The sequence below is a fragment of the Talpa europaea genome, assembly GCF_964194135.1.
Source record: "Talpa europaea genome assembly, chromosome: 5".
Lineage (NCBI taxonomy): Eukaryota > Metazoa > Chordata > Mammalia > Eulipotyphla > Talpidae > Talpa > Talpa europaea.
The window spans coordinates 25,795,258-25,939,436 of record NC_140071.1 but is presented as its reverse complement, the minus strand read 5'-3'; the positions used below and the strand labels follow the sequence as shown (position 1 = coordinate 25,939,436).

The window sequence follows — 144,179 nt, the reverse complement described above, 5'->3', positions numbered from 1 at the left end:
ATTCAATTTATATGATTCAATGTAACAAAAATATTAAATTGGTTTAATGTAAATGGTTTTGGGAAACTTCTTGTATGGTTTCTTGAACGAGTAATTTAATCTATGCTTGGTGTAGGCTTAGCAGAGTTTCTTCATTTATTGACATGTCAGAGTGAGTGATAAAGATCATGGAGTCATTCAACAAACATCTGTTGTATACTTACTATGTGCTCTATATACTTATCTTGCTGTACCTGTGGATATAAAGATATCCAGGAGGAACACTACCATGGTGAGGACAGCATGTACCTTAACTACCATCTAAGACAGAGTTACATCAAAATATAAATCACATCCATTAGATGCAAAAATGATGGGACATTACATCAATTGATCAAGTAAATTAGTACATTGTTGCTATAATTTAAAACTACTTTATTTAATTTAAAAGTAACTATTAAATTTTTAACAAAACTTGTGCCAAGGATAACAACTTTCAGCCAGAACAAAGTTTCCATGTTTAAACTTGATTACTTATACAAAAATATTCTATTAAAAAAGTTATAAATGTTGCATACATGCAAGATATATAGTGATACTCTATTGGCAAGCTAAGCACATGTGGCTGCAATTGCTGTGCTAGGTCATATTGAGAAATGTCTCACAGGACATGGCTAACGGCTACAGGGGAATCTAGATGACTGGGCGAGATAAAGGTTCTTCTGTCTGTCTCACTTGCAATTCCCTGAGATTGAGACTCACTGGAGAAGCGCCTGTAAATCTTGACTCCGCTTTTGACTTGCCCACATCACAAAAGGATCTGTCCTACCCCTGTTTTCATGCTCTTGGCCCAGTTCTCCAAGTGCAGAAGTCATTTCCATCTTTATTGTACAGACCCTTCTAAGTACCAGTCAGCAAATTGAGTCTTACATTAATGGTTCTCAAATACCTCAGAACTGAAATTTTTTTTAAATCACCCAACTGCCCCCCTTAGAGTAATTTATGGACAGGAAGTCCCTGGTTTTGATCTATGTGGTGTCCCCTCTGTTCATGAGGAGGCAAGTGGATGAATAAATATCTCCATAAGCAATTCATCGGTTGAGTTTTGATTTATTGGGGTAGAGTTAACTTCAGTTTGCATAATTTTAATCTATTATCTCTAACTTTGTGATTTATCCATTTATCATCAATAGCATCAATTACCCATCCTCTATTTGTAGAACTCTCTCCCTCCCTTCTAGTTTTCTAACTCCCTTTAAGGGGGACACTTTGTTTTCTTTTGACAAAATTTATATCATCCTTCTTCCTTCAAGTGGACTGAGAAAACAAAGTGTTCTGTGAGGAGAAATATTTAATGTGAAAAAATTTCTATTATGTGACCCCATCTGGACCTTCTAATTTGGACAGTGTACATAAAACGTGATTATTTTGAAGGATAAAAAAGAATGTATTTGGATTGGTTTCATTTATGATTAATCAGTATTTTATGAATGGGCAAAAATGAAAACTAGTTAATGAAGAAATAGCAGTGGCTTACATCCCATGTCATTCCTCATGTATATTCTTAGTAGCTAAGTGAAAGCTTTGAGTATGTGAAATTTCTCCAGTACCACCCTCATCCTCCACACTTTTCACACTCACAAAGAAATCACCTTGCCTTTTCATTTGATTCGGAGACTTTTTTCTGTATCTTTAAGACTATGCAATGTTTCCTGTTTGTCTGTTCCTTCCCATGATCATTGCCCAATGACACCAGGTCCAGCCAACTTCCATCCACAAGGATCTGAGTTTGCCCACAGCTATGTCTCCCAACTGTCCCTGATTTCTGTTCTCAGCTCTGTTCTCTGTGTCCTCAGCTGCAGCTTGTCCCTGGAACTATTCCCAGTTTTAGGAACTAGCCAGGAGAAGTTGACCCACAGACAAGAGGAATAGTGGAGAGATTTCCTAGGCTCTCTCCAATTCTTTGGACTCATGGGGATGTCTTGGTAGGTAATGGCAACACACCAACTTCCAGGAATGTCCTCTTTCATTATAGCCCCTTGGCACTTCACAACACCACCATCAAGTACATGATTCTTTAAACTAAGGAAACTGAGACTTCAAATAGTTAAATTACATGCCCATGATGGCACAGCTAGTGCAAGTCAAAGCCAATATTTGAACTCAGGTGCACCTGACTGCAGGGATCATGCTTTTAGTCACTTCAGGTCACTGCATCCCAGACACCCTAAGGTGTAAATAGCACCTATGCCTTTCAGGTTTATCAGTTAAGACACATGAAATGTAATCCAAATGACTTAGGCAATCATGTTTTATTTAATATATTTAAAGTTAGAGCCTCTGAATTTAACATAGATTTCTAATTGTTAATATTTTTTTGAGCAGTCATTATGTCCTGGACACAAGTGCAATACATATATTTTCTCAAGCCTCACAAACACCATTAAAAGGCAGAAACTATTATTCTTCGCACTGAAAAACATTGAAAACAGGCATGGCATGCTTAACTAACTTGCCCCAAATCAGAGAGCTGGGAAGAAATGAACAGTTGCCTTAGGTATTTCTTATTCACTGTATTTTATTGTTCCTGATAGAATTGGACAGCTTCCACAGTAAGGGATTCCTAGGAATAGTTGTACAGATTTGTTATTTATGATCCATTAAATTTTCCTGTCAACCTGGAGAGGTAGGTACTATTTACTTTTTACAGCTGAAAAAATTGAGAGTAAGAGACTTTTGGTGATGTCTTGACAGGAAGTAGTAGACTAGGATTTAAACCTAGAGGTGATTGATTCAAAGTTGATGACTGTGGGTAATAATCTGAGAAATAAATAATATCCCCAAAATAACTAAATTTTTTGAAAAGAAAATTAAAAATTCCTTTATTCTCCTGGCAAGTCTATTCATCTTCTGTTTCACATGAGGCCTCCCCATCTCTTCTGCTCATAAGCAACACTACTTGGAAGTGTCTGAATCAGAAAAAAAAATGTTTGTTGGACTGGATTCTGTCTGTTGGTCGTAGTGAAATAGTCATAGCGTTAGCATTTTATTTTTACCTTCTATTGAGGGATTATAGTATCCCTTAGACTCTTAATTACCACTGGTTGACTATCATAGGCAGACCATTAAAATGCCTGTTATCTGCCACCTACTCCATCTTCTTGGAGTCCAAAAACCTTTCTACTGTGAGTGGCTTCCAGTTAGTAATAGATCTGCTAATGCAATTCTCCTGGCTTCTCTGGAAGTGCCACCAGCTCATTCTGTGATGCTATTAGAGCGGCTCGAGTGTTTATTGACCTCATGTGCCCCTTTGTGGTCTGGTGACAGTCTTCTTGGAGATACACTCTGATTTGTATAATATTTGCAAGTATGTAAAGTTTTAATCTCCACTCTTGGAAGTGGCAGATTCTATTTGGGAATGAAAAGTACTGTGATTTTGTTTCTTGCTCTTTTTTTTTTTCCCTCCCTTCAGGCCAGATTTTGGACAAATTTCCCCGTTTCATATTATAATTCCCAATTGTATCAGAATTCATATTTCCAAGTTGAATCTCATTTCATATTTTTTGCCATATTTCTAGCCTCTCTTTTCCATGGTGCATTTTATCGTCTATTGTTATAATTTTAAACAGTTGCCAACTTAACACATTTGTCAAGCTAGCAGGAGATACTACTTGCCCCCGACCCTCTGTTCAACCACAAATAAAGATATTAAATTAGCTTGGTTCCACTCAACACCATAGAGACCTTACTGGACACCTTCCCACTGTTTTCGGATATGGTACTCTGGCTTCTTTTCCACCCATGTGACGGGGCTTCCCTACAAATAAATCTACTTCAAGGGACATTTTTGTGTTGCAATATATTAGCTGTGATATTAAAGATTGGTTCTATTAGGTCTACTGAATTCTTTCCTTCACACTAATTTTGGTAATTCATTCAAAGGAGGGATTAAGTGTGCCTGGCATTATGCACACTTCATTTTGTTTAGAGCTCTTTTATTCCAGATGTTCAGAATAAGCAGCTGTGGGCACTTTGGAAGAGGAAAGTAAAATATTCCTAGGCACCCCATTATATGCATCGATGCTGGAAGTGGTTCATGACCACGAACATACATGTGCATATTAATACATATTAGAGGAATCTACACATGTACGCTCATATGTGGCCTGAGAGAGCATATGGTGGCATGTGAAGCAGAAGAACAGTAGCAGAGAAAGGTTATCGAGAGCTGAGTCTCCTGCTCTAGACTCCTACATTGTACAGTCGTTGCACTCAGCTGTAGACAATTGACCTTGTAAAGTCTCAGTTTCTTCACATGCAGACTATCTATGTGCATCAAAATTATTTCTAATACGGCAACTAAATATATGGTGGCATGTCTTTTTTCTTTTAATCTTCAATTTTTTATATCAGAAAAAAATCACATTCCTTTGGGCAAACTCATGTAACTCAGTCTTGTTTTTCAGCAATATGTGAGGGGTTTCAGGATTCCTATAGCACATAAACAGAAAATTATTTTTTTTTTTTAAGTGACACACAAGTCTTTTTTTTTTTTTTTAAGATTGATTTATTTATACAAGAACTGGAGTACAGGCCAGATTGTGCGGGAGGGTGAGAGGAGACAGAGTGGGGAACAGAACAGGCAGGCTGACTGAAATACACTGCTGAAGGGAGCAGCGGGGCGAGACAGGAAAGGTCTGCCACGCCATGTGGGTTGCTCCACGGCCAGCCAGGATGGAACCAGCTCTGCAAATGCTGCAGACAGCTTCACAGCACTGTGCTCAACTGCCACCAGGGAGGCCCATAAGCAGAAAATTCTGAAAGCAAACTATAGAGTGGGAAGAAGGAGGAGTAGATGCCAATACCTTTATTTGCAAAACAGAAGAGCTGTTTTGCAGTATCACATACCCTGGAGTGGAAGATTCACCTGTAAGTTTGCTGGGAATAAAGATTTCTGGGGATAAAATGGAAACTCTTTTGTTGCCTCTACAGATCTGGGAGGATATTTGAAGTCAACTAACCAGTCCTTCATTTTAGGAGACCTAAATCCTTTAACTCCCGGTATAGGATCTTTCCTCTGCAAGCAAAGGTGGAATAGTCAAGAGTTCACAGCAGAGAAGTGTTCCTACCTTTACATTTCACTTAGTGCAGAAGCCAGGGACCTGCCTCCCACAGCTGGATAAGCAAGAGGCACAAAGAGATGCTTTAGATACCCTCAGTGTCTCTGGAGAACAGGAAAGAATGAAAACTTGTTTCCCCACACTCCTTTCCAAACCAGAGGACTTTGTGCTAGGATTTCATCAGATCTTAAATTCATAATTTAAAGGCAAGACAAATGGCCATGACCTTCCAGCCCGGTATTTCTCTCAGTTTAGAATTCAGTGAAAACCAAGGTGAGGCAAATACTGAGGGGACATATCTCCTCTAAAGCACAGGAGGGCTGTAAAGTTGTTTTTTCCCAAAAGCACTAAAACGAAACAAAAGCCTGCACTTTATTTAATCAAATGCATGTCACTTGAAAGCCAAATTTCCCAAAGTAAATTATGTCCATTTCTATTACTAGTGAAATATCTCTATCCTTTAATTAAGTCATCTGCAACACATGAAGTAATGAGATGCCGAATGTTTTAAAAGTTACACAAATACTTTGCAATCACTGGATCCTAAAAACAGTTCCATAAACTCTCAAATACACTAACTAAAAAAGAGAAATAGTCTCTCATTTTCATAAAAATGTTTAATTGCATAGAAAGTTGACTTACCAAAGTAGAAAGTGTCTTAGGGCTGTAAAATTTTGGGTGATATTTACTTTCTCTTAAACATTCTGTGGATGGCTTAAACAGTCTAAGTGAAAATTGTCTTTGAAATCTAAAAAGACTAAGTTTGTCCATTAACATAGATTTAGATTTCAGCTATCTATAGAGTATATAACTCATGATGGGCACTTTCATTTCACATCAATTTGTTCTCTTCTTCATTCTCCATTATCTCTTTCTCTTCAACTTCACTCTGATAGAACTCTTTCGGTGCAACTAACAATTTGCCTTTTTAAAAATGAATTTTTTAAAGATTTATTTATTTATGCATACAAGAGCTGGGGTATAGGCCAGAGAGGCAGGGGGTGAGAGGATTCACCAGGGACAGAGTGGGAACAGAACAGGCAGACTGACTGAAATGCACTGCTGAGGGGAGCAGTGGGCAAGACAGGAGAGGTCTGCTGCACCATGTGGGTTTCTCTCTGGCCAGTTGGGGATTGAACTTGTGCTGCAGAAGCTGCTATTGCTTCATAGTGCGGTGCTTAACACCTTGCGCCACCAGGGAGGCCCAAAAAAATGAATGTTATTTTATGTATCTTAATTGTCTGAATTTCCTATAGCCCAGGAATGGGCTGGCTGTGTACTATTTGACAATCTCTTCCCATAATTTTTAGTGACACTGAAAATTTGTCCTTCTCCATCCTCTCCTGACGATGTGAACATTCTTTCTCTGTGCTATTACTGGACTGTAGCTGTTTCTTCACTCACGGCTTTGGTAAACTCATCAGTCATCATGATTCTAACCACTTGGGATTCCATCACTTGGAAATTGAGAGCTACTGGGTGTGAGCATTGTCCTTGGTGATGGAGATTTAATCACAGATAAGGCACAGCATCCTCAAGGGAATCACAAAAAGGGGAACTCTGAGACTATGCATCCTGCTACCTTTTAAAAGGTGGAGTCAAACCAAGAAAATCAAGGAGAATGCAATGTAGTCGGAAAAGTGAGGAAAGGCCTCCTTAAAGAGCTGGTCAGTCATTTCCAAACAGCATCAGCCAAGGCACAAAGGCAGGAGACAGCACGGCGTGCACTGGGAGGCGTTGAAATCCTGCAAGATGGGGCTGCCCACAGAGGGCCTGTGCAGTGTGCTAGAGCTGTATGCTGAACTGTGCCTCCTCACGTTCTTATGTTGAAGCGCTAATACCCAAAGCAACTGTGTTTGAAGACAGGGCCTTTATAGGAGTAATTAAAATTAAGTGAGTTCATGGGGAAATGACCCTGATCCAACAGGATCTGTGTCTTCATACAAAGAGCCACCAGGGAGTTCACACTTTCTCTACATCACAAGAGGACAGGGAAAAAGGCAGTTGTCTGCTGAGCAAGAAGGGGAATTCTCCCAAATGGATGTACTGGCGCCCTGACCTCAGACTTCCGGTCTCTAGAAGTGTGAGAGAATAAAATTCTGTTGTCTAAGTCACCCTGTATCTGGTGTTTTGTTATGGCATCCTGAGTGGGGGACGCTAGGGAGTCTGCACTTGATCCTGCAGACCCGGGATTTTTTCACAGGGAAGGACTGTTGCCAGGGGCATTTTGGAAATTTGAGCAAGGGGAATTTTTGACTGTCACGATGATTGCCAGGTGCTATTGCTATTCACTGAGCCAGGGGGTGGCGGGGGTGGCAAGGGTGCTAGATGTCTGCTTCCTGGAGCATTCCCATGCAGTAACCAGACATTCAGATAGGTGGAAAACATGTTTATCATTATCTGGGTTCAGAACCAGTCTCCATCCTACATAAAAATACCAAATGTTTTTATATAATTCAGCATATGCTGAACATTTCAGGAATGTCATTATTTTATAAATTGAGAAAAATAATTTGTATGGTCAAACATTATTTGCAATTTCAGAAAATCATATTGTCACAATAAGGTTACTCTAAGTGTGTGTTTCCAATATGCATGCCTGTATCAGTTAGGATAAATACTATGTCATGGTGTGTGCACAGGAGTGGTTACTTAGCATTTAAATGCAAGCATCTGTCTACTTTACTATGTTCTTTATTGTTTTTGTGACTAGGTATTCACTATTGAAAGATATTTTATTATGAGTTTCTTTTTGTTTCTCTTCCACAATTCTGCTAGAAAAAAATGCTAGTTCTTGATTTTATTTCTCCTAAATTTATATAGGAAAGTTATGCTTATCCATGTGTTTTATTTTAGGATAATAAAGGGACATTGCAAAATATTCTTTGCTATAAAAATGGGAGAATTTAGAACTATTGCTGTAGAGGATGGGATCTTGTAAAGAACTTTAAGACAAAGATTTATCTAAATCTATTCAGAGCCCTTAACTTTTTCCTCTCTCCCCAAATATTTAGAGGCAGGCAGGACACAAAAGTCCCCTCCCTATCTCCTTCTTACTGCTGGGTGCTGTTATGATAAATCTTTCTAAGTTCCTGTTTTAAAAGTCACTGGATTAAAGTCTTGACCTTGACTGATATCGGTAGGAAAAGACAACCACCAATATCAATACTCCTTTAGACAACCTCATCAAAGACCTGTTCCATGTTACTGTCAGTCTTAGAGGGGTCATGGAATCTGAAGAAACTTTTGTTGCTTCTCTTTAGAATAAACTTATTTTATGATGAAATAATTTTTGGAATCGTAGTAGCCAGGAGCAGTATAGCCATCTTGAATTTGTACCTGACAAAGCTAACAAAATGATCTGTGTGTTGTTCATCCACACTGAGTAACCTGACCAACTGCTCTGTGAATTAGATACCAATACTGTCTGAGGGTCTTGTGGAAGTCAACTTCTAGCTATAAGGAATATTTTAGCTCCTTTGCCCAAACCTAGTTCTGTGATTGTATTGTAAGAAAGTTTAGCACCAGCTCGTGTAATAAATCCATACTAAAGTACCAAAAACCATACTTCTCCAGGCTGGTGGAATTTGCCTTGATGTGAGATATGAGACTGATGGGAGGATTATGATTCACTCACTACCTCACCCATCCCTATCAAGAGGAAAAGGATGCCGATGCTATTCTGGTCTCCCACTCTTGTTTTTGCCCATATCTTGCAGCTGGAGTCAATTTTGTGCACATGAGGCCTTAGCTTCCTGAAGGGGTAGTTATAATTCAAGGGAATTTCCAAGGCATTTGCTCCAGGTCATGAGAATGATTAATTCATTGGCTTGGGCTATGCCTTATTAGGAGACCAGGCCCACTACCTCAAGGCTCTAATATTTGAAGTTTATAAGAATATCTTCACACTTGCTGAATTAGTGACATAGGAGACCACATCTATTGAGAGAGGTGTGGGAAAAATCCTGATAAGCTAAGACCATTAATCATATGTACTCCAGATCAATCTTCACCTTCCTATAAATGTGCTTTATCTTCTACTTTTTCTTCAGACTTCTGCAATGATTGATTTGGTTCTTCTACAAAGTTCCATGCAATCCCTGTTCCACAGTTTCTGAATAAACATGTCACTTACAAAGAAACATAGTCTCCAATATTGGTCTCTTTGCCCTAGTTCCATCACGAGTAAAACTGTGATTGACCTATGGTCCACTTTCAAGTCAAGAAAGCCTCTGTTAGCCAACCTCTTTTAGTCTTTCCAAGTGCAATGACAAAAATTTAAGATGGTTTCATTGGTGTCCCAATTAAAATTGTGAGAAATACAGTATTCTATGCGAGAAAAAATTTATGGAGTCTGCTTCTGGAAACAGACCATGGCTTTAGCATCATCATACTCTTTTAACTGCTATCACTTTCCCTGGTGCCTAAGCTCTTGGATCAGACTTTGGGATGGCCTCCAGAGATTTTTCAACCTCTTCTAATTTTAGAAAGGTAATAAATGGAAGATACTGCTTGTCTAGTATGAGTGTATTCTGACACTATGTGTGGTGGAGACTGTAATGTCCCACAGGTTCCCCTTCAGGAATGAAGGATTTATTACCTTGTCTACAAGGTATGCTGTGGAAAATAGTCAGAATTTTTTGCATTTAGGAATAGCAATACTGAGAGGGAAGTTTATAGCAAGATAGGCCCAAATCAAGAAATAAGAAATAGCTCAAATCATTCAACTTTATTCTTTAAGAATTTAGAAAATGAGGGCCTCCCTGGTGGCGCAAGCAGTTAAGACACAGCCTGCAAATCTGTCTGCAGCCCTGTCCCTGGCCAGCCAGGAAACAACTCACATAGCGCAGCAGACCTCTCCTGACTCACCCGCCGCTCTCTTCAGCAGTGTATTTTGGTAGATCTGCCTGATCTGTTCTCCACTCTACCTCTGGTGAATCCTCTCACCCCCCATACCTCTGGCCTGTACCCCAGCTATTATATGCATAAATAAAATAAATATTAAAAAAAACGAATTTAGAAAATGAAACACAAAAGCAAGTAGAAGGAAGGAAATAATAATAATTAGAATGGAGATAAATGAAATAGAGATAAAATATCTACAATTGTCTAGTAGAAACCGACAGTGATACCAAAGAGCTTTTTTTTTTAAAGATAAACAATACAGACAAATATCTAATGAAGATCACTAAGGAAAAAAATGAGAAAATCCTAATCAAAAGATTCATAAATGAAAAAGAAGTTATGACCGCTTAGAAAAACAGGATCATAAAAGACTACCATGAATATTTTTATTCCAGTAAAGTCGATAATCTATAAGAACTGGGCAAAGTCTTGAAAACAAACTATCTTCCAAAATTGAATATGGAAGAAATAGAAAATTTTAATAGACCAGTTATAAGCAGGGGAATTGAAACAGTAATAAAAAGTGTTCCAACATACAAAAGCTCAGGATCAGATAGTTTCACTAATGAGTTCTACCAAAACTTCAGTGATGAAATAATACCTACACATCTCAACTCTTCCAAAAAATTTAAATAGAGGGAATCCTTCTAAATATATTTTATGAGGCCAACATTACTCTGATACTAAAAGCAGACAAGGACATCACAAAAAAGTAAAACTACAGATCAACATATCTGATGAATAGAGATCTAAATATCCTCAACAAAATCCTGGCAAGCAAAATTCAACAATACATTAAAAATATCATATATCATGAAAAAGTGGTATTTATTACAGTGATGGCAAGAATGGTTCAACATTCCTAATTAATCTAATATACCACATCAACAAAAGGAAAGGTAAAAAATCATGACCATATGAATAGATACAGAGAAAGCATTTGACAAAATTCAACATATATTTATGATTTAAAACTCCTTATGAAATGGGGATAGAAGGAACACAAGTCAATATAATAAGGGCTAAATATGACAAATCCATAGTTAACATCCAAATTGAAAGTGTTTCCTCTAAGATCTTTACAAGACATGGATGCTTACTTTCACCACTACTATTCAACAAAGTATTAGAAGTTATAGCTAGAGCAATTAGGCAAAAAATAAATAAATAAATAAATAAATAAATAAATAAATAAATAAAAGGAATCCAAATTGGATAGGAAGTAAAACTATCATTATTTTCAGTTGACATGAAAGTATGCATAGAAAACCCTAAAAACTCCACTACAGAATTATTGGGGAAAAATTCAGGAAAATGGCAAGTGACAAAAATCAATATGCAAAAATTTATTTGTTGTATCTCTATATGAAGACAGTGACCTAGAAGAGCAAGAAATAAAAAAAAAATAATCCCACTGGCAATACATCAAAAGGAATTAAGTCCCTAGGACTCTCTTAACAAAGGAAGTGAAAGATCTATACAATGAAAACTATGAGACATGTAAAAAGAGATAAAAGAAGACACAAAGAATGGAAATATTTTCCTTCTTGTGGCCTGGAAAAATTAGCATCATTGTTAAGATGCCTTTTATTATCCAAAGCAATATATAGATTTGGTACAATCCTTATTGAAATTATGATGGCATTCTTCAAGGAAAAAGAACAAACATTTCTGAAATTTGTATGGAAACACAAACTATCCTGAATAGCCAGACCAATTCTAACAGTCCTCTCCCCTCAAAGTATATTATAAAGCTATATTAATCAGAAAAGTATGGTATCAGAATAAAAATAGACATACAGACTGCAGAATTCAGAGCCCAGAAATAAACCCTCTCCACATGGACTGTTAATCCATAACAAAAGATCCAAAAGTATACATTGGAGAAAAAAAAGTCTCTTCAGCAAAATGTTTTGGAAAAACTGGACAGCCATGTGCAAAAGACTGAAACTAGATGACTCTCACAACATATACAAAAATTAACTAAAAACTTGATCAAAGACATGGATGTAAGACTTGCAAACTATTAACATACATAGATAAGAGCACAGCCGAAATATTCCTTAACTTAGTTTCAGTGATGTATTTAGAGACTTGCTTCCACCGGTAAGGGAAACAAAAGTGAATAAACAAATGGTACCACATCAAACTAAACAGCTTCTTCACAGCAAAAGAAACTATTATTGTTTATCATATCAATGAAAAAATATCCTCATGAATGGGAGAAAATATTTGTACAACATACATCTGACAAACATCCAACATCTATGAGCAACTCATGCAACTCATCAAAAAGAAAACAAATGACCCCGGGCCTCCCCGGTGGCGCAGCGGTTGAGCGCTGGGTTGCGAAGCTGCCCGCAGCCTCTGCAGCCCTGGTTCGATCCCCGGCTGCTCCCCGGTCACCAGAGGAGGGTCCCACATGGCGTGCGGACCTCTCCTGCCACCCGCTGCTCCCCTCAGCAGTGTACTTCGGTCCTTCTGCCTGCTCTGCTCCCCGCTCTGGCTCTGGTGAATTCTCTCACCCTCCCGCTCTTCTGACTGTACCCAGTGCTTGTATAAATATAAAGAAATAAACAAATAGATAAAAATATTTAAAACAAACAAACAAATGACCCAATTAAAAAATAGCCAGCGGTGCGCTGTGGAGGCGCGAGCGCCATCTTGGCTGCTTGGCGGGCCCGGGCCTGGTGCCGGCTGCTGCCTCACGGCCGCGCCCTCTGCCTCCGCGCCTGCCTGGCGACCCCCAAGCGCGCCGCCCAGCCCGGCCTCAAGATTTTGCGCGCGAGGAAGCCTCGCCGTGACTGGATAGGACCCCCAGATCAAGATTCCAACCTCCGGCCCTTTCACTTTGACATCCCTGAAAATGAATCGCCCTTGGAGCGAAAGCTCAGGGCACTGAGGCAGGAAATGCAGGAGTGGAACCAGCAGTTCTGGGCAAACCAGAATCTGGCTTTTAGTAAGGAAAGAGAAGAGTTTATTCACTCGGGACTGAAAGCCAAAGGCCTGGGCCTGAGAACCGAGTCAGAAAGCGACCCTGAGTGCAGAAGAAACGGCAGACTTCCACAAGCAGTTTCTCAGTAAGAGTTTTCAGAAGCACGTGTGTTATAACAGAGACTGGTACAAGCGCAACTTTGCCATCTCCTTCTTCATGGGAAAAGTGGCCCTGGAGAGGATTTGGAATAGGCTGGGCTGGAGACAGAGGAAGGGCGGTGACTAGGAGCCGCGCGGCCCCCGCTGGGTCCAGAAGGCCGCTGGCCACAGCCCGGGTGCAGACGAGCCCGGGGCTGCTCTCTGCTGTGGTGACTTGCTGGCCATGAGATGTGAATAAAGTGCCCCTTGGCCAACGAAAAAATAAAAAAAATAAAAAATAAGTAAAAAATAAAAAATAGGCAGAAAAACTAAAAGAGACTTCGCCAAAGAAAACAGACAGCCAACAGGCATGTAAAAAAATGTTCATCGTCACTAATCATCAGGAAAATACAAATCAAAACCACAATGAGATACCACCTCACACCTGTGAGAATGCCTCTTATGAAACAAACAAAAGCACTAAAGTGTTGATGAAGGTACAAAAAAAGACCCTCATTTATTGTTGGTAGGAACGTAGAGTACTTTGGCTCCTATAGAAGACAAAATGGTTAACAAAATATTAAAAATAGAGCTATCGTATATTCCACCAATCCTACTCCTAGGTCTCTATCCAAAGAATACAATAACATTCATTCAAAGGGATATACAAATTCCTTTGTTTATTGCAGTACTATTTACAATAGGCAAAATAAAGAAAAAATGTAAGGGTCCAACATTGAATGAATGGAAAAAGAAGATATTGTATATACACACGTGGAGGAAAGCACAATGTCTGGTACCTTCTACTGCTCTAACCAGCTGATATGTAAGATTCTCCGTTATTAGAAAAGACACTTCATGGAGTCAACAGCAAATTGCAATGAGGAGGGTATCATAATGTTGATGTCTTCAGTTATGGGATATAGCTATGCTTCAAACAGTGTAAAATTCTGTCTTTAAAAATATCTTCAAGGGAGATATCTTCAAGGGAGATGTTAGGTTCTAATAGAGACAGAACACTTGACTATGGGACATCAAAGACTATGCTACCACAACTCTTTTTTTTTTTTAAAGATTTATTTATTTATACATACAAGAACTGGGGTGTAAGCCAGAGGTGCAGGGGGCAAGAGGATTCACCAGAGACAGAGTGGGGAACAGAACAGGCAGATTGGCCAAAGTACACTGCTGAGGGGAGCAGTGGGCAAATCAGGAGAGTGTGCTGCAACATGTGGGTTGCACCCTGGCTGGCCAGGGATTGAACTCATGCTTCAGAGGTTGCAGACAGCTTCATAGGTTGCATCTTAACCCCTTATGCCACCAGGGAGGCCCACTACCACAACTCTTTTTATGAGTATTATAAAACCTATCAAACCCTAAGGTCAAGTGGACCCAACATCAATCAATATTAAGATGAAAGTGTTATTTATAAGATAGAGCACAAGTAGGTCCAGAAGAGGAAATGCAAATATGTGAACTGGTAGCCCAGACGCCCATGTCATCTGCCATTGCTATATTGTGCTTTCCTCAGTTAACACCTATGGGAAGATCCCTTATAACCAGAAAGTAAAGGAGGAGAAAAAACCCAAACTTAGATCATGGCTAGATCAGATTAAGAATGTGAGCATAAACTAAAATTGGATGGTACTGCTCTTCACCTTTATTCAGGCATATTTTTGAAAGATCATGGTAAAAGGAAATCTTCATAGTGGATAGAACTTCAGGAAGCTGACCTAGTCATCTACAATATGTAGAAAGTAAATTTGCTTGAGGTTAGATCAGGCATGGTGTGCATGGGCTTATTGGCAGTGTCAAAACGTTTGTCTGAATTTTCAGGAATCTGAAAAGTGGACCTAAGGTAACCATCAGGTAAGAAAAATTACATGGCACTAGATGTCAGCTACTTTATCATTGACCACCACGTGTTGTCACAGTGAAATGCCATAAGAAACATGTGAATAGAGTATAGAAAGGATGAAGACCATCATGAGTTCTCAGAATTGAACTAACTACTTCAACTAAGACCCATGCTCAATCACCGAGGGGTAGTTAGATATACAGATCTGGAACCTAGGAAAGAAAGGTAAGCTGGTGATACAGATTTGTCTGTATAGGGTTAGTGTGCTATGGGATTTAATGAAGGAGAGAAAGGTGGTAAAACCTCAGGAATAGTAATAAAGAGCAGACAAAAGAATAGTTCTAAAGAGAGGTTGAGAAACAACAGAAGAAAAACATAGCAAGAGTTAAGGAGGAGAGCTTACTAAAGGAAAAGACACAAACAGCTTAAGTAAGATGGGCATTGTTTTTGGCAACAAAGAAAACATTAAAAATTTTGACTAAAGCAATTTTAAAGTAAACCGAGCACAAGGGGCTTAAAATCTGATTGAAGAAAGAAATACAATGACAGTTGATTTTCAAAACATTATATTAGTTTGGGAAGAACATAGATAAGGTGGTTCACAAACAGGGAAGTAGTGAATGTTTGAACTAGTGGCTATGGAAAAGCAAGAGAGATCGCCAAGTATGTACACATCACCAAGCAGTGCTGGAGTCAAGCCAAAATTGGAGTCGGCTTGCACTGGCACCAGCTGATTTGAATTATGTGCTTTTTCTCGGTAGTTCTTGGCTTCCAGGACCAGAATACACATGAATTGATTGGCCTAAGATTTGATATAAAATTATATTGTATGTGATGGGAAAAAATGGGTTCAGAATGTTTGGACTCAGCACCAAATGAGAAGAAAGGGAGGGAAACCATGAGTTGATATTCTAGGAAGAAGAGGGAGGATCCAGATGCCTGAGACCAAAGGTTCTGGAAGACAGGGAATAAAAGAGATGGAGATATTAAAGCTTCTGGGTAAAACTGATATATTGGAGTTTACGTTTTCTTAGATCATTCAGTTCCTGATGGTAATACGTATGTGGAGGCAGCTGCATTGAGTATACAGTCAAGGTTTAGCCTTTGATGGGTCACCAGGCTGGGTCATCTGTGATTGAAATGCAACATATTTGAAAACTATGAGAAGTAAGGAAGTTTATGTTCATTGCAGCACTATTTACAATAACCAAGTATGAGTGGATCGGTGAGATTTGGTATATATACGCAGTGGAATATTACTCAGCTACAAAAATCAGTTGAACCCTCACTTCTTTCAATAACATGGATGGAAATGGAGGATAATACTAAGTGAAATAAGTCAGACAGAGAAAGACGAATGCCAGATGGTTTGGCTTACATGTGGAATATAGATAAACAAAAGAAAGGGTCAGACAAAACCAAACCAAAACAAACACTAGAAATCTAACTGTAGAATTGAGGCTATCCAGACTGGAAAGCAAAGTGGAAGGTAGCCCAGCGGACAATGGTAGAGGATCCCAGATGCCTTGATGGTGGGTGTGGTGTGGTAACATACATCTGAGGGCTGTGATCCTATACCTCTGAATCACTGACATCATTGTAAAGCAATATTATATCAAAAAAGAAGAAATTCAACAAAAGTTGAATAAATCTTCAACATTGATGTTGGTGACACCCAGAACATTGATAGTTACAGCTCTTTGAGTATCCTAGAAGCTCAAAAACAATGGAAATACCCTTAGGTTACCTGTCTCTTACTACCAGAAAGTGTCCTATTGTTCTCAAGAAATCTTGAAATTCTGGGAATAATGTGTTCAGTGGATAACGTTAAGTATGACTCAGATGAAGCTGATGGTGTTGCTCCAGTACCACTGCCATCCCCACCGTATCCAGCAATGAGGGATAACATGATCATTTTTAACCAATCAGAAAGCAAAATTGCCATTTTCCTAAAGTCCTCAAAAGGCAATAGGAAAGCTGTATAGATGGGATGTCAAGCATATGATTGAGATGTCATCAAAATATCCCTGCTGTATGAACCTTTCATATTCCATGGTTTGTGGGAAACCAAAGCATTCCACAGGTGGCTTCTGTTTCCTAAGCCTCCCCCAACTCAGATTTCTCAACACCTTCATCCTACATCATTTTGACTTTTGCATGAAATTCAGTCCCTTCTGCAGTTTTCAGTAGTGAGACAACCACCATTAACCATTCCTTCTAAGGAATCAAAGTTATAACTTACATCACATAGCAGATGGAAAACCAAGGAAAAGCACATAGAATGTCTTTCTAAGAAAACCAAGCCATGGATTAAATAAGGGTCGACTTCATCTACTCTGAAATGTCATGTTTCTAAACTTTGAAACTTCATCCTGACCATAATGATATCCAAATTTGTCAATATTTTCTGTAGTTGTTTGTTAATGTAAACAGGAACTCCTTGTACTTATTGGTTGAAAATATACACATACATATAACATTTTGTTAGTAAGAGGGCAGTTTGCAGGCCAGTTTCTTTTACTGTTCTGTCTAAAACCCGAGTAAACAGGAGAGATCTGGACAGAGGATGCTGTGTGTTGACAAAAAATTTTGCTACAGGTGCTCAGAACTTCTCTACATATAGAAAATGTAGTCCTTAGCCTTAGAGGAACTGGCAGGGGGTGAATATTAACTGGACCAACTTGATCCTTCTAGTTCTGCAACAGGGAGGAACATCAGTTCTACACATCACAGCAAGACTGTAAGGTTTGCAGAGTGGTACACTGCCTTTAAAAAATGGTCGTATCTCTTCCTATGGAGCAGAATGGATAAGCATAAAGGATGCTGTCATTAAGAGAAAACCTATTAGCCAAAGACATTAAAACTTTCCCCTCTTGCTCTAATCAGATCCTCACCCCTCCCTCCAAACTAATCAGAGGTATTTTTATGAGCTTACGTAGGTGGGATAATATTTGGCAAATTATGAAACGGTTTGTTACATTTTTTAAAAAGTCAATAATACCACATCTGAATCTTTTTAATAGTAAGTTTCTTCCTTGACTACTGCATTATAACCAGTTGTTATTTCCTTTGAATAACCCAACTTTTCTCGTTTCTGATTCCATGAAACTGGAGCCCAGTAGACTTAATTACATTTAAAGATGACCCGAGTTAAGTAGCTGAACTTGCTTTAGCTTGATACTGTAAGTTTAACTATGCCTTGATATGCATAAGCTGCCTAATCTATCACTCAACTGGCTACATATTGTACTGTAGGAGGGTTTGTTTGTGTGTTCACGTGAAAAATAATGGAACTGGATCCAGAATAATACCCAATGGATTCTCAAATCATTAACTTTTGGATTAGGCCTTTACTTTGGCAACATGTGCACAAATAAACAAGCATGACTGAAATTAATTTATTGCATTCAAGAGACATCTGTAATTCTGCAGTTACTCGGCGAGAAAGAATTAAACAATTTCAGTTTTGAGCATTTCCCATCTTATTCCAGCTAAACAAACCTCGCCTCCCTAAATTACTCAGATCCTGTCTTCCAGCTGATAGGAAAACAAAGGGCCTCATAAATGAGGCTTTGTATTTATAAATTTTAATACATGTAAAAACATAAGGATGACATTAAAGTGTCATGAAAGGCCAACAAATTAAAGACGAATGCTTCTTGCTTCAAGTGGATCTTGGGCATGTGTGCCGAAGCACTGCAGCACATGCATGTGAGAAGACATAAATTGACTCATCTAACAGTTCTGGAGTATGAAGGCTGGGGTATATCATTTTTGAATATCTCATGGATCCTGGGGAATTAAATGCAACTGGACTTTATTTTCATTTGTTTCTTATTTTAATTTCCTTTCCTTGAAATAAAAGGGAAACTAGGACTAAAGATGCAGCCTGTGAAATTGTCATAGAGTACTCTGTCTCCTCAAAAGCACTCTCAGCAAAGCTGCAGGGCTGGCTGAGGGATGGGCCAGTCTCTTGTGACCCAGGAACCGTAACCAAAGGTGAAAGGGAATCAGTAGTAAATCAGGATAAGTGACAGTTCTGTTCCAAAATTGCCAACTTAATGTTCAAGGTATTTACTGTGCACTCAGAAAGGAGTCTTGAAATTTCTGCCAATGTCAGTAAACCTCTTAATACCAAATGACTAACAGGAAAATGCTCACAGGTATAAATATCTGTTATTGGAATGACCATAGGAAGAAGAAAAAGGGAGACAATGGAAGAATGGATGAAGAAGGTAAGGGAACCGTTTAACTATAATGATGGAAGGAAAATATGAAGTGAAAAACCAACCTATAGAATGGGAAAAAACTATTGAAAAATTAGACCTAGGGGGAAAATTAACCTGATTTAAAAACTGGACATGACATCTGTGTGGACAGTTTTCCAAAGAAGACATACGAATGACCAGCAGATACGTGAAAAGATGCTCAATATCACTAACCATCAGAAAATGCAAAGAAAAACAGTGAGATCACCTCATACATATTAGGATGACAATTACAAAAAAAAATTCAAAAGATAAGTTTTGGTGAGAGTGGGGAGAAAAGGAAACCCTTGTACACTGTTGGTTGGGAATGTGAATAGGCCAAACCATTCTGGAAAACAGCACAGAGGCTACTCAAAAAAATAAAAATAGAACTATCATGTGATCCAGTGTCTTTCTACTGAAGATATCTCCATACATATACACATATCCAGAGGAAATGTAATTAGTGTCTCAAAGATATATCCCATATTCCAAAGCTCATTGCAGCATTATTCACAATAAACAAGATATGACAACATAAGTGGATAAAGATGTGGTATTTCTATATATCTACATCTTCTATCTGTCTGTCTGTCTGAATATTAGTTCTGCAACTGACCTGTTGTTGACTTTGGACAACTTATACCTCTCCTCCAGATTTCATTTTTAGCACCTGAAAAATGGAGAGATTAAAGGGCCATTGAAACTTTAGCATCTTGTCATCAACTCTGTGGTATAGATTAGTTCATTATCTTTGTTTTTGCTCCAGCTGAGTCAAGTTATTTGAAGTAAACGAATTTGGAGTACAGCATTCTTTTCTGCTTTTCTTAACTACAGGCCAAATTTGGGGTAAATTATATTAAGATATTTTCTGTAGCATCATAAATGCTCTTTCTATTTCAGCCACTTACAGTAGAACTAAGGGAACAAGAACATATTTTTTTCAGGCATATTATTTCAGTAATGGGGTAAAAGATTTCAGAAATATCACTACTCTCACTGATATTCATTCTCCCTTCAATATTAAAAAATTTAGCTTCCTAGAATGGCCTGATAAGAAGAAATCCAACTTTCAATGAAATCACATATTAATCAATCCTAAAATAAATGAGAATACCCCATCACAGTGAACTTCTAGACAAAATCTGCAAATGTGTTGTTGTTTTCCAAAAGGGTGCTGTGTTGGGAGGTCATATCACTACAAATTATACTATAAGAACTTACGAGTCTGCAAATTATTTCTAAAAGATTATTGATGATATTCTTCTGTTTTCCAGAAGAGATTTCTTCTATTTTCCAGCAAAAGAATTACTAGGTTTGATATTCAATAACCAAGCAAGTTAAGTAAAAAACAAAAACAAAAACAAACAAAAAAAAAAAACAACTCACAAACTTACAAGTGCCAATAAAATACTACCATTACCCCCTTCCTTTTGAGTTGAATAATCTATATGTGATTTCTTTTACTCTCCCCACCCCCAGGGTTTCATTTTTCTGACTCCAAATAATCTCCCAGGTACATGCTTCCTCTAGTTAGTCCAGTTAGTTTGAATTAAAATGTCTCACAAATGGTTGACTCAATGGCTGTTTATGTCTTATAAAAACAGTTCTGCTGCAGTGTTATAATCTGCTGCCATATATACTAGGCTGCTGTTGAAAGAAAACAGCAACTATTTGGAGATGCCATTGCCTTCCCTGAACAACCAGTCTTTACGAGGTTTCTGTTCTGAAAGTTTATAACTAATTCTGGCAAATTATCCCATGAGAAGGTTAAGGGTTTTGTAGTGACTCAAAGACAAAGACCACTTTCTAAACTGTCATGGAGAGATTTGCAACCACTGGAGTCTGAAGAGCAGTTTGAATTGATGTGTCATTGATTAGCAGGCATGCCAAAACCTGAATACAGCCGGCAGTCCATTCTGATCTGGACTCAAAGAGCATAAGAGTCATTTGCATTTAGATTAGAATTCAGATACCAATGGATCATTTTAGTGTATAAAACATTGGGGCACGATAGAGCAAATAGGGAAAGATGCATAAATAGGTAGGGAGTCTCATGTGAACAGAGAACACCCACCCCAGTTTATTTTTTATATTGATTAAATTCACCATTACGGGCCTCCCTGGTGGCTCAGGCAGTTGAGCCCCACACTGTGAAGCTGTCTGCAGCCTCTGCAGCAGCAGGTTCCATCCCTGCTGGCCGGCTAGAAACCCACATGGCATGGCAGACCTCTCCTGCCTTGCCCACTGCTCCCATCAGCAGTGTGCTTCGTCAGTCTGCCTGTTCTGTTCCCAGCTCTGTTTCTGGTGAATCCTCTCACCCTCCCACACATCTGGATTGTACCCCAGTTCTTGTATAAATAAATAAATCTTTAAAAAAAAGATTTTTAAATTCACCGTTACAAGAAATAATTATTTCTAAAAGCACTTTCTCCAACCAATCTGTAGTTTCTTGTTTCTCACAGAAATAATAGGTGCTTGTGAACTTTCTATGCCTTCATTAGTGTCACATGTTGGGAGAACTTTACTTGAGTGAATTTGACAATAGGTCTGCAACAAGAACTATGCTTATCTCTACAGAAAAATGCTCAGGCTGATTGTTACCTTAAAGACCATTGTCAAATTGTTCTTGACTGTTAAGTGCTGTTTGATCTAAGGTGTGGCTTCTTCAATTTATAGTGATCCATGGTGCTACAGGAAAATCACGATAGAAGGTTATGTTGTGTGCATCTTGTATATATGCTTCATTTCACTTGGAAAAGGTTCACATGTTCAGGGAAAGACCACCATTTTTTACTATTATAGACAGATAATGATGATCTGGAACTTCAAGAGATAATAAAAAAGTGTTTAGTTTTTCAGGGATAATTGAAAAACTTCCCTCTTATTTAGCGATGATATGATTATCTTGGAGGGCATACTTTGTTTGTTTCTTCCTACCTTGTGCTGGAGTTTCTTCACTTTTTCCTTCGCCAAATTACATTCCAGCCTCCTTTCAAAACTATGTGTCAAGCACATGTCCTTGGGAGAGCTCTGTGACATGACCCATGTTCAGTCACTCAGTATATTCCTGTTGGGTCTTTTACTTTTGAGACTGAATTTTTCATTCATTGATTCATGCAACGTATGTGTCAATTCTATGGTGGCACAGTTCTAGGCACTGGGATATTCTAGTGAACAAAATAAAGCTTTCTTTCCTCATTGAGTTTGTATTTTATCAAAGAGAGTTTATATTTTATCAAAGAGAGCTAATTTTAAATAATATTGGCTAAATCATGATACCCAGATATTTGGTCAAATGCTAATCTAGAAGTTGCTGTGACCATATTTTAAAACGGAGCTTAGCAGATTTTGAGCAAAGTAGATTATCTCCCATAATTTGGATGGGCCCATTCAAGAGTTGAAGGCCTTGAGAGACGGTCTTATGAGAGAACTTAAGAGGAAGAAGACCTCTATCTCCAGATTGCCCTTCGATTTGAACTGTAGCATCAATTCTTCCCTGGGTCTCCAGTCTGCCAGCCTGCCCAGGAGAATTCCAACTTGCCAGCCCCTACAATGATAAGACCTAATTCCTTAAAATATCTTGGAATACTACTCAGCTAGACCAAAAAAAAAAAAAAAGTCAAACTCTTGCCATTTGTAACAACATGGATGAAATGAGAAGATAATGCTAAGTGAAATAAACCAGGAAGAGAAAGCTAATACAGAATGGTATCACTTACATGTGGAATATAGAGAAACAAAGAGTAAGACCAAACCAAAATCAAACCCTAGAACTCTGTAGAATTGAGGCTAACAGAAGGGGAGCAGATGGAGGAGAGTGAAGTGTGGAGGGCTCCAGTGGACTACAGTAGAGGACTAAGGGTGCTTTGGTGGTGGATGTGGTGTGACAGCATACATCTGAAGGGTGTGGCCCTACAAATCTTAATTGTATACATTGTTGTAAATGAATGTTACTTCAATAAAAACTCTCCTGTTGTATGTGTGTAAACACACATATACATACACATCCTTTTTTTTTTTTCTGGACAGAAAGACATACGATAAATAATAAATACAATAACTAAGTAAACTATATGGTACTTTAGAAGATGATCAGTATGAAAGAAAAAGTATCTCAAGGTAAGTAGTCCCAGGGATGTTACTGAGATGGTGAATCAGATTGTTTTGTTAAACAGAGGTGACCTCCTTGAGGAGGTGATATTTGAGAAAATTTCTAACTGGGAGGTTAAACAAGGAGCTATCTGGAGAAAGAGCATTTTAGGCAGTGTGACCAACTATATCAAAGGTCCTAAGGCAAAAATGTATATGGTATGTTCAAGAAAAAGCAATGAAGCCAATATGGTTGGATTGGTGAGTCAAAGAGTAGAAAAGTAGGAAATGTTGGCAGAGCAGCAAAAGGGAGCCACATAAATTAAACACTCATTAGTTACTGGAAGGTGAGCCATTGTCGAGTGTTGGGCAAGAGCGATGTCCACCAGAAATTTGTAGGGCATACTTTGTTTGTTTCTTCTGAAATAGGCAATAAAGATAGTTTGAGATCAAGGCTAACATTTGCAAGATTAGCTCATCCTGGAAGTTCTCAGACATTCTGATTTATGTCTTTACAAGTTATTCCTCTCTAATGTGCTGAGACTAGGCTTTAGAGGCCAGGGGTAGCAGTAAGGACAAGTGTTAGCATGTTAGGAAACTATATATCACTCAGGTATTACTGGGGCCTCCCTGGTGGCACAAGGGGTTAAGCACCTCACTATGGGGCAGCCCAAGGCCTCTGTGGCATGAGTTCGATCCCTGGCCAGCCAGGGAGCATCCCACATGGTGCAGCAGACCTCTCTTGACTAGCCTTCTGCTCCCCTCAGCAGTGTATTTCACTCAGCCTGTTCTGCTCCCCACTCTGTCTCTGGTGGGTCCTCTTGCCCCCCGCATCTCTGGCCTGTACCCAGCTCTTGTGTGCATGAATAAATATATCTTTAAAAAACATCAGGTATTAATTATTAACAACTCACCCAATATTTTAATTGCTTAAGACAAGTACTATTATTTTCACAATTATGTAGATAGGCACATCAAGTTAGGCTCAAGTTGGTCTTGTCTGCAGTCAGCTGTGGGTCAGCTAGGTGACTACTTCAAGGAGCTGCCCAGCTACTGACTTCAACAACAGGGGTGACTGTACCACATGCCTATTCACATGATGATGGCAGAAATTTGAGAAAATGAGTGGAATTTTGTGCAAGGTTTCTTGAGTTCAAGGCTCAGAATTGGCTTGTAGCATTTGCTATTTATTGAATGAATGATGGTGTTTACCCACATAGAAGGATGAGAGAAATAAACTGTACATCTTGATAGGAGAAGCTATAAATCTCAATATTGAGATTCCATTTTGCATACAACTTACCAAGATCTACTACTTCAGATGTCCAGGTGGGCGCTGGTTGTTGCTTGGATCAGGGGGCAGCAGTGGGGGCATGTGGATTTGTCAATGCCATATCTACTTTCAATGTTGAGACAACACTCAAACATTTTGACTGTATCAGCATAGGGTGGAGAGAAGAGTCAACGATGTCTCTGAATTGCTTGACCTGAACAACACGTGTGTATGGAACAAATTTTTTTTTTAAATTTTTAATTTTTTTAATTTTTTAAAAGACTTTTTTTATTTATGCATACAAGAATTATGGGTACAGGCCAGAGGTGCAGGGGGGTAAGAGGATTCACCAGAGACAGAGTGGGGAACAGAACAGGTGGAGTGACTGAAATACACTGCTGAGGGGAGCAGCGGGCAAGTCAGAAGAAGTCTGCCATGCCATGTGGGTCACCTCCCTGGCTGGAGATTGAACTCCTGCTGCAGTGGCTGAGGATTGTTTCATAGGTTGCATCTTAACCCCTTGCCCCACCAGGAAGGCCCTGTATGGAACAGATTTCTGAGAGAAACGGATTTCTGAGGGACTATATTTTGGCCATATTATTTGAAATTTCTGGTGGACATCTCAGCAGAAATCTGAAATAGGCAATAAAGATAGTTTGCGATCAAGGCTAACATTTGCGAGATTAGCTCATCCTGGAAGTTCTCAGTATATACTTCATATTTAAAACTATAGGACTGAACAGTATCACTTCAGGAATGACTAACAATAAAAGGAAAGACCAAGAATTGAGCCCAAAACTAATACACTAATACTGATGTAATATACTAGAGTATATTAATATACTGAAAGAAGAGTGAGCAATGGAAGTTGAAAATGAGGAGCCAGTGATATGGACAAAAATTAGACAAAAGAGTTCAGTGTCTTAGAAGTCCAAAGAAGATTGAATTAAGACATTGAAAAAGACCAACAATGCCCACCCAGTGCTGCTGACAGGTTATCTGAGATCATTGACAACCAGATCATTTGAAGAACTGCAAACATGAGTTTTGAGACAGTGTTTTATTTTTAAATCAAGAAAATATTTCCATTTTGTTACAGGAATAACAGTAGTAATAGTACTAGCAGCAGCAGTAGTGATAGTAGTAATAGTACTGGTAGTGGTGGTGGTGACGTTGTAGTAACAGTAGCAGTGATAGCATAGTAGTGATAGAGTGTAATAGTAGGAGCATCAGCGGTTGTGATACTAGTTTCAGTAGTGATAGTAGTGGTGGTGGTGGTAGCATAGTACTTGCAGTAGTGTAGTAGTAGGGGGTAGTGTATAGAGGTACTACTAGTAGTAGCAGTGTAGTAGCAACAGCAGCCTGTTCCTGGCACTGTTCCATTTGCTTTGCATGGATTATCTCATGGAATCCATAATCCCTTTTCTTTATGCATGGGGAAACCAAAACTCAAGAGCTAACTGTGATCCCCTGAGTCACACAGCCAGTAAATGAGGGGTCCAAAATTCACACCCAGTCATTGTGATGCCAGAGGGTCTCTCCTCCTGGCTCTGCTGTATGACATTCCAGGAAGTAGAAACAATAGCCTTCTTAGTGCTGTGGTCATAACAGGTTGCATTTTAGGAGTCAGGTTCCATCATCCTGTATTAAGAAAGCCAGTCTCCTGCCCCTGTAACTGTTCTAGCATATCATATTCTTATTTGTCTCCATTTCAAGCAAAACCGTTTTGAAACAGTTTAGGAAATATACAATATAACCAGATAAAGGATAGCAATGGGATGGGCAGAAAGTTTCTTTTTTTTTAAATTTTTTTTTAAGATTTATTTATTTATTTATACAAGCACTGGGTACAGTCAGAGATGCGGGAGGGTGAGAGCATTCACCAGAGCCAGAGCGGGGAGCTAGCAGGCAGAAGGACCGAAGTACACTGCTGAGGGGAGCAGCGGGCGGCAGGAGAGGTCTGCCACACCCTGTGGGACCCTTGCCGGTGGCCTGGGAACGAACCTGCGCTGCAGAGGCTGCGGACAGCTTCACAGCCCAGCGCCCAACCACTGCGCCACCAGGGGAGGCCCCCAGAAAGTTTGTTTCTATCAGTCTAATACTCACGTTATTGAGATAACAGAGTGGGGAACAGAACATGTGGATTACCTCAAAATTTGCTTGTCAACCTGACTAAGAAGATAATATGCAAATTTTAACAATTTCATATTTGTGTTTTTAACAGAATAGTGGTAAATGCTCTATACCATTTAAATATAACAACACTCAGACTTTATGGATTGTATATTACCAAATTGTTGTCTTTGGATGATAAGCATATTAATTATGGATAGCACAAAGAGAGAATACAATTTATTTCAATTCAGATTTAGTCTTAGAGTCTCTTGTGTCTGTTTCATGATTTTCTAAAATAGATACTAGTACATTTCCTATTCTTTGTAACAATATAAAATGTTTTAACACAGTACCCAAATATGCTTTGGACCATAAATTATTTTCATCATAATGACCACTTAAATCCATAATTGGAAGTGATACAATGAACATGATGGGGGGGGTACCCACTTGGAGAACCCAAGTGGAGATGTCTGCAGGTAGATAGGTAAGCAAGCAACTGTAACTTTGTGTTTTTTTTTTTTGTTTTTTTTTTTTTATAAATTTTATTGTTATATTCCCCATACAATTGCAGCCCCCCATTCTGACCCCAATCCCTCCCCTCCCGCCCCCGCCCCCCTAAAAGTGTCTCTGGTTCATAGTTTTTTGTTGATTTTGATTTTCACTTTCTTATAGTTATTCATTTTCCTGGTCCCTTATTTAAGTTTTCTAGATTCCTGCTATGAGTGAGACCATCCGGTATTTTTCTTTTTCTTTTTGGCTTATTTCGCTGAGCATGATCCCTTCCAGCGCCATCCATGTTGCAGCAAATTGCATGTGTTTATCTTTTTTGAATGCTGAGTAATATTCCATGGTATATATGTACCACATCTTCTTGATCCAGTCATCTATTTTTGGGCATTTGGGTTGTTTCCAAAGCTTAGCTATTGTAAACAGTGCTGCTATAAACATAGGGGTGCAGGTGTTCTTTGGAATTGATGTTTCTGTGTCCTTTGGGTAAATACCTAGGAGTGGAATTGCTGGGTCATATGGAAGCTCTATGTTTAGTAGGTCCAGAAATCTCCACACAGCTTTCCACAGTGGTTGGACCAGTTTGCACTCCCACCAACAGTGCAGAAGAGTTCCTTTTTCTCCACACCCTCGCCAACATTTGTTGTTGCTAGTTTTTTTAATATGTGCCATTCTCACTGGTGTAAGATGGTATCTCATGGTAGTTTTGATTTGCATTTCCCTGATGACAAGTGATGTTGAACATTTTTTCATATGCCTGTTGGCCATTTGCATTTCCTCTTCAGAGAAGTTTCTTTTAAGCTCTTCTGCCCATTTTTTGACTGGATTATTTTCTTTGTTGTTGTTGAGACTCATCAGCTCTTTGCAGATTTTTGTGATCAGTCCTTTATCATTAGTGTTGGGTGCAAAAATGTTCTCCCAGTTGGTGGGGGCAACTGTAACTTTGACCCTTTATTCCTACTTAGGCGCAGTGTGGTGGACAAGGTGTGATTTTTTTTTAAAAGATTTATTTATTTACGCAAGCACTGGGGTACAGGGCCAGAAGCACGGGAGGGTGAGATAATCCACCAGAGACAGAGCAGGGAGCAGAACAGGCAGGAGGACCGAAATACACTGCTGAGGGGAGTAGCAGGTGAGACAGGAGAGGTCTGCTGCGCCATGTGGGACTCTCCCTGGCTGGCCAGGAATTGAACCGGCACTGCAGAGGCTGCGAACAGCTTCACAGCGCTGCGCTCAACCTAATGCACCACTGGGGAGGCCTGAGGTGTGATATTTAAGACTACTCAAGGGCAGGGGACAAAATGACACAAGCTTACACACTCGTTATCAAAATCTGCCTCACTAGAGAATGATGGTGTGTGTGTGTGTGTTTGTGTTTGAGTTCTTTTACATTTTAAAATGGGACATGCTTTTAATTGTTGCCTCTAGTCTCTCTGCTCTCTAATCCATCTTTTACACCACAACATCAATTGTAGTAAAACCTCACTTCCTAGTTTCTCTTTAGAAAATACTTAATGACTATCTGTTGCCTATAAAATCCATACAATCCTCCCTAGCTTGATCAGATAAGCTGGGGAAGCCAACAGTCAATTCCAAAACTTTTCTTTGTTGCAACTCCACAATGAGGGCTGAAAAGCAGCTTCTATTTCCCCTACACCTAGCAATTGACTGAATTTTATACAATGAGATGGGAAACTACTGGGTTTCCTGAGGAAGTCGTTGCTTTTTAATAAAAATAACATAGACACTTGCTGCTCTTTCCTGTCTCGAGTATATATGTAATGCCTGAAACTTCTGCATTCATCTTGTGACCATGAGGAGAAAATACAAGGATTAAAAAGTCCTAGGGATGATAGAGCAAAAGTAGAAGGATGCTGGTTTGTGAGAACTCTGTTGAGATGCTAATATAACCATGAGGCTGTGTACGCCTGCATTTCTAGCGAAGAAGTCAATAGTGTCCTTACATTTTAGTCATATCTTCTGTTTCTGACAGATGGCATTGTTCCTAACCAATTCAGCTTAGCATTCAAACATCTCCACCATCAGCTTTGAAGCTGGCCTTCCTTCTACACCTACCTTTTCTTGACACTTGATCCCTGAGTTTCAGAAAAATCTTCACTAATTTTCATTTCTACCATTCTCTGGCCATTGCTGCTGTAGTGACTTAGCTCATTTATTTCTTCCCTGTGGAATTCTCTTCCTGCATTTTTTCCATCAACACAACCTCCTTCCTTTGTATTTAGTCTTGTTATATAGTCTTTGAGCTTACAAGTAACTTCCTCCATGAAAACCTTCCCAATCTTTCTGGAAGGAATGGCTTCCTTCTTTGAATTCCTATGGAATTTGACTCTGTACAACAGAGACCATACCAAACCTCATTACAGCCTTGAATAACATCTTTTCTTCTGAATTATAGCCCTTGACTGATATTTGAAGTCCCCATTTCTTCTTAGAGAAGGGTTGAACTTTGGTGCTCTATCAATTTTTTTTCCTCAGCGAGTAGATAAATTAATGAAAGAAATTGTTTCCAAACATTTAAAATAAAAAGTAGGTTGGGAGTGACAGAAGTAAGAAGTGATGAAATAGAGAGGACACCATAGATAGAGTTAGAAAGCAGAGCATTCTCTCACTGTAAAGTAGTCATTATAAGTTTCATCTATTACAGGACAACTTAAATGAGGTTTGGTCAATTGTAAGGAAGGAAGTCATTCTTTGATCTCAAGTCACATATTGACTGTTGAGTGACTGGGCTTTTCTGCATTGTTTTTTTGTTAGATTTAAAGGGGATTGGGCACATCATTCTATATGTTCTACAAGAAAAATTGGACCTATAAAATATTCTAATTAAAAATGTATTCTTTGTGGTTTTATTCACATATTTTCTTTGTATTATAACCTAATATGCTTGCTTACAAAAACACATTTCATTGTTTTTGAGTCATTTCCCCATCTTGAGTTTATTAAACTTGAATTAAAATAAATTATTCTAAAAACAAAGCTCTGTTTTCTACACTGGAACTTGAAAAACTTTTGAAACTAAATAAAGTTAAAATTAAAACATTAAACAAATATAAGTCTTAAAAATGCTCAGGATTTGCCTGTCTCAAACACAGATATTTGTTACAGCAATACAGGAGTCATTTTTGTTCCTTAGACTTTCCACTTGAGGCTGTTTGATTAATGTGATGTTAAATGCCTAGCATTAGGTAAAGAGTTAAGTTACTCATCCTGTGTCTAACCCTTCCCTCCCACTTCAACTTCGTAAAGTTTGGCCAAGAATAAACAACTCTGTGAGAGGAAGTAAGTATACTTGCTCACATGTACAGACAGATGTATCCATGGCCTTCAAGTGTGAGAGATAAAAGAAAGCTGTGGAAGAAAATATGTCAAATATTTCCTTCTCCCCTCATCAAGTTTTATAAATATGTAATACAGAAAAATGAATGCTTAGCAAATAAGGAAAGCCCACAGTTCTCTCTAAAGACCCAAGTTGCTACCAGATCTTGATGAAGCCAGCATTCTGAAGAAATATATTGAAATCATGGAGTTTTAAGTTAAGAAATCCAGAAAAGTCATAGGTCATGATTACAGATTCTGGCACAATCTCAGGAAGAGTTCTTAGACAAAATGTCCTTTCAGTTGTGAACTCACACATGGGCCCTTTACTAGCCAAGTTCAGAGTCATTGCCCCCCCGCAAGCCTGAATCTTAAGATACTCGTCTCTCTAATCTTTCAACAGTTTTCAACGAGTCAGCCTTCCTTCTTTCCAGGCAACAACCAGCCATTCTTTCAACTTCATGTCACTACCATTACTCATCACAGTGGGCTTATTTTGAAATTAGCCCAGACATTCTAAGTGGATCTTAGACTCTGAATATCAGTGTTCTCAGATGTTACTGGAAGATTCCTTCCTTTCTCATTTACTCATTCACTTCTTCATTTCATTCAACAGATATTTATCAAGCACCTACAATGTGCCAGTCATTGTTCTGAATTCTGAGGGTCCCTCCATGGGTCAAATCGGATGGAGTTTGCATTCTAGTAGGATGAGATGATTACAAACAACAACAAACAACAACTAAAAAAGCCCAAAATATATATAATATCTACACACCAGGTAGAGCAGTAAGTGATATGAGAAAAATAGGCAGAGTTGTAGGTAAGGAGAAAACTGGGTGGGAGCATTGCTATTTTGCATTGCGTGAGCTGTGAAGGCTGCTTGATAGTGCATATTGAGCAAGATGTGAGGGGGTTCACTGTGCAGATATCTGGGAAAAGAGCCCTTTAGTATAGGCAACAGGAAGTGCAAAGTTCCTGAGTATCAAGGTATGGCTGGCAGCCACATGCCTGGAATAGAAAAGAACAGGGACAAGGCGTGGAGGTTGAAGAAAATGACACTAGATAATACAAAGCTATGGCTAAAGCAGGGCCTTGTTGTCCATTTTAAGGGTTTTGGCGCTTATTTCAAGTGAGATGGAAGAATATTTAGCAGGGAGGTGCTATGGTCAGATACAAGTCTTAAAAGGATTCTTTGATTGCTTTGTGGACAATAGGCTGTAGGGGCTAAGATTATAAGCATTGATGCCAGTTATGAGTCTATTACAATAATTCAAATGCTAGAGGAGTCTTGTCTGAAAAATTCATATATCCAGTACTCTATGGGTTAGGTGTTTAACCTCACAGCCAGTTTCTGGGCATTTTCTCGGACCAGGACTTTTCATAATCTGCTCTCATCTCATTTCTCTACATAGCCATGTGTCTACGTCGTCTCCCAGGCCATTTACACCCAGGTCAGCTTCTTTGGTACTATCCCCGGGAAGATGTTCAGCTTTTTGATTCTCAAAGATTCCTCCTCTGAGCCTCAAATGATTTTTTCAGGAAGCTTGCATCTGTAGCTTTCTCCTCTCCGAAGGTATCTCTGATACCTCTAGGTTTGAGAAATTTTCTTCCACACCTTGGTCCATTTTTCTTAATCCTCTTGGTCTTACAATCATTTATGTTACTGAAGCAGATTCTGGCTTTAGTTGGATCTCAGCCTCCTCACCTGTTCTCAAGGGTGCCCGAGTCGTTCGTAGCTTGTATGTGCCCCATGACAGATGACATCATCCTAGGGGCACCACTGCCTGATTTTTCAGTAGTAATAGAATATGTCCTGCTGCCTCCCTTCAGCGTGTCTATAAAGCTCCTATTTCCGGTCCAAGAGATGCCTCTGGTTCAGAGCTCACTTTAGGAGCAATAGTGACTGATGACAGAACTTGAGCCTTCATTCCCTTTCTCGGTTCCATCAGCTTCTCCCATTGACTGTGCCAGAAGTTGCTGGCAACCCACCATATCAGCTCCCAGATGCATTTTATTTGGTGTATACCATGCTATTTAAAACCTTAGAGTAATTGCCAATACTTAAAATGATGAGATTTATACAAAACCTGAATTTTTCATTTCTCTTGAAAAATCGGAAGATTTGGCTAATTTGTATTTGCATGCTCACCTAGCAACAGTAGACTGGAGGTGAGTAGTGATTGCGTCATTTGATGTCACGTGCTCTCTGTAGCATTCCACTGCTGCCCGCAGCCCCTTGCACTGATTCCTCATCTGGTGAGTCCTCTAGATATTTGAGTGCATAACCTATAGTTACTACCCTCTATCTCCTGTATTCTTTTCAAAATTTTTCTAATGGTTCCCAATGCCCTTGAGGAATTTTGAAGGTTGAAAGTAATCTCTAAATTTATTCCTTACAAAAAAAACACTACCACCTTCCAACATATAGGAAAGTATAAGAGGTATCATTTTCACATAGGAAGAGCTATAATGACAGAAATTGTTCTTATATCTTCTCAAAACAATCTAAAAAATTGTCTTTGACTAGTTGTCTAATTTCAGGTAACTGGGAAACCATTGGGCATACACCCTGACGTTCCCTTGATCTAGCCTTCCCCACCCCCCACTCCATTCTAGCAAAGTCTCCTGAACTAGGATTTGGAGCAAACCAACAGTGCCATGTAACTGTGGACCGAGACACTGGCGCTGGATTTGCCATTGCCACTTCTGACGTAATGCCAAAGTCTCTATTGCCTTTTAGTCTGTTTTTCAGATGTCTGTACAATGAGTGAGGAATTCTCCAATATCCCACTAGAGTTACAGAGCAGTCTCAACTCAGTGGGGTATAAATATATAAAGGTTTTATTTCTTCCAGTCACTGCCTTCAACCATGCCTCTTCATTCTCCATTTCTTGTTACCTAATACCATCTGGGATAGATCCCATAAATTTCCAGTCACTTTGAGACATTAAAAGTCAGTTATTTTAAAGTATCAATCTCAAATTTGATTTAAATTCCTTCCTTCCTTTGTGATTTTCTTGTGTGGTCCATGTGTGAATTTTCAGAGGGCCCTGTGGGGCCTGCCCACTCCAAAGTGCCCTGACCAGAAGATCCAGCCTTAACTGCATGTCTTTCTCCTTTTCTTTGTGCCACCAACCCAAAGCTTCTTGTTTCTAGAGTTCCCATCCCAGGGTCACTGATGGGTAGAGTAGGTGCCAATAAGTGGGCTACCGTCTGTGGTAACCATTTGACTCACAGTCAACTAACTCATCTTTGCCACCCAACAGTGGAAGAGAAGACTGCCCCTTCTCTCCCTCCTGCTGTCTCTCTGTAGGCAACTTCTCCCTCACTCAGATAAGCATGACACTGATCCTGGGCAGACATCTCACAGGGCATCCAGCCACTCCACCAAGAGTGTGTATCTGGCAGGCCTGTTCTCCTGGAGGTGGTCTATCACTGCCCTCCTCTTCCCTGGAAAAGGGAGGTGATTCATCTCTCATCTAAACCCCACAGTTTCCCGGAGGACAAGGATTCCAGAACTGGAGGGAGGGGGACAGTCACTTGTGGGAGGGTCAGTAATGCAGACTCTTTGTAAGCCCCAAGGGAGGTGTCTAGTCCATTGTTGGCCTCTCTCTTCAGAACACAGGGACTTCAGAATTTCACATGTGTTGTTCTTTCTTCTAAGTTTTGGTGCCAAGTCTGGGAAAGCTCTGTTCAATATCCTGCTACACTCTTGTATCTGAGCTGGTTGAATCATCTAGGGCACTTCCAGTTATGAGTGACCAAGAAGTCGGCCAAAATGGCTCCACCAGCAAGAAAGTCTATTGTTTCACTTAACTAATAAAGTACAAGTGGGAAGATCTGGCGTCAGGCTGTACTGATTCCTGGCTCAAATGGTGCCCCCAGATCCCTAGCTCTGCTCTGGTTTCTCTGGGTGAAAAGTGGTAAGTGGAAGAGTCCAGAACCCTTGCAGAGGCCCACTCAGGGCTCACATATCACATACCAGTAGAGGGGAGTCTGCTTTCCTATTTGCTCAACAGAAAATCTTGAAGTGTGCCCTGGGTCATATGCCCACCCCTGACCTAGTCATGATGTTTAGAGATGACTGAGGCCAATCTGGAAGCCTGTTGAAGTTTGGAAATAACTTTCCTCCATATTCATCAAAGGCAGTCATAGGTTATCCAGATCCAGTCTTGTCCCATCATGACCTGAAGGCACTAGATACACTCTGAGACCTGAGTCCAAGATGTGAGCAATGGACTAAAGCTGTTGCTGAATTTCAGAGACATAAAGAATTGTGGTTATAAGTTTAGGGCCATGGAGTAAGACAGGACTGGATCTAAATCTTGGCTTCACCAGGGCAGAGGACCTCAGGCAAGTACCTAACTTCTCCCTGACTCAGTTTTCACAGTTATGAAATGAGTGTTGATAATACTTAAGTCATTGGGGTTGTTAAGAGGATAAAATAAAACGTGCCTGGTGCAATTATTATTCATGCGTAGCCCAGCCAGGCACTCGATAAATGCTATTTTTATTCTGAAGCACTTCCTCCTTTGTGGGCAAAGACCAATGCTATGGAAAAACATACTAAGTTATGAAGAATCTCCTTGCACTTCCCAGAAGGGACTAATTTGACACTGTTCTTTCAGGAGGTAAGCAGATTTTCATGCTAATTCTCCTGTTATTCTTTGCACACAAGCGGAGGAACTGGCTTGAGGTGGAGGATATGGAGTCTTGAATGTGTTATTATGTGTGTACTAGAACACTCATGGTAGGATTAAATGAGAATTTTTCTCTCATTTTTAAAAGAGCAACACAAGATATCTTCGGTGCTCTGCAAAATTTGAGTCACCTATGAATTTAACAACATGTCAACACATTGCTGAGACCCGTGCTCTTTGATTTAGTCTCACTAACCCGGGGTAGATGGGGCATTTTGTTTCATCTTTCAAAGAAACGCAATCTTGTCCAAGCTTCATATTTGAAATAAATAATAAAAGTATTGATAGTGTGAATTCATATATATAAAAGGCATTTTTCATCTTTATTTAAAATAAAGAACACTGAACTTAAACATGAACAATTTCTTTTTTTATATCAACTAGAAACTTCACCTTTTTGAAAGCTAAATTGTTATTTTCTTGAGAGACAGCAACGACAATGATAACTTTCGCAAATGTACTCTGCAAAGTATATTGAAATATTTGGTGTAACTACATACACATAAAACGTAACAACACTCCGTTATTTCAAAACAGTTTCCATTTGTTCTGACAATAAGATGTCAATTGGCGCCCTCTTGTGGAAGTGATCATTTTAGCAATTGAAAAGGAAAATCTACGCAATAATCTTGGGGCATACCTGGGGCAGAGACTTTTTCCACACATTTTCATGAACTTCAAATAAACCATTTAGTTTTGTCTACACACAAAGTCCTGCTAGGATTTAACATGTAACATGATGATGGGCTTTGGAAATTTACACTGTAAGACTTTTTTCCCTAAGTAAAAAGCACTATTTGATTCAACAATTCTAAAACTATAATCAGAGCCCGTTGTATACATTTATATTTCAACTCCAAGAGTTGAACCAAATAAAAACATTGAAATACAAAGAAAAGCTCTTTTCCCAAGTTTTAAGCCTATGATGTCTCCACCATATTTTTCGCATCCAATATCTGCACTGTCTACAAAGTTCTCTTCGTGGCTTTCCTCCAGGGATAGATTCTGAGCCAGCTCCTGAACCAGTTCTGACCAAATGGGATGTCTTCTACCAACTTCAGCCACCATAGCCACCTCCATCTCCTTAGAGGCTGGCTATCCATCAGAATACAAGCAACAGTCCTACTGGCCTGGGACTGAAAGTGATTTGTGGGTATTCAAGGAGTGGCTGGTCACTGCTTAGTAGGCACATAGCAAAATTCATTCAGCCTTGTTTATTTAGACTCAGTGATCTCCAAGGTCCCTCCCTTCCAACTCTAAGATTCTGAAGCTCTTCTATTTAATATGATGACTAGTCTCACTGAATGAACTTACCACTTCAATTGTTCCTCTTCAGTCCCGAGATGTCTTTGCAGATCTGAACTCAGTCCCTGCAACACTGGTCTGTACGAATCTAACAAGGAAACCCTCAGAGCCTTCAGAGGGTCATTCAAAGTGCACATTGATCAGAGCACTGTGGAATAAAAGCGATAGAAAGCCCTTTCACCATTATTTTTAAGTAATAGTAAATAGGCAGGGGATGTATAATTTATCTCTAGCAGAAGATTGTCATGGATAAATGCAGGGGGTGCTGATTGATTTGGGGAAATGGCAATGCATAAGGTGTAGGTGTACATAATGAAGGAGGAAGTGAGGCATCCTGGGGTGCAGGGCAGTATGGTCTTCGGGGCACAAAGGGCCCAGATTCAACCCCTAGCTCTGTTACTTACTAGGTAAATGTCTGAGCTTCCTTCATCAGTAAAATAAGAAAAGATCACAGTTACCTGATGAGATGTGGTTAGAATTAAATGGGATAAAGGTTGTGAGGCACACAGCATGGTGCTGAGCATACAGAAGACTCTCAGAAAGTGCTAGCCGTTCTTGTTAAGGGGAAGAAGCAACACATTAGGTGGAGGTATGGCAGGAAAGGGCCCTTGATGTTTCAGGTCTTAATAGGCATGGAGATAAAATACCAACTAAATATTTCTTGTATATAACTGTGCTCATGGATTACCCCGACAGGCTTGCCTTGTGAATCAGGAGGGCTTTCCATCTTCCCTGATATTCTATCTGGTTATTGATTGGAGCTCACTTAAATCCCTCAGCATTTGGATTCACACAGTGTAGATGCTTCTAGATGACTCAAAACTATATATTTGCATAAGCAGAAACACTGTAATTTGCACTCTTGGCTTTTCCTTGGGTATATTTCTTCTTCTTTTTTTTTTTAAAGATTTATTTATATTATTTATTTATTTATACAAGCACTGGGTACAGTCAGAAGCGCGGGAGGGTGAGAGGATTCACCAGAGCCAGAGCGGGGAACAGAACAGGCAGACAGACGAAGTACACTGCTGAGGGGAGCAGCGGGCAGCAGGAGAGGTCTGCGCGCCATGTGGGACCCTGAATGGAGGCCGGGGAGATCGAACTGGCGCAGCAGAGGCTGTGGGCAGCTTCTCAACCCAGCACTCAACCGCTGCGCCACCAGGGGAGGCCCTCCTTAGGTATATTTCTAAAAGCTGACTGCAAAATTTTCTAGGAAACAACTGCTTCATGTCCCCCAGGGAGGGATCTCTTAGAACTTTGAGACATGAGCCCTGATCATCCATAGTTAAAAGTCAAACATTAAAAATTATCAGGTCTACAAACTGGGCAATCACAGTTTATGCAAGAGGGTAAATTCTGAAGACAGTAATATTCAAAGGATGCCTAATCTAAGACAAATTCTAGTGGAGGATGGTATTTGTAATTATGAACAAAAGTGGCGCCATCATGTGACAAGAGCGAAAATAGCATGCAGAGTCCTCTCTGAAAGTAGCCAATTTCATTAACTTTTAATTAATTTTTGATAATAGGATGCATTGATTCTAATTAATTTATTTAAATTTTGATTACCAATATCTCAAATAAGATACCAAATGTTTTCAAGTGCATTTAATTCAAATGTACATGAAATGCACAAAGGCCTACGGTTTAATTTCTGTGATCAGAACCTAATGTAGACAACAAGTGGTAACATGGACTTATCAAGCTATGTGGAATGTGAGGGAGTCAGGGCTTGGATAATGTTGAATAAACATTGGATTGCTTTTCTTTTCTTAGAACTCCATTAATTGGATTCAAACTGTGGAGCAAAAATAAATATATAAGGTATTAAGAGAATTAGTTAGCATTAAAATACAAAAAATACAATTTTGTGGTCAATATGGAAGTCTGTTTAGATGCAAATTTAAGTAAAAATGAAAAGTAAACTTTTGGTACGGCAAGTCCATAAAGGGAGAGAGGTGAGAGGTGGGAGAGGAGATGATAGGGGAAGGGAACGGAGGGGAGATGAGGGATGTGGGGGAGAGAGGAGAACCCATGGATGCTGCATCAGTGAATACCTGGAAGAAACAGAGCAGCTGGAGGAGGTCACTAGGGGGGGCATGGAGGGAGTTGTAAAGGACTCCTGTGCTTTTAAGCAGAAGGATACAAATGAAGAAGTTTATATATTATAGATGAGGCTTCAGAAATCTGCAACTGGAGAAAATGCTCAATGGTATATGAAAATGAGAACACAGAGAAAAATAAGAATTTTAAATTAAAATTTATACTTTGAAAAGCTGACCACACAATTCTCAGATGCTATCCACTAAACACACACAACTTTAGTAGTCAAACTCTTATGCTCTAAGAAACACATTGCCATGTGTCTCTCTGGTTTCTTTTCCAAATTACTATGGGAAAACCTTCTTCCTTTCTTCTTGGTTTATCCATCCAATGGAAACAGGTCAAAAAAATGACAAAATATATGAAACAACAGTCCTCTGAGTTCACCGAGAAAACTTCAAAAGCAGACAAGAGGTGGGAAGATTTATTATGTTCACAAAAACAAACATGAGCTAACAGAAGAGACTATGAAAACTAGAATACAGCTGTTTAATGCCTCTTTGCTGCTTTTCTATTTTCTGTGAGAAGGTGCGCCTGAGTCCATCTCCTTCATCATGACCAGAAACTACATTGTTGTCTATTAATCAAGCATCAAATATTTTCCCTACTGCTATCTCTCCTTTTTCCTCATCCTATGGGTTTATGCCTTTTTCCTCCTTTCACCATAAATTTTCAACAGGAGAGGGAAACATCTGCACTCAACCTACCATGTTTAATCAGAAAGTCCCATCTATGCTCTGCTGGAGCTTTGCCTGAAATTGCATCCTTGCACAGTTCTCCCCATCTCTATCCATGTCCCCCTCACTTCATAATGTTTACTTGGAGCATTTCCCTAATAAATCCACTTATATGTGAATCCTCATTCAGGTCTGTGGGACCCAAGCCTAAGATCATTTATTATAGTACATTATTTGCCTCTTAAGTTAAACTGTATTTAATAGTCCCATAGTCAATAGTCATAATTTCCATGATTGTTTTTAAGATTTATTTTTTTATGCATACAAGAACTGGGGCATAGGTCAGAAGTGAGGGGTGTGAAAAGATTCACTAGAGACAGAGTGGGGAGCAGAACAAGTGGATCTACTGAAATACACTGCTGAGGGGAGCAGCAGGTGAGACAGGAGAGGTCTGCTGCGCCATGTGGGTCAGCGCCCTGGCTGGGGATCAAACTCAGGCTGCAGTGGCTGGCAGTAGCTTGATAGTGCTGAGACTTTAACTCCTGTGCCACCAGGAAGGCCCTCCATGATTATTTAAACTTGGTAATATATTTAAATGGATTCAGTGACTGCAACCGGTTTTTTTTTTTTTTTTCAGTGTCTTTCATTGAATTTTCTGTTTGTTTAGATTTTTATTATGAGGAAGGTTTTGTAAGGTGGTGTTATGTGTACTAAATTTCCTAAATTTTTTCACATTTGCCTGTTTTCTTTAAGTTGAATGACAATGTCTGAATTGGGAAACATTTCAGAAGCAGCTTCTTTTTTTGTGAAGAAATAAATGGTAGCTCAATTTTCCTCCACTTTTTTTTTTTTTTTTAATAGAGGCATGTTTATTTCTTTATTTGTTTTGTTTGTTTGTTCTGTTTACACATGCACTGGGTACAGTCAGAAGCGCGGGAGGGTGACAGAATTCACCAGAGCCAGAGCGGGGAGCAGAGCAGACAGAAGGACCGAAGTACACTGCTGAGGGGAGCAGCGGGCGGCAGGAGAGATCTGCGCGCCATGTGGGACCCTCCTCAGGTGGCCGGGGAGCAGCCGGGGATCGAACCGGCGCCGCAGAGGCCGCGGGCAGCTTCGTAACCCAGCGCTCAACCGCTGCGCCACCGGGGAGGCCCAATTTTCCTCCACTTTTAAGTAACTATTTTTTTTTTTTGTCTTGGATACCTAAAGAAATCTTTAGGTACCAATAAGTATATCAATGTCCATTATAACGCACCAGGATTTTATTGGAATACTTGTACTCTTTAAAAATGTAGAGCAATTCGTCCTTTTATGGGAAAATTATGTTTTGTTATGACTTAAAACTCATGTTATGTTCCATTTGTTTAGATTTCTTATTCAGGGGTTACAGATTCTCCATACATTCTATGGTCTTTGTACCTATTAATATATTTATAATGCCCTCTATAATTGTTTGGCCTCTTTTCATCTGTATTCATTATAATTGTCTCCAGAGTTTCCGCTAGATCAACAGTTCAATAAAAAGCTACTAACTACATGTGGCTATTTATGTTTTATTAAAAATTTTTCAAAGCAAAAATCCAGGTTTTTGATTGCACTAACCACATTTTAAGTGTTCAGTATAGGCACTGTGGCTTCTCTCCTGGAGAGCACAATTATAGGGCATTCCATACATTGCAGAAAGTTCTCTACTGAACACTGCTACTCTCTACCAATAATTGCTTGTTGTTTGTTTCCTATTTTTATATATTTATTACTCTGTTCTATAATAATCATATCAGCCCTTAACATTTCCTTATAACCTTTATTTCTATTTTGCACTTTTTTCTTATCCTTAAAGTCAAGTAGAAATGTGTGTCATTCTTTCATAATATACAGCATGCTGGGGAACCTTCCTTTGAAGGGAGTTTGCTTTCTGCTATAAGATTTTTAAAATCTATTTGCATATTTTATAATAGCTTTCTTTATTAAATTTTTGTTGAAATATATTTTCCTCTTAAGTTTGTTATTTTTTTTCTGTCTCTTTTTTTTTTACTGAAGAGAAGGATTTGTTTAGACTTATTTATGCTGATTATAATGTGTCTGAAATCACCTTTATTCCATTCCCATCTTTTTTTTTACTTTATGAATTACATTCAAGAGTTGGCACATGTGGCCTGTGGGACAAATTAGCCCATTTCCTATTTTTGTAAATAATTTTATTGTCTTAGATTGTCAATGGCCATTTGCATGTTGCAGTAGCAGAGCTGAGTGACAGAGCTCAGGGTCTTAGGATGTCTAGGTATTACTCTCTGGTCTGTTACCGGAAATGTTTGCTGACTCCTGAGGTAAAGTGCAGGAAAAACTAACTGCAGCCTGAGCGTATGGGGAAGGGTGAGACTAGGGTTGAAAGAGATTTTTCTCAGCTGGGCCCCATCTGTCTTCCATCAGCTGAAACCAGGGACTGTTTTCTCTTTGGTGATTTTATCAAAGGTTTATTTTATAAGGTCAGAGGTGTCTTTTTTCAGACCTGGGGAAAGTTTCATCTTTGGTTCATCCTTACCCTCTGGCTGGATTTGGACCTCTGGAACTTCAGCCGTTTCTAAGGTGAGCACCCTATTTTTGTCTTACCCTGTTTTCATCATCAGTCATTGCTACTCCCAGATTGCTGACAGGTGTAGAAATGGTGGTGCAGTTCCTTTCTTGAACATCTTTAAAAGGAAGAGGACTTTACCTGGACTGTCCACCCAGGGCTCTAGGTTCAATCTCATCCTGTACCTGCATCAGCAATCAGCATCCAGGTATTTTTTTTTTTTTTTTTCATTTCTGAAGAGGTAGGTCTTCGGTTCATAAAGATTTCTGCTTCATCAGCTCATCTTTGCAAGATCTTCAGACCCTTATTTTCCTCAGTTCTGTCTCCTTATCTTCCGGAAAGCATTAAGAGCTTTCTAGAATTCACACCATGTTTCTTAAAAGAGTTTTATTTAACATTGACTAGCAACACTTATGTACCATATTTGTCTGCTTTTTGGCCTACTTGTATCTTAGATTTTGAAGAAATGAAATTTTGAAATCTGGCTTTCTTCTGCCATCTGAAAAGGGAAGATTGTATATTGGTTTTAGAATATGGTTAGTAAAGAACATACAACATTTATGAACGCTCTGTATTTACTTTCCACTTATAAGGTAAAGAGTTTGCAATTAGAATAGCCACACTAGATACTATTTAATAGCTAAAATGATGGTAGGAATGATTTGGACAGAAATGTCAAAAAGATATAGTTTAAACTTAAGTTTTATAAGATGTAAAATATTCAGATTTTAAAATCTTGTAAATAGTTGGACAGTTTGGACTTTAGCAATGAGAGTATAAATGAAATTTCTTATTTTTGGTCTAATTTGATTAGGGGTTGAATTATAATATGAAAAGACATTAGAATTGGGCCTCCTGGCGGCGCAGTACTGTGAAGCTGCCCGCAGCCTCTGCAGCACTGGTTCAATCCTGGCCAGCCGGCGAGAATCCCACATGACACGGCAGACTCCTCCCGTCTTGCCCACTGCTCCCTTCAGCAGTGTATTTCAGTCAGTCTGCCTGTTTTGTTCCATGCTCTGTCTCTGGTGGATCCCGCACATCTGGCCTGTACCCCAGTTCTTGTATAAACAAATGAATCTTTAAAAAAAAAAGACATTAGAATTAAAGGTTCCAAGATCTACTTGGACCATTTACTTATGTAGAGACAAAAGGAAAGAAAACAGAAATCTTGTAAAAAAAAAAAAATCTAAATGTGAGCCCTGATTTTGTGAGGAATTTGTGGGAAAAAAATTCAGAAAAGGGAATATTTTTGATAATAATATTTGCTATAAGCAAAGTTATCTGTAACTTTTATTATTATTTTATTATTGTAATAATATTTGCTATAAGCAAAGTTATCTGTTATATGATCTTTTAATGGAGACTTTTGTCAAATCTAAGATGTTCAAATGCTTCTGTCTCAAAGTCTCATTTTTTTTTTTTTTAAGATTTATGTATGTATAGAAGAGCTGGGGTACAGGCCAGAGGTGTCGGGTGTGAGAGGATTCACCAGAGACAGAGTGGGGAACAGAACAGGCAGATCTACTGAACTACACTGCTGAGGGGAGCGAGACAGGAGAGGTCTGCTGCACCATGTGGATAGCGCCCTGGCCGGGGATCAAACTCATGCTGCAGTGGCTGAAGAAAGCTTCATAGCATCTTAACCCCTTAGGCCACCAGGGAGGCCCTAGTCGTATCTTTTTTTCAACATGATAACTGAGTAAAGGTTGAGTCCAACTATACCTTATATCATACATTGTAGCCAAATTGAAACGCAAGTATTATTTCTAAAGATATTTTGTTCTTAAAATAATTTTACCATATTCTATTCTGATTATTAATGATCAGATCGTCATTATCAGATTATGACTGATTTAAATAATGACTTTATAATTAAATAAAGTAAAGGTCTTTGGTATAAGCTGGGAATTTTCTGGTATCAGTGTTTCTTGAATACCCACATATTACAATAGGACTATATATTTTAAGAGAAAACTGTTGCATATCTGTTGTATGATCGATTAGTAAACAATGTGAACAGAAATTTCACAGTGGGTGCAACTATAACTTCTGGGGCCATGCTTTTGTTCTCAGCCTTTTTTTTTTAAGATAATACACACCACCATCCTCTGCACTGGGTGTAAGAGACAAGTCAAAGACCATTGTTATTCCCATTTTTCTGCATGGGTGTGAATATAAATCTTTATCCTTGATATATAGCAACTTTTAACAGAATATGTTGGTGTTAGTCCTTGTCATTTTTTCCTGCCAAGGGCTATTACCTGGTATTTCCCCCTACTTTCTAGATGGTGGCACACCTAGCTCTTCTACCTCATTATGCTTCTTTCCATTCCTCTGGCTTGGCTAGTGAAATCCCTATCCTCACTCTGTTTTGCTATTGCTTTCTAGCAGATTTAGCCCAATAATCTGTAGACTTCCAGAGCATACGCCTCAGTTGACCAGTTATGTTCCCTTTCCCACCCTCATGAAATATAACATGTATCCCTAATATTATATTTGGGTTACCCATTGTTTGAATTACCCATTGTTTGATTCACACATCCAGTGAGATGGGTGTTGATGGATACAAACAGGACGTCTAAATCTAAAGCTCTGATAACTTAAATGTTCTAAGTCTTTAGCAAAATATAATCCTATACTCAATGGAGGAGTAGACAATGTGGTATAAGAGAAATAAGCCCACAGATGAGCAAAAAGAAAATGAAACTTTCCTAAGGCAGGTGCAAAGGGAATAGGAGAGTTCCATGTCTTTTGGTGCCTCAGCCTCTCACTTGAGGAGCTGGGCATACACGGCCAGCTCCTTTCCCATTTAGTGACCCCTTCAGCTCTGGATCGCCAGTGAGACCCACCGTCCAGGAAAACCTAAGTTTCAAGCTGAGCGCTGTGAAACGAGAAACGCGCGGGGAAAATGGCGGGGCGGAGTTAGTTCTGCGCATGCCCTCTGCGGGCGGAAGCGCCCACCACCTTGCGCCTGCGCAGTCGGTGCCCCCGCGGTCGGGGTTCTCCGCCGGGGATCCCGGGCGGGATGGTGCCGCTGTGCCAGGTAAGGGTGGGAGACGCCCCTGCGGGCCTGCCTCCGCCTCTTCCCCTCCACAGCCCCGGGCTAGCTCGACCGGACCCCCCACATCCGTCCTGCCCCGCGGCCGCGCGGCCACCCCCGGAGTGACCCTTCCGGGTTGTGCGGGCTTCGCCGGCTCTGGGCGTCGGGGGTCGGTGTCTCGGACCGGCTGGTTCCCGGTACCCTTGACCTTTGCCCCTGCTTCCAAGGATATTTGTTTGGACGAAGACAGGTTTTCAATTGAGAAAGAAATGCATTTATGAATTCTTGAGAATATGCGTGCTTCATCCGTGTATTTGCAAACCATTGATTATTTGCAAACCTCTAATTGCTTCGTGGAGGAGTTGTGCCGAGTGACAGGTGAATTATCTTGCTAGATCGGGATCCTTTAGAGTGACTGCACCTGGCTTGTCCTAGGCTATACCAGTTGAGCCAGTATTTCAGACACACCTGCAGTTCTCCATGTCAGCATTTGTACGTTGTGTAACCCAATACCCCGGCGCCTGGGTTCACTCCTAGGAACACTGAAATCGAAGGTCACCTGGCAACCATGGAGAGTGTGCCTTTCACTGATTTATTTGGTCATTAATTTTATTGGCGTGTTTCATCTCTTTTTTTTTTTCTTTGTAGAAAAAAAATTTTAGGTTATTTTATTTTTTATTTTTTAAACAATATTTGCTTCCCTCCACCCCCTCAGGTGTAGTCCCCATAGAATTTCCTTCCCCAATGCACCTGTGCACCATCACCTCAGTCCCCTGTGCTCCTCCCTCCTTCCCTCTGATCCTTCTCCCTCCTCCTCCCCTGCAGTATGTCTCTGATTTATAATGTCTGTTTTTGCTTTGTTGTGTTTTGTACTGTTATTATTATTTTTACTCTGATGTCTTATTTGGTTCCCCTATATTGCTGTTATAAGTGAAACCATCTGATATTTTTCTTTTTCCTTCTGGCTTATTTCACTGAGCATAATTCCTTCTAGCTCCATCCATGTTGCTGCGAATGGCATGAGTTTATCTTTTTTGATTGCTGAATAATATTCCATGTTTCATCTCTTAACTGATATTTGTTCATTGCTTCTGTGTTTATTAAAGCTGCTGTAGTTTTATGCCAATAAAACCGACTTAATGCCTTGGTTTCTAAAATGTATTAGGATTTTAGGGTGTAGCACATTTACATCTGTGAAACTAAAAAGCATGCAGAAAGTAGTTTGAATTATGCTTAAGACATAAAAATTTTTCAAAACTTAAAAGATTTGCAAAATTTGAACTTGTAGCTATGTGAATCCAGAAATTTGTATGGATGGTATTTTCCCTAACTTTTAAAATTTATCTTTGATCAAGTAATACATTTGGAAAATGAAACTCAGTGTGGGTAGCCGGAAAGAATTATGAGTTGTTATTGTTAAAAGCTGTTTTTTCTCTACTTTCAGGTTGAAGTGTTGTATTTTGCAAAGAGTGCTGAAATAGCTGGAATTCGTTCAGAGACCATATCTGTGCCACAAGAAATAAAAGCATTGCAGCTGTGGAATGAGATAGAATCAAGACATCCTGGGTAGTTAAAATGCTTATGATTAATACTTTAATATTTTTAAAATGTGTGAATGAAGAAATGCTAAAAGTAAAAAAAACTTGTTTGATTTCTGTGCTTAGTGTCAAAAAAGGGTCATTAATTGTATGTTTTAAAAATAATCCCTGAAAACTTTTAGTATTTAAAAATATGCACTTCCCTAAGGACAGTAAAATTTTTACTGAAGAAACACGGTGAACTACAATACCCCCAGAGATATGTTTCTTTTTATAATTTACAAAATACTGAAAATGTAGATTCTCATTTTTTGCTTAAATGAAACAGTTACAAATTCTGTTAAAAGTATGTGCTTTATACCTTTATGTCCACTCCCTTCTCTAGAGAACTCAAACTCCACCCCTCTCCCATTTGTTTAATTCTTCAAGGCTTACAGTATAAGCCAATGAAGAGTTGTTAGTAGTTTACTAACTGCTGTGGTATGTTCTTTAATGACTCTTTTTTCTCTATGGTATATAAATTACTTCAATTAGCAACTTTGTAAGTGATGCTTCTAAAGTAATCTGGGTTGTTCTTTTCACTTTTTTTTTTAAAGATTTATTTATTTATACAAGAACCGGGGTACAGGTCAGAAGCGTGGGAGGGTGAGAGGTTTCACCAGAGACAGAGCAGGGAACAGAACAGGCAGACTGACAAAATACACTGCTGAGGGGAGCAGCGGGCAAGACTAAAGTAATCTAGGTTTTTAATTTCAGCTGAATAGATTTGAGGTCTAATCTAACACTGATTCTTCTAATTATATTCTTCCCCCACTTCAGATTGGCTGATGTAAAAAATCAGGTGATATTTGCTGTTCGTCAAGAATATGTCGAGCTTGGAGATCAACTCCTCTGGCTTCGATCAGGAGATGAAATTGCCATTATCCCCCCAATTAGTGGAGGGTAGTAGTGCTTTTGAGCCACTTGGGTATGTGAGATGTGTTTTTCCTAACCAATCTTGTGGGAAAGGATCATACAGTTGATAACTTGTTACATGATATGCTGCTGCTATATGCTTTTCATTAAGTCTATACCTGCTCTTTATTAAAATGGTAACTTTATTAATGCAAAAACCTACCTGTCATCTTTACATCAATTCTGTTGCAGACAGTTTAATGTTAGTTTAATCTGTTCCGTCAACATATTTATTCACTTAACATGGTTGATTGAGATCTTACTATGCATTTTTTCTTTTTTTAAAACAATGTCCAGACACAATGCTGGACTTTGGAGAATTAATGTCCTTATTTAGAATGAGCCAAAAAACTCATTTGTGTTCATATAGCTAATAATGGCAGACCTAACATTTAAATTCATATTACTGAACTCTCCAAGTTTTCACAATTATGCTTAGTAATGCTGGATGGTAGCTCTCCTGGGTACAGGGGAATGTAGAAAAATTTCCTAGCCAGCAAGTAAAAGGAACACTGTGCCTAAAAAGAAAACTACTGTTTTCCAGGTATGAAGAAACTGCTTTACTAGTATAGTTGTGTGCAGGTGACTCTGACCCATGTCATCTTTCCAAACAGCATAGTCCATAGTTGAATGAGAGTATTTGAGTAGAATATACTTGAGTGCATTTCTCAAGCTAATCTGGAGAGCTTGCCAGAATGAGGTTTAGTTTATTATCAACTGAAAAATAAATAATGAAGAAATTAATAGTCCTCCCTAATTAAAAGCTCTTGTTAAGAATGAAAGCAAGCTTTCTTAATTTGATAGAATCTTTTCTCCAAAATCAAGGGTAAATATCATACTCAGTGATGAGCTTGGTTTCCTCTAAGAAAGGAATAAGCTAAGGATGCGCATTTATTTTTTTCCAATTTTTCCCCCTTACTCACCTACAGGGCATTGCCACAAAGGTGAATAATAAAAATTTTAAAGTATGTTGCCCAGCATGCCAGCACTTAGAGATTGAATGTTTTTTAGACTGTTTGGAAATTATATAAAAAATTCATTGTTAGATATGTATCTTAATTTTATTTGGAAACTGGTCATCATATCACCATCATGATTTTGGAAAAATGTTATTTTTTGGAGTATGGTATTTATTCAGAAAAGAGTGGGCTGCCATTAAAGGAGTGTGTGTATATGATGGTGAGAGATGGTTGTGAATGAGGAAGATGACTCAAAACAATTGTGTATTACTTGTGTGCATTTGCCAGAATTTGTAGCATGTCATTTAAAAATCTGTCTGTCCTTATGGAACCAAGTTGTAGGAATTAAGTATGAAGTTGATAGACTGTATTTGGGTTACCTATATTTTATTGCAAAAAAAAATTAAAGAGGTGGAAGAAGCTCAAATAGCATGTAAAGGAGGTGAAACATCCGGGACTCCAGTGACATAGGGATAATTGTATTTTTCTTTTTAGTAGCTGGAAGGAGATAGGGAAAAGAATGTGAGTTTTAGTAACAGTCACTTCGAGTGAGTTTAGTAACAGTCACTTCGAGTGAGTGCTTGAGTCCTCTTTCCAACATCTTTCAGTTTGGATGAATCCCCACAGGATCTGTGATTATATTCAGACACTTCATGGCCTCTATGGTCCAACCTTCCTACTCAATCTCAGTGTGTTCCTTCTCTGCCTTATTCTCTGCTCCTCTTAGTAGTTTCTGGAGCACATTGTCCTCTTTCTTGCCATTTCCTTTGTCTCTTCCTGGGGCCCTGTACCCCTTTTTTCTTTATAGGGCTCAACTTTAAATATTTCTTGAGAGAGGCGTTCATGCTATGTCTCAGAATCCTGTTTATATCCATGAGTTATCCCTGTTTTTAGTTGGTATTTATTGTTCTGTTTCTCCCATCCAGTATGAATGCCCCAAGGACAGGAGCCAATATCTTTTGTTCCCTGGTCTATATCTAGTGCATGGTGTAGTCTCTGGTCCTTATTATGTAAAAAAAAAAAAATTGATGAATGAAATGACAAATGTGTGGCCAAAGGACTTTGCACAGCACCTAATGAATAGATGTGCACTTCATTCCCTGATTTCCTCAACTGCTTAGCTGGGCTTTGCCCTGTTGTAAAGGGAACCCTATGGAGTTCCTATGGAGCTTCTGCTTTTGCATAAAGGAAAAGGCAGTCTGGCTGTGGCACTTGATAATCTAGTAGTTAGAAGTGTCGGTGGGTGAAGGTGGTGACTGGTGAACTGTACTAATGCAAGATGAATAGTAGTTCCAGAATTCAGAATTAACTGGCATATGAGACATATTACAGTTTAAGTGATCATGTTAAAAGTAAAGTCCTTTTTATGTCATGCTTGATTCATTTGGGATATCTTTTTTGTGCCTAACACATCTAATATAGAAAAATATAAATTGAAACAGCCCTTAAGTTGGATGTATTGCTTTGAATACCAATGTTAAGTCTTGTGAATATCTTATTTCTAGGAAAGTTATGAATGAAGTTGAAGAGAAATCTAAAGATATAATAAAATTCACTGCTGAGAAACTTTCAGTAGATGAGGTCTCACAGTTGGTGATTTCTCCACTCTGTGGTGCCGTATCCCTATTTGTAGGTGAGTTGTAATTTTCACAGCTTCTACTGACTACACTAGACAATAGAAGTTAGCAAGTGTTTTCCATGGTTAGTGTTAATAGAAGATTTTTTAATACAGACGAGAAACCTCAAGATTACTCATGGTGAGAGGTAGAGATTTTTTCAGTTCTTGTTTTGTCTTAATAACCTACAAATTAGCCTTTGTTAAGGCAAAAAAATAAAAAGTTGGATAAAAGTCATTATCATCAGAGGAAATTCTGTGTTTCTCTTATGGGGGTGCGGGGTGAGGGAGTGGTGATGGTAATAATTCAGTGCTAATCCTAAGAACATAATGTTTTCCTTTCAATTTTCAAGTGTTAACTGTGTGGAAAAGGAACATATCCTGGTTTGTCATGTGTTTTCAGTAAACTTGCCTAATAGGTATCATCTTATTTCCTTATCTTTGTAATAATGCTTTTGTTTTTCTCATTAAGATTGGGTAATGTGGAGCTAAGTAAGTCCAAAGGAGAAAGACAAATACCAAATGGTTTCACTTACATGTGGACTATAGAGAAACAGAGTCAGACAAAACCAAACCAGTAATAAACACTAGAAATCTGATTGTAGTATTGAGGCTACCAGAGGGGAAAAGAGAGGTTGGAGAGCAGGGTGTGGAGGGGGCCCACTGGGCTGGTAGAGGACCTTGGGTGTCTTGATGGTGGGTGTGGCATGGTTACGTACATCTGACTAGGTGGATCTGTTACCCCTGAATCATACAGAGTATTATAAACCAATGTTACCTTAATAAAAATTTTTTTGAAGTAATTTTTAGATAAATTGGCATGCTACTTGTCGGTATAAAAATGATCTTTTTATTCTAGTAATATGATGTTTCTATTATAAGGAGTAACCTATTTTAATTGCATTTTACCCCCCTCAGGGACGACAAGAAATAACTTTGAAGGGAAAAAAGTCATTAGCCTCGAATATGAAGCATACCTACCAATGGCAGAAAATGAAGTCAGAAAAATTTGTAGTGACATGAGGCAGAAATGGCCGGTCAAACACATAGCAGTGTTCCACAGACTGGGGTATGATGTCCATTGTCAATTTGAAAGTTAAATTCAGTTGTTACTGCCTTTGTACAAATTCTGATTCTGGAATTTCTCATAGAGATCTTGTATTCCAATGAGAGGGAGGTTTGTGTATCATTGAGAGGGAGCGTGACACTGCCTGAGTATTTGTCCTCTGATAGCACAAGGAGAGTGCCTGAACTAGGCACTCTCTCAGGCCCTGCACCAGCAGTCCCTACCTGTGCTAAAGTTCTCCAGGCCTTTTTCAAATTGTTTTGTAGTCTGGACTCTGATAATCTCATAAGAGATTTCTTTTCTATGAAAATGCCTTTAAAGGTCATTCAATGACAACCTTTTTGTACCACTAAGAAAAGCAGAGTTCTAAGCTTTAAAAATAGATGAGACTACATCATCTATCATATTCTATTATTATTTTGTTTTCACTAAGTAATTTTATTAAAAATTAGTGATTGTTTTAATATTTACTGTTAGCAGTTTTGTTAACATTTATTGCTATTTAGTATTTTAAATGCTGGGTGATATCCAGCATGTTAGCTTTGGCTCCCTGGGCGTGACCTGGCACTGCACCCTGTTTGAGTCATAGGTTTGTTATGTCGTGGAAGTTGGCCATTCTTCTTGGTGCCCATCAAACAAGTTCAATAGATGGGCACTTGTAAATTAGCTGCAACTTCAGAAGCCCTCTGAAGATTGCAGCTGGAATGAATTAAGATTTTCTAACTAAACTGGGTATATAGTTCTAAGAATGCATCACTGGAATTTTTTTTTTAAAGATTTATATTTTATTTATGCATACAAAATAAAATATGGGGTACAGGCCAGAGTCATGGGGGGGTGAGAGGATTCACCAGAGACAGAGTGGGGAACAGAACAGGCAAACTAACTGAAATACACTGCCTAGGGGAGCAGTGAGCAAGACAGGAAAGGTCTGCTGTGCCATGTGGGTTGCTCCCTGGCAGACTGGGGTTGAACTAGTGCTTCAGAGGCTGCAGATTGCTTCATAGTGCTGTGCTTAACCCCTTGCGTCACCAGGGAGGCCCTTCACTGATTTTTTTTTTTTTCATGTGTCTATTAGATTATTTAAATTCAAGGAGATGGTAACTCTTTTCTTCGTTTTCTTAAAGCTTAGTTCCAGTGTCAGAAGCGAGTATAATCATTGCTGTGTCCTCGGCCCATAGGGCTGCATCACTCGAAGCTGTGAGCTACGCCATAGATACTTTGAAGGCCAAGGTGCCCATATGGAAAAAGGTGAGTTAAGAAAGATCTCATTTTGCTATTTGGATATGATTTTTCTCAGGAATTTTTACAAGATAGGTACTAAGGGTTCCTACAGAGTTTGTGTTTATGGGCCTTCTCTGACTTAGAGGATCTTTATAGAATCCATGAAATAGAATATTTACATAATAGCTCCTTTCCAAGATTTGTCAAACATGAGAAATGCATGCCACAAAAAATGCAGGGCCTGGGGTACATTTGATTAAGTGCCAACTATTAGAATTCCTAGTATGGACCAGTCCAGTGGTTCATATACAAAGTTACTTCCCTTGGGGTAGAATTCTCTTCAGAATAAAGCGTCCTTCCTTTGGTAAGTCGGAATAGTACATGGGTACTGAGGCAGTGGGTGATACAAAGATTCCTCAAGGCAGAAGAATGTTCTCCTGGGACTCCTTTTTAGGACAATAATAGGGTGCCACATTGCCTCGTTAGAAAAAAAATGTATATTTAGAATTTCAGTAGGAAATTCTAGCTTGTTTTCTGTCAGTACATCAAACCAATCAAAAAGAGCAAATTAGTCTCTGGTTAAAGAGAGTATTTTGAAGCGGTGGAATTTCCCAACACACTCCTTCCTCCTCCAGTGCGGTTGCCTCAGCCGTGGGATTGTTGTATACTGTCAGTCTCAAACACATGGAAGGCCTTTGGAGAAGCATATTTTAGATATTTTGAAGTAGTTGGTGTGTTTGGAACAAAAGTTGAAAACTAAAGTCCTTCCATTTTCCCCATATGACAGGAGCCTAGTCTCCAGTCATGGTCCCAAATGGAATGAATTTTAGTTATTTCTTGGTATTTGAGACATCATGATCTCCATAGATACCACTGGCTGGGGATGCTCAAATCATGCACATTAATTTGCCTGGTATTTGCCTGTAGCCTGTGCACATCTGTCTGTATACTTTAAATCATCGCTAGATTACTTATATACCTAATACAATGTAAATGCTATCCAGTCTTGCTTAGGGAACAGTCACAAGAGAAATTCTTTGCGTGTTCGGTACGCATGTGGCCATGTGGGCCCCACTACATAGGACATGTTTTCTCTCAGTGCGTGCAGAACCCCGAGGGCTGGCTGTAAGGTGTTCTGTGGCTGCACCTTGTTAAGATTTCTTGTTTATCTTCTTTCCTTTTGTATTGGGAGCCCTTAAATATAGGGAACATGTTTATTTGCTTTTCTGCTCTCAGTGCTTTATACACATGTTTATTGTGTTGTTACAAGTGGAGCAGATTTAAGTAGTTAAATAGTTCATTTGCCTGATTTATTCATTTATACTTGGTTTTATTAAAATGCTCTGTTTTGAATAGCTATGGTTCTATTTATTTTTTTAGGAAATGTATGAAGAATCATCATCATCTTGGAAAAGAAACAAAGAATGCTTTTGGGCAAACAATGATTGAATCATTTATGTTTTATAATACTGATATTTTAATCTGGTAAACTTCTATTTTTGATCACATTTTATTTTTTTCTCCCTATTTAAGGTTTATTGAAGCACAATCTCTTATGTTGCACTAATAGTATAAATAGAAAAGAAAGCAAAATAAGTGGTATGTAGCATGAAGGCTTACGCAGGAGCCAGAGATGTAGGAAAGGCTTGAGGGAAGGAAATGAAGAGTAATTAAATGTAAGGAAGGATGCCTGTGGTAGACCTACTAGTCCATGACTGAGTTCTGATTGAAACTTGACTCACACTGAAGTGAAGCCCTTTCCTCACTGACTTTGTCTCCAAGAGAGCCTCCCACCCCCGCCCTGTCCCCGTGATCCAGTGATGTGATGCTATCAGGGATGCATTATGGGTATGTTGGCAAAACTGGAAGGTATAAAAATTCACTATCAGATAATCTTGATATATTTTTAGAATTTATATATTTAAAAAATTAAATAAATACACAATTAAATTTAAAAGCAATGTTTTCCTATTTTAAAAAATTGAGTGTAATACCTAAAATATTTCATGACATTTATTGTATTTTAGAATCTATTACCATAATATTTATGATATTTTATTAGTTTATTAGTATTGTATAAATATACAGATTAGCATCAATTTATATAAAATCTGACAAACTAGTAATAAGGCTGTGTTATCATGTTGATGTTTAATATTTGATCTTTAGCCAATTAAAAAGGAGAATTATGATTATTAGAGCATTTTCAGGTAGTTTCCTTTTTCATAGTTTATGCCACATCATTACTGAAATCATTAATAATTAAATTTTCTGTAAGCTCTTTATATGAAACAGTGGTACAATTTTTGTTTGGTCACCTATACACTGTCTTCATAGAGCTGAAATATAAGTTCCAAATATAATTCTTTTTAATTTTTATTTTAATTTTAGGGTTACATTTTTGCTCTTATGTGCACATATTCCAGTCTCCCTCCACCAAACTGCTTGTGTATAATTCTTAGAGTAATAAAATTTGAGGTAGTTTTAGGCAACGGACACTATAAAATTTGAATTATGTATATTAGGAACCAAGACCATACTTTTAGACACCTTATTTGTTAGTAATAACATTACATCTAGTGAAATATTTTTTTATCTAAAGAATTCATATTTTCAAAAAATAAACACATGTTGTGTGCTGGGCACCCAACTTATCCACCAACCCTAAGTCCATAGGGGAGATTCTGCATCCTGCCTTTGCCTAAAACCTGCAGGACAACCACAATGTTAGGAATCGCCTGGTTACTTGGTGCTTATTCTTTTGCTAGATCAGAGAGAGGAGGTCAGAAGGTTCCTGGGAAGGCACCTGTATCTCCATAACAACTCTTCTAACTGAAATGGGGCTGCCTGTCTGGTCTGAGCCTTATCCTCTCTAAACTCAATGCCTCCTCCCTTCCACCAAACTTTTTAGCCTGCCTCTGTTTGAGAACAGGGGTTGAGAATACAGGCAATTGCATTATATCCCAAAGCTCATTACTGTGGGGTTTCTGGCCCACCATAAATATCCCTAGGATTTTGTATCCACATTAATAACGTGATGTTTATTGTCATGTATGTTAATACGAGAAATAGGTGGATTTCACGATTTTTCTTCTCAAGTATTTCTCTGGAGGATCTTTATTGCTAGCAGTTACAATTTTAAGGAACCTGAGACAGTCTTTAACTGTTTTTAGAGAAGCATGCCTTCATTAAGTAGGTTTATTCTAAATCTGTGAAAGTCTATTATGCTTATAAGTCTGCAATACAGAGGTTAAGCAGTTAGTCTGGAACATTCCTGAAAGGCTTTAGTGCATTGTATTGGACTTAAACAGGGCCCTCATTGATCCTTACTTTCTTTGGAATGGCAAAGTTAGCTGGTGGTTTGTGAAATTAAGGAGCTAGCTTCACTCTGATATGCCTTTCTACCTATAACTTGGAAACTCAAATAATCACAAAAGCAAACTAAAACCAATTCCATTTTAAAGCAAACTGCCTGCAAAGTTTCAAGTCACTTTGGAACTGTGACTTTTTGTGATGGTGAGGTTAAGTTCATTCAAGAAGTAGGAAATTCAAATTACTCTGCTGCAACTATTTTTCAACAGGTAGCAAAATGAAATGAATTTTCTCTTCCTTGAATAAAACTAACAGCAGATGGTCAATGAGTGAAATGTTTTGTGATTTTTGTGGATATTTTTGTCTTGTGGATATGATGTTTAGATCACAGCATATTTTCAGTACAAGAAATAGTAGTGAAGAAGCCAGGGGTCTCAGATCCCCAAATGAAGCTGTGGGAAAATCAGAAGTGGATTCCTGGATATTATCTTGACTGAAACACCTTTTCCTTTCCTGGATGGCACACCTGTCATCCAAGCCGCCTCTGCATTATCTTGGACTGTTGCTGTGATTTGTTGACTGTCTCTTGCTGCCGCTTCATCTCCCACTTAGGTCATTTCATCATCCAACTCAGCTGATCACATCCTAGAACCTTAAAGTCCTCACCATGGCCAAACCTTCCACATGGGGCTCCTGCCTGTCCCTCTCACTCTCTTGCCCCAGGCTTGCTGCTTTGCTGTGGCCAACTTGTGGCCTGTTATTTTGCTTTAGAGCTCTTAACCCATCCCTTCTTCTAAGATGCTCTTCCTCCAGATATTCCCCTAGTCCGCATCTACACTTTACTGAGGAACTATTTACCTCTGAGAGCCTTCTGTGACTATCCTATTTAAAACTGGAATCCTATTCTCTTACCCTGCTTTCTTTCTCTTTATGGCACAACTGCTCCCTGATATGCTGCATCTACTTGTCTATCACTAGACTAAATTTCTGAGGCCAGGGGCTTTTATCTCATCACAATGTAACCAGTACATGCCTTCAAAAGTACAGTAGGTGTTAAGTATTATTTTCCAAATAAGCACACCTGGCCCATGTCGCCTAGTTGTAGTGTTTACAGGTGCAGAAAAGTATCTGTTAAATGAGTCCGTGAGTAGGCACAACTTCTCTCCATTCATTCCCAGGTCCCATTCTGGAACATCTGGTGTGTTGGGGACCTCTCACCAGGGCCGTATTTGTGTGATGTAGAGAGGCAGCTCACCCAGCAGAGGGCAGTAGAGCCAACGCTCTAGTCAGAACTGTTGGAGTTGGATTTTAGTCTGTTACTTTTTCACAACTCCGAGGATCAGTTCCGTCAGTAACCATTCCCTATACAGTACACTAGGTTGGGGGGAACCTCCGCTGACAATTACTCTTGATTTTGTATAAGATCAGGACTTGTATAAGATGATTTCCAATTTTTAATTGGTATCTTTAATCCTTTAAAGTACTAAGGATTAAGATTCAGGGGTTTTTTGAAAATGCTATTTGTAGTTTTTAAAAGGTCATAGAGTAAAAGGAATTACTTTTTTTAAAATGAGTAAATGTGAAAATTATTTTTTAACTTAGGATAAATTGGTAGCTTGAAAACGGGTCTTTAGCCGCATTCCCTCACCTACTCTGATAAAGCTGATATGGAAGGGGAGGTGTGATGACCGACTGTAGGGTAAGTGAATTGTTCAGGCTTTCACGCCGCTGGCCTCTGTGGCTGTCACTTGTGGCCTTGAATGTAGAAGGCACTTGGGAGCGTGGGCGTGGGGCATGCATGCCTGATGATAGACACCTGGTCTGTGGGGTGGGCATGGGTAAGTGGGCACACCGGAGGCTGAGGCTATACGGGCTGTATCACTCAGAGACAGAAACCGCTACGCAAAACGGCTGCAAGCAGAGAACGGCTGAGAAGATGAGCAACGGCTACTGCAGGACCACTCAACGATGCCAGAGAGAGCCCAGAGAGAAAGTAAAGATTCACTGGGATCTGGGGAGCTTGGTTGATTCCAGTATCCCGCACCCCTCACCCCCACCTCCCTACCTGCCTTGTGCCTGGTTGCCCCACTACACAGATGGGCCGCTGGACCTTTGCACTCAGGTGCTGTGTGTATCACGGTGGCCAGCCTGTGAGCCAGTGTGCATCTTATAAATTCAGCACACCCACGGCAGTTTCAGCCTTAAAAATATGTAAGCCTCACTAAAAAAACAAAAAAAAAAAACAACTGCAGGTGACTGCTTTTGCAAGTTGCAGCAGGTTACCCGGCTGTTCCCGCCACACAAAGAACAGGTGTTATTTCAACAGGTAAGTTGTGCTTTAGAGCAGTAGTTCTCAGATTTGAATGTAATTTGAATCAACTGGGGATCTTTAACTTTCTATTCAGATTCAGTAGTTCCAGGTGGTACCTGATCTCTCTACGAGGTGACAGGCTGCATGGGGAGGGGGTGTGTGTGTCCCACATTGTGAGGTTTGCTCCTAGCACTAGTGCTGAACTACAAGGCAATTTAGGTTTCTACAAGCAGCCTTGTGGTAGCACTGCTGGTAATGTAAGAGGTTAACTACTTCCTCACTCCTTATAGTGAGTCTTGAATGTAATCTGAAGCAAAAAGAATGCATGAGACAAAAATAGTGACATTCTAAGCCATAAAGACCCAAAGTAAATAACTTTATTTTCAGAACGATTTTTCTGATATTCATTAACATGGTATGAAGAGTGGTTGACAATTCAATGATACTTTTCTGTTTGACTCTCATACTTTATATAAGAAAAGCTCTTAACTGATTTATTTTGCTTAGTACAATTTGATTTTTGTTTCTCAGAAATCAAAGGAATTGTGTATTTTGTACAACATGCATTCATTCATCTTTAAATCTTTTGTTGGATAGGAAAAAAGGCAAAACCGGTTCAACAGAAAATGCAAATATACTTACACATCTTAATAAAAATGTATACATTATGTATGAAGGAAAATATCCAAGACTTTCTCTTTAAAAAATATACAGTTCTAACAGTTGTGCATTATATACATTTATATTTTGACTTTATCTGCCAAAATAAATCAGGAGCATAAGAACCCATCTTTTTATATTTACAAAAATGCTACATTTTTATCCTTTAAGTTTGAGGAAGTAGTTGGCATTTTTACTTGTTTCAAACTAAATCCTCATGCTTACCTTACCCATTGATGTTTGGTCTTATTCAATTGGGCATGGTCCTAAAAAGTTTTGCATACAGTTATTTTTTGAGTGCAAATTGAAATATTGAAGGTGGACCAGGAAATACAGTTTGAGAAATCCTGCTTTCTGTTTAGTAATGTCTTAATTTATGAGCTTTTTCATATATTAGGTTTTGACTGTACATTAGAATAAATACATTGTAAAATCATACTTTCTATAATTTTTAGTATAACCACTTGTGTGATGATTTGGTTTTAGCTTTTTTATTCTTCACAGTTGATAACTCAGTATTTTATAAAAGTAACGCTGCCAGCTAGACAAAGTTCTAATTAAGAATTCCTGGTTTTTTTGCTAAAATGAATGATGCATAATTTCAAATCTCAATATAGTTTCTTCACAAAGTTTCTTACTATGTTACTGTTTCATTGGGAGTGTGTGGCAGCCATGCATGAAGCACCTTAGTTTTTAATCACATTCTACAGATCTTGTCTATAAACCATTTATGAAATGGAAACCTAAAAAGGGCATCTTTTAAGCCCCAAACTCACTTTTAAAACAAAAGTATGGCTGAATAAGAATAACTTTTTCCAAACTATTTTTTGTCCTTTAATTTCTTGGATGGCCATAGTAAGCCTTACCTCTTGTTCTTGGGCACTACAACTTTAAGCAAAATGACTTTTAACAAAACCAGGTCCTCAAATGGCATGGGTTTGTTCAAAGTAAGCTGAGATTTTTAAAATTCTCATCAACATTATAATGAAAAGACTTGAAGTTAACCACATTCTCCAAGTACCTGCCCTACTCAACTTTGCTTAATTAAAAATGCCTGAGACAATGCTCCTCAGCGCCCCTGCCTCAAACCTGTGATCTGCTAACAAGTTGCCTGTTTAGGCCACTTGCTCTTGGCTCAGTGGTTCAAAACATGTTTTTGCTACCCAGGAAGCATTTTACAATGTCTGTAGACATTTTCTGATTGTCACCACTGGGCAGAGAGCACGCTTGGCATCTGGCAGCCACCAGGGTTGCTGCTAAAAGAATCACCCTGCCCCAGTGTCACTAGTGCCAAAGTTGAGAAAGCCCACCCTGGAGAATAAATGATGCAGAGACAAGGGGCTAATTTTTTACAGTAATCCAGGTACTTTGTTGAAATGCATCAAGGCAGAGTGCCATACCAGTCCTCGTTAAAACGCCCCAACTTGCTGTGTGTATGTGAGCTCAGTTCAGTGTTATCTAAGGAGGGGAGGCAGAGTAAACTGAAAGGAATGACATGCTCTGTTTCTCTGTTTAGTTCACTAAAGAATTAGTATGTATACATACAGCAGTCACGTAGTTTATTCAATATTCTGCATCAATGAATAACCAGTTTTTCCACCTTTTTAAAAAAAATAAAATTTATATGGGAACCCACACTCCTGACCTAAGAATTGGACTCTTGAAATTATAACTAGAGAATTACCAGGCTGTTTTTGCTATAAAACTGACATTTCTTCCTAATACCCCCCCACCCGTTTGTTTGTCAAATAGAAACTAAATCTTTGAGCAGATAGCTCTGGGCTGCCATCACAAGGATGAGGCCAGGAGAGCAGTCAAGTTCAGAGGCATATGGGCAAACACCTGTTTTCCTGATTACTTTTCACATTCTTGGAGCACTGTCTATAAGACATCCAAATTGTAGATTTTTACAACAAGCCACATGCTGAGCTCCAACCCCACTCCTTTTTTGTAATAAGGACATTGACGTTTATAGAGGCCAAATGGCTTAGTCCAATTCTTCAGGTGTCCAGTTTTATGAACTTTGCCTGTAACCTTTCTCTCCCAGTCCCTCCTATAGAGAACATATGGGCTCAGATAAAAGAACGTGCAAAAGTGGCAAGGTGTGATCCATTTATATCCTAATCACCCAGGTGCTTGTTAAAATAGTATCACTGGGCTTATTGCCTAGTCCCACCAAATTAGAGTCTTAGAAGGCTTAAGAAGCTACCTGGCGTGGGGGCCTCGCCAGTGGCGCAGCGGGTTGAGCGCCACACTTTGAAGCAGTCTGCGGCCCCTGCAGCGTCGGGTTCGATTCCCCCGGCGGGTTCGCCACAAGGCATTGCAGACTGCCTGCTCTGCTCCCCGCTCTGTCTCTGGTACATCCTCTCAGTCCCGCACTTCCTGGCCTGTACCCCCACAGTTCTTGTATAATTAACTCAACCTTTAAAAAAAAGCTACCTGGAGTGGCTCAAGGGGTTAAGATGCATCTTATGAGGCTCACTGCAGCACGAGTTCAATCCCCAGCCAGGGAGCTGCCCACATGGTACAGCAGACCTCTCCTAACTCGCCTGCTGCTCTCCTTAGTAGTGTATTTCAGTTCATCTGCCTGTTCTGTTCCCCACTGTCTCTGGTAGGTCCTCTCACCCCCCCCCCGCCCCGACTCTGGCCTGTTCCCCAGTTTGTTTTTTTTTAAATACAAGAACTATCTGGTAAACTAGCTCAGGTGAAATTTATCCTGGGAGTTTAGGCATGCTGAAAGCAGACACAGGTGCAACACATAATTTAGTGATTTCCACTGTCTCCTTGACCTTCAAACCAATCCTGATATTATTTTACCTTGTCATCGCTGCCTGAAATCCCAACAATTAGAAATTTAGGCTTATTTTTCTTACTTGTTTAGCAATAAATGAAAATAGCTCCCTGAAGTTAAGGGGATTACACAGTAACTCGTGCAATTGTGCCTTTTTCCTCCCTAACCCTGCTGAGGAGCAGCTGCCCTGAGGGAGTGGAGACGGGACAAGAGGAATTGGGAGGTAAGGAAAGTGGATAGGTCCAGACTACTGGAGAGGGAAGCAGGTGTCAGTGGACTTATAGAAGTGGAGGCACCAAGAGGTAGGACAGTGGTTTGGTATAGAAGCCTCAAGGATGCCAAAGAGGATTACTGATTTTTCAAAAATTTACTAGGTCCCTACCAGCCAGCCGTGCATCCTAAAAGGAAATTTCCTCCTTCCTCCAGCACAGGTTTGGCCCCCAGCAGACAGGATTTTATCATAAATATTATATTACACATTTTAAATAAAAATAGGGTTTTGACCTCTAAACTACTCCCTCCCTGACCCCCACCCCCACACCATCCCCCTCTTACATGGAGATTTCTTTTGCAGGAGGCAAACTCTAGGCTTCTACCAGTTATTTGTGTATGGTGTGATTAGTACCGTAGCAAGAAAGGACTCTGAGGAGGCAGCTATTGCCTAATTCAGAAACAAAATTATGACTTGCAATACCTGTAGCACCCTGGCTGAGCAACACTAAGTTGAAGACCTGTTGGGCTTTTCCATCTTGTTAACAATATCCAAACTAATTTTCAATCTATACTGAGTACTTCCTCTTTTGTTTTTGATATTTAAAAGCAATTGTTTTAAATGATTGGACTCCCCCCCCCCAAAAAAAAAAATGTTGGGAAACTTTATATATATATATATTTTTAGGAGTTGTCATGTTTGGAAGCATTTCATGTTTCCAACACAATGAACATTATAATGTAAACTCTGGACCAGCCAGCATAAAGATCACATTTCCCCATATAAAATAAGTCTTCTACCATTTATATGCCTGTCCACCCCCACCCCCCTTCTCAATTTCCTTCTTTCCAAACTGCCCTGCAGTTTTCTTAAAATATCAGGCTAGTTTACCTATTACATTATGAAACACTGGGACTAAAAAAGAAATCCATTTGCGCATATAGCAAATCCTAGCTGTGAAACAGTTCCCACCGCAGTGACAGGTGCTGGTGCTTTAGCTATTGAGTTCTGTGGTCTCGTCAATCTCATCTGGATTTTTGCTCATTTTTTCATACTTTCTTTTGAAGAAGCCAAGCTGTAAAGATAAGGGAAGAATGTTACCATCTATGGCTTACTTGGTATGGTGCTTTGGAAGCCCCTTTGCTGCCCACTCCCCTAAAGCATCCGGGGATGATCACTCCCCAGTGGTCACTGGAGCTCTGGAGAGGGCAGTATGTAGTATCACCTGGGGTCAGTTCTTCTGCAAGGAAACTACCCAAGAACTGAATTGCATGAGATTAACATTTTCAGCTGGACAAAACATTCAAGTGTCTGGATGAAAGGAAGATTTAAAAAAAAGCATAGTGACCCAGACCACGGAGATAAAGTCCTAATTGATTGTTTTCAAGGACACGAATGAGAATGTGCACTTGCCTTTCCTTTTCTTTTCTCTTATGATGGAGGAGGTAGCATATAAAACTTAAGATTGCCATTTGATGTATTTTAAAATATGAAATTTTTCTTACCTTCCATAAAATTGCAACCAAAGCTAACAGCAAAAGGAGTCCTGCAAATATACTTCCTACTATGACTCCAGTTGGTACTTCAGCTTTCTCATGGGGCTTCATGATGGTAATAGGAATCTGTAAATGTATATAAACACTTGAGTTATCCGATTTTCACATCCAAAAAAGTGGCATGATCTAATTCTTTAATTGTGTAAAATAATAGTCTGAAAATGGATGTGACTTGCTCATGATTGCATTCCTCGATTAAACATTGTGTAGGATAATTTCTAGAGAAAAAACTCCTGCAAAGTACAGGCAAGGAATACAAGCTGTCTAGTTTCCTCCCTTTAATTTCATCTGTATTTAGCAGTTATGCCTTCTCTGAGAATCTCAGATGCTTTAATTACTTATGCAATAGGAACTTCACTTTCTGGCATAATCTCATCATCAAGGAATAGCATCTGAAACCCAGTGTTGGGAAATAGCCAGAGATCAAACAAATTAACAACCCAAACCACTTATGATTAAACAACAATTTTGCATCAGTCTCCTAAAATACTGATTTCACTCAATGATCACCCAAGTACTTGATATGAATTGTTAAAGAGTAGAAGCATTATCTCAGGATGCAAGTTGACCTTCTCACTAACAAAACTGTCCTTGGGCTACTTACAATTCCTGGCCATCTTTGTGACTAAATAGAATGGGTGCTTAACTATCTAACAGTAAAACTTTTTTTTTTTTTTTGGGAATTGCAGAAAAAATCACAACCTATTTCCTTCCACAAAGTACATATTTTAAGAGCTATAACAAGAGGAAAACCCTAACTTATTTAACACTGAATTGCAGTGGCAGCCAAATTGCTTTTTATCATGGAATTTACAAGTTGGACTAAACTTGAATTTGGTCTTATGGCCTCACTTGTATCTTTAAGAACTAAAGGGTTTTTTTTTTTTTTTCCAAAATATTTATTTATTTATTTATGCAATCACTGGGTACAGTCAGAAGCGTGGGAGGGTGAGAGAAATTCAGCAGAGCCAGAGCGGGGAACAGAACAGGCAGACTGACGAAGTACACTGCTGAGGGGAGCAGCGGGCGACAGGAGAGGTCTGCGAGCCATGTGGGACCCTTGCCTGGTGGCCGGGGATTGAACCGGTGTTTCAGAGGCTGCGGGCAGCTTCACAACCCAGTGCTCAACCGCTGGGCCACCGGGGAGGCCCTAAGAACTAAAGGTTTTAATCAGTGTAGAAATAGAATAATTAAGTAATGATAAATTCACATAGTTACTGCTCAATGATAGTCATAACCTGATTTCTCTCTATTCCAGAATTCTCTCATCTGGGTTCCATAAATATCTGAGTACAAAACTCTTGTATCAGATTTTTAAGTGGGTTTGGAATGCCAATATATTTAAGAATCACATCAATCTGTAGGGATATATCAATATATTATTTGGATTCCAAATATTATTTGAAAATTATCCAAATTATTATTTGGATTCAAAATATTTTCATAGATGTAATTAAGTAACACTTGCTTTGTTATCACTACTGCTTAGAGAAAACCAAGAAGAGAAAAATTTCTTAAAGGGTTCACTAAAATTGTTAATTTGAAATTTCAGTTAATACATTTAACACAGCTGTCTAACAAAACAAAAGACTTCAAAGGCTCAGGTATTCATTTTTCTATAATGAACTTTCATTAGATCTATAGTACTTTCTCCCTGGCCAAGTTCATAGTACTTTGAATTTGAGGCTCCCATTCCCTTTGGCTCCATTTCTGATTTTCCATATCCCAGCGTCTGAAGACAGGGTGTGGGCTTTTGCTGGCAACCCTGAACTAGAGACAGAAAAGGGTCCTCTATTGTATGGGATCCTTTCCCCCAGAACAAAGAGGAGAGCAGTGTGAGTGCCAGTATGAGGCACTGAAAGGCCCAGAGTTCACGGGGCGCTTGGCATTTGAACCAAGTCCTTGGACAGTAGCAGTGGACCAAGGCCAGCTGCCAAGTTGACCATGGGGGTAGAATCTTGAGCTGGCTTCTAGTTCCTAACAAAAGTATTGGGAGGAAAACACTAGGGCTCTGCCAGCAGATTAGCAGAGCATGGAAATCCCGCTGTATCTAAATATGGCATATTCTAACCAGAGCTTCAGTGCAAAGGAAAGTCATCCTGTGCCAATTCCTGAAACAGTGAGTCTTTGTTTTCTGTGAAAGTTCATTTTTTCACAAAACTTTTTTTTTTTTTTTTTTTTTTACTAAGGGGAGCATTTATAGTTTTCTGGACTGTAAGACACTATGAATGGACACTCCACACAGCATCAGTGTCTAGTTGTAAGGAGTACTACAGAAAAAAGGAAGAGACGTTCGCTAATCAATGCCTTACTTATTAGGCAATCTTCAGCACTTCTCCTGAAAAATGCTCTGAAATACAATATATGATTCAACTAAGCATTGCTTAGATTTTGCCATCTAAGATTGAGACTGTTGTGTGTGTGCATGAGACAGACTAGATGGCGCTGCTTTAAGGCATGAAGAAGGGACCTCAGCAAGATGTGCTGTGTTTGGCTTGGACCATCACTTCTGGTCCAGCTTTGCCAACGTGGGGAGTGTGGAGGAGGACAGGTATATCAAGCAGCTTTTCTGAGTAGCAAACACCCATGCCAAATACTCAGGATAGAAAGCATCAGATTTTTAGAGTTTCAGTAAAGTACTTCTACGAGCATGTAGGTGAGAACAACTCTTCTAAATTTTCAGAAATGGCAAGTCTATCATAGATTCTCACACCCAGAGAGAGGGAGGTGGGGCACTCACCGTGACAGTGTTTTCTTCGATCACATATATCTCAGGGTTGTAGGTGTCAATTTCTGCAGCAGCTGTCAGCTGTACTGTCTGGAAAGTGGACTGGAACATAAGCAAAAAGAATACATGTTATCCTAGCAGAAGTTAATGCATAAAACTCCACAGGCTTGTTATTTATTTCCTTGTGGGAAGTGGCAAGAGCAAACACCAACTCTGAAGACCCAAGAATCTTTGTGTGCTAAAACTTAATAAAGCCAGTGACAGGATCCCACACAAGAAGTATCTGGAGAACTTTTACAACCTGCGGATGGCTGGGTACTGCCGTAGCTGAATAAACCAAGTCTCTGGGGTGGGTGGGGGGGAGAAAGGGATGAAATCTGGGAAGGGTGCCCAGATAGCAGCTAAAAAAAAAAATCTCTTGGGTGATTTTAACTTAAAAACAGGGCTAAGAAGCCAGGGTTTCAAAATGAAGCTTTTAATTGGGAGAGATCATAGTTCAGATTTTTAAAACCACAATGAAATTCTTGACATAGAAAGTCACAAACTCAATATTTTTATATACGTAACTGAATAACTCAGGTAATGAAATGGGATATCAGACTGCGAAGGGAAGGCAATTTTTCTTCTGTGTACACACATGTAAAATAGTACTGTTTAAAAAGTACACTTGAACTTGACTGTGCATGTCAGCAGTAGCCACCCTGAGCCTGTTTGCATGCTATATGAGGTATATTTCAGGTCTCCAATTTGTTGCTATCAACAATTACTGGATTTAGGGATGTATACGGGACAGACATGTATTTATTTAGTGCTGATGTTACTAGTAACCTGATGTGAATGACTTCACATGCATTCCTTGTTCTAGTTATAGAAAAAAATAATGTACTTTCCTATGGACACATTATTGATGTTTATAGTGTTTTCTTTATTATGCAAATTGGACCAAATACATACTTTGAAACAGAATAACAAAGACCAGATTTGAAAAGTGCCTGACTGCTAGGATTCAGCTGTTTTTGGTAACCAGGGCGCAAGAGTCAATATACAATATGAGGTAATTAGCTCAACTGTATCTGGAGTCAGAGAATGCATATTCAAAAAGTGAACGATTTATTTCCTTTCCATGGGCTCAGCCTTAGTCATTTTATTTTCTCAAGGTTGAAGATTGCATCAGCAGTTAATCCAGATCACTGGATTACTCAACACTGAGTATTGATAATGGTTTCAATTTTTTTGAAGCGTGAAAGTGAATGTTGATTTCACAGTCCATATAGATTGAGGATGAAAGAATTTCCTTACAACACTGATACACCTGTCCTCCCAAGTCTGGGCTTCACCCAGGCTCAAAATACCCTGCCGGGCTAATAAGCAGTGGCAGGTATACCAGCATACTCAGAGCATGAAGCGCCACACCTGCCAGCATTCAACAAGCCTTTTCCTTACAAATGGCAGCCGGCAATGTCATCAATTGGAGAACTGAATGATCACTTTGTGATGAAATTACTGGAAACGTTAAGTTGACTTGCAGTAAAAGGGTGAGAGGTGGTCCATTAATGGGCTCTAATAGAGGAAATGAGATCCTTATTTTAGACAGGATCTCCTAGGTGGTCTCAGAATATCCATTTTGCTTTTGAAATAACTGAGAACAAGGTAGGGATCAACATTTGAACTTTCACGCAGGAGGAAGATGGGTTGCACTTGATAGTCATTAACTTTTATGGGTATTTTCTCAGTTTAATCATGGTGACCCCATTGAAAAGGCAAAAATAATACACTTCTTTAGACTTTTGCTCTCAGAAATGAAACTGCTGCTAAAAACCTTTGGGGAAATACTTTAAAAGGTCTTACAGTTAAAATGACGTAGCTTTAAACAAATTCAAGACAAACTAAATGCTTTTACAGAGCCAGAGTGATTGCATTGTGATTTGCAGCACTCAGTTTTCTTCCCAGCTGGCAAAGGTTGCTATGAAAACATTTGGTCCTCAAATCATGGAGCCAAGAATCAACTGTTGAGTCTGAGCACCAAACTGCAGCAGCTGAGACAGGGGCACAGCTATGGCCACACATTGCAACTTAGAGAATTTAGAGGAGTCCTAGAGGCTTTCGTGAAAGCAAATGCAACTAATAAGGAAACAAAATTTAAAAAGAGAAAAGAAAACCCAACTCCTCGGCTGGATTCCTTTTTTTTTTTTTCCTGCCCTTTTACTTTTCTTCTTTTTATTATGTCTTTATCCAAGAACATGGCTTATATTTTTGGTTCTCAGACAAGCTCAGAGGAGGGTAATTAGTTCTCTTATTTTTACACAAAATGCAGAGCAGGAATGGAGTTGTTGGAGAGACCATGCAACAGAGCAGGGAACAGAGTATGGTTCATGGCACTGGAAGTATGGCTGGTAAATGTCTTGAGGACTGATTCAGTCACACACAAAAAAATCCACTGAGAGCTGCAATCTCCCCAGGAGGTTTCAGATTGATTTCTATTTTGCTATCTCAAAGAGAACCAGCATTGGTAAAAAGACCAGCTAGCCCCCTATGCAGTAAGATTTAAGGAGCACTAAATTTTTCCTTATATTTTTATAAGGAGATAGCCTTATAAAAGGCTATCTTTATTTTTTTTCATCGTTTTTTAATGCCAGATTGAAATTCCAGCAACAAAAATCTCTGTTGAAAGCAGATGTCACTGTTACAGAGTCAAACTTGCCAAATGGAAAACCGCTCTGACATTGTTTTGGCACTTTTTTTCAAAGTTTTTATAGAGCTTGAAATGCCTTAAAAAGTTGTATACATTCTGGGCTTTCATCAGAGAAGAGGTAAAACAGAAGAGCAGAGTGGTTGCCTGGCTCTGACTTAAGAAGATTGATCCTTGCATCCAATTCATCTTCTGGGTGGTTTCATATCAAACAATTAACTAAGGGTTCAAGGAATGAGACAAACATTTCGAGTTGGGCATTTGAGGAGACTATGAGAGAGTGCCAAGAACACGGGAGGGAGACAAAGCAGGTGACCCCGTATAACCAAGGGCAGCAGAGGGGATGGTGACACCACTCCGAGAGGCACACGCCACAAATTTCACCCCAGGTCATTCAGAGACACAGCCAGATAGGTTAAGTTTTGGCAAGGGACACATTTACTGCCTTCCAGAGTAAAATTGCCCTGGGTTATTAGGGCACTGGTGATAATTTTTTCAAGGGTTATGAACTTTGTGGCAATAATACCATCTGCTTCCTTGCTATAGATAAACCTAATAAACCTAAAATACAGCTGATACTTACTGCTGCAAATGTCCCATTCCAAATCCGGGTAGACACATTGAGGAAGTATTCTCCCTTCACTTGAAGGTCTCTCAGCCAGCAAGTAAGATTACTACATGAAGCCGTTCTGCAGTTCTTTCAGGTTGGATTCAAAGGTAAAAGAAGAGAGGGGATTAGTATGGAGCTTTAAAAATAAATGCTAAAGCCTTACAAAGGTAGATGTAGGGTAAGTGAGTAGCCTCAGACTATATCGCCTTCGGGCTTTGTAAGCAGAAGGCATTTGGGAGCGTGGGCGTGAGCATGCAAGCATGCCTGATGGTGGACACCTGGAGTGTGGTGTAGGCTTGTGTAAGTGGGCACACCTGAGCCTGGAGGCATGCGGCTCTAAGGGTGGCGTTACTCAGAGAACAACTACAGCAGAAAGGCTACAAGAGGGAAGAGACCATGAGAGAATGTCAGAGAAAGCCCAGAGGAAAGAGTATGTAAAGATTCACAGGGGGCCCAAGTTGCTGTGTCCCTGCTGGCTTGTTTCCCCTGCATACTATTTAAAAAACTTGTGGGGGTGATGCCAAGGGCTCCAAGGTTCTCTTTTAAGCTGCCTGAACCAATGGTGAACCTACCATCCTGGGGTGGGGATGGTTGCAAAACAGTAGATAAACCCAGTGCTGGGAAGGGCATAGGGAAATAGTCAATCTCATGCCTACTAGTCATTATGACCCTTCTTCAAGAGATTTTGGCACCATGCCACGCCATGCACACTCTTGGGCCTGCCATTGACATCTGTAGGTGTGGTCTCAGAACCATAAATATGTGGAGAACACACCAAGCCTGTTTATTGCACGGTTTCTGAGAGTTAAAAAAACTAAATAATTTGTGTCTATCAATAATGTACTAGTTAGGTAAATTATTGAGTATATATACACAAAAATGCAGTGTAATTTATTCATTAACCTAATAATATTCATTCCTGGGGTCTCCCTGGTGGCGCAAGGGTTAAGACGTTACCTATGAAGCTAACCGCAGTCACTGCAGCACAAGTTCAATTCCCGACCAGCCAGGGAGCCACCTACATGGTGCAGCAGACCTCTCCTGACTCGCCCGCTGCTCCCCTCAGCAGTGTATTTCATTCAGTCTGCCTGTTCTGTTCCCCACTCTGTCTCTGATGAATCCTTTCACCACCACCCCCCTCACACCTCTGGCCTATACCCCAGCTCTTGTTTGCATAAATAAATAAATCTTAAAAAAAAAAGATTCATTCCTTAGATTAACAAAATGTTGAGAATAAAACAACAAACACAGTGGTGTCAAGAGTCAGAGGGAGGGAGGGATTATGAGATGGAGCACAGAGGATTTTTAAGGTGGTGAAACTATTCTGTGTGATATTAAATCGTGGACACATGCCACACATTTGTCAAAACCCACAGAATTACAACACCAAGAGTGAAACTAATGTAGAATGATTTCACTCATATGTGGAAAATAAAGGAACGAAGCACATAAAATAAAAAAATTATAAACCCTTAGATTCTGAAGGCAGAATGGTGGTTTTCAGAGGGGAAGGGGCTGGAGTGGGAAGAAACTAGACCTTCGATGGGAGGGATGGCATGATAGGATGGGTTGGTAGGTGTGATGTTGTGCACCTCAAACAGTTTTCAAACCAATGTTACTTCAAAAAATGTTTTCATTGTTAGGCAACAAATAATATAAGCAAGTTAAGATTTTATGTCAAGGTTTTCAATATCAAAATGTTGATTGAAATATTAAGAAAAAATTAAGACAAAAAGAACCCAATCAAAAGAAAAAAGAGGGGCTGAAGAACTAAATAGGCACTTCTCCAAAGAAAACATACAGATGGCCAACAGGACATGAAAAAATGTTCCTCATCACTTATCACGAAGGAAGTGCCACCAAAACCACAATGAGAGTCTATCTTACACCATATCAAAAAGGTCAGAAACAAGTGTTTGAGATGGTCTGTAGAAAAAGGAAACTTTCACAGTCGGTGAGGATGTAGACTGGGTCAAGCAACTTATGGAAACAGGACGAAGTTTTCTCAAAGCATTAAAAATACTATATGATCTACCAATCCCTTTCTCAGGTATCTACCCAAAGAATGCAAAAACACTAATTTGAAGGGATATATATGCACCCCAATGTTCATAGCAGCGGTATTTACAATAGCCAAGTCATGGAAATGACTGAAGTGCCCAACAACAGCTGAGTGGAGAAAGACAATGTAGTAAATACGCACAATAGAATTATTACTCAGTTAGAAAAATGATGAAATCTTGTGAGTTGTGACAATGGATGGAACTGATGGAATTATGCTAAGTGAAATAATTAAGAAGGAAAAAGACAAATACCAGATGATTTCACCCATGTGTAGAATATAATAAAAGAAAGGAACAGAAAAGCCAAACCAAACAAATAGAAATCTAACTATAGAACTGAGGTGTCCAGAGGTAGCAGGTGGGATGGAGAGCAAAAGCAGGGGAGGATTGATGGACTGTGGTGGAGGACTATGGGTGTCTCTGTGGTGGGTACGGTGTGGTGATGTACATTTGAAGGGTGGCATTCTACATCTCTAAATCAGTGTTGAAAGTCAATATTAACTCAATAAAAAATAAAAATACTTTTTTCCCTTAAAAAATAACAAAATTGAAAAAAGTGCTCTAAAATGAGGTGGTAGAGGCCTCCCCTGGTGGTGCAGCGGTTAAGCGCTGGGCTGCGAAGCTACCCGCAGCCTCTGCAGCGCTGGTTCAATCCCCGGCCACCGGCGAGGGTCCCACATGGTGCGCAGACCTCTCCTGCTGCGCCTGCTGCTCCCCTCAGCAGTGTATTTCATCAGTCTGCCTGTTCTGTTCCCTGCTCTGGCTCTGGTGAATTCTCTCACCCTCCCGCGCTTCTGACTGTACCCAGTGCTTGTATAAATAAATAAATCTTTAAAAAAAAAAATGAGGTGGTAGTAGAAAAGAAGTGCCTTGATTTCCAGGGAAAACAATGAATCATCCAGCGAAACTATTTCCACTTTAGCCTGTCCTCACCAATTCCTTTATGTGCCGTAAATTTTCACTCTTGAAAGATACCGAAGCAGGTGTTTGTCCTATTTTCAATGGATTTTCTTTGGCAATACAATTGATGTCACCAGCCTACAAAGAAGGACATCAAATCAGTGAAAGGCTTATAAAGTTTCCTTCAACACATTAGGAACTCCTATAGTCACAAGTCAGGGCAGGGGACCTGCTGTCAGACTTCCTTTCCTGTGCTGACCTGATCACATGTCTGGTAATCTGTAATCACTAATGTAAACTTCCTAGTATTCAAGTGTGAGGCACTGGTTCTGACAGTCCATATGTGATCAGGCAAATCTGCAGTAACAATAGACTCTGAGTGATTCAAGCCAAGGCTTTTTGTGGAACGTTTTAGGATTTCGATCTGTATTCACCTATACAGACTACAGGAATAACACTGCTGTAAACCTAGCCAAGTGCTAGACTAAGGCTATGCCAAGGTCCAGGTTTGGCTAGAGCTTTGCTTCTCAGTGCAGGCTACATGTTAGAACCACCCACAGGGCTTTTTAATGACAAATACCAGTGCTAGAGTCTTAGTCCTAGAGATTCTGTGTTAATTGCCTGGGTCTGGGCGTGGGGAGAACCTGGGTATCACTCTTATTTAAAAAGTGATCCAGGGCCTCCCTGGTGGTACAGGTGGTTGAGCACTGCACTGTGAAGCTGTCGCAGCCTCTGCAGTGCCGGTTCGATCCCCACCAGTGACGGAGCAACCCACATGGTATGGCAGACCTCTCCTGTCTCACCCACTGCTCCCCTCAGCAGTGCATTTCCATTAGTCTGCCTGTTCTATTCCCCGCTCTGTCTCTGGTGAATCCTCTCACCCTCCCACACATCTGGCCTGTACCCTGGTTCTTGTATAAATAAATAAATATTTAAAAAATAAAAAAAAAAATCTTTAAAAAAAAAAAAAGTGATCCAGGTGATTAAAACCTAGGTCTTTACCAGCCAGGATTTAGAACGACCAGACTGCCAGGGTTAAGTACTATCAAAGTCCAGACTGACATCATGAAGGCCAGTTATTAATTGCAACTTTCCAATTGTGGGTTCAGTGTCTCACTTCTCAGTCAACAAGCTTCTCTAAGAACAGAGCTCTGATAAAGTCAGACCTTCACTTGGCCCAGTGCAACTTTAGGAATAACTCTGGCCGCCTGTAAGTCCCTAGACACATTTTTTTTTTATTGTAACAACATCCTGCCTGATTATGATATTAATTGTGAGTTAATTGGCACCCAGGACACATAAGGGTTATCATACCAATTCCTATCAGTAAGATGTCAGATATGACCACTCATCGCGTTTTTCCATATTGAGAGTGCTCATTTATAGGAAATTCACTTGCCCTTACCTGATCTGTGCGCACTTCAGTCAGGTACATTAGAGGATTCTTTTCTTTGGTGTATTGAGGGATGTGGATGGTCACGGATGCCATGCTTATTGGAACATTTCCTGTTGATACCTACATAATAGTATAAAACATTCTGGTTACTGCTACATCAGAACATATTGCAAAAGTGATCAACAATCTTTGTGTTGAGGAAGAGCAACTATTAAGTGGTAAGAATGAGTTCATATGAAAGTAAATCTTATTATTTTATGGTCACACTTTGGGTCTTTGTCTTTCCTCATCATGGAAATCGCAACATCTACAATTGTAATTGGTACTAATTTGTGACATAAGAGATAGTTAAGAACACCCACCATCTGTAGCATTGGGCTACTAGTGCATGAAGATCCACTTTGCCCCTGACTAGCAGAGTGGATTGTGCAAGGTGCTTGATCTCACTATACTTAGGTTTTCAAACTTTTGAAATAAAGACAATCAGCAACTCAGTAGGTAGATAGATATACCATCTGCTCTCATTGGTGGAGTCTGCTCTGACTGGCCTGTGCTCATACCCAACCAGTTGTGAAACATTAAATAACACCCAGAGGAATAATAACCCACCAACTTTATAACTGACCTGAGAATTAAATGGGTCAACATATATAAGCACTTGATATAAAGACTGATACTACAGTCTCTATTAAGGTAATTTCTTTTTACTACTAATTTACAAAATGTTTCAAATATCATACACACTTTGTAACTTTTGCATGAGATCTGCATCACATACCAACACTCTTACAAAGATTTTTTTTGTTTATTTTAAATCACCAAATTGCAGGGTTGCAACCATGTAACAGACTAATAGAAAATATCTCTCCCCAAGTTGTATTGACTTAGGATGATGGATGAATCTTTCACTTTCCAAAATTTTTTATACTATTATATTATGAAAGTCATTCTTTCACAGATTAATTTCTCTTTAGGTAACTGATAACAGTCTTTAGATTAATGATTGATGACTAATAGCCAAAAGAAACGGAATTTAAATAATTCTAGATACTACTATGTACAAAATTATATATAAATAATAAGCTTCTCAAATAGAAGTGGTCTCCAAGGATAAATTGGCATACTAATTCTATTTCAGGGACTATTGAGCATGGTAATATTATTATATTAATGCTCTGTTGATTAATGTTGAGTATTTGCTTTCAAAATATTTTATCCGTTATCCAAAAGAAAAAGCTATGCACAAAGCCCAAATATTTCCTTATCGATGCTCTATCTTAGTGGTTTTCAAAGTATGGCATCTGGACCACAAGCATCAACACGCAATTATGGGAAATGCATATTTTTACATCCTCTCCAGTCCTGATGAATCAGAAACCCTGGGGGTGGAGTACAGTGACCTGTGTTTCAACAATTCCCCTAGGTGATTCTAATGCACAGTCAAGTTTGAGAACCACTGCTATATTTCAACTTCTTTTTACTTTCTTCTCTTCTTCCTGACCTCATTTTTTCCTTTACTTTGCCTCTTGATTTCCCACCTGAAGACAGGCTTACCAACCTTAATAGAAAAGATGAATTTTGGACCAATATCTTCAAAATTGTGCACGAGAGAAGGAACATTCCCATTCGAAGAGACTTCATAAAAATTTATGTTGGTAGATCTGTTGGATGTTTGCAAAGTCAAATATTTTAGTTTTGCTGTTGTTATTGAATCTAAATATTTATTTTATTTAAATATTCTCTAGATTACAAGTAGAACAGTTTCTACATAGGCACAAACACACTAAACAAAAACACTTGTGGTCCAGTGTGTTTCTAAGGCTCAGACAAATTCTGTTCAAAACATAAAGGGATATGTGATGTATCTGCTGAGATTGTATGTTCTATGTTGTCACTTGTAAAGTTTCAAAAAGAAGTACAAAGGTATGACTTAAAACTGATAGTGGAACTCTACTCGGAATTGCTGTTGTACTGCCTGGTGTGCTGCAATAGTGGATACAGTCCTTGTTAATTGGATGAACCTATTATAAGTCAAAAGATTTTCACTTGGTATGGCTGAGATGCAGTGACAAGATATTGGGCATTACGTCCTGTGGTATTCATTACTGGATACTCACAAAACAGGGCATATATTTTCTTTATTATTTCTTCTACTTGTTCTTCTCTCATCCCAAGCTGACTCAGTGCTTTTGATCTGAATTGGGGTTGGCCTGTCCGTTTCCACCACTAGTGTAGAGACCACTTTTAAGATGACTGAACTAGAAATTTTGTTAGATAGACCCAGAGACACTGGGCTTATTTTACATTTTTGTGTGGATTGCCAACTAGGGTTTGCATGTGAAGTAATGACCAGGTCAGAGGAACCCCCATGGGACCCCTCAGACTGGAATGTAACCAGACACCCTCCCCTCTCTTCACTCATTTCTGGCGGTCTAAAACTGAATTCCAACCAAGGTAGCGTCATTGGTTGAGGGAGTGGAGTAAGAACAGAGTAGAAGTTTAAAAAGCAATATTTATTCCCAGCAGACAATTTACTATAAATATAGGATATTGATTCTATTTTCTTAAAAAAAAATGGAATGGTTATTTTCTGAGCAAGAGTTTTGTTTTTTTTTTCTAAACTGAAAATTTTGTCTTTCTCTTTTTTATGCCTTAAAAACTTTTCCAATTTCTCAGAAGGAAAGTATGTCATGGAATACTTCAGTAGATGTGGTATTTATTATGGCTATGTATTTGAGAGGAAACAATGATTTGTCAGCTGTACATGGAAAATGGAAAACTGACTAGGATTTGAAACAGAAAGCCTGACTGTATGATGTGAATGACTTATTTCTTTTTTTTCCCCATAAGATCATGTGTGAACCTCTAAATATAGTTAATTTCTAAACTGATTAATATGGTGTCCTTTTTAATTCCAAAGAGATCTGACATTCCTCCACTTGCTACTTCAGTGTTAAGTTATTAAAATGTTGATTGATATATTTTTCTACACTCAGGGAGATTCTGTTTCAGAAATAATCCACTATTATCTATTTCCACCCATTATATTTGCAAAACATGATTGAAAATTTATATAGTGTCAAAGTGGTTGCTAAGGGACACACTCAATAATAAGGTATGACTTTTATTTTTGCAAAAACTTTGCAAAGATATTTGTTTAAAAATGTTTGTTATAGCAATGCCCTTGGTGATAAAACAAAACAAAATTAAAATGCAAAAGAGCCAAATATTTCCATATTGAATTAGTTACATAAATTATGATCCAGCCAGAAACAGGACAAATTAGATCTGTATGTCCTGATAGGAAAAGTTCTCTAAAATTACATAAAAGCAAGGTTCAAAAGGGATTTATCATTCCCTTTGGGTAAATGTGCATGTGTGTTAGTGTTGCATGCATATATCCTGTTGGATAAACAATCCCTGTATATGGAAAGTGTACTAAAAACAATTGAGTTTGTCATTAATGGGACCATGGGAAGAGGAGAGAGATGGCCTCACTCTCACTGTGTAGCTTTCTGTTACACAATACATGGATTTTCTACCCATGTGCATTTAATATCTTTCTTTAAAAAAGCTTCAAGCTGAATTATCTGGGTAGTAGAATTAGGAACCACTTTAACTTTTATTCTTTGGAAAAGAATAAAATTTTCACTGCATGAAACATTTTAAAGAATATCAGGATGTCTTAGAATCCAAGTTACCATCAGAAAAACACATAGCTAAGATGTTAGTTATTAAAAATGAAGTCCCATTCAATCTTGTATTATTTCACATTAAAATAGCTGAAAAAAATGTGCACAAGTAGAATCATAAAAAGACTGTATTAAGAAAAAGAACTTAGACTGATAATATAATTAGGAAGAAAAAAATTCATACAATATGGTATATCAATCTCTGGTAGACTGTCTTTAGTGACACACTTAAGCAACTGAGGGTTCTCTGAAATCTGCAGTTACTGATTAATTTTTCAGGGACAGATGACTTGGGCTGTATTTTGTCTCTGCTTTTTCTGTTTTCCAATCACTTGAAACAGAAGCTTTTTTTTAATCTTTGCTCATGTGTCTCAAGCTCTAGACATAATGACATATTTTCCTTGTTGTTTTTGTTCAGTGATATATTGAATGATCTATATAATCCATGCTGTTAGGGGCAGGAATGACATGGAGGGAGGAAGAAAAATCTGCTGTCATTAGGCACGAGTGGCCATCTGGCTTCTTGAGAGTACAGTGTTGCAGTGTTTTCCAGGGGTGCTAGGAACTTGCCTTGGTGTTGCTGGGTCAAGAACTCTGGTGCCCAGGTGTCGAGGAGGGCATCACCTCAATCTGCATACCTAAAGAACTGGGCTCCAGTGTGTCTGTGTCCATGAACCTGCTTAACTTAACTCTTAAGGCTACAATGATGATATCTACCTGTGACATCTGCATGTTACCCACTTCTCAAGATAACTGCTCCTCAGAATAATTCAAGGTAGCTGGTATCAACTAATACCTATTTGCCACCACTCTCAGGTTTACTTTCCTTGTGCAGGCAAAGAAAGGAAATAAAGCATTTCTTAATGGATACTGCTTTTGGAAAAATTTCTAATTTCTTCTTGGATAGAAAAAACCCCTAATGTGTTATGTTAGGAATTTTCTACCCAGCAACTCACTTTCTGTGACTATTTAATATCTGTACTGGACCTACTCTACGAAAACATTGTGTTTGGGGATTAAATGTCCAGAAATGGGACTGTGGCTTAAAATCTCATGGGAACAGTGGCAAGCAGGCATGCAGAAGAAAATAGCACCACTCCTTTGGCCTCTAAGTGTTCTCCTTTGACATTCTGGGAAGGTTTGACACTTGTCAAAGAGTTTTCAGAGGAACTTCCCTGGGACTTGTGGCAGAAGGGTTATTTTTCTGGCTTTGAGTTAATAAACCTCAGCTCTCAGTTAATAAACCTAAAGAGTAAAGAAAGAAAACAAAGAAATATGCCAAACAGAACCAAAAAAAAAAAAAAAAACAACAAACCTAGATAGCTGACAGCAGCACTGAGGCTACTAGAGAGGGAGGCTGGGGGTAAAAAGCAATGGGGGGACATACTTTAGTGGACTCTGGTGGAATGTGGGTGCCTTAGTGGCAGGCTTGGTATAACATCCATCTGAAGAGGTGTGTCCTGAGATCCCTAAATCATATTCAGTGTCATAAACCAATATGACCTCAATAAAAAAAGAAAAACAATTAAAAAAAGGGATCAGGGCCTCCCTGGTGGTGCAGCGGTTGAGCGCTGGGTTGCGAGGCTGCCCGCAGCCTCTGCAGCACCGGTTCGATCCCCTCCACCAGTGAGGGTCCCACGTGGCGCGCAGACCTCTCCTGCTGCCCGCTGCTCCCCTCAGCAGTGTACTTCGGTCCTTCTGCCTGCTCTGCTCCCCACTCTGGCTCTGGTGAATTCTCTCACCCTCCTGCGCTTCTGACTGTGCCTAGTGCTTGTATAAATACAATAAATCTTTTAAAAATAAATAAATAATAAAAAAAGGGATCAAGGTGCTCTATAAACTTTTTATGGATATCATTGGGGAGAGTCACAGTGAGGTCAAAGGGTGAGACTGAACTCTGTGTTTGCCCTGCCAGCTCTATGGAACCAGCGTGAATAATCTCCCTTCCTGGAATTATTTGGTGCTTGTTTCCTTCTACTATACAATATGCTGGGTTCTTTTTCTTCTGACTATCTGGAGTAAAATTGTGTGTTGGGTTGTCCCCGCTCAGACATGCATTAATTCAGACACTCGTCTGAATTAGCCATGTGATATTGGGCAAATATCTAAGATCCTTGTCTCCTCCTCTGTAAAATGAGAACAATAATAGAACCTCTGTTGTGGGTTTCTTTGTGAGGGTTCATGAATTAATCCATATAAAGTACTTAAAGAAGTGCCTGGAACCATAAGTGCTCAATAAATGATAAGTCTCATGTTTCAAGTATTTACTATAAAATAATAAACCTATAGTCACTTAGTTTCCCTAAGGACCAACCTGTCTCTGGACTTGTTTTAATTGACAAAGGGGCAACATCTGAATTAAAATTTTCCAGCTCCGAATGAGCAGAGAGCTTCTTTACTTCTTGAGGCAAATTTGTTAAAAAATGGGGGACATCCATGGCCATAGCTGTCCACTGTTTTACTTACCTTGCGATGTGAATTTCGGCATCATATAGAAGAGGAATTTGGAAGTCGACCAAATTGTCTGCCTTGTTTTCTTCATGGCTTTCACTGTTGACATTAATGTCAAGAAATTACTTAAAGAGAAATTTATAAAAGTCACCCATCATCAATTCAAGACTTCAGTATTTTACCTTGTAGCTTCGAAATGGACAGACGCTTGACTCTGAAGGTTTTGAAGATTGAAGTCGAAGTTAATAGTAAAAGTTACCTATGCACAAAATTAAAAGTGATCAGTCTATGGTGCTTCATCCTCAGGGGACAACATGAAAAAATGTTTCCTATGAAAGTAAAATCATTTCAGTGGGGTTCTGTATTTTGCATACCTTAAGGCTTTCAAAGTTGTAGACAATCCATTATTTGTCCCAGTGAGTTGCCCCTCACCTTTAAGATTAGAAGGGCTTACCTTTCAACTGACATATATTACAAGTCATCACATCACAGGCACACACACTTGCCTGAATTAGAAAGCTCTAGTCAGGGAAAATTGCTTTCCTGGGATTTACTAGTGATATTTGTGAATTTGTGTAATGATCAACATACTCAGGCAAACAGAACTTTCTATATTGTGTGTGCTTTTTGGAATGAACTGCATGAGGGAAAATCCCATGCAATAAGTTAAAGAAAACATCCAGATCCTCTAGAAGAAGCCAGTTATTTTGTGTTATCTATGAAATGATGATACCTAGTAAAAAAGAAACACTGGTGAATTAACACTAGTGCCAAGGAGCGGCTAGTGTTGATTTGAGTTGTACCTGTTGTTCTTTCTTTATAGCAGGATAGCCTACATCACAGGTAACAGACCTTTGAGATGAAGCCACCTGGCATGTTACTTCAGTCCCATCAACCTGAAGGACACCAAGAAAACAATAATCAATTGGTATATAATGTGATTGTGTCCCTGCATGCTGAAGGAGGTAAGGTCGGTTGACTCGGAAACGATTTATTTTCTCCTAAGACTTGAACATCTTGTATTGTCCAGGTAGCTAATATACTATTTTTTATTATTAAGCAGGACACCTAGCCAGCCTAAGATGAGGTCAAGTGCTAGAATTTTCCCCCAGAAGTAAATCATAGTTGCTATATTTCAGAAGCACAAAATAACTTCAATTTGATTTTTAGACATGCTGTCTTTAAAATACATCTTTCTCTCAATGTCTTTGAAATTTGTATTTTCAAGAGAAAATAACATAGGTTGATGTTAAATAATTTAGTTTCCTCAGATTTCTTCTCTTTAAAAGGAGTTGCCTTTTGGCAGAGGAAATTTAAACACTGAAGTCAGAATGAGTTTAAAATTCTAAATTAAGTTCATATTGAGTTTAAACTAGATGTAGTAACCATTCTTGAATTCTTTTATCAAACAGCAAAGTTGGAAAAATCTCAGCTTTTCCCTTTGCTCTTTTCCCCTGCTTGGTGACAGAGGAGGGGCCGGGGGCATTCACGGTCAAGTGCGCTCCTGGTACAGTGATCAGGGCCCAGGACGAACTGACCTCGCTGGAATGTATCATCTTGGCGTCCAGCTGCAAAGCTCAGGCTGCGCTGTGGGACCTGATGTCTCAGAGCAAGTGCAGCTCGAAGCATCTGTGCAGCTGAGGCAGCCTCATCACACAGAGCGCTGGACATGGGACGGGAGTGCCGACCGCTGCTGCCAAGTCTCGAGTAAAGGAAAAACTGACCCACGCTGAGACGCAGAACTGGTCTAGATACAGAGCCAGGCTGTGCTCTCAGGCAGTTTAACTGATTGGGCACCTCACAGTAGGATGGATGGGGCTGGGGGCTGAGGTGCGTCTTCAGACAATACAGAGATGTGGGGAGTTGAGGTGATTGACAAGAGTAGGAAACAGTAGTAAGCACAGGTGCTGTCACCTACCGGCATGGACCAGGAAGCAAAAAACAAGTTTTCTGAAAAATCAACAACAATTCCAGTGTTGTATGCACTCTCCTTTTTGTTTTCCAGTTTTACTGAAAATGTTAACCTTTTATTTTGGTTGCTGACAATAAAGGGATGTTCTCTGTGAAAATTGAAAAGGAGAAAAATTTAAAAAGGTCATTAAGGTAAAAAAGGGGGGTCAGTATTCAAATACTTCACCATTTGAAAATAAACTCTTTAGATGTATTTATAATATTGATAAAAATGTTTATTAAAATCTTCATGGTAAAATGATTTCAACAACAAGTAGGTAAATGCCATTGGATTTTTGTCTTTGATGCTTTTAATTACTAGATTATAGGGAAGAAACAATCCAAATACAAATGGTTTTATTTTCTCATTGTTCTACTCAGATATGGATTGTAGAAATTGAAATTTAGACCTAGTGCTCTGGATCTGAATTATCAATAGACCTGAGGGCTTTTGTAGAAAAAGTGCCCATATACATTCATTTGAATAAAATCATCTATGTAGTCTTTTTGAATTTCTGCATTTTACACTTAACTTGCAAGAAAACTTACTGAGCAGCTGGCAGCTGTTGGACATCTAGAACTAGATCAGAGATGCAAAGCCCATCCTCACCACAGTCTTTATAGAAAGGGATCTACAAAAAAGGAAAAATAATCCCAGGCATTTGTCTTGAGTTAAAAAAAAAGCAAATTGTAGAAGAATACGTATTATTACATTTACGCAAATTTCAAAACATGCAAAACTAAACAATGTTTACATGCTTAGCAACATCATTACCCAAAAAAATGGATAAAAACAAGATTCAAGATGATAATTTTTCCTGGCGAGCAAAATGAATGTGGATATGATGGTGGGGAGCTATACAGAGATCTTCATAGGTATTGGCAATATTGTATTTTTTAAGTGGGTGGGGAGCACAAGGTGTGAGCTCTACAACAAATTTTTATTGAACACCTACATGTGCCAGCGACTGTGCAAGTAGCTCGGAATAGAGTGATGAAAAGGGAAGAGAGAAATTCCTACTTTTATGGACTTATATGGTGGTTAATTGTACACATATGTGATTATATTTCTTCAAGAAAATTAAGAATGTAAAGGCTGTGCCCTAGCTATGTTTTAAACTACTGCAGACCTGTGAAACATTGTTAGCTAGTCTGAACTCCAGGAAGGGCAAGCCACACTTACACTGAAGACTTTGACCATCTCAGAGTAGGCTTCAAGGGCAGGGCTAGTGCCGGGGTTTTCCAGACTAATGTTCACACACAGAGGTAAAGAGTTGACAACATCAGAGGGCTCCTAAACACACAAGAAAGTCAGCGTATTAGGTTATAGCAGATTCCAAACAAGAAAAGGACAACATGTGTTACAATCTAGAATACAATCCACTCCCAATTATATAGAATATCCTTGTTCTGAATTTTCAAGACTCTTTTAAAAAAGATTTATTTATTTATGCATACAGGAACTAGGATGTAGGCCAGAGGTGTAGGGGGTAGGAGGGGGCGGTGAGAGGATTCACCAGAGACAGAGTGGGGAACAGAACAGGAAGATCTACTGAAATACACTGCTGAGGGGAGCAGCAGGCAAGACAGGAGAGGTCTGCTGTGCCAAGTTGGTTTAGCTCCCTGGCTGGGGATCGAACTCATGTTGCAGTGACTGCTGATAGCTTGATAGTGCTCTGTCTTCCAGGGAGGCCCCTGAATTTTTCTTGACTCTTGCTGCTTCTCTTCTGTCTTAATTCTGCTCTTAATCTTTCTGCTACAAAGAAAATATTGTGGGGGTTTCATAAAAATCTGAAGCAACAATTCTTAGGTAAGCTCACTATTAACCCCATTACTTGTGCACAAATAATTGTAAATATTTAAATGACATGTCCGATTTTAATGCTTTAAAGACCCACACAGGGCCTCCCTGGAGGTGCAGGTGGTTGAGCGCCACACTGTGAAGTTGTCCGCAGCCTCTGTAGCGTGGGTTTGATCCTGGCCAGCTGGTGAGAATCCCACATGGCACAGCAGACCTCTCCTGTCTCTCCCGCTGCTCCCCTCAGCAGTGTATTTCATCAGTCTGCCTGTTCTGTTCCCTGCTCTGTCTCTGGTGAATCCTCTCACTCTCCCGCGCATCTGGCCTATATCCCGGTTCTTGTATAAATAAATATTTTTTTTTTTTTAAAAGACCCACACAAAACTACCTCACTCTTGGGTTATTCCTCTGTCCTTTCAATTCCTAAGACTTTCGAGGACTCAGATGTCCTGACCAAATCTCTGGAAGGGAATATTATGACTGAGAAGGGAAGGCGCTGGGCTGGCTGTCAGACAATGGAAAAGAGGTCTCTTTCTTCAGTCAAAACCTAGCCCAGCTCTACAAACCAGAGAAAGGAGATTGATTTGCACATCTGAAACTAAGCTTCCCACCTTTCATTCCCAACGGTTAGAAGCTTCACTGCTCCGTGCACATATGAGATGGTATATACCACTCCAGTTACTAAAGCCGATGCCCCACAGCTACAAGCACAGATTCTCCACTTTGCCCTTATTATAAAGGGTGGAGGACTTGCAGCATTCTGGTAGGCAAAGGCCGCCTCCAGTTTTTGAGGCATCCTTCACTTATATCAATATGAATGCAATAGTGGACACTACAATTGCAATTGTCCTTTTCAATTGCAAAATTGAATAAAATAAAATAAAATATCAAAATAAAACTTATTGTCAATTAAAAGCTCTCCCTGCTAAACATTTAAGAAAACACTCTTTGACTTACTTAAAAATATGCTTTTTAGCTCTTTCAATTGCAATTCAAATAATCATTAATGCTACTAATTTGTATAGTAATAGAACGTGACCACATATATTAGAATAAAGGAAATACACTTCTTCTACATAGGATTAGATAAGAAAAAGCTTTAATTAGGAGGGCAGGCATTTTCTAATTCACAAACTTACTTAAAATGGGCTTTATCACCATTCATTAGTCTTTAAAAAGAAATGAGACAGAAAGGAATGATTCTGAGGCCTCACCTGTATGTAGATGATGTACTCAGGGCAACTCTGGGCTTGACTTACTATCATATTCTTCTGCAGGCCCCTTTCATTGTTTTCTTTAAATAACCCCCTGGAGGTTACTCTGGATGAATGTTGGTCTGCATCAATTGTAATGTTATATGTGATGGCTATAAAAATTATAAAGAAATGTTATTACAAATGAACTTTTTAGGAAACATATCCCTATTTTACTGTGTATTCTTGAGTGCCACTCCCAGACACCTCAAATGCATAGCTATTTAAATGTCTACAAGTAAAGACCCTTATTTCTTTTGGTCTTCCAACACTAGAGCCCTATCAACAACTTTATCTCTGTACAGATTATTTCAGGTCTACTCACCCACTTGATTGTTTGGCTTAGTGGGTCTGAACTTGGCACTGAAGCAGAGTTTGAGGCTTATCTCAGCATTCTTGTTGATCAAAGTGATCTTTTCTGGTGTGAATGAAGCATCTACAGATACATCAGCGATACTTTGTGACCTGAAAGACAGAGACAGACATTCGGACATTGCTGCCGAGTGCACATATTTTAACTCTGCATAGGGAGCCCAGTTGCCTGCATTAGCCAATTGTCCTCTCCCCTCTCTAAGTACTTTAGCAGTATTTTATATTTGAAAGCACTATGATAGCAGGAGGGGACATGCCTTTTCTGTTCGTGACTATTATCAGAATCCACATTTAATACTTTCTGCTTCATGAGCATATGCACGAGCACAGGACATGTGTCTGCAGCTTCTTGGCAGGCACCAGACAATCATGGTCCCCACTGTGTCTGCCAGCAGGAAGTAGTGGTGTTCACTTTCTCACAAAGTCAGGGAAGAAAGTAGTGACAAGGGGAGGGGTGTGGCAGGGCTGAGAAGTGTGTTCAAGGGTGTTTCTGTGACCAGCAGTGTTGCTTTCAGTGTGTGCCCTATGGCCGTGATGGTGGCAACTAGCTTCATGCCAGCTAACAGCAAGAAGGCCATGCCAGGCAGGGCACTACGGACTCCTGAGCCTGGCTCAGCCTTAGATATCTGAGGAATTTGCACATATACCTGGCCTCATTCACTCTCCTATACCAATAGTGTGAAATACGCAGAAGAAATATTACCATTTCACCAACAACCAGCTCATCCCCTCTCCCCACTTCCTTCTCTTTGCAAAGTTGTTTAGAAATCAGTCTTGTAATTGTTATCACACCTTGCATTTTTCTAAGATGCTATTCTTACCTGATTTTAAGTGATTTTATTCAGTAAATGCACCTGCTTATTTTTCAGTTTTAAACATTATTCTTTCAGCTTTCACTTTTCTACCTAGTCTTCATTAAAATGATGCAATAAAATTCATTGCCTTCTTTAAAGGTATGAGATATTCATTACACTGAAACAGCACATCAAAATATAATATTTTTCTGGTCTTGATGTCTTTGCACTTTTAAAGTATATTTTCAACAGAGGCACACACATAAATTTTTGTCTGAATTATATTTTCTTGGAGATTTTTGATTGAATTCTGAATTTCTTTCTGATTCTACCTTTCCACCAGACTATTGTATTTACTTTTGTTCTTGAAACACATGGCCCTTGAATCCCTTATTGTCCTTTCCTGCTCTTCAACTCCTACTGAATGGATGGTCAGCTAAATCTAAATAATATTTTCTTGTTTATGACTAATAATTTTAAAAGATACTTTATAACCTCATAAAAAAGTTGTACTTTGTGTGTTCGGAGCATTCAGATTTTTAAGACATTCTCATGAGGCTTCTTTTCTGTGAACTAAGGTAAGTATCTATGGAAGATAATATTAAGAAATATCCTGGATACCATTTCAAGGCCTTTGTCTTTTCTAGGCACTTTGCCTGCTCACTATATAGGGAAGAGAAACTTGATTCTAATGTTAGGCAAATGTTTTTCTTCTCCCACCAGGAAAAACATTTTTTCTTTTATGCAAACCAATGGTACATGAATGTCCCAGTGTCTTACATAATGCATTTGGCATTTCCACAATACAGCACAGCAATCTTCTCCACTTAGCAGGTCATTTTAGAGTTATTTAGTTTGTATCTGACTCTTATTGACTCACCAGAGCTGAATCACTTTTCCAAAGGCCCCAATAGACACATCAGTGATGGAATCCCCATTTAAATCTCCAAAACCATCCAAGGATCTCCCAAAGTACTGCAGCTGGCTCCTAAAGGCTCTATCAGATCCCAAGATTTTCTGAAACAGCAAGTTTGACAGGAAATTAAAATGCACAAGTGAAACAGAAAAAAACAGCTTCTGCATTACATTTTCAGATTCTCTTTATAACCATTTTCCAGGTTGTCTTTGATATCCATAAAATTCCATTAAGTTTTCAATCAATTTTAGCCGACCTGTTTATCATTGTTGTAGCCACATTTTCATCAAAGAAACAGCATGAATCCTTTAACATACAATCATGAAACAGCACAAGTCACAAAGATCAGTGGAGTGGGAAGGAGCTGGCAAGTTCAGGACTGGCTTCTGTCCTAACTCACTACCTTCAGCTCTTTACTCAAAAATTACCATCTCAGAGAGGTCTTAGGCCCTCTTTCATATACCTTATAGCTCCCATCTCTGAAATTTTCTTCCCTATTTATTTTAGTTTTTCATTAAAGTCTGTGTCATTTATCATTTATTACTATTGGAAATATTTATCTTATTTTTCCTCTGTCTCTTTCACAAGAGACTTCTGCTTTTGCTTCTGCACAAGAATGTTCAAATACACAAGGAGCACAATTTTTTCTGTCCTATTCTTTAAAGCATTTCCAGAGTCTAAAACAGTACTTGGCACACAGAAAAGACAAACTAAATATTTGCTGTATAAGTGAATAAAACTGGGGGTCTCCCTGGTGGTGCAGGGGTTGAAGACACAGAGCTATCACGCTATTGTCAGCCACTGCAATATGAGTTCTATCCCTGGCCAACGAGCCAATCCACATGGTGCAGCAGAACTCTCCTGCTCATCGCTGCTCCCCTTAGTAGTATATCTCAGTAGGTCTGCCTATTCTGCTCCCCACTCTGTCTCTGGTGAATCCTCTCACCCCTGCACCTCTGGCCTATACCCCAGTTCTTGTTATGCATACATAAATAAATGTTTAAAAAAATAAGTGAATAAAACTATAATATAAGAGGGGTGGATCAGATGGTCTGCAGGATGCTCTCGCCTCTACCACAATGACACATGTAAACACACTGCAACTGAACACGTGCTTACCTGGGAATATTTCAAGCGAATGGTGCCCTCGTGGCCATTGTAGATGTATACAGCTCCAGAGTTCTGATTTTCCAAAGGTGAGCCAACTATCACGTCATTGAAGCCATCCATGTTGATGTCTGAGAGAGCTGCAATTGCTGAACCAAACCGAGAATTTTCAACACCGCTGGGGCCTTCAAGAAATTGGTGCCTATCCAAAATGCCCTTGCAGAGGGGATAGAAGGGATGATGAAAGCACACCTTTCAACTTTTATAATTCTAATTCACAGCAACTGAGGCCCACACCAATTTACAATCTATTCAAAATGGATAGGATTTAAAGCCTAGATTTTGAAATTCTCTATGATGAGAACTATAAATTAGGAATTTTAGAAAATCAGGTGATATAATATCTGCTCATATAATAGGGTGAAAGGAATCAGTTTTCTTACTGTAGCTACATAAACTACATGAAAGTACACATTCTTTGTCCCCTTTTTTCAATATTAGGATCTTCACCTGTTTCTGAACCTTTTGATTTAAAATTTTCTGGTAAAAATCTACCAATATCTTGAATAAAATTAAGGTAGAGTTCTAACAAAATAAGATAATATCTTAACTTAGACCTTTATTTATAAATTAATAGTGGCATAATTATAATGGCATATAAAGTAGAAAATGAGTTATTAATATTCCATTATAAGAAATACTCTCTAGTTTTACCCAAGGAAAAGCATTTTCCTTGTAAAAAAACACAGTTGCTTTTTTCATATTTTCAAATCAAGAATGGATAAATTTCATGACTTTCCAGGAAAGCAAAGTTCTTCGACCATCAAGCTGGGTCAGTGCTGATTCTTTCTCCTCTATAATAACCTTAAGGAAATCCATTTATTAATGAGCTTGATAAGGCACTGAGAGATCTTATCTTCAACAATTAATAATTAAAGTGTTGGATAAGCAAGAAACATTTAAGAAATTGGGAATTTGTTAAATTTTCAAATAAATAATGTCATCGCATATTAAATAATTATAAAGTCTTTATATGCCTTAGAATTATTTTAATTGCTTCTGTTCAAAATAAATAAGGTAGGACAAAATATTACAACTAAATATAATCTTTGCTATTTAGTATCAGCTTCTCTTTTTCTATATTTTTTTATACATAGTCATCTAATTTTCTATGTCAACCTGTGCCTTAGTTTCTTATTTTCTTTCTAGTTTCACTGAAAAGAAATTACATTTATGTGAATAGATTTAAGGAGTTCAGTCTACAAGTTTGAAAAACTATAATTTTCCATGTTAAGTATATTGATTTTTATGTGCAAGAACTGAAAATTCCAAGAGTTGGATATATACCTAAATGTTACACTCTGTAATGGAATTTCCTGACAAACTATGTAGAAAGCTTCCAGGATTATATGGAAGTTTCCAGTGTGCCAGGTACGATCTGTCGTTTTCACTATATAAACGTTAAGAAGATAGTTTGGCCATATTATTATCTTTTTACATTAAAGAAAAAGAATAGAATGAGATTCTTGGGAAATACACTGGTAGGGGTGTGTGTGTGTGTACGTGTGTGTGTCTAAAAATAATGTACATTTCAAAGACTTTATTTGTTTGAGAGTATATATTCAAAGACCACACATGGATAATGGCAGCATACAATGCATTGAACTGAGGTGGTGCTTTTAGTGTGATTTTTTAAAAAAAATTATAATTTAATGGTGATGTCCTCAAAATGATGAAATAATTATAAGCCATACTATATATGCAAATCATCACTCAGTAATAATAACTTTAATGTTCCTTTATAAGAATATTTTTTATTTACCAATCTTAAGCAAATTAAATTAAGTTAGTTTAACTTTTATTTTTACCTTTGTGATAGTAAACAGGTAGACTCTTCCTTCCTCTTTTTTTAGGTCATTCATGTACATTGGCGCACCTACCAAGAGCACATCTGTAATGGTGTCTTTATCCACATCAACTGAACACAGCACACTCCCAAAATAGGAGCCAATCTGGTGTAACAAAGCATATTTAACCTTAGGATTCCTGAGATTCATACACTCTTAATACTATGCTGAAATTTTATCTGCTCATTCAGCAAAGAAAAATTGAGTGTTTACAACCACCTAGGTGCTGGCACAAAACATTGATAATAGCCTTGTCTCTTCTCTTACAGTGTAGCACCACATGATGCTGGATTTTTAAGCCTTAGTGTGCACAAAAATTGTCAGGAGAGTGTCTTTAAATACAGACTCATAAGGCCCATTCCCAGAGATTCTGATATGGCTTCTAGAGTGTGATCCAGGAAACAGCATTTTAAATAAGCAGCCCAGGTGTCTGGTGTAGTGTCTGAAGGGAAATACTTAGAAGGTCTATGGGGTGCTTTGTAGAAAAAAGAAGAGGGGAAGAAAGAAGTAAAACAAATAATTGTGCTTCCATGGTGAAATGTATTTTAAATTATGTAACTAGAGGCAAGAACAACTGCTATGTAATCAGAGTGCAGGGTAACCAGGGAGACTAAGGCAGTTTTAAGTTTTACTTCACTTGCATCTGAAAAGAGCACAAGGGGTTTTGCAGGTGGAGAGGAGTGAGAAAGCAGGACTGCTAGCATGATCTGAATTAGGGGAGAAATGCTGGGAGGACTGGCATAGGAGGGCAAGTGGGGCATAAAGTGGAATACGAAAGGCTGGGAATTTGAATGTTCATTCCAATTCAACCCATGCCCAATGTGTGCCTATGTGACTCTAATAAGGATTTGGAAATAAATAGGAAATGAGTCCTTCCATACACTGTCATTGCTTTCTCTCAAAATAAAAATACCCTCTTCAAAATATCAAAAAGGACAGAAATATATGTAAACACAGCTGGTTTGTGGTCAAGAAAGTAAAAGACTCAAGTCATTTTATTCTTGGAAAATCCATAGACAGTGGGATCAGACTTACTCCCACAGAAGAGAAATTTGTGGAGAGTAGGTTTCTCTCACTCAAAGAAGAAAAATGTTTTTGGGTTGTCAAGGATCAGTGATGACAATTTTAAATATATGCCTGGTCCCTAGGTCAAAACTGCCTGGTCAGGAAATGGGACTCTAGCACCTGGCTTCTGAATCTATCAGCTTTACTCTAGTGACTATGACCAAAGTCATCACAGGTCTGATTACCACTGCCTTACAGCAGTAGAAAATGGTAGAGAATAGAGCTGACGTATTTTTAGAATCCTCAAAGCAACAGGCCTGGATGCAGCAGCTCAGTCTATGGGATTAGGTTTCAGTGATAGATCCACCCCATTAAAATTACGTGACCTTAAAAAGGTGGTTATACTCTCAAAAACCTGTCAAAAAGGGATAGTTGATCTCAGCATAGTGAAGATATAAGACATATTCAAGTAAATGTAGTTTAAAGAACCAGCCTCAAAGCACACAATAAATGGTAGCTTCCTTTTCTACTAACTCCTACTCTCCACCACCTCAGCTGTCCTTAAAATTAACTTCACCTGCTAAACAATGGCATTTACCTGGTCACCTCTGTGAGCCTGAATAACTGTGACATTGCCTTTCTCACTGACACTGTACAGCACTATTTGGCCAGTGTAATTTGCTCGAGGAGCACCGGCAACAAAGTGGACTCCTTTTCTGGTAGAAATTGCAGCCACAGAGTAACCTAGGAAAAAAGAAGTCACAGAGTAGGTACTATTGAATATCCTAGCAGATGGGCTTGCACAATGAGCAGAGGTGATCAGAAGTCTTATTTTGTCAGGTGTGATACACATTTCCTGCTGCTTCTGGGCCCATCACGGAGGCCACATCTTCAAAACTGAACTGCTTCTGCCCTTTGGCAATGTTGCCCTGCATAGGTAGTACATCTACCTATAGATGTACTATATGAACCTAGACCCTGGGTTGTCCCTATCAGCTGTGCATAAACCTATTACCCAACAAATATCTCTTGAATGAATGACTAAATGAATTTGAAAGGCAATGTTGTCAAGTTAAAGAAGACAGGCTTAGAGTCAGACAGTACCAGGTTCAAATTCTGGACATTTACTAAGGTGTTTAGGAAAGCTATTAACCTCACTGGTGCTCAAAGGTAAAATGGGAATAATACTTTTTCATAAAAGGGTTGTTGGATAGATATACATGTTTATGTAAGTAGAATAGCTGGTTCTATAACTGTCCCATAGTAGATGCTCAAATTCAGAAGCTGTTTATTATAGGGAAAATGGTACAAGAACTGAAATAAAATAGGACTATAGGCTTACAGTCTTGGCTGATAGGAACTATTTCTAAATAGTCTTGAAAAAAATACAATCATGTCCACTTGCAGAGCCAGAAGAGCTTAGCAAATATAATGCATCTTTTCATTAAGCAGTTATGACTTAAGCTTGACTAACAAAAAGGCAAGATATATACACATAATAAGTATAATAATTTAATCATAGTTCTAAGGACTTTGCTGAACTGATCTTGAGATTCGACCATAGGCTGGTTTAAAAGAAAGGCACTTGAGTATGCTGAATAAAATATTATTATGCCTTACCTAAATATGAGCTGTGATTTCTATCTTGCAGAATTTGGTCAAAGGCTTGTTTAGGAAAGATCAACTGCCCATGAGGTGTCTGTTGGACAACAGTCCCACTCCAGGCATAAGCACCTACTGCACCCAACATCAGAATATTCTAAGATAATTGAAAAATGAAGACATTAAAACAAATCACCTTTAAAGCATACTGTAGAGTAGGCAAAGAACTGAAATAACTGGTCTAGATTTAAGAAATAAAAAAACAACAAAGTAAAATAAATGTATTTGCTGATAAATCTCAGAATTGTTTTAATATACTTGGGTGGGAGAACCAGCCTTACCAACGCAAGGTTACCTTGGGCTTTAATTAGGATGACACATTACATAGATAAGTCTATATAATATACTATACTGCCGGAGGAATATAGGGCTATCTTCAAATTTCCTTTCAAGGATACAAAACTACAAATGCTGAATAGTTGTGAGTCCTTGGAAAGGAGTTGGAAGTGATCCTCTCATCCCCAGAGATTTGCAAGAAACGCTCAAAGTAGGGTATGAGGTGTGTTTGAAAAACAGAAAGTGCCATGTCTGGGCAGAGTGGGGATCTGCCATTATCCAAACAAATCTTGGGAGGTCCTTGTGACCTATTCTGTATTCAACTTTCTCCTCTTTCTTCTAACTCCTTCTCAAATGTTCCTTTAACATTTATATCCTATCTCATCACTCTGAAAATAGCACAGCTACAAAAGACACCTGGAGCATGACACATGCTCTCTGGGAAGATACCCAGCACTGGTCAGCACAGGGAGGACAAAGGAGAGCAGGCTATTTGGGATGGACTTAAACACAATGTGAATATTCAAGGCTATAACTCATCACAGAAGATATGGTACAGGGTGGGATTTAATATTTTGATCTCAGATCTTAGAAAATACGAGATACCATTTGGGTCATTGAAAAACACAAGGCATTAAAAAAATAGGAAATGATGTGACATGATTTGATGTTTGAAATCAAATGACATGATGTGAATGATTAGTAAAATAATAATCTGGGATTCTGAACATGGGATGCAGGAAAAGGCTTCAGGAACTATATAGGAACTTCAGAAAATTATGTGCAAAATTCTGTGTGTGTGTTCATTTACATTTTTTTTCCTGAGGGAAAGACCTATGACTTTTATGAGCATTTTCTAATGACTGGTATTTCAGAAAAAGTCAGCACCTTTTATTCTAGAGCAACAAAAAGCTGATCCTGGTTCTTTACTGATCAAGTTCTCTGAGTTAATAATATTCCCTAAATGTTTCCCAAAGTCACCTATCTCTTCATCCCTTTTTACTACTCCACTCCTAGCCTTAGTAGAATTAGAATCAGCAGCCTTGAGATGGGTGTTTCTGAGAAAGAAAAACAGACTTCTCTGAGCTAAGACTATCCATGTCATATTTTCCCCAAACTCCTTTTTCAGCTATTTTCTGTCTCTGCTCTTACAAAAGAGACACTATGGCAACTCAGTAATGACAGCAATAACAAGAGTTTGTGTTTTTAAGAAACTTTCCAGGTGGTTAATTGAATTAAAGGAAATTCCTACAGTGATAACTTTGATTGATGTAGTGCCTGTCCCCTGGAGTACTCAAGGGCTTTCTTGTGTATTATACTAGTTTCCATATAAAATCCCTGTGAAATAGGGGAGGGGAGATATTAGTGATGTTCATTTTTTAGATGTAAATCAGTAGCACAATGATACTAAATTAGTATGTCTAAGAATTAGAACTGTTAATCACTAGATAGCTATTTGCCCCATTTTATGTATAAGGCTGCAGCGCCCAGGAGTGTTAAGGCAGCACCAGCAAGGCTGGAAGTTATATGACATACACACATTTTGAGGAGAGTAATCTGCACTGAATCCCACTTGTGACATTTCCATCTGGAAGTTGTCTCCCCCTTGAACAGTGCCTGGGAGAGAACAGTTTAAAAAATTGTATTGGTTATCAATTTTTAAATCAAAATTTCAAACAGATGCACTTTGCGCGCACACACACACACACACACACACACTGTTCTGATGTTCACTAAAATACAGACGAGGCAGAGTACAGGGAGGAGAAATCACTGAAGAAGTATTCTAACAGATATAACAATCTACAATACTCCCAAGTAATGCTTGAAGTTAGCATGTGTCTAAACTAAGCACTAATGTATTTATTGGTATATTTACAAAACTTCTGATATCAGAGAACACTGCACAGCTGGATGCAGTATGATGAAAAGTGAGTTATGGTCTTTTCTTTTTTATCATTGCTGGCTATTACTATTAACTACAACTAACCGAATGTTTAGCTTTTAAATGTTGGTTCTAATACATACACACATACCGCAGATGCAGCTTGCAACTGATTAGCTTGGGAAGAGCCAATCAATTGATCTGTCATGGAACCTATGCTCACAGATATTTGGGTCAAACTCCAGGAACTAGGATTTAAGCAACAAAAAGCTAGGAATGTTACTCATTGTAACAAGCAACAAATAGGAATGTTACTCATTGGGAAGTTTGTTCCAGTTCTACATATGTGCTTGCCTCTGACATGAGCCCCATAAGACTGAGTGAGTATTTATTTTCCATATAGTGTGGTCTGTTTCACTAATCTTCACAAAAAGGAAGTTAAATTCCTAGACTACCATTTTAGTATAGAGAAGCAACTAAGCTGCAAGGCATAATTACTTCTTTAAAAGAAGTGATCATTGCACAGGATGAGCAGAGGTAATTTTTAATAAAGTAGAGCTGTGTACCCCCCACCAAGTACATAATAGCATGTAACACACAAAGTTATATCTAATTATCTTTTGGATTGCATCATCCTTGTTCATATCCATGCCACCACAAACAAAATGATCCTAGGTAGCCAGATCATTTTGTATTATCTCAGGACACATTAGATTTTTATGATGATTTAAACAATTTAGAAGAATCAGAGGATGTCTAAGAAATAATAACATATTGATTAGATAGGCCTTTCCAGTGGATAATTAGGAGGTAATTATTTGAGTATAGTAATAATTTTCAGAGTTCTCTTGGATGTAGCTTCTAAAGCAGTACCTGATCCATAAGAGTTCAATAAAATATGTTCCTCATTGCCGAGAGTTCTTTGAGATAACTATCAGGAACCAGGATGTGAGTTACATGGAGGTTTCACCAGTGAAGAAATGGCTCCAGTCATTTCTACAGTGAAACCTTAACCTGGTGATATTTTTAAAAGGACTAGACCTGCTAGAGACACATACATAAATTTCAATAGTTCTGGAAATAGTATATTTCTAAAAATTCTTTAATGTATTTACTAATCTTAAAAGTAGCTATGTTTGTTGCAAACAAATGCAAGAATTTCAGAAATTAAAAAAAACTGCAAAAAGGCAAAAGGATTTACAATTATAATAGATGTTACTAAATCAGCCCCTGTAAAGTTTACACAATTTGCAATCAACAAGGTATTAATTTCTTTGCTTCCGATAATCTCTCTAAAATTAAATATTATTTATCTTTGTTATATTGTTATATTTTGGGCAAAAAGTAACACTGGCTTAATTTATATTTTTAAATAGTTACTAAATTGAGAGCACTTTCCTATGTCCATCAGCTACTTGTGATTTATCTTTTATGAACCACATGCTCACGTTGTCTATTTTCCTTACAAATAAACAGAAGTTCTCTTTAGACAAGGTAGATGACCTACACACTAGATAGCTGTTTGCCCCAATTTATCTACAAGGTAGATAACTTAACATTAAAAGAGTAAGTATATGGCAATAAAATAAAGAATTCTTGAAAACTTTTGAAAGAAAATTCTTGAAAGGAGTTTTTTTTACCTTCAATGCTGAAAATTTGTTCTCCTAATGTCCCAGCCTTTTCAAGTAGAGCTGCTTCATCAGACACATTGAAAAAGTACCTTTCTGTTGGAATACTGGCAATTGCTTTGATTTCTTTTATTAAATTTTTAGTGTCAAGGGCGTTTCTGTTTAAGTACCCAAGAACCTTGAAAACAGAGGAAGAGGGAGACAAGGTCATTATGTCCATATCTCATTTTCACTACTAGCACTTTCTAGTCTGTTTGAACACAACATATTCTCTGGAGGAATCAGCCAAGCAACACTTCCAATTCCCTTACTCGACAGAACTGAAAGCCAGCAAGAGGTGGAGACACAGAAAACATTTTCTTTTATATAAAGCCATCAGCATCCAGTGGGAATGTGCAGTCTTGGGAAATGATGTTAAAAAGAATAATTTATCCATCAGCTAGAAGACAAATGAAAAGAAAAGCCACTTACTGCTATGCCAAACCTCAATATGTCGTCATCGTTACATCGGTCAATCACATCTCTCAACGATGAACCATCATGTGATTCCCCATCAGTTACCACCACCATTACCTTGGTGGCACCTGGTCGTCCACCAGAAGCTGCTGTATACGCAAATTTTCTGCAGCAGAGAGAAATTAAAGTCTCACTATCAAAAGATGAAGTAAACAGGTGGATCTCTAGTTAGAAATGTAAAAATGACACTAGCTTCTTTGAGCAAAACCTGTTGTTACTTAGAATTTCTCCCCATATCAGTTTTGGTGACATATTTAAGTACATTCTACTTGTGGCTTGTAGAGAAACATACAAAAATTTAACTCTTGCTTAGCGTTATATGTAATTTCCATGTATTCCACATTACAGCAGAATTATCTTCTGAATTATCTTCTGAAAAGAATTATCTTCTGAAAAGAAAATTAAATTCATAATAATAATAAATACTATCACTAATACTGAATACTACTACTACTAATAGTCAACAAGGCAAAGGTACTCCTGTCATAATTTTACTCATGCACATGCATTTACTTTTTCAATCCTAAGTTTTTTTTTAAAAGTAAAAGAAAGTCGTATGTTGGGAAAGGTATAAAAAAATGACACTAAGTCATTGTTCCAAAAGGAACCACTATTATCAGTTCATGTTTTCTTCTAGAAAATGTTTTATCGGGCCTCCCCGGTGGCGCAGCGGTTGAGCGCTGGGTTGCGAAACTGCGCGCGGCCTCTGCGGCGCCGGTTCGATCCCCGGCTGCTCCCCGGCCACCAGAGGAGGGTCCCACATGGCGTGCAGACCTCTCCTGCCGCCCGCTGCTCCCCTCAGCAGTGTACTTCGGTCCTTCTGCCTGCTCTGCTCCCCGCTCTGGCTCTGGTGAATTCTCTCACCCTCCCGCGCTTCTGACTGTACCCAGTGCATGTATAAACAAAACAAACAAACAAACCAGCAAACAAATAAATAAAGCATGCCTCTATAAAAAAAAAAAAAAAAAAAGAAAAAAAAAAAGAAAATGTTTTATCATTTTCATGGAGATCTTTCAATATCAGCACGGAACAATACATTGTAATCATAGGCACTTGATAAAATAAGATGAATGGAAAAATAGCAATAAGCACTGAAAGAGTGTTAGAATTCTATTTGATGTTGCAAAGAAACAGACGAAGAAAAGTCCGACTTTAAGAGACAAAGAAAGCTCGCCAAGCCCTCGGGGCGCCTTCCAGTTTTAAAAAAAACAAAAAACAAAAAACACTGCACCCATCTTTCCTGCTGAAAAAAGGCCCCCTACAGTTTCTGGTTTCTTGTGGGTCATATTCATCTTAACTCACTATCCCCCTAAGTCTAATTTACTGTAGGAGGAAGGTACTTCCTGGCAGGTGACCTATTGCTTGGCCAGTAGCCTGAATCTGGTTGATCCAAAGGAACATCTTAATAGGAACAGTAAAGATTAACAAAACCAACCACATCTTCTCATATAGGGAATCTGCTTCTGAGATAGATAAATCAGGAGAGTCATGAGTTAGTAGAAGCAGTAACTAAACTATACATCCAGAAAAGGGGCAGACAGCTACCAGCGGAAATTCAGAAATAGAAATGACAAGACATGGTGGTTGACCACTGTGTGATATGAGAAAAAACAAAAAGAATAAAGAAAACTGTTAAGTTTTTAGTCTGAATGACTAGGGGAATTAGCAGTAGAATGGATCAAAATGGCAAAGTCATTAGGAGTAGAGAAAACAAAATATACAAGAATACAAATACAATAGAAAAAATACCAGGGAATGTATTGAATTTGATATGTGAACCAACACACCAAGATAGTCCACATCAGCTAAATTTGGGGAGTCATGGCTGACAACACAGCAGTTGGGTAACCCCACAAGGCTGATGCTGATGCCCTGAACATGGAGAGAAAGGACTATCAAGAGAAGAGACTACAAAAAAGAGCGCCAGTGAGTGAAAAAAAAAAGGAAGCAGAGCCAGTGAAGAGCAAAGTTGTTGACAAAAACTTGGCAGGGATTCTATGAGTTTGCAGTGTTGTGGCAACGAGGGTAGAAATAGCAGTGTGGCTCATAATTATCAAATGTTCAGCAAAGCTAAAGAGGACGAGGCTTGAGGTAGGTTCACTGGGTGGTTGGCTGACTAAGAGCTATGCTTACTGATGGTGGAGACCTATGATTCAAGGAAGTGAGGGAGGGTATGTAGATACTTCTGTCAATGAATTATGGCAGTGAAGGGGATACAGAAAATAAAAAATATAGGAAGTAGATTAAAGGGAAGGTGAATTTATTGTTTCTCATTAATATTTTAAGAATAAGGGTGTGTAGCACTTTCGGTCAGCATCTCTTGATAGTTAAAAGAGTGAAGATAAAGGTCAGTGGTGCTGAGAAAATAAAGAAATCGAACTAAGAATTAAGAGGCTCCTGGAAGGACATTTTCTAGCTCATTTACACACTCAGAGTGCAGTATCATAAACCGTTCCGTTCAGCTCAGACTCCACTCACTGATATTTTAGACTCTTCAGTCCTTAATTTGCATGAAGTTCTCCATCACTTTGAGTTGTCTGTGGCCTTGATAAATACTAACAAATAATTGCAGACACTCCATTTCCTACTTAAACCAATGATGGTGTACAAATAGCCACCCCAAAAGTTCTTAGAACTGGTCTCAAATAGCCCTTCTCTGGCACACACAGTACTTTGGGCTGAGACAGCAATGAAATCCCTTGGGGCAGAGGAAAAGCTCATTGCCCAGGTCCTTTACCCTTCCCTAACTAGAGAAGAGATCATGCCCTAAACTTCTGCCCTAACTGGAGACACAATCACTGCTCCCCTTTTATGACCTGAAAGAATAGATTCTGGGAGGAGCTCAGCCAGTTTTAGGTTTATCTATGATTGTTTCCTCTCTAAGAATCTCATCTTTACTCTCAGAGTAAGGATAACTCCACCTTATCTGTCATGTAAAATCCTCCAACCCCTGCCATCTCCTTGACCTCCTAAGTCCCTAAATACAGGATAAATATTCCCAGTTTACCCCATTATTCTTTAGAAAGTCTCCCTGCACATATTATTACATTTTGGCCTTTTCTTCTACAAATCTGTCTGAAGATAATAGGTTCATTCATCCAGTTTTAGAAGTACCCAGGTAGAGTGGGGAAATTCTCCCCTGTGCCCTGACATCAAGGTTTTTTAATTTGATTACATTTGTTTCATATAAAAATCTTTAAAAATCATGTATATTTCATAAAAGTCTTAGAAAGCAAAGACTTAAAAATTAGATTTTTCATTGCCTTCTGAAAGTGTTCAAATTATATAATGCTCTAACTTTTCTTATTCTATTTATGGTACCAGCTATACTTTTTGCCTCTATTTTTCTCCTTTTCATACTTACAAACACATTTTACCAAAATTTCGGTCTTTTTGCATCATAGCTTACCTTGCATATTCAATTGCTTTAAATGTATTAGTGAGGTCCCCACCATGTTGAAATGTCTTAGATGTTGCTTTTATCATTTCAGCTTTGGTTTTGAAAGTGTTCAGGTTAAATACAATTCTTGGCTCATTACCATATTGAATTAATCCCACCTTCAGAAGAGCAAAAGTTTATTAAAGGATTGTTACTAAGTTATTAATCATTTCTAATTAGTCAGTATAATAAAAATCAAAAGTGCATTTAGATGAGCTGATAGCTTAAGGGAATCATTTCCAACTTTGTTTTGAAGAGTAGTTGTTTTTTGCCTAATGGAATATCTCTTTTGTTAGAGGCCATCAGTATACAGCAAGGGTACTAGTGGCTCTGCAAGATGATTTGCATCGTGCGTGATTTGGTATTCAAGGGTAATAGTGGTATATTTTAAGCACAGTTCTATAATATTTTAATATGAATATATATTAGAATGAAGTTCATAATGGGAATATTAACATGCCATAAGAAATGTTGTAATTTCCTATAAATAGAAACATGTAAAGAACTACATGCAGTCACAGATGGAATAAAACATATTATCAATTAAAGAGAATTATATAATAAACTAGTAGAGTTGAATACAAGAAAAAACAACATGCAAATCCATGCGGTCAATTTGGATGTATTTATCATCCTGGAGTTGCTCTAATCATAGACTTTGGCATCTCTGGATGGAAGCAGCTTTAAATGCATGACGTTCCTGGCCTCCAGAGAAAATGACATTAGAGAGCAGTACTTAAGAGTTGAGAGATAGGATAATTTCTGAGCAAGATGTTCAGGCACATTCACTAATCTTTTAGATAAAGAAAGTCACACATTTCTGTTAATACCCTGTTCTCAGAACTGAAATCATCTTCTATACCTAGGAGTTGGTGCTTCCAGGACAAGAAGAGGCAATAAGACATGAGTGATAAACGCGTCTCTGAAGTATAAGTTGATATGGCAGGAAATGGAAGAACAAGGTATGGATTTCTGGATTCAATTAACTACTTTTGTTGCAAAGACAGTTAACTAGGGACTGGGAAGATGATGGAAAATATACATTATTTGACCTTTCTTTTAGGGTAGACTGGAATACTTGAGAGAGAAAAAAGGAGATTTCTCATTTCTTTAACTGAGGATTTCAAAATCCATTATGATAAGAAGATAGTAACTCCCATGACACAGACTGAAACTCCTGGGTGAAAAAGGGGCAGGCTGACTCAAAGATTTAAAGAAATATGGTTTACTAGGGTTTACAGAAAGCTCAAATTCAGAACAAAAGAAGAGACTGAGTAAAACCACATCTACAAAGGAAAAAGATGTACTAGGGTAGGAATATGAGAAAAGAAAGGCCCTCAATTCTGTATGAGGGATTATTAAGTATACTAAGTCACATATGGGGACAAGAAGCAGATAAACATGAAAATTTCTCTCATAAGGGACAGTAACAGTGATGCTATCTAGAAACCAGTGCTATACCTGGTCTTATTTAATAGAAATTTCTAGTAAAATCCCACAGTGAAACATCCAACATTTCAGTGTTGTTAAAGCTCTCTTGCTATTGAAAACAATGTAAATGGGGAAAAGGTATAATGATATTTTATAATCCTGTACAGGAAAGCAAAATAAGCAAATTTTACTATAGATCATAACAAAGCATTGAGGGGAAAATCTTTCAACAATTGTTACTAGATGATGGACATTGGAACATCAGATGCAACCAAAACACGGACAGGGAACTTCATGAACTAATCCCTGTTGATATTAGTTTTATGTGATGCTGCAGCAGAATGACCCATGAAACAACAGAACAAATAAAGAAGAGACAAAGTTTAATTTCAAAAATAAATGCTAGTCAGTCTTATGGAAGCATGAAGCTACTGCTTCTAAGTTTTGGTTGCCTACCTCAAGGAGATAGAAAAGCAAATTAAACACTCCTTAAAACAGAGAGAGTCACACAAAACTATTGAAAGGACTTGTGTGTAAAAAAGAAGGCTAGACTAGAATATGAAGAGACTATAAAATAATGGAAGAATTAGGTTCCCTAAAAATTAATTTATAAAAATCCCAGAACTCAAGGATAATTGTTTTTATCAGCTCAGGGTAAAGTTCATTATTAGTACAAGTGGATATAAAGAAAATATACATATTGAATTCTTAAATGTATTAATACATTCACAAATTAAAAGAAGAAATACATAAACAACAAAAGAGGATTAAAATGCCATATTCCATGTCTAATGCAGAAGTCAGAAAAAGAAATCTATTTTCAGAGACCAGCATTGGACAAAGTCAAAGATAGCATAACATTGTGTAGTACAAGTTTCTGTGAACTTTCAAGGTTACTATCTAATGCCTTAAAATGGGCAATTGACAAATGCAAAAATTAGGACTTTACATCTAACAGTATTTTCTAAGAAAGAAATCTGTGAGTTTCATTGATGTCCCTACCTGTGTTTTGGTGGGGCCTATATCGAGGCCATTTACAAATTTTTCCAAAAAATTCTTTACTGCCTCCCAGGGATAAATACTGTTTGATTCATCACACACAACCACAACATCTATGAGGGAAGAGCAGGCTGCATGGGGGGCGAAAAGAAGAAACATGTCCACAGGTAAGTCAAACTTCATACCCATGTAAAAATGAGACTTAAAGTAAAGGAGTTGGAAGGTTGGTTAGCACTTGTGGGCAAATTTCCCCCCATCCTTTCTCATAAGACGTTGCTCAGACCCTCTACACATTCATAACTTACTCTGAACTGCTGGTGAGAAGCTGTCCAGGAGCTGTAAGTCTGGACTGAGGACCGAACAAATACCAGTTGTGTAGTACTGACTTCCGCACTGCTGGGCCCACAGGGGACCACATGTCTTCAAAGAAACGAAAACAGTCACAAGACACATGGAGAATGTCAACCTCTGCCTCCCTATCTGTGAAACTAAGACATCATTTCTATCCATTTACAAGGTATCGAAACCTCCCACTCCTTGAAAATTCACATTACACTGTTTTACTTTTATGAAAGTATCTATATTCATATCTAGTGTAGTACAGAAAGAAATCTGATGAGGATTTTCATTTATATGACAAAGAAAACTGTCCAGCATTTGTTCTACAACAGTCCAGAGGTGATGCTTACCCCACACAGCAGGAATGGCACCGTCAAGTTTCTTCCCAGAAGTATTTGTGCCGGCTGTGTGTGGATCATACTATTTTTGCTTTTTGTATATGTTAATATGACTTTAGCTTTTATATGTAATTTGGTATGATTGAGAAGGGGTTTCTTTAGGTCTGAAAAGACTCAATCATTTTTCCATATAAATGATTGTGATAACAGATAATAGATTCTTCTATTTACACTATTTTGGCTTAAGAAATGTTTCATAGGAATGTACTACTTTCAGAAACAGAGGAAACCAGTGCTAAAATTTATCATTTCTTGAAACGAACAAATCAGAGACGACTTTGAGTGGAAGTGTCATGGAGCCAACAAGTGGGGTGGGTTTGGGGGGAGGGATGTGGCAGAATATTGAAGGCCACTGGGGATGTCTCAGGAGTTAGCCTAGTGAGGACAGTATCAGATCAGCCACTAAGCTAGAGAAAAGGAGTGTTTTCCATAAAGAGACCACATGGGAGGAATATGAATGCAAAGCACATTCTTTGTCTCTGGTGCTTCATCTATAAAATGATGATAAGCATACTTCTATTTTTTTTTTAGGGTTGTGAAGATGGAACTAATTATAGATATTAGACATGGAGGACTGTGCTGGCAACTGGCATATTACTAGTTGGCATCTCTATTGCTATTATCCTTAAACATAGGTCAGTTCCTGTCTTTTCCTTTTATACTATTCAGCAGAAAACATAAGCCCGCAGATCCCTAAGGACCAGAGAGGAAACTTATGAGAGTCCTTGGGCCGGTATAGACACCATGGCTAAGAAGGGCCCCTGTGTTATATAGAGGGTGGCCCACTGCGGTTCACCAGCTGGTATGAAACAGGCTTCATGGTCTCCTACATTTTCAAGGAGAGTCAGAGAGGGCAAATTTTCTGTGAAAATTCATCATTATAAAAACACACTGTGTGCTAAACAAACACAAATGAAGTTTATGAGCTGTCAGTTTTTAACTTTGCTATAAAGTATTTCCTTGAGGACTTCAGAATCCCTGATTTCCACTCCTTAAGACCTTCCATCATCCAAGTTGGCACTTGTCACCTTGTCCACCTTATATACATGCCAATTCTTAATATTTCCATTAACCCAAACCTAAATCCCTCCCTTTCAGCAACTCTCAAATGCCAAGAACCATTGATTAAATCATGCAGGAGCCATTAGATTAAATAATATTAAAAACACAAGATGTAAAAGGAGAATAAAGGGAAAGAAAAATCTAGTCAAGTTCTTAAAACACATCTACAAAGTAGGAAATTATGTAAAGCTGTGGATCCATTATTAAAACTGAACAGAAAAGCATGGACTTGCCAAAAAAAGCAACTGTAAGAATGAAAAGGAATTTATACTTGACCCAGCTCAAAGGAACAGCAGCTGCAGTCATATATCATGCTCAATGAACAGGCCATAGTTTTTGCTTCTGTAAAGCTTGTTCATATGCCACCAGTTAGTTGGGAGAAAATCATGATTGATACACTTTGGGTTAGTTTACCAAACAACAGATACTAACTATTCCTATATCTATGGTGAGGCTATTTTTTTGGTCACCTTGAAAAATAATAACTCATGAACTATTTAAGTTTTTTTTTTTTTTTTTGCTTTAAAAGCAATGGAAAACAATATTAAGAAGCTGAAATTAGAATATGCCAATTGTTAATGCCAGAAATACATTCCTGCTTTAAAGCCCAGAACTGAAGAAGTTTAAAAAAATGTGATGATTGTCAGTCTTTTCCACATAATACTTAAGAGTGTCTTAAAATTTTGACCTTTGGGGTATATAGAGCAAACTTTGACTTTTTGCTTTTTGCTTTCTTCTCTTTCTCTTTCCCTATTTCTCATTTTCCCTTCTTTCTTCCTCTCTTTGCTACATTGTTAAATTAACCTCTGCAGTTCTCTTGCGATTTTATTTTATCTTAAGTGGTAGATTAAAAATTTATGAGGATGAGCCTCCCCGGTGGCACAGCGGTTGAGCGCTGGGTTGCGAAGCTGCCCTCAGCCTCTACGGCACTGGTTCGATCCCCGGCTGCTCCCCAGCCACCGGAGGAGGGTCCCACATGGCGCGCAGACCTCTCCTGCCGCCCGCTGCTCCCTTCAGCAGTGTACTTCGGTCCTTCTGTCTGCTCTGCTCCCCGCTCTGGCTCTGGTGAATTCTCTCACCCTCCCGCGCCTCTGACTGTACCCAGTGCATGTATAAACAAAACAAACAAACAAATAAATAAATAAAACATGTCTCTATTAAAAAAATAAAAATACTTAAAAAAATAAATAAATGTATGAGGCACATTCTATAGTCCCTATATCTTAGTGTGGTCCTCTTCTTGAGTTTATTCAACTTTAAAAACAAAGAAGCAAACAAAAAAAGATGAAAGCAACCTTATAATAAAAACTTTAGAATATCAAAACCCATTAAGATTCATTGTAATATTCATTTATGCACTGATATAACATATACAAGTAGTGCCTGATTTTCTTAGTGGTATCAAAGTCTATCTGAATACCAGTAACTGTTAGTAAAAACAAAATTATATTTTCAAAATTGATGACATTTTAGAATCCCGTAAGACAACAGAATAATCCACTAATAGTCTTTTAAGGTACCATGTCAGTTGTATGGATATAATTAAAGTTGAATTATGCTTTATAAAATGATTTTAACAGGGTTATACAACTATAGAGTACACCTAAATCGGTGTTGGAAGTGTCAAATAAGACTAGGTTTTTTGTTTACCTTTAAATTTTTGGGTTTTGGTTTGCAATGGATTTCATTATTTAGAGTTTATTTTCCCCCCAACAACTTTCTATATTATTTCTTCTGTTAATTCTAAAATCAGAAATTCTTCCCTCTTTCAGAAAATTTCCATTTTGTTCTAGATACTTATATTAGCTCTTTAGTTACTTGAACGTGTATTTGGAAATGCAAGTTATTAACCAATTAATTGTCCCCAGACCACTTGTGGGATAAGGCATTATATTACACTGATTTTTTGATATCTTTTCACAGCATTCTAGAAGCTAAATGAGTAAACACTAACATTAAATAAGATGAGAGATCAAGCTATGCCTTAAAAAATATCACATTAGTCAAAGGTTTTAGGAAATGATTAAAAGCAGAAATACTTTTTAGCTTTGATTTAACTGTATTTATCTTAAATTTTTCTATAGGAAGGAGAAAAGAGACCTCTAATTCTGCTGTTATGAACAATTACTAAAAACACTTTCCAAAGGCAAAAAATTAGTATTTCCTTTGCTCCCTCTTTCCCAGAACATTCGGTGGGAATTGTTTTGCTGAAAGTCTTAAGAAATCTATACAAATAACAGACTGTAATTTCATGTTGGATATTCACATCACATGATTTATCCCAAAGCAAACACTAGCATTTCAATTTCAACATCTGATTTGATCAGAGAAACAGTGAGAAGACATTGACTCCATACTTGAGAGGAATGAGGGTTTGAAAGCAAACACTCACAAGAAATCCTCCGGTCCCCACGTTCCTTGTGAGTGTTAAGCCAAGGCTCATGTTGGTTTTCATCTCAGTAACGTTGGGAATGCTCGTGGAAGCTTTCAAAGAGAAAAAGATTTGAAATGTGACTCACCTTTACCATTTATTAAAAATTATTAAATCACACACACTTGTGTTTATATGTCTCATTGACTTAGCGTGATATATATAGGTGTTTGTGTTATATAATCAAGTATAGGAAAATGAGATGCTTTCATTGACCCACCTAGCAGCTCATTTAAATGTGTGAGGCTGCAGAATGTAAGATATTAGGGGTGTGATCTGGAGAGTCACACAGCTAATTGCAACTTACTTTCTAAATTCAGTTTTTCACATGTACCAGGGGATAGGTGAATGGGACATCTATACACATCTCCCATTCGGTTCTCAGGAAAGCCACTCCAAGGTGAACCAACCAGTAACCTAGAAATAGGATATTCTTCATTAGATTTAAAAGACAAGCTGTAGTTTCTTAATGATAAAATGGAACACAAAACAGTGAAAAAAATCACATTCAATTTCAATTTTTAAAATGTGATCTATTGATATGTGTCTATAACTTGATGTTTTTCCTTTCCTCTTAGCTGCTCATGAACCCTGATATTTTCAATACAGCTTTCTTACCACAATGCAGGGCAAGTTTCTCTAAATAGTTCTTTCAAATAGAAATATAATGCAAGCCACAAGTATAAGCCATATATGTAATTTTAAATTTTCCATTGCCACATTAATACAATAATAGCAAAAGATAAAATTAACTTAAATATTTTATTTAACTCAGTATATTCACTCCACTACGCAATCAATATAAAAAATACTAATGAGCTGTTTGACATTCTTTTTTCATATCAAGTCTTTGCAATTCAGTGTGTACTTTAATATTTAGAGCACATATCGATAAGGACAAGTAACACTTCAAGGGATCAGTAGCCCTGTGTGGCTAGTGGTTGCCATATTGGTCTGTATAGCTCTTAAGAGTGAAACAATATTCAAATCAAAAGCAAAAACTAACATTTGTTGAGTGTTTTGCACTTTGTTTGAGTGCTTTAATATTTTCATATGTTAAATTATTTAGGGAGCAGATGAAGTATCTAAGTGACTTTAAGCTTATTGATGTGGAGATCCTTAGCAAAGATACAGAGCAAATACACACTAAACTTTACTTATGGATAGCATGTATAGTGCGAGAATATAGGATGCAAAGATCAAAAATATGTGCTCATGCCCTCTCCTTGATTAGTTTTGCTTCCTACGGTGCTTCCCCCACTAGAGACCATGTATTTCCGTGTAGAATCACAAACCTGACATTTTTACCACAAAAGAATGGACAGAAAGAGTTCAATTAACAGTAAGATCTTTAGAAACTATAGCAGGTTAGATGCTGCTTTAGAAACTCAGCAGCATCCAGTTACTGAGGAAGCATATTTGTAATTGTTTCCTTGTCAAATTTGGGAAGAATTAGATTATTTACATATGAAACTTGAATTCCTTGGTGAGTCACCTCTACAAAACTGTATCATTATGGACTAAATAACACAGCCCCAGGCTAAGTGCTACAGTGGATACAAAAAAATTAAGAAACACTCATGTCTACTAAGCCTCTTAAAACTTTTTAAACTCCATGACAAGTAAAACAATAATAATATAAGTTAACTAAAAGGCAAGAATAAATTCCTCTCTGGAACAAACATTAAAATGATCAATGGAAGAAAAAATGGACATCAAATGTTGAAGATGGTAGTCAGCATTCTTAGCAGAGATGACAACATGAACAATAGTGGAACGATTGTTTTGAGGGACAGTTGTTAGTTCAGAAATAAACTCCCCTTATTCCTCCTACACAATTATTTGCAAACATGTTTTGTGGAACATTATTGTCAGTTAACTTAGATCAAGATTAGAGTTGAAAAATTTCATCTAATTATGAGTGGATAATTCACCAATGAAAATATTGCTCATAGACAGAATTGCAACAATATTAAGCATATAGGTTAAAGTTTTGAGCATGGTGAAGTGTGGTGGTGGGTGTTTTAAACATAAACAAGGATGTTTAAAAAATAAAAAAAGATAAAGTCTAAATGTTGGATATTGGTAAGTACCAATATTCCCATTAATGGCAAGAAGAATTCAGTAGCAGTATTTGTTATACATATCTGATGTCCTTCAAAGTCAGGACAATTCAGAGAAAATTAGGACTCTTATACAGACTATGTACTGTAAAAATTTTCGGCTGCTAGATTTTTCTGTTTGCACAAGCCACTGGTCTGGATTCCATAGTGAGACTATATCGCATTACCTTAGAATTTTGTGTGTAGGACATAGCTTAATACATAAGAAAGACATGAATTAGCTCTTGCTTGCTTTTCCAAACCTGTGTCTTTCCATATATCTTTCTCTATATTTCAGTCCTATTGAAATCAGTTCTTCCACCAAATCAGCTTCTCTAGCTTTTAGATCTTTACACATGATGTTGTCTGCCTAGCAAACTTCTACTCATTAGGGTGTCCTATTAGACACTATTTCCTCTAAGAAGTCCCCTAGTCCTTCCTGGGTTCTCCCTGGTGATGCAAGGGGTTGAGCACAGCACTGTGAAGCTACCCGCAGCCTCTGCAGCACGAGTTTTATCTCCAGCTGGCCAGGGAGCTGCTCATATGGCGCAGCAGACCTTTCCTGTCTCACCTGCTCCTCCCCTCAGCAGTGTTTTTCAATCTGCCTGTTCTGTTCCCTACTCTGTCTCTGGTGAATCCTCTCACCTCCCCTCTGCCCTGCACCTCTGGCCTGAACCCCAGTTCTTGTATGCATAAATAAATAAATCTTTAAAAAAAAAAAAAGAAGTCCCCTAGTCCTTCCTACTCTGGGCAAGCTGGCTTTCCTGAGTACTTTCACAGCCTCTGAGCATTTCTTCTCCTACTTGTTATCACATTACCTGACAACTGCCTGCCTGCTGATTAAATCCCCACTAGAGGAGAAATGTGAACATCCATGAGGTCTAGGAATTGTACCTATAAATATGAGAAACTACTTGAATCAACAAATGAAGAAACAAGTGAGAAAGCAAATAGTATTCTATACCATTATTGAAAATAACTCACTTAGTTGAGGAAGAGTTAAGTAAAATATTTTAAATTCTGTTCTTATTGAGGAGCATTTCTTTTTGTCCAAGTTAAAGTTAAAAGAGATGGTAAAAAAACCACGTTGAAAGGAAAGCATTATATTGTTACTGTTATGTCATCTATTTCACATTCAGTCCCTGCATATCTACATATCACACTTCTTTTAAACAAAGCTGACTATGAGGTCTCTATAGGAAACAAAATAGAACCTTCTAGAGAGAAACTATACTACAAAGTGTAGCTTTACCCCTTGGTACGCTGGCAATTCCTATTAATGACGACACATCTTAAAATAGCTGGCATTGTGTACGAAGTTTTCCAAACAACCTAATTTAATGTTATGAAACAAGTCTGAGGTTATTTTAATCCATTTCACAGATGTAACCACTGAAACACAAATTGGCGAGCAATTTACATATTTTCACACACCTAGCAAGAGTCAAGGATAAATGAATGATTCTAAAGCCCAAGTTCTTCATCCGTAGTTGGTTCTCCTTCTTCTTAGCTGAAAAGGACTGACATAGGGTGCATATTGGGGAAACTATCTGAACATTGGGTGGAGTTCCAGAATCATCAAGGATTAGAAACAGAAACTGAATATCAGTCACACCTATTGTGACAGGGATGTGGCTGTGTGGTGCAAAAAATGATAGAGATGAAGGGATACCAGTCAAGGCGTGCTATAATACCACATCCTCAATGTGGGGCTAGTCTGTCCTTTTACAACTCAAGTTAGACCATGGTGTATACAGGTTGGACCAAATGCAGTACTTAGGATCATTTTTTGCTGTTCACATTTCTCATCCATCCTCAACACAGTCTAAGAGATACACTGAAGAACAACAGTTAAGTGATTCTCATCATAAGTAATAGCAGTTTCCCTGTTTTCTCAGGGAGGAGACTCAAAATGAAACTTAGTGTTTCCTATGAACTAAGAATTTCCTGGACTTCTCCCTCTCAGCTACTTCCAGGTCATTAAAGAATTCAGGATCTGATAATCTCAGAGTATAGGGTGGGATTTTGACATCACCACACTCACTGTGAAAGCTGTGGCCCTCCAATATTCATCAGACAGGATGAAGAGAAAGGTGGGCATGGTATACTTAACAAGAAAGATATGAAAGTTTTTTTTAAGATTTGTTTTTATTTATTTATGCATAGAAGAAGTGGGGTGTAGGCTAGAGGTGGGGGGGGGTTGAGAGTATTCACCACAGACAAAGTGCGGAACAGAACAGGCGTATCTACTGAAATACACTGCTAAGGGGAGCGGTAGGCAAGACAGAAGAGGTCTGCCGCTCCATGTGGGTTAGCTCCCTGGCTGGGATCGAACTCATGCTGCAGTGGCTGGCGATAGCTTGATAGCGCTGAGACGTTAACCCCTGCACCACAGGGAGGCCCAGATTGAAAGTATTTAACATTCTCTCAGGTAACACATCTAAATCTCAGGTAGCAGTCAGTCATATTAAATTATAAACCACAAGACTGGAAAACAGTGGAAAATCAGACCTCTTTGGTGACTGTCCTCATTGCATTTGACTCATTCTTTAAATAACATGTACCATATTAGTAATAGCCTACAGGCCACCATTTTCTACCTTCTTTATTGATAATGTTTCCAGTAGACTCCACTCCTCACTTGTACCTAAAAGTTTCAGTGAAATTCTGGATCCTAATAACTCATCCTCATAAACAAAAGGCTATAACATCACCAGCGGCCACTGCAGGGGAAGTGTAACATTCGTAAATTAATCAGACAGGAAAATGAGGGAGGCTGGTATATTTATCTATAAACATTTACGTAATCCACTGTAGCAGGAAGGAACATGCCAGGAGAGAATGTTACAAAGGTGGAGAATAGCCTAGGCAGTGGGTAAGCCCTGCTGAAACATGGCAAAGCCTCTTTGAAGTAATGGATTTAATTTAATCACAATCAGACAAAGGAGCTGCATGAACAGTCGTGTGTGCTGATTCTCAAAACAAAACAAAATTCCAAGATATAAACTTCTCTTTTCCTACAGTGAAACTGGGAACTCTTCCAAGGCTACTTAAAATAACACTTTACTATTCAATTATCTTGTGGGAAAATAGTGATTATGTAGAGCCCCAAAACATAGCCAATTTGCCCACCTCCAGTGGAATTCAAAATACTTTGTTTAGTTAGTAAACAGTATTTACGGTGGTGTAGGTAGTTTTAAACCCACAATTCAGAAACTGTTATAAATAGCTTCCTTTCGAGCCTGAGTCTCTAAATTCTCCAAGTGTTCCTTAAATACCAGGGAATTTTCTAGAGATTATTGTCAGAGGTGCACTTAAAAATAGTCAGGAAAAACAAGTTTTATTTGATTAAATAAATTTTACTGAGATCTATGGAGCTGCCATCTCACAGAACTCTGGAGTTATCCCCATACGAATGGTGAGCCTCAAACTTGTGCAGGAAACATCCCATGAGGCTGAACATGGTGGCCAGACCTATTATGTGTCTGACCTATGATGCATCTGACTCAATTCGCACACTGGCATACACTAGTGAATAAATTAATAATGAAAAATTTCTCATCTGGTAGTTTTTAGATTCTAATGGGAGAAGATAGATTAAAAAAAATTTAATAAGTTAAACATATACTTGTGGCTGGTACCCTGGGGGAAATATGTATGAATAGGAGAAAATGTGGTGGACTGGTCTATCTTTATTAGAGTGGTCAGGGAAGGCCTCATTGAGAAGATGACTTTAAGCAAAGGAGGTAAAGAAGTAAAACAAGACTCGGGTGGAGGAATAGTTGTAGCATGGGAACAAGATGCTCTGTGAGTGAACCGGAGTGCATGTTGGGGGATGTGGTAAGAGATGAGGTTAGATTGGTAAAGGGGCCAGATCACATAGATATTTTATGAAATTGTAAGAACTCAGCTTTCCCTCTGAGTGAAATGAGAAAGCCAATGGAGGGATTTGAGCACAGTGAGATGACACGATCTGACATATTTTAGACAGATTTTGAAGGCTGCTCTGTAGAGACTGATTGGACTGGTGCAAAGATGAAGCAGGTGAAGCACTTAGGAGATAGCCACTATCCTCCAGCAAGAGGTCACGGGGAGATCCCACAAGGCTAGCAGAAGGGAAAGTGGTAAGAAGTGGTGTATTTTCTGGAGAAATTAGATGTTTAATACAAGAGGGGAGAGGAAGAACAGGAGGAGGAGGGCATAATCAAGGATAACTACAAGGCTTTTGGCTGAGAAACTAAAAGGAACTGAGTTGCCATCATCAGATCAGGGAATGCTACTAGTAGAGCAAGACTTTGAGATAAGAGAGTTCAGCATGAAGTATTCTAAGTTTGAAATGTCTATCAGACAACCAAGGAGATATTTTCCTTGAGGTTAGAAGGCTCCTATATATTAATACCCACATTAACATGAGAAATTTCAAAACCCACAGTATATAAATATATAAATATTGCTCTTTGCACTGTTTAGTTCCAGACCATTGGCAACAGGAGGATCCAATGAGTTCTTTATGATGCTCCCTGCTTGCAATGTAAAAGGAGTTTAAGATGGAAAAAATTCAACCATGAAAAATTTGTATTTCTGGGAAGGAGCAAGACAGGTAAAGAGAGTTCATTTTTAGTTCTTGGTTGGGAAATCTCACTACTATAAATTTAATAGTTAAACTTTTTTGGCATATGTTGAAAGGCAATTTTAGTATCTAAGCCTCATTATGCTGCCTCAGCCCACTTTGGCTGCCAGATCGCTTCCTCCAATAGTGGGATTGCTAAACCCTCAAGGTCTTTCAATTCCCTGATGTGGAATCCACTAAACTCTTTATTGCTAAAACATCTTAAGCCTGTTGTTCTGTCTCATAAAAACCCTGGAAATTAGCTTTTGCACTGGAAGCAAAGAATCAATAAAAACTGATTGTTATGTTGACTCATCCAACACGCAGTGTTCCTCAAGTTAAAACAAAAGCTAAAGTAGTTCTTTTAAAACCTGTGACCATGTAAGTTCCATATTCTTGGGCCTTGGTAGAAAAGGAATGATTTTGAGACCACCACGTTGTTATCAATCAAAGCCCATCACATAGTAGTTTTCAACAAGGTGCTTTGGCAGATGGTTGTTTTATCAATGAGAAAAATTGGAAAAGCAACATTTGTAAATTGCTTTATAGTTTATAAAGTACTTTTTATTTGTATGACTCCTTTGATCCTCATAAAAGCCCAGTGAAAGCAAGTGTTAAAACTATTCTTGTTTTCATTTAAAGGGCCCTTCTAAGTGTCCAACTGGCAACAGAGCCTAGAGCTGCATCTATGTACTTTCATTCCAAATCCCCATTCTTTCTATCATATTAAGTTTCTTAGAATTTTTCCTTAGGATTGTATACGGTACTAAACAGCTTTCACCTGTGCCACGTATTATTCCCCAGATCCCTGTTCACGAGTTAGACGGAAGGAAAATTTTCAAACATTTGGCTACTAGGAAAGTGCGTGTGTGTGTGTGTGTGTTTTGTGTAAGCCCCACGTGGCTTTGTAAATGAACTTTATTCCAGAAATAGACATTGAGTTGTTAACACAGAAGAAAGCTTAAAGCGGTCAAACTAACTGATGAAACATGGAGGCATCAGACCACTGATGGTCTCCAGACATTCTGAAGCAGCAGATCTATCCCACATGCAAGTCACAGAAGACGATGTGCATGTAAGTCTACACAAATTTGTGTCCAGAGTGGCAGAAGGGAGAAGCAAGTCAGAGCAAAGGTTATTTAATATTTAGATATTTATATATGTTATATAACACTAGCCATAAAGATTATTTTAACTTAGTGGGGAAAATTTAATAACCATGATGTGATAAATGTAAGTGAACCAATAGTTGGGTGGTCTGTGGGATTCTAAAAGGTACTTAGTTCCCTAATTATGCTGACACACTGCATGCCAAGGGAAAGGCATTGTTGACAGGCAACAAACCACTTTACATTTCTGTATTAATAGCATTGAGTAATGGAGTAATTACAGAGTAATTATTTACAAAAATATTAATAAGTTTTTCAGAACTAAAATAATACTGCAAGACTATATCGGACCTCTAATGTCTTTACAGACTCAAAAATTGGCCTAAGCAAGTTAGAGAAAATGAAAACAAACCCTATGAATAAATGAAGTAAGCATGTTAAGTGACACTGCCAGGACAACCTAATGGCAAGAGAATTTTATCTTTGGAAGAGACATAAAAAGTGACTTTGGCTACTATTTAAGAACTATGATCAAAGACATGATTACTTTGGAAAAGGGAGGAGAATAGCATTCTTGGCTAAGAAGAAGAAATGGACTGAAGCTAATCCAATGTGCATAGAAGCTAATCCAGGACAGATGAGAAATAGTTGAGGAGCAAGTGGTAGAGTGAAGTAGGGAAAAATTAGTTATTAAAAATACTGACTTGCTCTGTCTGAATTTTTTATGTATTGTTAATGAAAGTAATTCAAATATGCATAGTAGTTTAATCTTTAAAGTGCTTTACTTTTTTTCCCTTACAAGGTGCGTGAAACATTCCTGTTTGGTTGAGGAGGCACCCGCATTATGCTCCAGAGAGGCTGTGTGACTTTCCTAAGTTACAGTTAGTGGGGGGAGAGGGGCGGGGGAGGAGGGGAGTAAGCCAAAGTTCAAGTTCTATGCTCAGCTCTTAACTCATGACAAATACCCATCTACCAGCGAGTGAAAAGACAGATAGTAATTATCGTCCCTGCCCATGCAACACTGTTCTATAACAGAACTTATAATTCAAAATACTGAATGAAGTGCATCTTTCTTTATAATACTTATATAAAAATTATATTATTTATAAATTATATTATTATGAAAATTATATTATTATTTATGTCGATTTTATATTATTTATGTCAATTTTATACTGCCACTGCCCTTGAGTACTTAGCAAATTACATCCATTTGGAACATCCTATCTCTATTTTGCATTAGTCTACCCGATGCCTATTTTTTTTTAACCGGAGGAATAATTGACATATAGCATTATATTAGTTTCAGATGTATGACATGATGGTTTGATATCTGTATATGCTGCAAAATGATCACCACAATAAATCTACATCCATCACCATACATACATATTTTCTTCCATGTGATGAGAACTTTTAAGATTGATTCTCATAGCAAATTTCAAAAAATACATATACAGCATTATTAACTATAGCCATCAGTTTGTTTTAAAACTGGAAATTTGTACCTTTAACCTACCCTTCTCTCTCTGACAACTACCCATCTGTTCTCCATATCTATGAGTTTGATTTATTTTTTTTTCACTGTGGTTGGTTTGTTTTTAGATTCCACAGATAAATGAGATAATACAGTATCTGTCATTATCTGACTTATTTCACTAAGCATTATGATGTTGCTGTTCATTGATGTGGCAAATGATGAAATTTTTCTTTTTTGTGTCTGAATAATATTCCATTAGGTACATATACTGCAACTCCCTTTTCCATTCACTTACTGATGGTCACTTCAGCTTCCAAGTCATGGCTGATGTAAACAATGCTGAATGAACAAGGGGATGCAGGTATCTTTTCAAATTAGTGTTTTCATCTCCTTTACCTAGACTTATTAGCTTTGTGATCTAAGTCAAACCACTTAACCTTTTAAAGTCTCACTTGCCTCACTTATAAAAGCAGCAATAGTTTTATAAAACTCATAGAGAAATTAGAGTATTAATGTATTTGGCAAAGAAAAAGTACTCAATAAATAGCCATTGTTGTCATTACAAAAGTTATATTGGATATAGTCTTTGATGAGTTCTATAGAATTGAAGACCTGTTTGTTACTTTTAATTTAAATTCTCTTACAGACATATCTTTATAACACACAAAGCTTTATTATAATTTTTCTTAATTAAAAGGTGACACTATAATATATACTCATATCAAGATGGAATTCTTTTGGTCATAATACATGTTCATTAGATTGTTCCTCTTTGTTAATAAATGAGCATGTGCTAATTCTCACTAGAACAAGAAAATACATTTCTACAACTGGAAATACCCTAATTCCCAGACAGCGCTTGTCACACAGTGACTGTAGTGTCTATGTTTCTGAGTCATGTAATGAGCTCAGATTGTTCTTGAGACCTTGGGTCTTCAAAGTAGACAAATAGAAACAATGCATATCACTACAAGTCTCCAGGAAATGATTTTAAAGTATCTCAATGCTTTGTTTGTGATAAGGATTGCATCACCTTCATGAATATCCTGTGTGTAAGATGAAGGCTCCCAAGTGGGGAAACCCATTGTCTACAATGAAAGGAGAAAAAAACCCCAACTTGACCTATAGACAGAGGGCACTCTGGCACTCTGCTTGGGAGGTAATCTTGCTTTACAAATTATTCAATTTACTGGTGACTGTTAAAAAGGCTCAGGAATTCTCAAAGTCATATTGCTACTATTTCCAGAGTAAAAGTCCACAGTAACCAAAGTATAAGTAAAACTAGTAAGGAGCTGAGATGACTTGGTTTAAATTTGATTAATACCACTGTAAACTACTCCTGCAAATTCTGAGAAACATGGTCTATGTGGAACAGCTAAAGTTGTACCTATAAGGTGATTTAAAAACGCAGACTAAAGTCTTAAGCAAGTCATCAGAAGTAAGAAAAAGGACTGAGAGACAGAATAGGGATCAGGTTCAACAAGACAGATGATAAAGAAAGCTGGAGTAAGGAGAGAAACAAACCAATCAAAAAGGTAGGCTTCCCAGAAGCAGTGAGGGAGTAAAGCAAATAAAGGAGAGTCTGCACATAGAGTCTAAGGGGAGAAAGAATCAGCTTATAAAAGGGATTCATGGTAATACCACTTTCTGTTCCCAGAGTTAACTTGATTAGTATCAGAAGGAAAGTTAATGTTTAAACAGTCCTTCCCACATCTGCTACTTCCATCCTGTCTGTGTGATTGTCATAAATTAGGCCTGGAGGAGAGCACAGTGCCAATTGTCAAAACAAATAGGCAAATCTGAATTCCAAGTTTCATATTATTTTCCTTGAGCCTCAGAGTTTGTGAAGGCTGCTTGTTCTAATTGTGGCCAGTGCCAGCACTGGAGCGGGAAAACCCTCTCCACTGTACCTTGGCAGGGCCCGTTTGTGAGAGAGGTCAGGAGGGAGCCTTGTCCTCCTGGCAGCACAGGCCTTGGGCAGAGAAGGGAAGCTCTCTAACATGAAGTGAATGTAGCCCCACGTCACTAAATGAACACAAACAGTATTACTACAAGGGTGGGCAGGCACTTAGTTACACCTCTGGCTTTACAAATAGCTGTCTACTCTGCATATACATCTTCCTACCTGACTCTCCTCCACACACCTTAAACTCTATGTACTTTCTGCATCTCACATATGGTCCAGATTGTGGTGGAACAGAAGACCATGTCCATGACTTGGCCTCTTCTGCTTCTTTGTTTTACAGACCCAGCTCAGTGAAGGTTCTGCATCTGAGGGACAAAGTATGTCAGGCCATCTTTGGTTCTCTTTTTTCCTGCTACAAACTTACAAGTGGATTCAGGTCTCAAGTTCAGACATGTACCTCTTTTCCCTCCTTTCTCGTCCTCTTTTGTGAGGGTGGTGGGATAGGGTCATATCAGCAGGTGGTTACAGGGAGGCCTTACTGGGCTCATACTTGGCCTTACAGAAAGCTCTACACTAGAGTTAAATGGACCAGCCCTGCCCTAAGAGAATGCCACTTTGTATCCCACCAGCCAGTCCTGTGTTTTCTATATCTTTCAGGAGTGTCATAAGAAGGTCAAGGCAGAACTGAGCAATGTCTGGTGTCCTTGGTCTTAACACGACTTTATCAATACAGGAATCTCACCTTAAGCTGCTAATACACTTGGATTCTTAAAATTGCTGTTAATGTCAGTTGTTTACATACATACACACAAATATTTATAACTTCGGGGGTGTATTTTCACACATCCACATGTGCACGTGCTTTACTCGCCCTCCACCAAAATGCCCATGCCAATGTCCTATCCTCTTCTTCCCCAATCCCCTCCCTCCTGCCCTCTATGCCCTCAGGTGACCAATATATTTTTTGCTGAGTCTTCATGTTCTTTAGATAAACACCTAACATTGCCATTGGTAGGTCATATGGGATTTCTTTTTTTTTGCTGTTGTTTTCTTCATACAGTTTTCAACAGAGGCTGCACCAAACTGCAATCCCACCAAAAGTGGATGAAAATTCTTTGTTATCCACATCCTCAACAACATTCATAGTTTCTATTCAGTTTTCTATAGGTCACCTTTATAGGGGTGACGTGGTAACTCATTGTGATTCTGATGTGCCTTTCCCTCATAATAAGTGATGTTGAACATTTTTACATGAGCCTGTCGGACATCTGAATGTCTTTGGAAAGTGTCTCTTCAGTTATTTTGTCCATTTTTTTTTTTATTGGGTTGTTGAGTTATATAACTCCTAATACATTTTTTTTTTTATCAGTGGGCAAAAACTGACAGAAGAGGAGCTGCAGCTCTTCTGTCTACAGATAACTTTCTCAATCATTTGATTTCCCTTGAGTTTACTTTCATTGTTATTACAGGAAACTTAAACCTGCAATGGTTTAAGGTAAGGCAAAAACCACCATGAATATGGTTGTATGAACATGTAGTCAGGGCTTATAATGCATCATCAAAAGATTCAGGGCATTTTGGGGCATAAATAACAATGTTAGTGCACTAGAGAAAGGAATCTTTGTAATTTTGCATGGATGCTTGTGAGGACACATCGGTACCTGGAGTAGGGAAGACTGGTTGCGAATAAAGGAAATAAAACCTTACAGAAGGAGAAAGCTGAGGAAACAATGAACAATTCTACCATCTAGAAATGGTCCAGAGATAGCATTAACTGAGCAAACATTTACAAAACTCAATGTAATAATAAATGAAGAAAAACCTATCTACCTATTCACCCATCCATCAAATGATCAAAACTGGTGTTATGATTTTGTTATGGAGTAATTAGGAAAAAATTTATATCCAGGTTTTAAAAAAAGCATATCATTATACATCCCCAATTAACTATCTATCTGAGCATTAATAACTCTCACCAGATCATCTTTCAATTAAGGATATTGGAAGGTTACTCTATAGTATAGTCATGCATCCATGTGAAACAGCAATTTGAGTCCAGTATGAAATGTATGTAGCATTTTTATTGAAATCATAAAGAAGAGAATATTCTTACCAGTTGCCTTTGGGATGTATAAGCTGCTGCACTGCATAGCCAAACTGTCCACTTGAAGGACCAGAAAATATTTTTGCTTCTGGGAGACCAACATTGTATGCCATACAACAATATAAAATTCCTATCAAGAAAAAATGAAAACATAGTCCATATTTACAATGTGTGAATACAACTTTGTAATATAATTTTTAAAATTCACTTAAAAATGCTTAATTGATGTAATAATTATCTTTATTAATTATTAATATCTTTATTAATTATTGTCAAAAATAATAGTTATGGCATTTTAAACACTTATCTGGGATCCTGGCCCCTCAATAAGTACTTTGCATTCATGACTGATTATGTCATTCATCCTCATAGTAGCCCTATGAGATAATTGCTAACAATATCTTTGCTTTGCAGAGATTTCTGAACCAAGAGGTAAGCGTGTCTCACAGGTAGAAAGTGGTAAGGGTAAAGCCTGATTCAAGAACTTAAACCTTAACCCATATATTACCTCTAGGAATTTTAAGTAACTTTAGTTTTATTTGCCCTTCAAACACAAGAAGACTGTAAGCCATCCGAGGATAGGATCTGGAGACGACCTTCTATTTTTTTCTGAACTACTGATAATCTTGACATGGAGTCTATATGAAATGTCTATCAAGCATTGCTGGGCCTCCCAGGTGGCACAGCATGTTGAACGTAGCATTGTAAAGCTGTCCACAGCCTCTGTGGCGCTGGTTCGATTCCTGGCTGAAGGGGGAGATTCCCACATGGCGCAGCAGACCTCTCCTGTCTCATCAGCTCCTCCTCTCAGCAGTGTATTTCGGTCCTTCTGCCTGTTCTGCTCACTATTCTGTCTCTGGTGGATTCTCTCACCCTCTGCTCCTCTGGCCTGTACCCCACTGCTTGTATAAATAAATAAAAAATCTTAAAAAAAGAAATTAAAATATGCAAAATTAAAAAAAGAAAGAAAGAAAGCATTGCTGACTACATTAAAAGAGGTGGAGGTGGGGAGAAACCACAGCTCCTTAGAAATTGAATCATTTTCTTTCAGAAGGGATCATTTTTAAGATGAAAATGTAGGGAAAGGTTTCCTGTCTTTTATTCCAGTGAGAACTGTCAAATAGATTTTGCTTTTTGCTTTTTTTTTCTTTCTGAATGCTTGAGACACGATAATCATTTTCAAAAACAACAAAGACCAAGAAAGATAAAACCTTGATAGACTTACAAAAAAAACACACCTTGTATTTCTCTCTACACTGAGAGCATTAATGCTGGCAGTACATTCTGGAGAAAGAAGGTTGTATGGATATTAATGCCTTCGATGGAGATGGGAATACACTTCATGTAGCCTGAGATCAGCGTTTATCTTTGCAGACACTGAAGGCAGAGTAGACTCTTTAAAAGTGACATCAAAGTTCCATTAATATGTGTTTGCACAAAAGAATATCCAACTTTCTGAGCAGCACTGAAAGTACACAGTATTTCATAAGTATTGTTTCAGGCACTGAAAGGATGAAAGAACAGGTTTTGCTCTTCCATTGTGCCTGTGTGCTCTGGAAGCCGATTCTATAGCATGCTCCAAAGGAATAATGAAATCAGTGATGAAACTTTGGGGACTTAGAATAGTTAACTTGCTTTTCTTTGTGCCCAAATCATTCTACCACAGATTTGTTCACTCAAGAGAGCTCAGTTCATTGTTTCTTAAAAACACTTGCTGCCAGGAAGAAAATGACAAATAATAATTTTGAAATACTCTGTGGTAAAACCTACACAGCTCTACATTTGCACATTTTCTCTAAAACATTGATTTTTTTTTCATATGCACTGCTGCTCCTTTTTATTTTGAGGAAATACAATTCAAATGAAAATAATATAGCAAAGTAAGCAGAGAACCAGAATTGACATTCTGAATACTTGGGCTTCCAATCAGTAGTTTAACTTCTTCCCATTATGCAGCACTCAATAAATGCTATTTAAATATGCTACCAATTATCTAACATGCCCGCAAAATCTTGGGAAGATGATGTCAAGATGCTTCCACTTTTAAAATATTTAATACTGGAAAAACCATATATGACTATATATGTAATCACCTCACTTATTTCCCATCTCAGCAGATAATGTAATGACATGGAATCATGATAGAGTTAATTTTATCATCTATCAGTTAATATATACTACATATGTATATACACATATAACTACAGTCACTAACTTAGAAATAAGGAAACGAGAGGCTCACTTTATCATCTAAAAGTTAAATATTATATATGCATATATTTATAGTTTTATGTATATGCTATATATGTACATAAATGTACATATAGACACACAAACACATATATTATTTAAAATATAAATAAGATCATTTAATTGCTTTGCTTAAGATAACCCAATGTCTTGCCGTTACACTGAGAATCAAATCCAATTTCCTTACCAGGTTTTAAGATCCTTCCTGATCTGGCCCTTGTGTATCTGGTGACTTCACTTTCCACCACCCTCCTTGCTCAGTGTTCCAGGCACACCAGCTTTCCTTCTGTCTTTGAACACACCCAGCTTATTCTGTTTCTGGCCTTTGCAGCTGCTTGACCGACTGCTTACATCATTCTTCCCAACTCAGCCTTTATGTCTTGGCACTACTTAGATCTTTGCTCAGTTAGGTCTCTGAGAAGTCCTTGCAGAGATACTCCCACCCTCTCTATCTGGCACCACACACCATCACAACACTGCCATCACCACTGAAATTATCTCATGTATCTGCATTGTTCTTTTTATTTTGTCTGTCTCTGCCTCCTAAAATCTAAGCTCCTTAAATGCTCAGACTTTCTTCTATTAACTCAAATTTTCTCAGCACTTTAGATAAAGTTTGTTGAATGAAATGAATTTTTAATTTATATATGTTCTTCAATGATGATTTGGAATACAGAGAAAATTAGTAAAAGAAAGATAACTCATATTCTACTACACATGCAGTTAATCTGCATACATTTCCTTCCAATATTTCCTCATCTACTATTTATATAACCAAATTTGTATACTACTGCTTCTTAATGCTTATATCTGTCTGCCTATTTATGAATCATCTTGACTCACTTTGTCCCCACAATAACCTTGTGAAACAGCAAACCTTAGTGCTATTACCCACATACAAAAAAGGAAATTGGCCAGACGTTAAGTGCCCTCCTTGCTCAGTGTCACACAGTTAGTGACTGAGTTCTGAGTCTTTCATGTTTGTGACACATACAAAATATATTCACCTATCCCAACATTTCCAAAAGTTGTGAGCTCATACAGCATTATCTCTGAGTTCAAGTATTTTATCTAAATATCATCAGCTCAAAAGTCCAAAATCTCATAATCTAGATCAAATATGCATGAAACTCCAGGTATGAGCTGTATTGGTATAAGACCTCCCTCCATATATGGGAACTGTGAATCTAAACATCAGGCTTGGTATAAAAGGCATGCGACAGACATTTCGATTCCCAAAGGGAAAAACTATACTGAATAAAGGGTTCGAAATTCCCCAGTAAGTGTGACAGCTAGTAGAATACATTCCTCTAAGTTTCAATAACCCTCTGTTGCTCAAGGCTCTGCCCTCTGGGCCCACAGTTGCTCCAATGGCCTCTGCTTCTCTGTTCTCTTCAGTGCCAGATGGCAGTGTTTCTGCTGAGACAACAATGCTAAGTACTTTGTAGGTTTCCCTATGTATGTCATGGAGAACCACACCATTAGACAAGAGAGTTTGCCACAGATCTTTCCTGGATAACTGCATATCTATTCCTGGCCTCTGCTGAGATGGTTAAGAAGATCCATGAATCATATGCCTGATCTGTTCATAAAAATGTTTTCCATTCACACCCTCTGTTTTCTCTTTGAGCACACTTTCCTAACAATGAATCTCCTAAGACTAGCATATATTTTTTTTTTGTCATCTGAATAGGCTGAGAATTTTTCAAATAATCAAAATAATGATTAAAGCAACTTATTGAATTAAAACCAATTTATTTCTCTCCCTTTACATTCTACTATATTCAGCAAGGAAAACACAGGTTTCACTGTTGACATTTTGCTCATATTATCTTCATAGCTAAATATCTACATTTATTGTTAAGAATTCTTCTTTCCATACAACTGTTGGACAAAATTAGGCCAAATTTTCTGCCACAGTATAACAAGGGTCACCTTTTCTCCAGCTTCCAACAACATGTCCCTCATTTCCTTCTGAGTTCTCCTCAGAAGTGTCTTTGATAGTCATGCTTCTACCACAGTCTCCACAAGACAAGCTATGACGTCCCACTATCCACATAAGATAATATTCACAGATTTGGGGGTTGAAGACATAGAAATATCTCCTAGAGGGACACCATTCAACTCATACAATTGGTAGTCCAAGGATGTTAGGACCTGACAATGTTTACCTGGGCCATTTCTTGTGTTTGTAGACAGAAACCTGAAGGTTGAGGTCATTTCTCGCCTAGGCCAGAAAGTAGACTGTCTGCCTTTTTGCTCTAGGACTGCAGGCTTACCAAAATGTTGTTTTATCTTATGATGCAGTTATGAGTGTGTATCATCCATTTAGACACCTTCATGTAACAGTTACATAAATATGTTCATGGAAAAGTTATGTACATATGTTACATGAATATGGAAAAGTTACATAAATATGTTCATGCTATTTGCTGTGCTCTAAGTAATAAAGCCCTTTGTCTTGGATTCAGGGTTGTCATGTCATCTGTCAGCATCCATGACACAGTAACAGGCTAATGTACTAGCTTGCATGTAGGGTAAATCAAATAGCAGACATTGTGGGCTGAGTAACAATGAAAATGGATGCCTCCTGGGAGCTCACAGATATCTTGGGGAATATTTTATCTTCTTATGGGGTTGAATAAGAATTTTTTTCCCAAAGATTTATTTATTCATGCATACAAGAACTGGAGTACAGGCCAGATGCACAGGAGGGTGAGAGAATTCACCAGAGACAGAGCAGGGAACAGAACAGGCAGACTGACTGAAACACACTGCTGAGGGGAGCAGTGGGCGAGATAGGAGAGGTCTGCCGCGCCATGTGGGAATCTCCCTGGCCAGCCGGGAATCGAACCCACGCTACAGAGGCTGCGGACAGCATCACAGTGCAGTGCTCAACTGCCTGAGCCACCAGGGGAGGCCCTGAATAAGAATTTGAATGAATATTTGAATGAATATTATCTCAATTTTAAGAAGCAGCGACTCCAGCTGACATCTAGGTAATAATTGCCTGCTCTATGATTTGTGGCTACTCCTCCCTCCCCACCCCACAAGTATCACTTGCAAGTATCACTTATTTCACAATTATTCCGAGTTTGTATCAAACATGTGCATCACTTCCATGACCAGAAACAAATTTAGCCTAATGGAGTTATGGAGAATGGTATTCTCTTTAACACCACCCTCAAGCTCATATATTGAAGCCCTAACTTTCTATGTGACTGTATTTGCAGATATGGTCTTTAAGGAGGCAGTGAAAGTCAAGAGGTCATAAAGTTGGGACCCTACAGGTATTATACCCTGTAGGGACAGGACAGGACCCTCCAGGACAGGACAGGTATTATACCACAGGAAAAATAGACACCTGAACTCTCTCTCTCTTTGAATGGACACATAGGAAAGGTCATGCGAAGAAAGAGGAAGACAGTCATATACAAGCCAGGAAAAAAGGCTTCATCAGAAATTAACCCTAAGGGCATCTTTATCTTGGACTTCCAGTTCCTGGAACTTGAGAAAATAAGTGTCTGCTGTTAAAAAAAAAAAAAAAAAAACCATCCAGTTTGTGATATTTTGTTATGGCAGGCCCAGCAGACCAAAGACTGGGAGAAATCAGATTAGACCAGAAAATTTCCATTTACTATTTTGACTTTCAAAGGTAATTCTGTCAGGGGCCTCCCTGGTGGCACAGGGATTAAAGTCTCAGTGCTATCAAGCTATCATCAGCTACGAAGCACAAGTTTGATCCCCAGCCAGGGAGCTAATAGACATGGAGCAGTAGACCTCTCCTGTCTTGCCCACTGCTCCCCTCAGCAGTGTATTTCAGGAGATCTGCCTGTTCTGCTCCCCACTCTGTCTCTGGTGGATCCTCTCACTCCCCTGCACCTCTGGCCTACACCCCAGTTCTTGTATGCATAAATAAATAAAAATAAATCTTTGTTAAAAAACAAAGATAATTCTGTCAATACACAGATGAACATATATAAATACAATGATAGAAAAATACTAATTTCAGTTGTATCATTTAAGGTTCCTATCTTGTGTAAAAAAATCCAAGTGTTTTTTCATGGCAAAGTAACTACATCAAGTTTTGGAGTCCTGTGGCATGGGGGATAGGTGATTTTAGGTCCTTTCACACTTCAAAAATTCAATCTTACAGGCAATGAAAGCCATTGTGATTTTTCTTAAGTATATTTATCATGACATAGAATTCCTAACAACAACTCAGTGGTTTGTTTGTTTTTTTTTTTTTTTTTCTTATGGATACTGGAGGGTGACCTGCCATCTGGTAGACTCACTGTCTCCCAGGGGCTGAGGGGGAGACAGTGAAATGCAGGAAAAAGAGTGTTGGCCACTTGCTGGGAAAACTACTAAGCATACCATCGCATCAATCCACTTCATTTTTAAACACTTTCTCCCTAAACTCCTTCTGTGTGAAAGGAGAAAATTCTCTCACTGCATTTTTTGTGCAACAGGCAGTCAGTGCCTGCGGACCACCTTGCTCAGCAATATGATATGCCTCACACACCTTGGGGCAGCATATGGAAACAGTAGGTGTAACTGGTGTTAGCGCTGCCTCTATTCTATCTCAGTTCACAGTTATCTACCAACTTTTGCTTGAGGTTTTCCTCAACCATCCTAGCCTGCACACAACACATCTGCATCTCTTATGTCAGTCAACTATCCTCCTGTGCAAATGTTACCTTGCTATTATCACTTCTACCACCTTCTGACCTCACCTCCTCCCCTATTGCTTTCGCTCACTGAACAGGACTGGCTTTTTCTGAAACACACATAATGCTCAGATCTTTTGCATGTGTTTCCTTTCCTTAGAATACTCTTTTCCCAAAAAGCATCATCTTCATTCTTCCTTCTAGTTTCTGCATCCAACACCAACCTGCCAGAAATGCATGACCTTCCTATTTATGGTGATCAGGGGGCCAGTGATCCACCTGTCTCTAATTATCCATGCACTTGAATGAGGGCAGGACCTGTGACCTCAAACCAACAGAACTGAAGATTCAAAAATTAGAATTAAACCCCATAGGATGTCACCTCTGCAGTTGCAAGAGTCACAGGTAACTTCAATCTTGCGGGCAGAGGTTCTCTCTTAGTGGCTTTGATGAAGAAGAGGCCCAAAGGTCAAAACTCTGAGGGCAGCCTCCAGCTGAGAGCCAGGCAAAAACTGAGGTCCTCAGTCCAACAGCCTTGGAGAAGACTAAGTCTGCCAACAACAGAAGTGGATCCTTCCTCAACTGAGTTCTCAGATGAGACCTCAGCCCTGGGTGACTTCTTGATTGCAGCCTTGTGAGGATGTTAAAGCAGAGGACACTGTGAAGTCACATCCAAACTCCTGACTCACAGACACTATATTAAACTAAACTACTACCACCAGATTAACTACACCAACACTTTCCCTTTTCCACACCTGCATGGTAATCTCTGTCACCCATTCTCTGCTGTATTTTTCTTAAAGGAGCATTACCTCATAGGTCATACATTTATCTTTTTTATTTGTCTGCCTTCCTCATTAAATCTGGAGGAGGTCTGTTTTGCTGGGATTAAAGTTTCTAAAATTTGGGAAAGAGTGGCTGTTTAAGGAAAAATTACAAAATTGTGAAACAAATTTAGGTACAAAATGAAATTTTTTTCTAGAATGAAAAAAGCAAGCCTAGTAAGTTACATATTTTAAGGCTGAAAACTTTCAAGAAAAAATATCTGACATTTTACTGACTGCCTGACAGCTTCTGCAATATCTCCTTCCCAGTTTCTGCCTCCACATAATTTGATCACCTCTTCCCTTGAAAACAATTCTATGAAACTGTATTCTCTAAGGATTATTCAACTTTTCTTTTGTCATGGAAAACTGAATTTTGAAAGTGATTATTATTAAATTGAGAGAAATTCCTTCCATTATCATAACTCCTTATTTGTAATGTTGTATAAATGTTATCCAGGTGCAATATATACTATTTTAAGGCACCTCAAATTTTGTTTTACAGGAATTAATTCAGAAACTTTGAACTGATGATATTTATTACCTGGTTTGTTATTGCTGTCCTTGTGGAAATGTGTTATGTTAGGGCACAAAAGACACATTGATCTTCACTTTTGCACATCTAATCTAATTATCAGTGAACACGTGAAAGGACAGTGAGGATCCCTTGAAGCTTCACTTGGGTAAATCTGCCTCTATCCCTGACAGTAGGGGCTTTGTCTATTTTATTCACTGCTCTTCCCCAGGACTCAGAATAGTGTCCAGCACATGTGGATCGATAATGATCAAAGTTACAGATAGGATACAGATTGTTTTACCTTTATACTAACAATGAGTTAGGCATATAATGGGAAATCAATGAAGATTAGTCAGTTAATATACAAATCCTCAGAGTTCTGGACTGGTTCACAGGAAGATGCTTGATTCATTCTACTAAGAAGATAGATGGATGGATTGAAAGATAGATTTGTATATACATACATATATATGGTACATATATTTACACAGATATTCACAAATACACACATTTTATTTGCTATTTTAGATAGCATTTAACTTTGCTTGTTATCTAGGAGAGTCCTAAACAGAAGATTAATTATATTTTAGGATGATAAACTGGCAGAAATATGCCAATGTAGAAGTACAAGCATTTTTTTAACTGAAAAAACCATATGCTAGGCAAGACCAACAGTATAACGTAGAATCTAAGAGTCTGACTGCTGAGATGTGAAGAGCTCTGTGAACTTGGCAAATTCTTCATCCAATATAGCCACTGCTTTCTCATTTATGAAATAGCTATAATATACCTCATTATAATAAGTCAATGCATATAAAATGTTAAACCCAGTGCCTATGACAACACTTAGTAAAGAAAACTTTGTTATTATTTTTTACAGTTAATATTATGTGACACTGAGGATAGCATACATTTTGAGAAATTTAAAAAGCACACCAATTTGTAATCTAACTTTCACCTCTAAGATATCCTGAGCAAATTTACTTATAAGCTATTGAAAACTGATGTGTAATGGGGAGGGGAAATGATAAGCTGCTGCATTTTGCTGAGGGATGAAAGCCAAGAAAAAGTTCATGGATCTTATAGGAAGTCAAAGCAGCAGGAAGCGGAATTACTCAGACTGGACTTTGAAAATAAGCAAAAATGATTCAGACTCTAAAGTCTGAAAATAATTACGCAGAAGTGTGGCAAATAATTACGCAGAATATATATGACAACAGAAAATGTCATAGGTCACATCTGAACACATACATAACCAGAGGAAATAATTTTCAGTAGCATTGTCTTTATGCTGAAAAGATGATAATGCAGAAATAATGTCAAAAGCCCTCCTCTCAAATAAAGAAAAACTAAAAGCAACTAAATTTAGATAATATAGACCTTTTAGAAATGGCCACCATTGCACACATATTTAAGCTCCATACTAACTGACTTATAATGACTATAGTGCTTTAAAAAAATCACAAAATGCAAAACCAAAAGCTCAAAATGACTTATAACTGCCTTCGGAATACAGCTGCATAATATTTCCTTTGCTTTTTTTGAGAAAGAAAATTGCAATTTTTTAAATAAAAGTCTTTGTTTTAGGTGTTGAATTTTATGTTTTATAAGGATCTTGGTGCCACCATTCTCCTCCATGGATTATATTAGAAATGAAGAGCTCCTGGAGCAGCTGCCTTGAATCCCCAACTTCCCTGGTGTCTGGCCCTCTACTGCTATGTGACAGGTACTGCCTATAGCCCCTTAAAAAGCTTCCTTAAATAGGGCCTCTCCGGTGGCACAGCAGTTGAGTGCCACAGCCTCTCCAGCGCCCGTTCGATCCCTGGCTGCTCCCCGGCCACCAGAGGAGGGTCCCACATGGCGTGACAGAACTCTCTTGCCGCCCGCTGCTCCCCTCAGCAGTGTACTTCCTCAGTCTGCCTGCTCTGCTCCCCGCTCTGGCTCTGGTGAATTCTCTCACCCTCACGTGCTTCTGACTGTACCCAGTGCTTGTACAAATAAATAAATAAATCTTAAAAAAAAGGTTCCTTAAATAAATGATGATAAAAATGGATGATTACAAAGAATATGAAATTTAAAATAGCATTTTTATATGCCTTTAAAGGTTACAAATACTTTCCCATTCATAAGCCCATTTGAATCACCCACTCACCCAACAAGGTGGGATAGAGTTTGCCTGTGACTTATCCAAAGTCACCCAGAAAAATGGCATTTGGCATTTAATGTACTCTTCGAAGCTGGCATTCTTTCCATGATGCCATGAACATTAAATTGCTTAATACATGTTTGTTCAGGGGGGTAGTTCTCAACTTGAAACAATCTTCTCCTCAGGGAGTCTTTGGTAATGTTTGCACACATTTTTGGTTGTCACACTGGTGGGGTAGGGCGGCTATTGCATCTAGTGGGTGGAGGCCAGGGGTCGTGCTCAGCATCCTAAGTGCACAGGGCACTCTCATCCCTTCCCTGAAAGAGTTTTCGGACCCCAAATTTCAATAATGCCAGTGGTGAGCAACTTGGTCTAAAAGATTATGTTAGAAATGACACAATCATTTCTAAATGATTGAAACTAAGCAAAAATGATTCAAACTCTAAAGTATAGCTAACAAGATGGAAAATGGTCTAAAAGATGGAAAGACTTATAACATCATTAATTTGAATAAGTTGCTAGGGTGTTTTAAAACACGTCTGGGGATACCTCGACCCTCTCATCAAGAGGCAGAATAAGCATCCTTCCATGACTAGAGAGGGTGCTTTGTGATTGCTTAGATGAACAAAAACAGTAGGCATAATTTCTGAGTCTAGTTTAGAAAAGGCCATGGAGTTTCCGCCAATTGCTTGTTTTTGTTTTTTAGGAACACTTGCCTTTGGTTCCAGAGTTGCCCTGAAAGAAGTCAGGTTACCCACAGAGAGCCCTGCTGCAGAGACCACTTACCAGTTATAGGAAGAGAGACCTGCCTATCCACTGACATAACCACAAGAGAGCTCATGCCAGAACTGCCCAGCCAAGCTGTTCTCAAAGTCTTACCCAAGAAACCATGAGAAACAAATAATTACCTTTGTCTTTTTAAGTAACAATATTTTTAAGATTTATTTTATTTATACAAGAACTGGGGTACAGGTCAGATGCACGGGAGGGTGAGAGGATACACCAGAGACAGAGCAGGGAGCAGAACAGTCAGACTGACGAAATACAATGCTGAGGGGAGCAGCAGGTGATACAGGAGAGGTCTGCTCGCCATGTGGGTTGCTCCGAGGCCAGCGGGGATCAAACAGGCACTGCAGAGGCTGTGGACAGCTTCACAGTGCTGCACTCAACCACCTGCACCACCAGGGATGCCCTAAGCTACAAATTTTTAGAGTGATTAATTACATGACAATATTAGTCAATCAGAAGGAAAACAAGAGATATGAACAGACAATTCACCAACGAGGAATTCCAGAAGGCCAATAATATATGAAATTTCATAGAATTTTGATAATGAATTTTCATTATCCTTTCCAATAAGCAAGATGCAAATTCAAACCACAATGAGACACTATCTCACATCAGTGAGAATGGCATAAATTAAAAAGACCCCCAGTAATGAAGTTTTGGAGAGGATGCAGAGTAACAGGAACCAAACTATTGGTGGTGATGTAAACTGATGTAGCCATAATGGAAAGTGATCTAAATTTATCTTAAAAAACTAAAAATGTAAATAAATACTGTACTAGCTGGCATTATCACTCTTGGGCATCTATCCAAAGAACATAAGACTATCAATGAAAAAAACCTATATTCTTGACAATGTTTACTGTAGCACTATTTACACTAGCTGGGATATGGAAGCAGCCTAAGTGTCCATCAGGAAACACCTAGATCAAGAAGATGTGGTTTATCCACACTATGGAATACTATTTGGCCATAAAGAAAGATGAAATGTAGCCATCTATGGAAAAATGGAGGGAGCGGAGAGGAATTATATGTAATAAAGCCAGTGAGAATGACAAGGGTAAGTACTGGACATTTATATAATAGACAACTCAACAAAGTAAAACACTTGCAAAAATTACCGGACATTAATAAACACTTTGAGGGTTCTGAGGTTAAGATGGAGTGGGGATATAAGGGATCGTGGTGGGAAAAAATTGAAAAATAATATTAATAAATAACCAGAACAATCTTCAGATTTATTTACAAGGATTCAAGTGCTCTGACAAAGAGAAAGTCTTCTCTTTCCCCCTAAAGGTTTCTGATCCAGGGAAATATGGAAAACTTAGCTAGAGGATTACCACTCTTCAAGTGGAAATAGATTATAATCAGCCTGTGGGATAGAGGTGACAAAGAGAAGTTTGTCAAAAAAGATTTTCAAATGAAGTTCTGAAGGCATCTTGGAATGATGGGTGAGTTGGAGTTTTGAACTTTCATAATTTCAAATACTGGATATTACCCAAATGAGGCATTTATTAGATGGTCTCATGAGGTTTCTTCCAGACCTGAATTCCAGAATATCCCAATGCACATATATTTTTCAAAAGATAGAGGTTTTTAAATTATAACTTTAAAATGCATCCTGATCCATATGAATAAAGAGAAATAAAATGAATAAGTAGAACCATTGCATATCTATCAAACTACTATAAAAAGTTTTTTTAAGCCATAAAAAGTAGGGTAAGTATAATATTGGCCAAAACTGGTAAGTTCACACACACTACTTGATAATTATGCTATTCGATATGGAACAACAGCTAAAAAATACGCATAATCTTTGACCCAGTAATGCCTCTTCTGGAAATTGTCCAGAAGGAAAAAAGAAAAGAAAAAAAGAAAACTTTCTCATACAATGATATTTATAGCCATATTATTTATGGTATAGAGGAAAACCGGCAGGAAACAACCTAACTCTCCAACAATGGAACAATGGCTAACCATGACATGGCAGGAGGCACTGATGTAGAGTTATAAATATGATACTCATATAGAAAAAAATCTATATGATAGCAAATTTAAAAAAGTAAACCATTCATTTTCATATAAATGGTGAGTATATTTATTAAAACATTATTCAACCTATAAATATCAGTATCAATAGTTTTCCTATTAAGATTAATATATTAGTGTCATTTTTCTACAATGATATTCAAATATTCTGCTTTATATAGAAAAACTTCTATAAACTGAAATTATTTATCAAGTTTAGAAATACAATGGAGTTATTTACATATTATCTGAATTCTATTTTTATTTTAATTTTTAAACTGTTTTTGCCAAGCATTTTTTGAACCCTTACTATATGTTAGGACCTGGGAATACAATGATAAATAGAGTGGAAGGTGATCTTAAAGATTGTATTCAGGGAGAGAGAGAGTCAAGCTAAAGATAAACTGTTTGATAGAACAGAAAAGGGAATAGTAAAAGGTTTGGGGGAAAATTAAAGAATGTCGGCCCTGCCCTAACACTTTTATTCATCTTGTTACTTGTCAATAGAGCTATTCAGTTAGACAGTTCAAGCCAAAGGAGAAACACTGAAGCAAACAGTCAAAGAAGTGAAAAATAATTTATCAACTACCGTATAAATTAGCAAGTTGACATAAATCTGCAAATAGAGAGATTTTTGCAGGTACTAATTGGAAAGAATAAGTTTTTGGCTTGGCAGTCACTCCAAGAGTGTGCCTTTAATCCATGTTGCAGTAGTTGTCAGACACACTGATGTTCATTGTTCATTCAACAAAATTCAACTTGGCACAAGTGAAGAAGACAGGCCCTGGCTTCTCAGCATTTGCAATCTAGAGGAGTTATAGCCAAGTGAAAAGATGATTAAAATAGAACATTGCCAACTGCTATCAAAGGGTCCACATGAGGAGGACACCTATACTAGATTAGGGCTTGGGTAGGCTTTTTGGGGGAACATGAGCCTCAGTTAAATTGAGGTTTAAATGATGTACAGAATAGGAGTTTAGGGCCTAATTGTATTTCAGAAAGAGAAGACAAAGGCATGAGTTTATGGGATTGTACTCTAAAAAAGGGATAAGGTCTTATCTCAGTCGAATGATAACAAAAAGTAAGAAACATTAAAATCTCATTATTTGGGGCCAAAATAATATACTACTAAGTAAAGCAATCACAAAAGGATTTCTTAATTGCTGTGTGATGTGTTCTGTATATTTATCCCCTCAACCTCCACCACCAACCAGACTTCACATATCAAAATTCTAACTCCCAAAGACAACGGTATTAGGAAGTGGGCCTTGGGAGATGCTTAGGCTTTGCCCTTATGAGTGGGACCAGCCCCTTTAAAAGAGGTTCCAGAGAGACCCTCCAGTCCCTTCTACCCTATGAGGATACAGTCAGAAGGTGCTCACCAGGAAATTATCATACTGGTACCTTCACCCTGCACTTCCCAGCCTCCAGAACTGTGAGAAATAAGGCACCCAGTCAGTGGCATTTTGTTATAACAGTCTAACAGTCTGAACAGACCAAGACACTGTGACATTTGCACAAACTATTTAACTATTTTTCCATTTGTACTGACTTTTTATTTGAACTTTTTATTACACTTTTATCTTAAAAGGATACATAACAGTATCCCAATTTCCAAGGCTAAGCTTTTCTTCCTCTGACTGGAATAGTGGTAATAAGTACAAAGAAAACTAAGTCAATTATTCTGAAATATCTATTTTATACATTAGCACTCAGAAGATAGTTGAGAAAAGATTATAAAATCCAGAAGCTTCTGTGTCCATAGTCTAACAAGTGTCCAGGAAGTTATAGGGTTTAAAGGACCTGGAGGTAACTGGTAAACAATTTGGAATAGAGTTATCTGACTGAACTGAGCAGAAGGCAGCTTGTGTTCTGTCTGCATTTCTACATGGTATCCATGGAAATGAGATCTGTCTTGCACAAAGACAAACAAAGGCCACCTTCAAATGAATCAGCAAGAATGACAACTGCCAATGTTCAAGGCATCATGGGCGCATTTGCTTCGCTTGTGCTTTTCAAAACACAATGAAATAATCTCTCACACGGACAATACAGTGCCCATCATGCTTTTATTTCCACTGCTCTGTTTAAACATTAACCTCATTTTTATACAGAGAGCTTTTCAACGCTCAGGAGTTCTGAATGGCTCCTGTAGTAAGAACTGTCTCTAGTCACTTGAAACTATTAAAAGGAAGAATTGCAGTTACCCTCAGGACACAGAATAATGCAGGAATCATTACTCACAAAAATTGTAGTTTCCACAAGCTATTTGGGTAACAGGACAGACAATCTCTCAAAGGAAGAAAAATTAACTTTAAATTTATTGACCATACTAATGATCTACGGAACTGAAAATATTAGCAAAATACACATTTTGAGTAAAACACTGGTTAGTTAATGCGACTAAGGGGTGTAAGTATCCATAGGCATAGACTATTGAAACATGACTCTAAGCACTGTGAGACTGTTTTAATTTTAGCAAAACTAAGAAAAAATATTTTTTCTAGCTCATAGGATTAACTGAATATGGTTTCAAAAGTTTTGAAAATCTCACTGAGTTTCACAGAATTAGACTTGACTACTTTACTGACCGAAACTTTATATGCCACCACTAATTCTGGAACTATGATTTCTGGAAAGATTATTTTGAGGATTTTTCTCATATTGGATGGAAATAGAATTAGAAGCAGAACTGGAGAAACATAAATCTATAGCTCTCAAAGCACTTCTTTGCTTTTTTAGGAAATCTGACTAAAGCACTGCTACTCATTCTACAAGCAGGATTGGAATATTGTTGCATGTTACACACTCTAAAACCAGCACTAAGTTCATTAATTATAGCTACTCTAGCATGTATATAATGTATATAATAATGTCTCCCTCCTCAATTCCAGTAGCCACATGGGAGGGTGGGGAGCCTCTTCCTTTAGCTCTGCTGTACCCCCTCCCCTAATTTGCAAATCTTGGGCAACTTCACCTTTTGTTCATCTTTTAATATTCCCTCCATTTCATGTTCCAGAACGTACTTTGCCTCCATGCATATGATTATCTATGGCCACTAATTTGTTATTGAGGGACACCCAGTTTTCCCCCCTCTCCGTTCTCTCTGATTATATCTTTTCCACAGGCATCAGTGTTCTTCTTCTTCCTCAGTTCTTCTTGTGCTATGCCACATACAGATACTCCAATATAATTTTCAAAAACTACAATGTACCTTGAGTAACATATATAATAGAAATAGAAAAAAATCTCATTATAACATTTTTATGCAAGTCTTTCCAAGGGTTGTTTCGTTATTTTTTTTAATTTTTTTAATAAATTTTATTTTTATATTCCCCATACAATTGCAGCCCCCTTATTTTGACCCCAATCCCTCCCCTCCCCGCCCCCCACTCTCCCATAGAGTATCTCTGGTTCATAGTTTTTTGTTGATTTTGATTTTCACTTTCTTATAGTTATTCATTTTCCTGGTCCCTTATTTAAGTTTTCTAGATTCCTGCTATGAGTGAGACCATCCGGTATTTTTCTTTTTCTTTCTGGCTTATTTCGCTGAGCATGATCCCTTCCAGCGCCATCCATGTTTCTTTAAATCCAGTATTCCCATCTCATTGTTCCCATCTCTGTCCCTATAGATACTCTCTCCTCTCTTCTCCTGCCAGATTTCCGGTCACTGTCTACATTTCCTCTCCTTTTATTTACTCCTCAGCCCACTTGACAATGGCTTCTGCTTTTTTCACTCCAGGAAACCGCCGTTTCAGACTGTTCGGTTTCTGTGAAGTTCAGTTTACTGACCAAGTCTTCTTTCTCAAAATAGCTTTTCAGTGGCTTACCCTGCAGTCTTCTCTCTGCTACGCCAGCTGCTCCTTCTCTCTTCCTTTATGTCTCTTCTCCTCACCTGAACCTCTAAGATAGTTTGCTTGACTCAAAAATCAATGTCTTCGGGCCTCCCCGGTGGCGCAGCGGTTGAGCGCTGGGTTGCGAAACTGCGCGCGGCCTCTGCGGCGCCGGTTTGATCCCCGGCTGCTCCCCGGCCACCAGAGGAGGGTCCCACATGGCGCGCAGACCTCTCCTGCCGCCCGCTGCTCCCCTCAGCAGTGTCCTTCGGTCCTTCTGCCTGCTCTGCTCCCCGCTCTGGCTCTGGTGAATTCTCTCACCCTCCCGCGCTTCTGACTGTACCCAGTGCATGTATAAACAAAACAAACAAACAAACCAGCAAACAAATAAATAAAGCATGCCTCTATAAAAAAAAAAAAAAAAAAAAAAAAAAAAGAATTCCTTTAAAAAAAAAAAAAAAAAAAAAAAAAAAAAATCAATGTCTTCAATTTCTCTCCAGATGTCTACATTTCTATCCCCATCTAGCTCTCTCTCCTTTTCCTAAAACCACTTCTATAATTGTTCATTAACTAGACATGTACACCTGGATGTCCAAACTCAACCCGCTGAATTAAACTGATCATCTTCTAACTTGCCTTCTTTTGGCATTTCCTGCCTCAATAAATGGCACCCCATTAATTGAGTTGTCCACATTAGAAACTGAGGCCTCAATCCTATCTTCTCCCTCTCTTCCTGCCACCATAGCAAATCAATCACCAAATCCTGTCCATTCTTCCTTAATATCATTCAAGTCTGTCTCCTACTGTCTTTTCCTACTGCTAAATATAAGTTCTCACAACTTGCATTCTAAACTGAGGCGATCACCAGAACCAGCTCTTTCCTAAATGGTCTAGTGTTTTCAGTCTGGCCTCCATTCAACCCACTATCCTGTGTGCTATTAGAGTCATCTAAGGAGAAACTGTTTGATCACGGCACTACTCTGCTTAAGGTCCTTTAAAATCTTCCCATTGTCTCTCAGAATAAAATCCAAACTCCTCACCAAGGTTTACAAGGCCCTCCATGGTCTGGTGCTTGCTAAGCTCTTAGCTTTCACTCTGTAAATACCCTGAGCAGTGTGTCCTGCACATAGGAACTTTCTGCTTTCCTTTTCAAGCATCTGAAACACGCAATACCCCAGGAAACAGGAGACATGGGTCCTGGTCCTGGTTATGTTATTCTCCATACTATATCACTACATTATCACTTACAGATATTTAAAAAGAGGACCTCTGGACTCTGAACTTTGAGGCCCTTCAAGTAAATATGTATTATAATGATTCTTTACTGCCCCATGAAGACTTGTCTTGAAGTAGACACTTCAATGTGTCCAATGATATCCTCCATACTCTGAACTTAACACATAGTTCTGTACCACAGATCTGGCAATTAGTTATGTGACCATATGACATCTATTATGTTATAGACTTTTGTTACATCATCTCCATGTTTCAGCACAGATAACATACTATAACAAAAATAAATTTTTTATACAAAAATATTTGGTGCCAATAGGTATGATGGCTCTAAACCCTCAATCTAGTAGATACCATGGTTGTGAGATGACTATGGCTATTCTAACCTTCACATCTAGACCTGATGATGTTTCTTAATTACTGCCTCTCAGCAATGAAAACCCTTCCCCCAGTAGTCCCTGAGCAGGCCTCCATTCACATCTCTTTGGCCAAAATTGTATCCTATCACTATAACTAAATCAGACACTGGTGAGGTGTATGGGACCACTAGGACTAGTTCAGTCTAATCATCCCACAACCTACCTTGATCCACTAGATGTGCAGAGATGGGAGGTAACTCAGTAATTGGATTTCTGTCAGAACATAGGGTAGCAGGGACAGAAATTGGTTAGGCAGTCTCTAAGGACTGAGACAATGTCCTTCCCTATTGCTTGAGTTTGCTTCCAAATAAACATCAACTTATTAGGACCATAATGCTTCATGTGTTTTTATATTCATATCCTTCAAGTTTCCTCTGACTCCACAGCTTTATGTGAAACAGGTACTACATAAAAAATAAGATCAGGGCCTCCCCTGATGGTGCAGCGGTTGAGCGCTGGGCTGCGAAGCTGCCTGCAGCCTCTGCAGTGCAGGTTCGATCCCCGGCCTCAGGTGAGGGTCCAACAAGGTGCGCAGACCTCTCCTGCCATGCCCGCTGCTCCCCTCAGCAGTGTATTTTGTCAATCTACCTGCTTTCTTCCTGCTCTGTCTCTGGTGAATTCTCTCACCCTCCCGCGCTTCTGACTGTACCAGTGCTTATATAAATAAATAAATAAATATTTATAAAAAAATAAGATCAATTACTAGATTTCTAGGACTGACCACAGCATATTGTTGCACAGTATTGGCTGTCTCAAGGTCAACAAAGCACCTACAGGTCATTTGAAGGGCCACAGTAGGGTTCGCTTTCACACACAGATCTTTTGTCTTGGGGTTTGTGGTATCAGGATTCTGCTCTTTAAGGAGCTATTTTTCTGTGTGTTCTTCCAGGTAAATCTTTAGTCACCATAACAAATGAAAAAAAAAAAAAAAGAACCCCTCAGCAGCTGGTTAGTGATTACCTTGCAAGGTTCCTTCTCTTCTATGCTGTGCTAAATCTTTCAATAATATCTCAAGCCAAGCAGGACTAATCGTCCAGACCAAGACTTGTGACTTCCTTTAGAAGATGTCAGGATGGTACTTTTGGTCCAAAATATTTTATTTCCATTTCTTCTTGAAATTTTTGATACCTGACAGAACGTGTCTTTATTTTGCTGAATGTCTAAAATTCCAACATTAGAACTTCATTTCTTTACATCAGTAGGCTAATCCTTTTTAAGATGCCCAAGGCTATTAGCACATTAAGAAGACAGGCGCACTCATCACACACAGAAGAGGGAATGCATTTGAACTGACGTAGTCATGACTCAGTGTTGAAATCTGCCTGTCCTGGTGGCCATCTCACAAGGTGGTACAGGCAACACTGGAATTTTAATTTGTTAGAAAAAAGGAGGCATAGTACCTGGCTGTACTTCAGAAGCATATGAGTAATTGTTTTTAAATAACGAATCCTGAGCCCCAGTCCATGAATTTAAATCAAACAGTGGCTCATGAAGCAGTATTTAAGAGAGCAAAGCTTAGTCAAGGTGGGGCAGGTATGGCAGGAGAGCCTGGGGGAAGGAAGCCAGATTATCAAAGAGTGGCCTAAGGCTGTTTGGGGCTGAGTATGGGTAGAGAGAGGCAGTTCAGAGCAGGTCCCAGAGATGAGAAATTGCCTCAAACTTACCTTCTAGTTATAAAAGAAAAACTTTCCTACTTTATACCTTTTCTTGGCATTGTCTCTTCTAGCACTGGAAAATGTTCAGTCACAAAGGGATGAGCAAAAAAAAAAAAGGGGGGGGGAGGGACTAGGCACCAAGGCAATGAAGGCAAGTAGAGTGTTCTGGGAAGATTCTAATACAAAATAAAATATGACCAGGTGCAGTCAGAACTCAGAGAGTGTATGCAGCTATCTGTGCACGATGAGGGTGAGTGCACAGTGTTGTGTAGAAGTGCATTTGGCAGAGGAAAGGCTGAACACACAGGCTGAGACCAGATGGTAAAAGGCTTTTTATGACACTCAAGAAATTTGGATTATACCCTATTTGGGGAGCCACCAAATATTTGCAACAAGGGAGTGATTGGAGACAGATCATTGTTTAGAAAGATAATGTTGGTGACAATAATGAAAATTAACTGAAGGAATAGGAGATCAAAAGAAGGCACAAAAAAAATGAGGGCCTGACGTGGCTGGTAGCAGAATGTGTATGAACAGGGATGGAGAACAAACAAAACTTGTGGATTGACTTAAGTTGAAAATGAGTGTAGTGACCCCCCCCCATGTCAGTATTTCCATGATAATGCTGCCCTTAAACAGCAGTGAACAATAGTTGGGAATGTTTCAAAGGACAGGTATGGACCTCACAGAGGACACAGGTAGAGTTCCTTGTGCTTCCACCCCACCCAGAGGGATCTATTTGGTGGCAGAAGGAAATATTGATCTGGAGTCTAATTGGAGAGACTGACTTGAGTGGGTAACTGGCTGAGAGAGAGATGGTAGAATGAAGAGGAGGATCCAGGATGGGACTCTTCAAACACCAGCAAGAGCCAGGTCAAACCAATGAGGCAGGGTTAACAGAGACAAAGAAAGAAGAGCCAGGACAGTAGAAGAACAAAAGAACAGAAGTCAGAGGGGAAGTGTGTTTCACATGAAAGAGCTACAAAATTAAATATTAAAAGGAAGAACTTCTTACTAAGAAAGTAATTAGAATATTTACAGCTTGAGGGGAAATTAGGGAGAGGATTTGAGGGTATTCATGAAGGCAGAAGAAATCCTGGGGCAGGGTACTCAATTGTGGAAGGTGAAACACAGGGTGAGCATTACACCTGGTCTGGCCAACACTAGAGAATGTAGTGATGTGTGTTTTGAAATTACATTTCCCTTTCCTTTATGGACTTACTATTTAATTTATGGATGATCTAGATCTCTATGGGCTCTTTTCTATCCTCAGTCTGTTTACTATTTCAATGATTGCAAGCATTTAAACCAAAGAATGATGCATGAAAAGTGATGACTTTGAAACTAAACTATGAGCAGTACTTTTTCTTAAAAACCCATGAGAAGGTTATCGGAGGTGAATTTGAAACTGAGTGTTAACATGAGATTTGAGGAATTATGCTTCTACAGTTAAAGTTTCAGAGCTATCAAGCTATAGCCAGCCAGCCATTGCAGCATGAGTTAGATCCCTGGCCAGGGAACTCACCCACATGGTGCAGCAGACCTCTCCTCACTCACCCGCTGCTCAGCAGTGTATTTCAGTAGATCTGCCTGTTGTGTTCCCCACTCTGTCTCTGGTGAATCCTCTCACCCTCCCGTGCATCAGGCCTGTACCCGGTTCTTGTATAAAAATAAATAAATCTTTAAAAATAATTTTTTTAAAAAGAGATAAGGTAATGAGATATATATATATATATATATATATATATATATAAAAGTCAGCTAGCACTGACCTAGCTTATTTATGTTCACTTCGGATGTTCATGGTATCAAAAATGATTTTGTTTCCCCAAAAACTTGTTTGAGGTAACAAATATGCACTTTATTATGATTACCCTAAATTAAGAGGAAGCCTGTTCCTTGACTATGCAAATAACTGGAGCAGGAAGAGGAGGTACGTATTCAAAATACTTTTACAGATGTCATTTTAAGCCACCTCCTCTTGCTTGCATTGAGAAGTCCTTATTAAATAACTCCAGGTAAATTCTCTGCTGGATGATACACCCTGCAGCTACACATTCCACTACAGGGTTTTCTCACAGCTCTTTCAAAAACAAGCCTCAACACTTCAAAGATAAGAAAATGATGTTATGTTTCCATAGCTTCTGTTAATAATGGGTAATTTAAGAGATGAAAAAAAAAATACCTTGGTTTTAAATATGCATTAGCTCTTGGGAAGGTTGTGGTTCCAGGGACCAATTTTTCAATGTGAATCCAACTTTATGTGAAACCCCTAGATTAGGGTTGATGCCCCTCAAAAGCAATCTTGTGATGCCAGGACAGAACAACCTGGAAGCACCAGACACTGTTCCAAAGAAAACCTAATGATAATTCATTCTTGGCTGAGAGCTGGAGAAAGTGGTGGTGTTAGTTCTGTCACCTGGATAAAATCCTACAGGGTTATTCTGGACCAGGTTTCTTCCATAATAATGAAGAGGGAGAGGGGCAGAATGCCAGGCTCCAAGGACAGCTTGAGAGTTACTTCTCTTCCTTATGATAACACTTGAAAAACCAAGTGATCCTTCAAAACTACAAAATGCAAATGTAAACTCTCCCTCCAAGAGCAATAAATTTCTGAACCCTAAGCACACACTAGGCCCTGGATAAGATCAGAGAAAGTCCTCCTAATGGCCGGTGGTCACCCAGCAGCTCTGCACCCTCAGCCCCAATTTCCCATTTAGAGTAAAAGAAATCAGGCAGCGGGTGGGCCGCGCTCTTACCGCCTGTTTTTGGAGATGCTGCTCTGGTGAATTCTCTTGTGGAAGCTAAGAGCAAGAAAGTGGAAAGAACTTTTCCTGGCCTAAGTTTACGTTTGTTCTGCAGATGAAGTTACAACAATACGAGGAAGGCATAAAGGCAAGGGGAATTTCCACTCTGCTAAGAACTGAAGAGGAGCTTAGTTTCTCCAAGTTCGCTGTGGGAAGAAACACCAATGGAGCGTCCTCAGGATAGAGGTATTATTCACACACTTGGGATGAAAAACACATTTTGGGCACCCAGGCTTCTGCAAAGCTACTAGGCTTTCGCTGCGGGGGTGCAGGCTGCGGTCCAAACGCGATTCCGGGGAACCACAGAGTGCCGGGTGCGGGTCAGGAGAGGCACCTGTGCGCGCCAGCACAGCCCCTCACCTCTACTCGCTCCGTGTGTGTGTGTGTGAGTGTGTGAGTGTGTGTGCTTGGGCGCCCAAAACTAGAGCGCGCATTAAGGTGATTTGGCGGGGGCTCATTAGAATGAGACCTGCCTTCGGGGGACACCAGCTCCGGGAGTGGGAAATGGAAAGTCTCCATCCGCCTCGGAATCCGGTTCGGAAGCTGATACGCGCGGAGTTAGGTTGGAGACGCGCGCAGCGCAACACCCCTCCCCGTGGGTGCCCCGCACCGCCCAGCCGACCCGCTTACCTTGGCTGAGCGCTACCACCAGCCGCAGCGGCGCGCCCCTTGTCCGGCCAGCTAACATCCTGAGTCGGTCTCTGGGGACGGTATCTTCTGGGTTTGCAGAGGGGCCCAAGAAACGGGAGATTGTTCAGAAACCGTGGAGAGGGCGTCTATCCCCCGCCCGGGTGTGAGCGGAGAAAAGTTGCAGAGCAGCCCCGGGGGCGCCAAGGCCCGCCCCTCCCGCCCAGGCAAACACCGGATCTGCCCCGGCCCCGCCCCGCACCTTAACTCCAC

General features: G+C 38.7%; 2 protein-coding genes across 2 annotated transcripts; one reads left to right on the top strand and one right to left on the bottom strand.

Moving 5' to 3' along the window:
• Positions 1 to 47,311: 47,311 nt before the first annotated feature.
• On the top strand, positions 47,312 to 53,712 carry MOCS2 (molybdenum cofactor synthesis 2; the record flags this gene model as incomplete). Its single annotated transcript, XM_084232867.1, has 5 exons — positions 47,312 to 47,412; positions 49,864 to 49,991; positions 50,892 to 51,042; positions 52,167 to 52,290; positions 53,644 to 53,712. The coding sequence occupies 5 exons, from the start codon at positions 47,312 to 47,314 to the stop codon at positions 53,710 to 53,712; spliced, it is 573 nt and encodes a 190-aa protein (XP_084088993.1).
• An 8,613-nt stretch (positions 53,713 to 62,325) lies between these two features.
• ITGA2 (integrin subunit alpha 2) lies at positions 62,326 to 143,967 on the bottom strand (the record flags this gene model as incomplete). Its single annotated transcript, XM_084233211.1, has 30 exons — positions 62,326 to 62,623; positions 63,054 to 63,170; positions 65,845 to 65,934; positions 69,105 to 69,218; positions 72,128 to 72,232; positions 73,500 to 73,610; positions 75,049 to 75,151; positions 79,649 to 79,732; positions 79,816 to 79,892; positions 80,437 to 80,529; positions 81,552 to 81,693; positions 82,133 to 82,215; positions 82,767 to 82,877; positions 84,596 to 84,747; positions 84,960 to 85,099; positions 86,681 to 86,817; positions 87,836 to 88,039; positions 89,692 to 89,835; positions 91,334 to 91,479; positions 92,356 to 92,494; positions 94,214 to 94,290; positions 96,199 to 96,364; positions 96,658 to 96,808; positions 100,112 to 100,260; positions 102,575 to 102,702; positions 102,877 to 102,991; positions 106,763 to 106,854; positions 107,109 to 107,218; positions 120,121 to 120,241; positions 143,910 to 143,967. 30 exons carry the CDS (start codon positions 143,965 to 143,967, stop codon positions 62,543 to 62,545), a joined length of 3,540 nt encoding a protein of 1,179 aa, XP_084089337.1. The 3' UTR covers positions 62,326 to 62,542.
• Positions 143,968 to 144,179: the final 212 nt, after the last annotated feature.